General features: G+C 38.3%; 5 protein-coding genes across 8 annotated transcripts; all 5 read left to right on the top strand.

The window, feature by feature from the left end:
- Nucleotides 1-46,376: 46,376 nt before the first annotated feature.
- Nucleotides 46,377-71,925, top strand: LOC113115476 (5'-3' exoribonuclease 1-like). Of its 3 annotated transcripts, XM_026283082.1 has the most exons (43): nucleotides 46,378-46,776; nucleotides 47,664-47,896; nucleotides 48,188-48,285; nucleotides 48,456-48,565; nucleotides 48,640-48,750; nucleotides 48,854-48,939; nucleotides 49,009-49,096; nucleotides 49,201-49,369; nucleotides 49,457-49,524; nucleotides 50,687-50,821; nucleotides 55,347-55,413; nucleotides 55,700-55,802; nucleotides 55,912-56,001; nucleotides 56,490-56,646; nucleotides 56,729-56,848; nucleotides 56,926-57,095; nucleotides 59,204-59,321; nucleotides 59,431-59,526; nucleotides 59,687-59,787; nucleotides 59,896-60,021; nucleotides 60,435-60,597; nucleotides 60,704-60,817; nucleotides 60,899-60,997; nucleotides 61,118-61,233; nucleotides 61,958-62,104; nucleotides 62,194-62,283; nucleotides 62,440-62,575; nucleotides 62,660-62,716; nucleotides 62,820-62,952; nucleotides 63,039-63,108; nucleotides 63,802-63,997; nucleotides 65,194-65,289; nucleotides 65,377-65,469; nucleotides 65,758-65,847; nucleotides 66,056-66,133; nucleotides 66,822-66,953; nucleotides 67,055-67,187; nucleotides 67,304-67,467; nucleotides 68,191-68,304; nucleotides 68,489-68,588; nucleotides 68,680-68,837; nucleotides 70,104-70,178; nucleotides 70,543-70,705. In XM_026283082.1, exons 1-42 carry the CDS (start codon nucleotides 46,702-46,704, stop codon nucleotides 70,164-70,166), a joined length of 4,863 nt encoding a protein of 1,620 aa, XP_026138867.1. In that variant the 5' UTR covers nucleotides 46,378-46,701; the 3' UTR covers nucleotides 70,167-70,178; nucleotides 70,543-70,705. The 3 variants fall into 3 exon arrangements, with proteins under 3 accessions (XP_026138862.1, XP_026138867.1, XP_026138856.1); XM_026283077.1 differs by lacking the exon at nucleotides 70,104-70,178 and having other exon boundaries at nucleotides 46,377-46,776; nucleotides 65,197-65,289; nucleotides 70,543-71,925; XM_026283071.1 differs by lacking the exon at nucleotides 70,104-70,178 and having other exon boundaries at nucleotides 70,543-71,925.
- A 1,087-nt stretch (nucleotides 71,926-73,012) lies between these two features.
- Nucleotides 73,013-86,559, top strand: LOC113115471 (putative glycerol kinase 5). Its single transcript, XM_026283061.1, has 16 exons — nucleotides 73,013-73,594; nucleotides 73,671-73,764; nucleotides 74,794-74,869; nucleotides 74,958-75,051; nucleotides 76,467-76,598; nucleotides 76,684-76,759; nucleotides 77,906-77,967; nucleotides 78,563-78,636; nucleotides 78,731-78,791; nucleotides 78,890-79,016; nucleotides 82,407-82,511; nucleotides 82,653-82,747; nucleotides 82,877-82,980; nucleotides 84,618-84,677; nucleotides 84,763-84,896; nucleotides 85,055-86,559. Exons 1-16 carry the CDS (start codon nucleotides 73,466-73,468, stop codon nucleotides 85,219-85,221), a joined length of 1,590 nt encoding a protein of 529 aa, XP_026138846.1. The 5' UTR covers nucleotides 73,013-73,465; the 3' UTR covers nucleotides 85,222-86,559.
- Nucleotides 86,560-86,774: 215 nt separating this feature from the next.
- On the top strand, nucleotides 86,775-92,015 carry LOC113115463 (protein phosphatase 1 regulatory subunit 7-like). The gene is made up of 10 exons (XM_026283048.1): nucleotides 86,775-86,866; nucleotides 87,552-87,647; nucleotides 87,730-87,785; nucleotides 87,867-87,932; nucleotides 88,076-88,206; nucleotides 88,946-89,108; nucleotides 89,209-89,325; nucleotides 89,405-89,509; nucleotides 89,895-89,981; nucleotides 90,727-92,015. The coding sequence occupies exons 1-10, from the start codon at nucleotides 86,827-86,829 to the stop codon at nucleotides 90,901-90,903; spliced, it is 1,038 nt and encodes a 345-aa protein (XP_026138833.1). The 5' UTR covers nucleotides 86,775-86,826; the 3' UTR covers nucleotides 90,904-92,015.
- A 1,411-nt stretch (nucleotides 92,016-93,426) lies between these two features.
- Nucleotides 93,427-102,802, top strand: LOC113115453 (UBX domain-containing protein 7-like). 2 transcript variants are annotated; one of them, XM_026283039.1, is made up of 12 exons: nucleotides 93,427-93,536; nucleotides 94,760-94,807; nucleotides 95,120-95,276; nucleotides 95,379-95,446; nucleotides 95,694-95,759; nucleotides 95,842-95,954; nucleotides 96,369-96,515; nucleotides 96,625-96,715; nucleotides 98,328-98,455; nucleotides 98,531-98,987; nucleotides 100,161-100,240; nucleotides 101,307-102,802. In XM_026283039.1, the coding sequence occupies exons 3-12, from the start codon at nucleotides 95,146-95,148 to the stop codon at nucleotides 101,466-101,468; spliced, it is 1,443 nt and encodes a 480-aa protein (XP_026138824.1). In that variant the 5' UTR covers nucleotides 93,427-93,536; nucleotides 94,760-94,807; nucleotides 95,120-95,145; the 3' UTR covers nucleotides 101,469-102,802. The 2 variants fall into 2 exon arrangements, with proteins under 2 accessions (XP_026138824.1, XP_026138816.1); XM_026283031.1 differs by lacking the exon at nucleotides 94,760-94,807 and having other exon boundaries at nucleotides 93,467-93,536.
- Nucleotides 102,803-117,380: 14,578 nt separating this feature from the next.
- On the top strand, nucleotides 117,381-124,309 carry tfa (transferrin-a). Its single transcript, XM_026283020.1, has 17 exons — nucleotides 117,381-117,526; nucleotides 117,632-117,783; nucleotides 117,875-117,977; nucleotides 118,144-118,326; nucleotides 118,978-119,113; nucleotides 119,196-119,251; nucleotides 119,356-119,516; nucleotides 119,828-119,975; nucleotides 120,330-120,478; nucleotides 120,575-120,671; nucleotides 120,781-120,801; nucleotides 122,467-122,628; nucleotides 122,749-122,899; nucleotides 123,007-123,074; nucleotides 123,212-123,399; nucleotides 123,621-123,783; nucleotides 123,941-124,309. The coding sequence occupies exons 1-17, from the start codon at nucleotides 117,490-117,492 to the stop codon at nucleotides 123,964-123,966; spliced, it is 2,001 nt and encodes a 666-aa protein (XP_026138805.1). The 5' UTR covers nucleotides 117,381-117,489; the 3' UTR covers nucleotides 123,967-124,309.
- The last annotated feature ends 15,646 nt before the right edge of the window (nucleotides 124,310-139,955 follow it).

The following is a 139,955-nucleotide window of genomic DNA, read 5'->3' as shown; positions in this document are numbered from 1 at the left end:
AGCATGTCTGTGTAGCCTACAATAAAACGTCAGAAGAGGGCGTTCTACGCTTAGGTCACGGTACCTCTGTCTGGCTGTATGTATTTATGTGTATTTCCCGGTATTTCCCAGTTGACGGCAAGGAGTTGCGGGATGAGAATGGGTTAGATGATGGGACCAGAGGGGCTCCATAGTCTGACAATTGTAAGTCTTCTAATAGCTGTGACAAGAGAAATCTGAATCACCCACCGAATCTTGCAGAGAAGGCGAGCGTGTACAGGAGCAAATTTTGTTAAGTATTCTGATTAATTATCTCCCATGATTTATGCCTCCACGTGCTTCCGATTGTTTCATAGACAGTAAAAGATTGTCTGCGAGCTTCTCCTCCTGTCCATACGGTAATTTATCTACTGTGCGACAGAGTCGCAGGTTATGACACAATCGTTAGCCTATTTTTACAAAAACTGCTTCTACGGGGCCATAACGTAAGATAGGTAATGATGATGATGAAAGATAATGTAATGGATCCTTTTATACATTTTTGTGTGTCTTTAGAAATAATTAATGGACGAATGGAGTCTTTAAACGCCTCAGATGTAAAGTTATTCGCTGTCAAAGTGACCCCAAAATGAATGGGAGTCAATGGAATGCTAACAGAAGGTGGGGACTGCTAATCAATGGCGGCGCCCTGGGGTGCTTCAATAAAATATGAAACCCTGCCCCCTGTTAACAACATGCTAGAGACATGCTAGTCACCTGCTTATCATGCTAATAACATGGTAGAGACATGCTAGTCACTTGCTAATCATGCTAATGACATGCTAGTTACTTTGCTAATCATGCTAACAACATGCTAGTCACTCATTAATCATGTTAACAACATGCTATAGACATGCTAGTCACTTGCTAGTCGTGTTAAAAACATGGTAGTCACTTGCTAATCATGTTAACAAAATGCTAGAGACATGCTAGTCTCTTACTAATCATGTTAATGACATGCTAGTCACTTGCTAGTCATGCTAACAACATGCTAGTAACTTACTAGTCATGCTAGCAACATGTTAGTCACTTTCTAATCATGTTAACAACATGCTAGTCACTTTCTTATGTTGGAAATATGCTAGTAGCTTGCTAATCAGGCTAGAAACATGCTAGCAACATGTCAGTCACTTGCTAATCATGCTAACAACATGCTAGAGACATGATAGCCACTTGCTAATCATGTTAATGACATGCTATACACTTGCTTGTCACTAATAATCATAATAACATGCTTCTCCTTTGTCCTATTTAGTGTTTGTTTTAACTAGTTCTAATTTGTTTTTAATGGTTGTTAACATCCTCTTAAACATTTTTAGTTTTTGCCTTAAAACAACGTTTGGTTTACCCCACAGCTTATGGAACATTTTTAAACAGGAGAACTATTCCATGTGCTGTGCCTAATCAGTTTGGCCCTTTAACTACAAACCATCTTCTGCTGAGTTAGGCGTTTGCCTGAATTTCTGTGTTCATCTATTTTCAGTGTAAACCTGTATCACTCTGCCTGCTCCAGCTGTAGCCTGGGTCTTCACTAGCTATCAGCTATAACCTTGGATCTCTACTAGCTACACTCTACTAGCTACTAGATACCTGCTCCTGCTCTGTGCAAATTCCATCATGGCGATTATGGTTCTTGCCCTCTGTCTTTGCTTTGTCTGCCTAAAATCTCAGAGTATGAAGTGCACCAGCAGGTCCCAGTGAGTAACTATAATGTTTCTTTAAATGCATATGTTATCACAAAAAAAGATTATTGGCTATGCACAGGATCTAGTCGGCAGTCAGGGGCAGGGGTGTCACTATGCTTCAGCCCCCCTAAACTTCTGCCCAGCCCCCCTAAAAAATTATCTGATTAAATAATTTGTGATCGCTTCAGTTCCCTTTAAAAACTCATTTGAAAAGGCGGCAAGCTGCATCAGGGGCGCCGAGCAGAGCGAATATCAGAGAGTACAAGGTGTGTGTGTGCATTTATTGATAAATTGCTATAATATGACATCTGAATCGGTGCAGTTCTTGTAATTGCAGTTTACATAATGTTAATGGACCAATACACGGTTCAGTTTCTCATCCAATACCAATACCAATACGTCTTTGCTGCATTCACCTTCAGCCCTTATAGTTGTTTTTCTTCCAAAAAAAAAAAAAAATGAAGCGATTAACACCCATGAAAACATACTTTAGAAAATGATCATGATTTATTTTACTTTACCTTTTAAAATTGTAAAAATATTATTGGGCCAGGACACCATTGAAAAAGAGATTCTGAATCTCAATGGGATTATTTCTTAATGGATAGAAAGGAATATGCTTACGTGCTGGAATGTTCAGAACTGATGAGAAACACATGGTCAGACATACATTGAGGCCTGTGTTTCTCATAAATCAAGCAGAGGGCCTCTCCTCTCTAGGGATGTATGGAAAGTGTAGTCTAACGGAAAAGTTTGACTATGTGGAACCGCCCCATATAGTGTATATAAGGAAAAACCAAATAACATTCGAGAGATCTCCTTGCAAGGAACTCTCGGCTTTGTTTTGCTTAAAATAAAGTCTTTTCTACTGAGAGAAAAATCCCTGACTGAGTTTGATTCTTCTGAGAACCGGCAAAATACACCACAGATTTGGCACCCCAGATGGGACTGGAAAGGAGCAGAGTGGACGACTGCTTTTGAGCTGACTGATGAGCAACACACACACACACAGTGGTGGCCACCATAGAATAAGGTAAGCATTTTTGCTTATATAATTAGTGTGTGTTGTTGACTGGTCAGTTCTGAGTGGTAAGGACACTTAAAATCTGCTCTTCCAAATTTAGAAAAATAATAAGATATCTAAATTGAAAAAGGGGTTTTACTCCAGAAGAAATAACTGCATGCACATACTTGGTTTATTAATAGGAAAGCCTTGAAAGGCAATCTTGATTTAAGACAAATATGGTGTAGGCAGAAAGACATTGTATGCAATGGTCTGTGTTTATTGGATAGCTGTGCCAGGTAAGGACAGTGATAAACGGATAAGCAGATTAGTTAAGGAATCGCGAGGAAAAGTCCCACGGATACCGCTTTGAGAAAGTATAAGTGAAATTCTCGAAGGACAGAATAGGTGGGCCCTTAAGGAGCTCTAGGTAGAGCTGTGTTTTGTTGTGTGGATGTATCTGTGTCCAGACGAATGAATGTGTGAACAAATAAATTCTGTGTTGGGTGGGTAAAAGTTGCGCACCAGTCTTGGACCGTCACTTCAGGGTGGCTGGGTGGAGTCGGACGCAGCTGGTATCCACTTGAGAGGGATGAATGTATGATGAGCCTTGATAATAAAAGGACAATTAATGACTGATTATCCCTTAGATAAAGGGAAAAAGTATGCAAGAATAAGCACTCTGGCTCAATAAAGAGTGCAGAAAGTGTGAATGAGGTTAGGAAAATAGTATCAATAAAGTTTGAACCAAGATCTATAATAGATTTTTGCATTTTGGATGTCTGTGTGAAAGGGGAGAAAATTTTCTGAGCCCAGCGCAGTGGGAGTGAGAGCAAGGGAGGAAGTTTCCACATTAAAGTTGTATTACATGGGTGGAGCAAGAGGTGCTCTCCCCTCCTGGACCATCACTTGAGAGTGATTAGGTTACAGAGAAGGGTGTGGCAGATGTTGAGAAAGGATAAGTGCAGGAGCCCTAAAACAATAAAGTTAACTGTATAAAGGTTGTTTTAGAGAAAATAAATAAAATGTTCCAAGAAATGGACTAATATAGAGATGGCAGATATGGTGGAATGTAGAAATAATAATAAATTAATTAAAATAAGATATGCATTTATTATTTAATAACTTATATTAATAGATTAATTTAAAAGATGAATGTGCTTAAAACTTTATATCTATTATGTGAAGACATCTAAAATTTGTATCTTGTTATCCCTGGGACAGTATGAAAGTTAATCCATTACAGAGTTTCAGAGATTGGGCTTGTGTAAATGTAAAAAATAAAAGAAATAACTTGTGCAATGGGGAATGAAAGCAAGATTGGGTGACCAAGTTAATAGACATTTTGATTCAAAAGCCATAGGCATTTTACAATAGGAAGGGAACTAGATGCTTAAAGAATTAAATTTAATCATTTTATTTACAATAATAGGAATTATTTTATGTTGGTTAGGAAACATTAATTCACCAATACCAGATTATTCTGAATCATGTATGCAAAAATAGAAGAAAAATTATGATTTAAGTCTTTATTTTACCATATGCATGTCATGCTGTTATAAGAAGGTTTATTTTGTTTTATTGCAGTATACTTAGATAATAAAGGTAGCTGATTTCTGCATCTTGCAACGAAGAAAAAAAATGCTTGCTGTTTTCCTGCAATGAAGAACTTGCTTTACTAACATAGAATAAGAGAACTGCTGTTTTCAACCAGATGATTTTGTTTTTATTAAGGGACCACTGAAAGAGGAGGTTGAAAAGTGAAAATTAGAAAAAGAGCTGATTGCTCAGAAACAATTTGGTCAGAAGTTACATAGGTACATTTGATTAATGCAGTCTCTGAGTGTTCAAATTTCAGATGACTTCTGGAACAGTGCCTTGACAAAGCGGAGCAATGAACTGGAGTCTGTAAAGTGGCAAAGCAGCAAACACAGCTGCAAAGAGAAGAAGAGGGATGTTCCCCTCCCCTCCTGAAAGAGAAGAACACATTTCAGCAAGGAGAAAGACTGAAATTAAAGCAGGAAAAGGTGAATCTTTCACTTGAGACTTTTCCTGAGGGAGTGGGAACATTATGAAATGCAAAACTCTGGCAGAAAGCAACCAGAAGTCAGACTGAGAAGAAGCAGAGAAACAACGGAGACTGTACGCCACAACATCAGGTCTTTGAGTGCCATCACAGACTGATGACCCAGTACAACAGCCCAGGCTGATGATCTAACCAGAAGGACTTCCATCCCTTCAGTGCACAGGTCCTGCAGATTCAATGAACACATAGAGACTGCTTCAAATGTTAATTATTTTATTTCATTATATTATTTACTATGTTTTAATCTTGATTATTCACTGGTCTCACAGCATTTCTTTAAATTCTGTGTTTTAACTAACTCTCTCAATCTGCTTTTCAATAGGTTCCAGTCCAGCCTTATGTCTTAAAGAAAAAATCATTTTGACAGACAGAAGTGAGTACTTGACTCACCAATCAGATAAACATGGAGCTGGATTTGACATATTAAGGCTGTTTCATTAAACAACTAGGGGAAAGTGCATAACTGAATACTTGACAACAATGCTGAGCTCTTTGGGAAAGAAGAGAATAAATAAATAAATAAAGGGTATCTTGATGAACAATAGAAAAAAATATATATGGTTGAAAAAATAGAAATATTGGTCACTCCATTTTGTTTAAAGGTAATTTTCTAAGGTAAAACTGAATAAAATAATATTGAATAAAAAATTATTCCAAAGATCCAAAATCATGAAATCACATATACTGTCATCACTGGGGATAACAGGATGGAAATGTTGATGGCCATGGATCCAAGATTTACAGAGATCCCCAATCCTCTTCTCAGAGTTGCTCATGAGCAATAACAAAAAAGTATTTGACTAAACTTTAAATTAGACAAACACATGACATTTGAGAAATGATAATTGGCTCTCTCAAATGCCCAATGCCTAGGCCTAATATTCTAAACAAATTCATCTATGAGATTTTGGAAAAAGGAAGGAAAGAAAGAAAAGTAAAGTTTTTGGCAAAAAAGGGGAGTGAAAGTGTGTGAAAAAGTATGAATGATGGTGTTGTATGGCATGAAAGAGAGTGTCTGACGAGACACTGAGGCAATTCAATCAATTTGCCAAAACAGCTGTATACAAATTTGAATGTGGGCCCACAGGGCAAACTTATGCCCAGTAAAATAATGACCATGGATGAATTTGGTTAAATTTCCTGGTCAGTACCTAGGTCTTTGTTGTGGCAGAAAGAAAAACAGTGCCACACATGCGCAGCGTATAACATGGGAAGGCAGAGCAAAGCAAGCTTGCTCTGTCCACCCCACATCTAACTTTCTTTTCAGCATATCATGATGGAGCTGATTGTGTCAAAAGGATGAAATATTGTCTTTCTGACTGTTAAAATAAATAAAGTCGGTTGAGTGTTTTCCAGGTCAAAAGGCCTATGCTACTGAGCAAGATAGGAAAGTTTCCAGTGATATAGTGGAACTCAGTTTACAAAACAAAAAGATAACTAAATAAGCAAATTGTTGAGAATAAAATTGAAAGGAATTAAAAAATAGTAAAGACAGCACTGAAATTGTGAAAACTCAAAAAGGGGCCAAGACAGCCCTCAACCCACATTACATTTCCACAGGTCACACCAAGAAGGACGACTAGCAAGATGAACAAATTAGCATGCTTGATAACACTAACAAAAAACTTTTGTTTTTAATGACTGATTATCCCTTAGATAAAGGGAAAAAGTATGCAAGAATAAGCACTCTGGCTCAATAAAGAGTGCAGAAAGTGTGAATGAGGTTAGGAAAATAGTATCAATAAAGTTTGAACCAAGATCTATAATAGATTTTTGCATTTTGGATGTCTGTGTGAAAGGGGAGAAAATTTTTGTTTTTAAAAAGTTTTCCATTTACAGGTGACAGCAGTTCTTGTAAGGCCAAGGAATGCTTCGCTCCATCAAAGAGAACCAGTGAGGGTGCAGTTATGATCTCAAGAGAGCCGTGCATTAATCCGCAAAACGGTTACAGAGTGACACCTGAGTTCACATCTCTAACTTTAAAACAAGCCAACCAGATTCAACAACTCCACACAGCATGAAGTGAGGGATGAAGGGCGTGCTAGTAACGACCCACCCTTGCCAACGAGGGAAAGACCATTGCAAGACTCGCAAAGAGTCTCCCTGGTGAAGATGGAATGAGAGAGTGATGGGACTGCTACTGAGATCAAAATACTTGGGTGCAGATATGAGCCAACAAATAGAAAAGAAAAAGTGGAAAGATAATGTCAAGTAATGTCAGATCAAGAATTTGAAGGTTATGAGAAGGGAAATATGGATGTAGGAAGATTTGAAGGGAAAATAGAGCAATTTAATGGAACAAATAGATGAAAGGAGCAAAATAAAAAAGCTTGAGATTATTTGTAAATTGAAGAAGGAAAAGTATGTGTTATGTTTGGGGGACAATGCTGTATTTATAGAAGGGAGCATTTAATGAAGAACTGATCAAATTGAAAAGGCTAAGAATGGTAGATAAAGAAAATGTTGGAAAAGATAATAAAATGTAAGACTGGTTCGATTTACAGTTAGGAGCATGGGGAGCATAGATTATAACTAAATAGGGAAAGTTTTTAGGAATTGCATTAATGACAGGAGATTTACTATTTTACTGTATACTTCCTATATTGAGGTCACTAGTCAAAGCCACAGCTAAGCAAATTAAATTCAAAGATGTCAAGATAATGGGAAATTGATACATAAGGTATCTAAGATGAAGATCAACTGCCTTTTTGTATACCATTTGCACATTCATGCTTTTAACAATGTTTACTATTAAAAGAGGGGTTAGGGAGACTGGATCTTTTACTCGCTCCTTGTCAAATTAGGAGAGAGATGTTTGGTCCAGTAATCCCTCAGAGTGGAATTCCATAATCTAGTCACTGGTGATAATACAATGTGACTTATTTAGTCACTAGGTAGTGTAACTAATATGACTGGATTATGGAGTAGCACTCTGGATAAGAATAATCAAATGTGAGACTTATTAAGTCTCAAAGGGGAGAATATGTGGAAGATTTTTATTAGTAAGATTTGAATCAATCAAGAATAATCAATGTGAATCTAGCCATTTTTGTTGCTAGTTGTTTTTCCATTATAATCCTATAGGTAATGGATAGAAAGGAATATGCTTACGTGCTGGAATGTTCAGAACTGATGAGAAACACATGGTCAGACATACTTTGAGGCCTGTGTTTCTCATAAATCAAGCAGAGGGCCTCTCCTCTCTAGGGATGTATGGAAAGTGTAGTCTAACGGAAAAGTTTGACTATGTGGAACCGCCCCATATAGTGTATATAAGGAAGAACCAAATAACATTCGAGAGATCTCTTTGCAAGGAATTCTCGGCATTGTTTTGCTTAAAATAAAGTATTTTCTTCTGAGAGAAAAATCCCTGACTGAGTTTGATTCTTCTGAGAACCGGCAAAATACACCACAGTTACTGTCATAACCCTGGTTCTCTGAAACATTGAGTGGAGAAACCTACCTATGGGAAGGGCATCCGTACCTGACCTCTGCAGAAGCATCCAATTGCACCAAGTCTGGCCAGACAGACAGAAGCGCACAGCCTCTGCCAGGTAAGGGCCCGCCCCCTTACCTAGGGGCATATAATGTCTGCAGTGCTGCTATTCTCCAGTAAGTATATTTGTTTCTCATGTGGCAAGCGGGGCAAAGCTGGTGGATCTCTCCACTCGATGTTTCAGAGAACCAGGGTTATGACAGTAACCTATTGTTCTCTTTCATCATCTCATGTTCGAGATCCACCTATGGGAGAGACATGGACAGCTCCCCGATTGCCCAATACACTCACGGTGAGGTATTGAAAGCCAGAGAAGGACGGTTGCCACAGGGAGGCAGTGCCTAGCATGTCCCATACTCATGAACCCGCAATACTGATGCACACATGACTGCTGTGCACATGCAGCGCATGAAACATGTATGCATCACACACATGATAACAACTCCAACAACACCAATGTGCATACAAATACACCCAGAAAAGGAATGGAAATGCATGCTTGGTGACAGGATGTGCATGGCCAGCCGGCCCATTCACTCCTTATTTGTCACTTCCAACGGGGTTGCAGGGAAGGGCTAAGAAGACCACACCCCTAAAACCGAATGTGCTACTGAGATACTGGTGACACCCAGCCGGTAATAATACATAAGGTATGAGGAGAAGCCCAACTGGCAGCTTAGCAGATGTCCTGTAGTGACACTCCTCTAAACAAAGACCAAGAGGTGGCGACAGCCCTCGTGGAATGAGCTCTGATGTACCCTGGTGGCTGCACTCCCTTAGATTCATAAGCCAAAGCTATAGCATTTACAGGCCAATGTGAGAGGCGTTGCTTAGAAATGGGATTCCCTCCATGAGGGGGTGCCCATGAAATAAAGAGCTAGTCGCTCTTCCAGAAAGCACTGGTCCTGGTCATACCTATATGTCTGTAAAGCACGGACGGGACAAGGTGGAGGGTGAAAAGCTGACAGCTCCAACACCTCCGAAGTGAACGGAGGGAAGTACTTCTGCATGAAGGCCGGATTAGGCTTAAGGGAAACCATAAATGAACCGAAAGTGCATGTAGCTCACTGACACATTTAGCTGATGCCAAGGCCAAGAGCGAAGCTGTCTTGAAAGACATCAGCTTTAGCGAAATACTTCCCAGAGGCTCAAAGGGATATTGAGACAGAGCCTCCAGATCCATGGGAGGTCACACTCAGGAACAGTTCTCCTGACGAATGGCAAGGAGTGACGGGCACCTTTCAATAAATCTGTGGATTAGAGGATGCTGACTTTAATTGTGGAAAAAGTACCCTTTTCCAAGAGGTCTTGGAGGAAACACAAAATATCAGGAACTGAGCACGAGTCAGTCTATTGTTCGTTATCTGGCTCGGCTCGTTGTTCATCTTCACAGCAGTTCAGTCAGTGTACTGTTTGAGTGCATGGATTACTCCGGGATATTGGTTTGTTTGAACTCAGAGGGAGTGTCAGCCACATTAAAAAAGTTAACAGCTTAAGTCATTTGTGGATTAATGCGTATTAGAGATGCGAACCGTTTAAAACGATTCAGTTCGATTTGGTGAACTGAATGATTTGTTCGCGAACCGGAAATCCAGCTGCTTTGATTTGAACTCTCTCTCACACAGACACGGAAGAGAAGACAATGCTGAATAAAGTCGTCGTTTTTGCTATTTTTGGACCAAAATGTATTTTCGATGCTTCAAAAAATTCCAACGGACCCTCTGATGTCACATGGACTACTTTGATGATGTTTTTCTTACCTTTCTGGACATGGACAGTATACCGTACACACAGCTTCAATGGAGGGACTGAGAGCTCTCGGACTAAATCTAAAATATCTTAAACTGTGTTCCGAAGATAAAAGGAGGCCTTACATGTTTGGAACAGCATAAGGGTGAGTTATTAATGACATAATTTTACTCAAATCAAACGGTCAAATGCCCGTGAAGTGACTGTCAGAGCAGTTCTGTAGATGTTGTTCATGTGTTCAGATGCTCATTTACTGAGACATCAGACGCAAGACTGAAATCACCGCGAGTGTCACGCGCGCTTCAGTGTGTTAACAAAGGAAGTTGCGCTTCTGCTCCTTTCATTAACAAAGACACGCAGAACATGCAGGATTCATATTTAAACAGACTGTTCCGGCTTAATATTTACAGATATTAGTCCATATCGTGGTTTGATGTAAGTGCAATGACCTATTTTTAATTAATTCATTAAAAATTTGGCAAATTACGTGTCATTCTGCGTTAAACTGTAAAAGTTTTTATGACTGGATTCCGCGATTCTTGCAATCGAAACACGCCACGACATTCTCTTTACGTTTGCCTGAGCCCTCAAATCAAAACACTGCTGACTCCTTGCAGTATGCGATTTCTGATCTGCGTTTTCCTTATCCCGTTAAAAAAAACATATTACAGTAACCGTATTCCTTGCGTTCGAAAAAAAAAAAGCAGAGATCACTTGGTTGGCTGGCTGCTGTCATCGACTACTGAGAGGGGCCCCCCAGGTCAGCTCGGGGCCCCAAGCAATTGCTTGGTTTGCCTGCCTTGTCGCGACGGGCCTGGATGTCCCTGCAGGTGAGGCAGAAAATGATTCAGAGCTTTCCATACAGTCAGAAGCTCTAAATAATTTGTGTACGTAGTCTGCTTGGCCACAGACCATTCACCGTTCTGCCCTCCTGGATGGTGCCCCAGCCTGTTAAGGACGTCTGTCATCACAACTTTCCACATCATAACCGTCCCCAGAGGGGTTCTCTCTGCGTAAAATCATCGCTCTTCCAGTGGCGCAAGGCTGTCGAGGAGGTGGGCATCACTACAGAGCGGCAAAGATTGCATGTCGGGCTGAAATGTAATGAGAAAACCCATTTCATGAATGCTCTCATTCTCAGGAGTCCCGGCGGTACAACCTGGACAGATGAAGCCTTAACCTTCCTATTAACTTTGGGGTCAATTTGACCCCAGTCAATATTTAACGTCTGTAAATAAAAAAAATATAAAATTTCTTCAGATTTAATGAATTTTCCTAATGTAATGGGAACAACTCTGTAAACATAAAATTAACCTGAAGGTATTTTTTCAATGTCCTGTACACATTTGTAGCATCGGTGTTCCTTGGGGTCAATTTGACCCCAGGATCTTTTAGCTGTATAAAACATAAGAAATATAAAAATTTCACACACATTTGTTTTGATTGTTTTATTGAGGTCACTATAACATGTTATAATTTTATAATGTTCATTATAATTGTACATATTCAATATTATATTCAAAAAACTTCCCTCTTTTTTAGGGCTCCAACCTAACATAACCGTATCTGAAGTAGTTCAAATGACATGGGACATAATTCTCATGAGAACTTTGATGTTTCCCATGCCGTAGGGGAGGGGAAAACATAATTTTTGCGAGAACTTTGATATTTCCTGTGCCGAGGGGAAAACCTCATTTTCATGGTTTACCAAACAAAGGGGAGGAGCAAACATTATAAAAGCATGAACAGAAGTATTCTAAACCATTTCTGTGTGCACTCTATGTTCTCATCTCTCTCATTTGAAACTACATCTAAGCAAAGATTTTCTTTCAATGATATTTTGTCACAGGTTTTTTGGCAGTGAAAGTGACAGAGGAGAATGTGTCTGAGACCGATGATAATATTGAGGAACCTGATTATGAGGCATCCTCCTCAGATGAGAATGAGATTCCTAATTTTGACCCTCCTTTAGCCTCTCCACCACCCACAAACCCATTACCTTCCAAAAATTTAAAGTTATCATGGTCCTACTCACCACCTGAACAACAGGGTAGACTTAGTGCTGCTAATGTCATCAAAATGGTTCCAGGGCCCACTAGATATGCTGTCAGCCATGTCCAAGATGAAAAGATGAAATGCTGATTTTATATCACACCATCAATTGAAAAGGATGTACTTAAAATGACAAACTTAGAGGGTAGGCGTGTGTATGGGGATGGTTGGAAAGACTTTAATGTAACTGACTTTCATTTTGACAGGAGTCTACAAGGCAAAAGGAGAAGCAACAGCAAGCCTTTGGAATGCTGACACTAAAAGGGCAAAATGCAATATGCCCCTGAGGGGGCACATCTTGTAGCTTTTGGTCTCTCAACCGAGGTTGCTGGGATCAACCAGAACTCCCTCCATGAGGAAACTGTACACCTTGAGGTGGAAACCTTTCACCTCCTGGTGCGAAGACTGCCAGGACAACCCAGTTATTTGCCCAGTTGGGACAGTTCTGGAGTTCCTGCTGGCCCTTCTCTCTGCAGGTTTGACCCACTCCACCCTGAGAGTCTATGTGGCGGCCATTACAGTCTACCGCGCCCCTCTTGGTGGCCATTCAGTGGGCAGACACCCTCTGGTTACATGTTTCCTCTGCGTTGCACTGAGGCTGAGGCCTCCCGCCAGAAGAAGTGGTTGACTAGGATGCTACCCTAAAATCTTGAGTCCTCTGATCTCCCCAAACTATTGGGAGTCAAGGCTCACTTGAACCGAAGTAGGGCAGCCTCCAAGGCCTTCTTGTCAGGTGTGTCTACACAGGACATCTGCAATGCAGCTGGATGGTCCACGCCCCTCACATTCATCAGATTTTATGGTTTAGATCTGTGAGCCACTCATGGCTCTTTTTTCTCTTTCCTTAATTGTATGCACACTAGGCAGGAACTTTCTCGTTTCCATAGCGTTTCGGAGGCAGCTCGAGTTCCTGAAGGGGAACGTCCCAGGTTATGTATGTAACCATGGTTCCCCGAAGGGAATGAGATGCTGCGTCTCAAAGCCATACTTCCGGCATCCCTGCCAGAGTTCACTTCATTCCTAGAAGCTGACGCTCGTTCCACCTCTCGTTCTTTTATAGCTTCCTGGTCGCTACGTCACCCGCCTATGAAGTCACACCCATTCATGAGACTGATTTCACATATTATTCAGAGATTGTCATGCTGAAGAGCGTTCCCATAGTGTTCCGGACGCAGCGTCTCATTTCCTTCAGGGAACCATGGTTACATACGTAACCTAGGATGTTTTTCTTGGGGTCAAATTGACCCCACACATTATGTATATTGCAATCCTTGAAAACAAAAAGGACTGTTATGTGTTCCTTACTGATGTTTTGATTGTGATGATGTTCTGTTTAAATATAAATATTTAAATGTTTAAAATAAAATCCTTCAAAATGTTTGAAATTGTGTTTGTTTTTCCCGGGGTCAAATTGACCCCAAAGATAACTCGTGTTACTATCCTTGATAAAATGAATAGTTTTTCTTTTCAAATGTTATATATTTAGGGTGACCACCCGTCCCGCGTAACGCGTGCGCGCACAGCGTTTGAAGCCCAATTCATGCGTCCCACAAATTGAGACTGTGTAACATGTAATCAATGCTTGCTCAAAAAAAGTTGGTCGCTCATCTTTATCTGGAGTCACCAACCCGTCGATCGCAGTCGACAAGTCGATCTTGGAAGCATTTTAAGTCGATCGCAAAAAAATTTTAAATCTGAGAAAAAAAGGTGCGAGCCTCCGGTGCGAGTTGGGAGGTGCGAGCTGACTGCGCGCGCACCTACAGAGTCAGATGAGACATTTATACTTGATGCAAGTGTTTTAGACTGAAAACCAGACCATACAACGCGGGATTTAGATGCGGGTGCCGGTGTGATGAGATGTACTAATATCCGTCTGCTCGGGCATGATTGTTTTAGGCCTGTAATTGATTGATTATTGAGGTAATAGGGATGGCACGGTTCGCTGAAAAAAAAAACGTTTCTGTTGATGCAGGCACATTCTGGCTTCCCAGACATTACAAAAACATGAGAGAAAAAAAAAAAAAACCTGGATAATTCATTCACTCTTGTTCAACGCGAATGCTGTATATGAGCAGTAATTTATTCTTAAAGTGAATAAATTGTAATTAAAAATAAATACAATTAAATAACTAAAGTAAATCGTAAGTGGAAGTGCATTTGTCGATTCTGTCATGAGCATACAGCACATCAGCAATTACACATGTTTAGGGGAATAGGGCATTATTAATATACCATGTAAGGTGGTATGTGCTAGAAAGGGGTAAACCACTATCAGTGAGTCTGCCAATGGGGTGGAGGCAGTGTCCCACATTGTCCCTCAGAAACATACCCCTTGTCCCCCCTTGGGCTTATTAGCAGGTGGTCACCCTATATATATATTACAAAAATCTATACTTAGAATTATTATAAAACAAATAAAACAACAAAATATATATATACACTTTTCCAATTTTAGGTCAATCAGTAAGATTTTATGGTGATTTGTAAATGTGTCCATAGTCGTGCAATGGGTATTCTGGATTTGTAAGGGGTGGGGAGGGGGATGGTGGGTGGATGTCAACTTAAAAGTCTATTTAAGGAGTCAACAAAGACATACATTATCTGAGACACAAACCTTAGTAAAAAAAAAAAATCATATTCTGGAGGTTTTGATTACTGGGTTCAAAATGACCCCAGTGGGTAACAGATGTTATCAGATTTGAGGGTACCAGGATGGTTAGGACCCTGCAGCCTGAGGCATGTGCGATATTGTACTTTCACCCCATCTCTGAACTGCGACAGACAGTTCATTAGAGAGAGAACATACTCTTGAGATAGACACGCTCGCATGCAGACTAAGTTCAACTCCAAACCCAGGAAAATGACATTCTGACTGGGTGTAAAATTGCTCTTGCTCACATTCACTCTGAACCCGAGAGATGTGATGTGCGTGAGCACACGGCAGGTGTCCGGTGACACTTTCTCCTTTGATTCGGCTATGATGAGCCAATCGTCTACGTATGACATTCTCATGGGGGCTAAGCCTGCCTCCGCACACAGAAAGAAACACTGGGGGCTTAGACTGAGCCCAAAGGGCAGAACTGCAAATTCGTAACATGTGCCCTGGTAGGCAAAGCGAAGAAACTTCCTGTGTGGCGGATAAAAGCTTATATGGAAGAAAGCATCTTTCAGGTTGACCGATGTGAACCAGTCTTTTGGTTTATGGTGCGGGCGAGAGAGCCATGAGTTAGCATCCTGAAATTGTATTCCCTCAAATGTTTGTTCAACACACGAAGGTCAAAGATAGGGCAAAGAGAGCCATCCTTCTTTGGGACCAAGAAATAACGAGACTAAAATCCCTGATTCATCAGACTGGGGTGCACCACCTGAATCACTTTTTCAGAATGTGTGAGGCAATCTCTTCAGTGTGTGAAGCAGTGGTGTCAAAAGTATTGGCATTCATTACTCAAGTAGAAGTATAGATACTAGGGTTTAAAAAGACTTTTGTAAAAGTTGAAGTATCAACTCAAGCTTTTTACTCAAGTAAAAGTGTAAAAGTGCTGGTTTAAAAAACTACTTAAAGTATAAAAGTAAAAGTAATGTAAGGGAAAAAATGCCATTAAGAACAAAAGCTTGGGCCATGCCACAGGAGCCTATTGTGCACTACCCCACCTCCTCAAAAACAAATTTTTCTAAAGACTATAATGACTATAATGTTATATTAAAATGTTCATGTTGAAAAATTTGGGATCCACTAGGCTACCTGTTTCAGCCGCATATATGACCATTGAAAATGTACACATTTTAGTACAATGCAAATACATTAAAGAGCTAGAGATATGATGAATAGTTGCCTCTAATTATTGTATTGGTGCAAAAAGTGAGTAATCAAAAACTAAAAATAACTCATAATCCTGATACCTTCTTGATTGATAGCTTCTTGTATTCATTACATACGTCTGTTATGTCCTGTGTTCGGGGGGTAACGAGTTACAAAGTTGGTAAAGCCTAATTATCACAACATTGTCAATTGTGTCATCAATCGCAAAAGATAATTTATTAAAACGTCTCGTTACGGAACTACCTACAGTAGCTTTATTTGTGGAGGAGGAAGAGAAAGCGCACATTTGGTAAATGAGCCAGTGAAAAAAAATAACTTTTAAGTTGGGTCCAGTGCCTTTTCGATAATTTTAAAATGGTACTGGTGCCTAAACGGTGCCTGAACCGATACTTTAAAAAAAAGAACCTCAAAAAAAACTATGGATAACTTTAAAGAACATTACAAATATTTAAAATAAATCCATAGCTTTCACCTTGGATGCTCTCATTTCCCAAGTTGTGTTTTCCTTACTCTAAGGCTAATAAATGTATTTCACAATCTGGGTCATTATTTAATACAAAAGCACACATAATGTTTCTACTGTATCTCTGTCACTCACTCTGATATTTAGTTAAGATGAGTTCTGTCTTTCACTGTCTTTAATCAGTTCTGTGAATTACTGTATGCTCATTCTTTATAAAGTAGCAACAATGTCGTTTTTAAAATACAGTACTGTGCAAAAGTCTTATGGAAAAGAAAAAAATATATATGTTCACCCCAAAAAAGGGGTTTAAGCCAGTTATTTATATCTTTTGCTGTAGTGTGTCAGTAGAGTAATATCAGTTTGCCATTAATTTTTATAATAATCTAGTGCGATTTTGAATGCACCAGCAGTCTGACAACGGCAAAATGAATGTTTGGAAATGTAAACTGATAATTACATAATAACTACAGCAAAATATATAAATAACTGGCTGAACACCATTCTTTTAAGTGAAAATATTAACGTGCCTAAGACTTTTGCACAGTAGCTAGTGTATGTATAAAGTATGTAATGATTAATGTAATGATTAATGTAATGATTGAATTAAGTATATTTAAATAAGTGTAATTAAAGCATGTGTTCGTTCATATGTGTTAAGGGCTAGATTTTCGCTGGAGGAAACGGCTGTGATGAGCGGTGACAATCGAAAACTTTACAGAAGATGAGAAAGCGACTGCTTCTTCGCGTCCTTTTGTAAACTGTATTTATGACAAAGAACTGCACAGATACAGATATTCTAACAATCTATCGATGAACACACACCTTGTGTCCTCTGTCTCTGTTTGAGCTCGCGCTGCTCCGCCATGGTCTGCGGATTGAAGAGCGCGCTGAAAGACGGGGAGGAGACCGGTCTGACGCCGGTTTCATATTAAATTTAAGCAGACTGACTCTGAGGCGATTGGATACTGGTTCCATACCCAACCCTACTTTCAAGAAATATATTTTTTGATAAACGAACCCAACACTGGCTTTGTCCTTGCTGGAGTGTGATGTGATCTGTGTCCTGTGCAGGACAGGTGCGATGGATCACGTACAAACCAATAGGGTGTCGGAATGGTATCCGTTTATACTTCTCATCCAACCACAGTCAAATTCACTCCATCCGAATGGCGCAATTTAGTTAGGATAGTTTAGCTGGATAGTTTTTTTTTTTTTTTGAATGATGACAAGGCAGAATGAAAACAAGCCGAAATGAAATAGCAGTAACGAAGCTATTTTTAAAATGTAAGGAGTAGAAAGTACAGATACTTGCGTGAAAATGTAAGGAGTAGAAGTAAAAAGTCGGCTGAAAAATAATTAGGCTACTCAAGTATAGTATAGATACCCCAAATTTCTACTTAAGTACAGTAACAAAGTATTTGTACTTTGTTACTTGACACCTCTGGTGTGAAGAGAAAATGCCGTTGAAATGCACACATCACCCACTAGGGAGCCAAAACAGTTTGCCAAGGCCATTTGTGACTCACGAGTGTTCCCACCCAAACCGCAGTGGAGCTGTGTAAGCCCAGCTGACTTATTTGTGATGCAATGGCACCATCCTCCATAACAAATTTATTTGATTTGTCTGTTTTAATGTGTTTTTGTTTTGTTTTTTGTGTGTTTCGTGTAGGGGAAGCACTGGGGCCGAAGCCTTTAATAATTGGGTGAGGGGAACAGAGTGTATGGGGTGTGGTGACACTGCTTCTGCACTTTTCCTTACAACAGACTTCCTGAACATGAGAGGGGGAACACACAATGTTCATTAAACACATGGGTTAGGCAGCCTCGAAAGGAAGGGAACCAATCCATCCGTGGGAGACCCTGCATCTTTTGGCTCGTGGCCCATGAACACGGACTCGATGCCCTCATTGGCCGAAAACTCAGGCAGGTCGCTTACGTTTCACGTCGGTGTGGGTAGGGTTATATGGTCTTCCAGCCACGGCTGCAGCGGGAGTATATTTTCCCAAGTGCTTGGCAGGCAGTGGGTTATTCTGCCGTAGAGGGGGTTTGTTGCGGAGCCTTTCCTTGCCCTGGTAGAAATGTCATCCCATGGCAGGCCTGTTAGATGCACAGGGAGTGGCTGGAGGGGGGCCTCCTTCCTAGGAAGGCATACCTTGAAGGCCTCATCTTCCTCCTTTTTATCATCACACTGTTGTTGCATCAATGCGATGGTGGGGCGAAATTTTGAGACCTCAAGAAGGGCCACATCATCCTCATCGCCGGAACCGACCGTTTCGTTGGCGAGCGTGAGGTTGCCCGCGAAGATCTCCTCTTCGGGAAATGCGGGATTGGGCTGGTAAGCCCAAATAAGTGAGGAGGAGCCCCAGGAGTCCCTCGGTAGCACGTTGTTGTCACTGTGTCCCCCATCTGAGTCAGAAAGGCTGAGCTCAGAGCACTGGGTCGCTGCGACTTTAAGACTGCGTCGTAAAAGCTTCTTGGGCAGCATAAGGCAATGACTGCAATTTTCCGGGATCTCCAAGGCTTCTTGAGCATGTTTAAGGCCCAAGCAAACCACACAGAACGGGTGAAGGTCCTTAGCGGCTATGAGAGCTCCATACCCGTGAAAGGCTGTTCCCCGGAGAAGTGGCAGGTTTAGACAGCGACATACCAAAGAAGAACTCAGAAAAAATGCAGTGGCTAGAGTCCTTACCAGGTCAAGAAAATATGATCATATTACCCCAATTTTACTTCCCTATAAGGCCCTAAATGGTTTATCTCCTGCGTACCTAACTAGTCTTCTACCACGCTACAATCCACCATGCTCCCTAAGGTCACAAAACGCTTCTTCGCATTTGGCTCCAAAATTCTGGAATAGCCTTCCTGATAATGTTTGGGTTACAGACACACTCTCTCTGTTTAAATCTAGATTAAAGACATATCTTTCACCATGCATTCAAATAATGGATCTCATAATTTGTGACTGCAGTTTTATCTGATCAAATGACCATTATTATTATTCAGCTTGGGATAAACTAATTAATTTTACTTGGTTGGAACAGAAGGAAAATGGCTTTTTCCTTCTTTCTATACCAGGACCATTATAAATCAAACTATAATCCACTTAAAGTATCAATCCATTTTTAACAAACATTGACTTTATAAGGTCCAACCGTCTATCTCATGAACTCGGACCTCGAATACTCTGCTATCTGGATGAGATAACAGACAGGCTTCAAGCAGACACTTCATGATAAATAGTCCAGGAATACTGGACCGCTGCATGAAGAAATCATATATCATACAATGATATGCTTACAAATGGCAGATCATGAAAAAATTATGTTTGAACAAAAACTGACTAAAAGGATGGGCACATCTCTAATTTTCTCCAAGCATGTAACATCTAGGAAATTAGGGTTGTAGAAGTTAAACAGAAATATCACTGGAATCATATGACATTATTGCTGAACTTTGTGCAGGAAAACATGCTAATTCTGTAAAAGGTTAAAAGGGTGGAATACTGGATTATTGGTTCGTGCAGGTTGGTTTCTGAGAATACACATAGGTGACTGAAGTCCAGCTTCCTTATGCAACCACTTCAATAGTGTATTGGAGCACTTTTTAGGATCTGAGCATATTGCAGTGGCACTAATATCACATACAGAGTGATCTGTGCTGACCGATTAATAGGTGTGAGACTGTCAAATCTCTCTGTTTTGATGATATATTCCTGAGTATTAGTAGAGCTGATGTGTGACCTGTGTCTAAATTCTGAGGTTGACTAACCTGACTATTTGACCAACTGCTGCTATTTAACTTGGCCCTGGTTACTAAACTAAAGGTTACAGGCCTAAGTAAGCATTAAAGAGTTTTAACAAAACTTTAAATAGACATTTTACAAATTGTCTAATGCAGATTAATAATACCAATACTACTACTACTACTACTACTACTACTACTACTACTACTACTACTAATAATAATAATAAAACATTAATAAATAGGTGGTTGATTCATTTAAGATTTAATCTGCATGACTAGAGATTTTTATTCACTTAATTAAACATTATTCTGTGGTTTAGCGCTCAGGTTTGTTGCATAATTTACTGTAGATCTTTTTCATATTTTATTTGCTGAGCACTGGAACATTCGATGTTTATTCAATGCAAGTAAAGGAGAACTGGTATGTTTGATTTTAAGGTTTGGTTAGCTCAGGGTTAATTTCTGGGTTATAACAGCAAACCCAATGATATTACAAAGAAATGAAATGGCCAAAACCTGTCAGTTTCTGATTTTGTCTATGTGAAAACAATAAATAAATAAATAATCCTTCAGTTAAAATATGATAAACATAATTCAGAAAGATTTCACATTTGATTTTGTGATATTACAGTGTATTTTGATTCCTGTGATAAACCATGCTGCCTTCTTGACATGATTTAAGAGAACAGCATGAGTGGGATTGGCTGGAGATGGTAAGAGCTGTTATTACTGATATCTAATATGAATAGCTCAAACAATCATAATTATATTAATTATGCCTACAGGTGCTGGTCATATAATTAGAATATCATCAAAAAGTTGATTTCACTAATTCCATACAAAAGTTAAACTTGCAAAATATATTCATTCATTACACAAAGACTGATATAATTCAAATGTTTATTTTAATTTTTAAGTTTATAACTGACAACCAAGGAAAATCCCAAATTCAGTATCTCAGAAAATTAGAATATTGTGAAAAGGTTCAATATTGAAGTCACTCTATTCAGCTAATTAACTCAAAACACCTGCAAAGGCCTTTAAATGGTCTCTCAGTCTAGTTCTGTAGGCTACACATTCATGGGGAAGACTGCCGACTTGACAGTTGTCCAAAAGACAACCATTGACACCTTGCACAAGGAGAGCAAGACACAAAAGGTCATTGTAAAAGAGGCTGGCTGTTCACAGAGCTCGGTGTCCAAGCACATTAAAGGTCCTGTTCTTCTTTAAACTTTAGTTAGTGTGTAAAGTTGTTGTTAGAGTATAAATAGGTAACACTTTAGAATAAGGTTCTATTAGTTAATGTTAGTTAACTACTTTCGTTAACATGAACTAAGCAAGAACAATCCTTCTACAGCATTTATAAGTCTTAGTTCATGTTAATTTCAACATTTACTAATGCATTATTTAAATCAAAAGTTGTGTTTGTTAACTTTAGTTAATGCACTGTGAACTAACAATGAATAACTGTATTTTCATTAACTAACATTAACGAAGATGAATAAATACAGTAATAAATGTATTATTCATTGTTTGTTCATGTTAATTAATACATTAACTAACATTAACTAATGGAACCTTATTCTAAAGTGTTACCTATAAATAATATCTGTAAAATTCTCAAGCTCAAAGTTCAACACCAAGCAAGATATTTCAATTAACAGAATTCGCCTAAAAAAAACCCTGACCTGTTTGGACTACATCGCTCTAGTTCCTGCAGTAAAGACGTCACTAAAACAGTTTTTTGACTAACCTCCGCCCACAGGAATACACAAAAAGGGGGGCGTGGTCTTGTTGCACACCAACGAAGAAGAGGAAGAGTTGCATTTGTTGCCATGTCGTCGAAACGCTGTTATTTTCATCTCGGAGTCCAATCATTTTTTTTTGGGCTTCCCAGGGACGCTGTACTTGGAGATTAATGGTTACAATTTATGTTTAACTCTGTTCCCGAAAATTATAATCCACATGTAAAACTATGTGCAGCACATTTTGTTGAGGACAGCTTCCTCAGTCTCAATCAGTTTAATGCCGGATTCACACAAAGATTATTCCTGAAAGATGGAGCAGTTCCCTCTTTGTCTGGAGAAGGCGTTGTTTATGGACCACAACCGGTAAGTGTATTTTATTAAGTTGGTGCGTTTAACAGTTTCTGTAACTTATTACACAAAGGGCAAAGCTGTTTAGCTTTGTTAACTAGACGTTAGGTCTGTACATAAAAATCGAATGCGATTTTACATGTGCATCTCGTCGGTAAAAACACTCCTGTGATGATAAGTAATCTCCAGCACATGCTCCTGCCCACTAATTAGAACAATTACGTTTCCAGGAGGGCCATGTGTGCTCAGCTGGTGTCGAATCACAACACAGGAACCGCTGGCACAATCAGAACTAGTCACGTATTTCTGAAGGAGGGACTTTATAGAACAAGAAAGTCATCAGCCCGTTTTTATGACCGTGAAAACAGCGGTATACAGATAAGTGAATTGTGTGAAAAATACCAGTGTTGTAGTCGAGACCAGCTCATTCGAGTCCGAGTCCAGATCGAGTCCAGAGAGGGTCGAGTCCGAGTCAAGACCGAGTTCAGAAAGGGTCGAGTCCGAGTCAAGACCGAGTTCAGAAAGGGTCGAGTCCGAGTCAAGACCGAGACCAGAGAGATTGGGTCTGAGACAAGACCTAAAGAAATCTTCAAGAGTATGTAAAATGTTAGGTGGAAACAATAAAGGTTAAAAGGGCCACATAGTATGTGGTGTAAAGGTAATTTTATTAGTATTATGAAGTGTTACTTGTCAATATTAAGTGCTCATTTTCACATAACATCGTTGTACCACTATACACATCCATATAACCTTTCTAGTACACATAATATTACTGTACGACTCTATATTGTAATTCCACATAACACTTCTAGTACAAGTAACATTACTGTACCACTATACCTGTAAATGTTCAACTGTAACAGCTTTTACATAACTTTTAACCTTGAAGCTTAACTAATGACTGCTAATATCCTTACAATGTCTTGGATTATGTGCACTTTAGATGTTGTGAAGATTACAGATGGGCATAATTACTTTTCAAAAAAATAAGTGAGGAGACCATCCTGCTACCCAACCAAGCACCATGTGGTCTCATGATCAATCCACCCCGACTAAAAACACTCTACTGGTGCAGAGGAAGCGGGGACTGACAACATCACTTTCTGTAACAGCAACGGATAATCTAATGCTAATTTCCCTGGATGGTGCGTTTTAATGCAGGGTAAAATACACACTAGTCGAAGTTTTTTTAGTTACGGAGGCAGGAGGGTAACTTAAGGCCGGTGACACACTGGCTGCGTGGCGTCTCTACTGCGTGCCAGAAACGTGGTGGCTGCTTCGCGTTTTCTGTGTCTTTACACACCAGAAGCGTGCCTGCACGCGGCGCTTGGCGCGCTGCTGCGGCTGTAGGTGACATAGAGGGAGGCCGCCAAAAAACCAGGCTCTTTATTTTTTTTATTACAATATCAAATTTATTTTTTAATTTTTTTACACACCTACTGATAAGACACCGTCAACAGTATTGACGGCAAAATAGAGTATGTTTGACAGGTGCAATATTTGAAAATCGATCATTATTAATTTATTTTTAAAATTACATTTATATCTGAATTTATGTCAACCTATAGACTTTCAAATATCAAAATGTCATGAATTAATATGTATTTGTGTACAAAATGACATATAAACATATTTTCCTAGTATATTTTGCCTGGAAACGCTTCCCACATGCACAAGTGTCGCGTGAAAAATAGGCGTCGGTTCTATTTCTAGCATGCGCGCGGCTCGAGCCGCGCCTGGGACGCGCGTCTCACGCAGGCAGTCTGCAAGATCTAACCTGTTAACATGGGAGCCGAATTAAAAACAGACACGCCACGCAGCTGAGGCGCTTGCGCCACGCATCCAGTGTGTTGCTGGCCTAACGTCTCACGTCAAAAGAAAATCACCAGTCATTGGATGTGTCATTCATACATCAATTTAAATAAACATCAACATACAGTAATAATCATGAAATATTTGGATTGGGACTCGAGTGGACTCGGGCATAAGTCCGATTCCTAATATGTTCGAGTCCGAGTCAATACCGAGTCAAAATGCACACGAGTCCATGACAAGACCGAGACCATTAAAATACGGTCTCGAGACCGAGTCCAAGACCGAGTCCGAGTCTCGAGTACTCAACACTGAAAAATACTGTGTTTTTTTTTACACGCGAAACATGAACACGTTATTTTGCACACTGTAAACACAAAGCTTCAAAAAAGCATGAAAAATGGGACCTTTAATAGAGAGGCGATGGGAAGGAAAAGATGTGGTAGAAAAAAAAGTGTACAAGCAATAAGGATAACCACACCCTGGAGAGGATTGTGAAACAAAACCCATTCAAAAATGTGGGGGAGATGCACAAAGAGTGGACTGTAGCTGGAGTTAGTGCTTCAAGAACCACTGTGCACCGATGTATGCAAGACCTGTTGTTTCAGCTGTTGCATTCCTTGTGTCAACCCACTCTTGAACAACAGACATCTAAAGGCAAAAAGGTCTGGACCGCTGCTGAGTGGTCCAAAGTTATGTTCTCTGATAAAAATAAATTTTGCATTTCCTTTGGATATCAGGGTCCCAGATTCTGGAGAAAGAGAGGAAATCCATGTTGCTTGAGATCCAGTGTAAAGATTCCACAGTAATTGATGGTTTGGGGTGTCATGTCATCTGCTGGTGTTGGTCCACTGTGTTTTCTGAGGTCCAAGGTCAACACAGCCATAGACCAGGAAGTTTTAGAGCATTTCATGCTTCCTGCAGCTGACCAACTTTATGGAGATGCAGATTTAATTTTCCAACAGTACTTGGCACCTGCACACAGTGTGAAAGCTACCAGTACCTGGTTTAAGGACCATGGTATCCCTGTTCTTAATTGGCCACCAAACCTGCCTGACCTTAACCCCATAGATTTTCTTTTCTCTTCCCCTTCCCCATAGTATTGTGAAGAGGAAGATGCGATATGCCAGACCTAACAATGCAGAAGAGCTGAAGGCCACTATCAGAGCAACCTGGGCTCTCATAACACCCGAGCAGTGCCACAGACTGATCGACTCCAAGCCACGCCGCATTGCTGCAGTAATTCAGGCAAAAGGAACCCCAACTAAAAGTATTGAGTGCTGCACATGCTCATAGTTTTCGTTTTTATACTTTTCAGTTCGCCAAGATTTCTAAAAATCCTTCCTTTGTATTGGTCTTAAGTAATGAATTGTGCAATGAATTAATAAGTTTCAATTTTTGAATGGTATTAGTGAAATCAACTTTTTAATGATATCCTAATTATGACCAGCACGTGTGTAGTGACAAGTACCTCTTACAACAAAGAGAAAGATAAGAGTAATTTGAAATGCCTAAAATAGTCCAACAGACAACAAAGGCAACAAAAAGGCAGCATTTGGTAGTTTATTTGTAGATGTTAGCAAAATAAAATTTAAATAAGTAGTTAACTGCAGCAGAAACTTTTCACACTGTCAGTGTTGCCAGTTAAGATATTATAAAAAGGCAAAATACTACATAAACATCATCGGCAAATCTATGGTCCTCAGCAAGCAATATTGCATTTAAAAGACGTTTATGCACCTTCTAAACAGCTCAGACATCTAGGTGAAAACAGAATTAGCCTAGAACAGGGTTCCTCAAATCTTGCCCTGGAGGGCCAATGCACTGCAGAGTTTAGCTCCAACCCTGATCAAACTCATCTACCTGTTATTTTCTAATGATCCTGAAGACACTGATTAGCTTGCTCAGGTGTGTTTGATTAGGGTTAGAGCTAAACTCTGCAGGAAAGTGGATCCCTGGCCTAGAATGTGCTCCGGAGCGTTTCGGTCAAGCCACACATACAACCATGCCCCAAACACTGGAGGAGAGAACAGCAATAGAAACAAATGTAATGATCATTGTTTGTCCCCCGGAAAAGAGTAAAAGATGTTAAACAAATTTTTAATGAACCGAATACTCACCAACTATAATGGAAAACTCCAACGAAGACCAAATGTCCAAATACACAACTCAAATTTAATTAGACTAAAATGTTGGTCAACTCCACTTAATTAAAATCTTCGAAGTCATATTCACTTGGCAGTTGCTTGGACAGAGCTCAGATAATTGTGCAGGCAGGAAATGTGTCTGGATAGATCATAGACATAATCAGTATTGTTCGCACACAAGGGAGTATATAAAACCTTGGGTTTAACGAGAACCTTACCTCCCGCTACAAATAAGACACTCTCAACCAGGGGCGCTGGACTGGGGGTAAAACCAGTACGAATCACCAGGGCCCCAAAGGAAGAGAGGGCCCTTGAAAAGTCTGGAATATATATTTTTAGGGGGGGGGGGGCTTAACCCAACAAAGTTACAACTACATGTTCAAAATTAGTAAAGTTTTTCCAATCTCATTCTCTATGAAGGGAAGGCCCAAACAAATGTTTTTAAAAACAGCGAAATCCTCACTAGCTCAATTGTTACAAGCTGTTTGACTATGCATAACTGCTTGAAGTTCAAATTTTTCAAACGCAGGAGTTCCTGACTCCAGTTCGAACCTTCTCAGCTGTCAATTGCAATTTGTTTTTCCTTTAACCTGCAGCTCTTCAAGTTAACGTTCCTTTACGTTGAGACGTCAACAGGAGTCTATATGCAAATCAAACTGACTAGTCCACAAAACAATTTTTTTTTTTTTTTTGGAGCAGAAAAATCACTTGAAGATTCCTTGTAAAATACAGATAAGCAAATACAAGAACTTTACCCTATGAAATACCTACAACCCATAGCCACCCAGTAGTTAAAAAATAAAATAAAATAAATAAATAAATAAATAGGCAGAAATTGGTCAAAACCCACCTTTCAAACTACTAAATGTAGCCAAAGGACATGCCCAAAGTAGCCATGCATCAAATACCAAAAGCATACTACCATACAAAAAGTAGAAATGCAAGAAACACAAAGCATGCTACAAACAAGCAGAAGTAGAATTGCCTCAATCTCTCAAAGCAAACTATAAAGACACAAAAGTAGCATTGCATAAATATTACAAAGCATTCTACAAAACTATAGCAGTCCAGACAAGAGCATTAAGTAACAAAAGATTACAAAAAAAAAAACCTCTTCGAACAAAAGGTGATTCATATCCAGGACAAGCACCCAATTTATGTTACGACCTGGTTTAGGGACCAACATAATGCCATTCTAAAAGGCAAAAAACACCACAGTGGCCAGGGTAAAGTCAGTTTTATTATACAGGTAAATTAATAAATCAAATTAAAAAAAAAAAAGGTAAAAACAACAGAGTATATTTAAACAAACAAATCCTAAATAAGGACTGGTGAGCTAACTAATTTAACAACTCAAGAGACAAGAAAACTTCCTATCTCCCGAGAAAGAAATCAAACACAGCAATGTATGTACTCTGTGGTAACTAAACAGGCAATCACTCACCATCCTTAAACAAAAGAGAATAAGGAGAAACAAGACTAAAAGCAAACACAAAACAGAGTTCCCAGTGCAAGCCGCCATTCTTCTTCTTCTTCTTCTTGCTTTTTTATGACGGATCGCAGACAAATATGTGCATTACTGCCACCTATCTTGAAATGGACCATTGACACTACCTATTCTATAACCTCTCAACCAACATAAATTCTCCTTATTTACCACTGTCTATGACATTATATACTTCTGTTTCATATGAACCTTCCTTTTGTCTTTTTTCTAATAAACTTCAATCTACTTCTGCTTGGGGCATAACCCATAATGGTACTGGAGATAAAGAAATATTGGAGCACATCCAACCTCCTCCAATCTCATATGTCTAACTAATTTTCTCCCACACTCCATCCAAAACTATTACACTTTCTCTTCTCATGTTCCCAACTAGGACTCATTACTTTTCTTGTTGGATGGTCCTCTCTCTGTCCTCTCAAATTTGCCCAATAAGATGCATTTCATTTCTGTCTTCTTATCTGCAAAGGCATTTCACCCATCTCTACCTGAAGAGCCAAAACTGGAGAAGTTGGATATGCTCCACAGCAAATTCTTAGTGCTTGAGATTGAATTCTTTCTATTTTAATCAAATGAGATTTATTTGCAGAACCATATACCATAAAACCATAATCCATTATAGATCTTATCATAGATATATATATAGTTTGTAAAGCCAATCTATCTGCTCCCCATTCCTGACCTCAAATACATCTCATTACATTCACAACTCGCTTACATCTTCCCACCATTTTTTCAATATGCTCTCTCCAGTTTAATCTATTATCAAACCAAACTCCTAGAAATCTTACTGTACTTACACACTCTAATTCTTTTTTTTATATAATTTTAACTTAACATCCATATTCCTCCTCATTTTAGTAAAAACTATTACTTTTGTCTTTTCCACTGAAAATTTAAAACCATTTTCCCCTGACCACTTTTCTACTTCATTTAGCGCATATTGCATTATATTCTTTCCTCTAAACCAGATAGCCCCATCATCAGCAACAATGATTTTCCCATACTTCTATCAATCCTTGAAAAACATCATTAATCATGATAATAAATAAAAGTAAACTTATTACACTGCCCTGAATTATTCCACTTGAAGATATAGCTCCACACATCTTTACTCGAATACTCCTTCCAATTAAAAACTCTTTAATCCAATTATACATTTTTCCTTTTAAACTCATCTTCTGTAACTTTATTAGTAACCCCTCTTTCCACAACATATCATAGGCCTTTTCTAGATCAAAGAAAACAGCAATGACACTTTCCTTATTTATAAATGCCTTTCTTATTTCATCTTCTAATAATACTATTGGATCAATAGTCCCTCTACCACACCTGAACCCACTTTGATAAGAAGAAAACCAGTTCATTTTTTCCAGATGATAAGTCAATCTATCAGTTAACATTCTCTCCATTACCTTACATAAATGAGAAGTTAAAGCTATTGGACGATAATTTATAGGATTACTTGGATCTTTCCCAGGCTTTTTAATAGGTATAATTAGTGTTCCCTTCCAACTTTGGGGAATTATACCTTCCATCCATATTCTATTATAAAATGTTAAAATAACTTCCATAGAAACTTCACTAAAATGCTTCATCATACAGTAACTAATTCCATCCATTCCTGTAGTAGATGGTTTCATTCTTCTTACTGCATTCTTTAACTCACTCATAGAAAATAATACATCTAACAAATTATCTTCAGCCTCTTTTTTCTTCTTTATTTCAGGATATTCCTCATTTTCTTACTCGGTTAAAATTTTCTGAGCTATTTACTTTAATAAATGCCTTTAAAAACATTTCCACTTTATCTCCATCCTCCACAGCTATTTCTCCCTCCATACTTAAAACTGGATATCCATTACTCTTATGAATCCATTTCATTTTCTTAATCATGCCCCATACCTCCTCTACTGGTGTATTCTTCCCTATTTCATCACAATAAGCCATCCAATACTCTTTCTTAGCTTTCCTTACAATCTTCCTTACCTCAGCTTTTGCTTTTTTATACTCTATTAAATCTTATTATGTGTTTTCTTAACCATGCTAAATGCTTTCCTTTTCCTTCTTATTGCACTTGCACATTCTTCATTCCACCACAGAACTATCTTATTCTTCCTACCTCATTTCCTCTTTGGTATACATTTATTTGCTGCTGCTTGAATGGCATAAATAATATCACCACTTATCATTTCTACAGATCTTTCTGATTCTATTATAATATTCTTTAATCCCTCTTCACTCAGACTCATGAATTCTTCCCAATTCGCTTTATCAAACCCCCATCTACCAATATTTCCTTGATTCACCTTACTTCCTCTCACATTTACATTAACATATATCATTATTGGATGATCACTCCCAATAGTATCTTGTCGCAATATTTCCCACTCAGCACTCCCTGCAATTGAATCAGACACCATTGTTAGATCTAGCACAGACTCTTTACCTGTAGCCACATCTACTCTTGTACTACCCCCATCCTTCAGACATGCCAAATTCCTCCGATCTATCAAATCTTCCATCACCATTCCATTAGAATCTGTCTCTAAACCTCCCCGTAACATACTCTGTGAATTAAAATCCCCACACCAAATCACCCTATCTTCATCAAGACCCTTTATTTGTTCCAACTCACTCAATACTAATTTCTTACAAGGATTATAAAAGTTTATTATAACATACTTTTTCCCATTCACCCATACCTCCACTGCAACATACTCTTGTGCTACACCTTTGCCTAATGATCTATAATGCATGCCTTCCTTAATCAGAGTAATACACCCTCCACCATTACCCTCCTCTCGATCTCTTCTCACTCACATATTCTTTAATAACAAAATCAAATCTAGGTTTAAGCCATGACTCTTGTATACATATCAGATCCGGTTTAACTTCCATCTCATTAATAACACTTTTAAACTCCAATCCATTAGCCACAAGACTTCTCGCATTCCATTGTAAAATTAAAATCATGCTTCTATCCAAACCATGCTTCCTGGCTTGACGGTGTCTCATTAATCAGCCCATCCCTAACCATTACCCATGTTATGTCCTTTACTCCCAAGAATCTCTCTGCTGCCTTGACTATAATTTGAATCTTAGCGGTCTTCTTTTCCGTTTGTGCGGTACAATTAATTATTTCAGCTATGAACAACAAGAAATTTACTTTACTTACAATCATTGTCTCTTATGTAATCCTAACCCCCCCCCCCCCCCCATCTTGCTCATCGTTTCTTAGCCTTACATACCATAGCCACAAGCCCATATTTTTGACAATTATAACATCTTAAAGGAGGAGGCACAAAAGGCCTTACTGAGTAACTGATAAATCCAAGCTTGACCTTATCCGGCAAAATTGCTCCATCAAACCTAAGCTCAACCGAAAGACTCTCCATTCTATTCCCTTCTCTGTTCATAAACAGTCGCCTAGCACAAACTATTTTTCCTCTCTTGATTTTACTTTTAAGTTCTTCCATAGATACTCCTAATGGCACTCCAGATATTACTCCACTTACCCACTGCCTCTGTCCTACAATCTTACTACTCACCGCTTACACATTACTTTAATTTTCAACTTTTTCTTTCTTTGCTCTTCACGATTACAAACAATCATCAAATCGCCATTGTTTAACACTTTTGCAATCTTAATTTCTCCAACTACTCTCCTCAACTCTTTCGTTAATACAAGTTGTTTTCTAATCTTTGTATGTCTATATTCCTCTCTTCTCCTGTCTTTCCTAATTCCATTTGATCATCTTCCACATCCGTATCATCAGCACTAACTAGTGTCTCTGGTCCATTTCCATTTTAATTTTTCTTATATTTTGACATAATCGATTTCACTGCATTTGCCGCCATCCATCAAAACCTCACCGATTATTGTTTGCTCTCTCGCGCCACACCAGACCAAAGCAGAAGTCCACCTCCCCTACTCTGCCCGCAAGCCGCCATTGAACCACCAACAGCTCTTAAATAGGTAGAGGCTTCAGGTGTTTATAATAGTCTCCACCCACATCCAATTTAGCAGCTGCACTCAGGAAAGGACAGAGAGAAAGAGCAGGGTCTCGTAAAAAATGTTACAAACCAGGAAAGTTAGCGTTTGTCATTTACGCTGATATGAAAGAAAATTAATTGGGTAAAGTTTTATATTCGCAACTTTGCACACATTTCTGCGTTCAATAATTTTCAAATTATATGTGCTATAATTTTTTTGCATATTCTAATCAGTGACATCATTGTCAACCAAATTCATTGTTTTCACAATCGATCAAACTGACCAAATATGGTTTTTATGGCATATTTACTTTAAAAATATTCCTGCTGAATGTCCAATGTGGTGTGGGAAACTTGCTAGGGACTAAAACCCCCTTCCTCAAATCTTGTACTGGAGGTCCAATGCGCTGCAGAGTTTAGCTCCAACCCTGATCAAAGTCACCTGCTTGTGATTTTCGAATAATCCCAAAGACAATGATTGGCATTGATTAGCATGCTCAGGTGTGCTTGATTAGGGTTAGAGCTAAACACTGCACGAAAGTGGATCTCGAGGTCCAGATTTGAGGATCCCTGGGGCCTGTTCTTCGTACGTCGCTCATTACATCCGAGATCAAATGACACACCCTTACAAAAATTAAGTTAAACTATGGTTCATTTTGTAGTAACCATGGTTTTTTTGTAGTTACTATGGTTTTACTGCAAAAACCATAGTTAAACTATGGTTCATTTCTAGTAACCATGGTTTTTTTGTAGTTACTATGGTTTTACTGCAAAAACCATAGTTAAACTATGGTTCATTTTGTAGTAACCATGTTTTTTTTGTAGTAACCATGGTTTAACCATGGTTTTTGTACACTGTTAGCAATTGATGTAATTTTTACAGTAAATTTTACAACAACGCACTGTATTCATGCTTTTGTTGTAAATGCAAATGCATGATGGGAAATTAACGGACAGTCCTGTAAAATTATTGTAACTACACTGTAGAAGCATTTTTTTACAGCAACCGCATTGCATTGTGGGATCTCTGCTGTTTGAATTTTGAAATTACGCGGCCAACGGACGGTACCAGAAGTATTTTAACATTTTTTTGGAAGAAAGAACATGTCTCAGGTATGTAACATAAAATTTGTTTTATAAGTCTTTATATATTAATACTGGTGATCTGAGTGAGTGCTGATTGTTTCATTTGGTATAATTCAGTGGAATAGGGTGAAGTTAGTTAAAATCGCGTCTTCATACTCTATCCAGATTTACATCGCAAGAACTTTACCCAGAAACTATGGACTTTGGGCTGGAACTCGGTGTGCTTCCACCACAGCTACCATGATCTAAATAAAGTTCTGGGTAAAAAAAATGCCCCTCAGAAAGTCCCAGGTACTTGTTCAAAGGTAACGTTACTGAACTTTCGGGAGTGGTAATGCAGCATTGTAATTTCAACCACCATTTCTTTTGATAATTTTTAAAATATTATGCATCCAAGATGATATCATCGTGCTAATCCTGATCCGGCTACTTGGGTTCTTCGAAAAACACCTATTGTGTATGATTAGTATCGCTGGATTGAGTTATCTGAGATAATTGCGCGTTCATGTGTTGTCTTAAAAGGGGATATGTATTGATACTCGAAACCATGATCAGCAGTGCAGCGATTGGCAGGTGGCAAGACGGCAATGTAATGACGTCATATAATTTAAAACGACACCTGACGAAAAACACCTGACGAAAAATTTCTGGACTTTTATAAGGAAACAGCCAAGCAAAACAAAACTACATAAATGTTATAATAGATACATGAAACAGATAATACATACATGTTTTCATTTTATTATAATTTTTTTCATGATTCCCAATTATTTAGATTCGCAATTTATAGTGCAGTCTTTAAATTTTTATTTCAATGTAGAAATTATCTATTCATTTCATTTTATATTGGGACAGATTTGTTACGTGACAGCATTAATGAAAGTTTCTTAAGGGTCAATATCATGTTATCTGCATCTCCTGCGCTCCATCAAGCCCCGCCGATAATATCATCATCACTCAAAATAATGCACGACTCTATTATCTGTATAGCATGTGTGTAAGACTCTAATACAATTATGAAGTAATAATTTTATGACAAATAAATATTTCAGTGAGTAAAACTGGCTGTCTATTAGGCTGTTATGGACTACACAGCATTTTTATATTATTTTTAAATAATTTTTTTAATGATTATTATTTTAAATTATTGTCCCTGGATCAGTACGATACTCTTGTAATAAATTAGCGGTGGTAGCAGACATATTTTGAGTATCAGTTCTGGTTGAAAAGAAGCGATCTAATCCTGTTTACATGAAATAAGCCTGCTCCCAAGCAGGTTTAAGCTAATGGACCTGTTGCTATGACAGCAGCTCCGGGATGAGCTTCGAAGAACCAAACGATCCAAGATCACGCCAAATCGTCAACAATCAAATCCAGCTAATTGAGTAAGCGACGTACGAAGAACAGGCCCCAGGTCTAAAAACTTAGATTTGTTTTTCATTGTGTGCAAACAAGTATTCTTTAGCCAACCACAGATGTGCCAGCAAATATCACTTACATGATGTCTTCTAATGCTATAGATTTTCCTTTAGCAACAATAAAAATTGCATTATAATGGTGAAAATATGTTTAGGAATTAAAAAATAATGAACGTTCATAAACTATAATTTAGCAACAATTCAGACGAAGTGAAAAGTGAAAAATCAAGTGTAATCTCCTGAACATAGTTAATGGCATAGTTAAAACAACTTTTTTATATATTTATTTGCCTCAAAATGAATATAAACTGTGTTTATGTGTTGGTTTTAACAATGACATATGATTTATTTCAATAGATTTTAAAAACATGGGTTTTAAAACATCTTGTCTGGATCCTACAGAACACTTGAGTCCCAATTCGCCTACTTATACTACGACCTAAAAGTATGTACTTTTTTGTGAGGAAAAAGTACATACTTTTGAGTGTGTAGCAAAAGAGTATGCACGTTCTGGGACATACTTCGATGACGTCATGCAACGTGAACGACAACGTGGTTGCCTAGTTACGCACACCACAACTGTTAACGTTTCATTCATTCTTAATGTCCAATAAAATTTTATTTACTATTCCCATCTTTTTTTCTCATCATTTTTTTTCACAATACATTTTACAATGTGTTCTTCTACCAAGTTGAGGAGTGAAGAAGCAGGGCGGCGTCTTCATAGAACCAAACGCAGGTCGTTTTTGTGAGGCGGCTGGTGACGTTCATGTGCAATGTGTGTAATGAAATAAAATATAACTTTAATTAGGGTTAAACATTTGAATTCTTACACTTAAAAGCTGAGGGCGCATCTCCGCTGCTGCATCCGGCTGCCATGTTTACATCACCGCAAAGCCATCGCAAAGCTCCTCCATCCCACACGCAATGGGTTGTGGGCAATATTAGCACTTAGAGTGTGCATTGATCTGCACTACGAATTTTAACCGGAAATAGTAGACCATCCTGGTATCTTTGGAATACTCTTTTCAACATACTACGATTTGGGACGTACTAATTCTAGTTTCGCATACTATTTAGGACGGATAGTATGCGAATTGGGACTCAGCATTGGTTTTATATTCGCAAATTCACCACTTTCCCACATTTCCGCATTCAATTCGTTAGTGACCGTCTAAAATGTTCGAGTTTTCTTTTCATTGTGTGCGAACAAATGTGCCAGCAAATATCACTTACATGATGTCTTCTAATGCTCTAGATTTTCCATGAGCAACAATAAAAATTGCATTATAATAATGGTGTCTGAAAATGTTTAGACCTTTAAAAATAATAAACGTACATAAACTAGGGTGACCACCCGTCCCGCGTAGCGCGTGCGCGCACAGCGTTTGAAGCACAATTCATGCATCCCACATATTGAGACTGTGTCACGCATAATCAATGCTTGCTCAAAAAAAGTTGGTCGCTCTATATCTTCGAGCCCCAGGCAGCCAAACAACCATTACTTGACAGTTCGGCACGCTACTGTTGCCACACCCACCCCTCAGTTGAAAAGCTGACTAGGTTGTTGTCAACTTTTTAATTGTTGTCATGACAGCACACGCACGTCCATACCAGACACACTGGGAAGGAACTTTTAGATGCATGCTTTTTTAAATTCGAAAAATGGAGAAAGTGAGGCACCATCATCATCAATTAAAAAAAGAGAAGGTGTGTCCTGTTTCAAACAGTTTTTTTTTTTTTTTTGCCTTTAGAAACATGCTGTCACAGTGTCTGGGTTGTGTTTCCTGGGGTTCCACTAGATGTCCTCCTTTCTCACGGTGTCTGTCACCTCATCACTTCCTGTTCCCTTATTTGGTCACCTTCCTCCTTGAGTAATTGATTGTTCCCCACCTGTCTCCTGTTCCCTCATTATCCTTCTGTGTATTAATACCCGGTCTGTCTGAGTCTGTGTTACGTAGTCCTTGTTTAATGTTGAAAGTTAATTCATGTGTGTCGTGTCGTGTCGTGTCGTGTCGTGTCGTGTCGTATCGTGTCGTATCGTGTCGTATCGTGTCGTATCGTGTCGTATCGTGTCGTGTCGTGTCGCGCCTTGTCGCGCCGTGCCGTGCCGTGCCTTGCCGTGCCTTGCATTTGGATATTCTGGTTTTGACCCTGCCTGGACTGTTTACCCCTTTGGATTACCCTTTAATAAATGACTTAACTGCAATTGGTTCCCTCTCCGTGTTTTCAGTAACACTGATCATGACACATGCAAGTTCACCATACTTTCTTCCCCTTCTCGTTCCGTGAACCTCTGGAGTTGTGAGTTTAGACTTTTTTTTTTTTTTTTTTACTTCCTGTGGTGTTGAGCAACTACAATTCATTTTAATCCTATAATTTTATATTATAATTTATTTTAAGTGAATAAATTGTAATGAAAAATAAATAAAAATAGCTAAAGTAAATCGTAAGTCATGAGCATACATCAGCAATTACATTATGGCATTATTAATATACCATGTAAGGTGGTATGTGCTAGAAATGGGTAAACCACTATCAGTGTGTCTGCCTGTGGGGTGAGGTCACCGCCGCATAAGGCAGTGTCCTACATTGTCACTCAGAAACATACCTCTTGTCTCCCCTTGGGCTTATTAGCAGGTGGTCACCCTAACATAAACTATAATTTATTGTATAATTTAACAATTCAGACATGTGGAAAATCAAGTGTAATCTCCTGAACATAGTTAATGCCATAGTTAAAACAACATTTGTATATATTTATTGCCTCAAAATGAACATGAACTGTGTTGATGTGTTGGTTTCAACAATGACATATTTATTTATTAACATATCTTTATTGCGAGGATTAACCCCTTGAGATGAAACATCTCGTTTTCAAGGGGTCCTCCAGTACATCAAAGCAAAATGAACCAAATCAGCAGAGCAAATATCACGGTCAAAAACAGCACAACAACACACACATTCCAGCTCACAATGCTCAACCCCACCCCACCCAGCACGAACCCCACAAGTGACATGACAAAAAAACAACCACAAGACTAGCATTGCACAAGATCAAGGACTAAGAGGAACACAAACAAGAACATTGATGATGATAATAACAATAATAATAATAATAATAATAAATAAATAAATAAAAATGAGGACATAAAAATGAGAGATAGTAAACACATGACCAATGAATTCAAGTCCAAGGTCAAACAAACAAATCTAGAAACAAAGACAATTGTTCCGAAGATGTTACCCCGAGGGCCCTTCGAAACTCTGTAAGTTAAGTTAAAGAACGGATAGAAAATGGAAGATTATTCCAAATTATATGGAGCCTTAAAACAAAATGCATATTTCCCTACCTGTCTTTTAACTCTAGGAACAACAAAAAAGATCATTGTGTCGCAGGCTGTATAGCGAATTATAAAGCACTAAGTGTTGCTTGAGATAAACTGGATAATTCAAGTAATAACTTTTAAAAATAAATTGTAACCAGTGATACTGTCTTCTGGCAGAAGGGGCAAACCAGGACAGATGTCTCTACAACACACAACGGCGTGTCCTATAGGGACAGCGGAGAACAAAGCGGCAAAGACTGTTGTAGACCACATCAGTGGAATACAAACAAAAAGCAGTAGTATTCTGATAAATAATATCGGCATAGTCCAAAAATAGGCATGAGCAGCTGTAAGACTATTCTTTTCCTGACCAGAAAATTAAAACAGTTAACAGATTGATAAAGTATTTTAAGATGAGAGTTTAGTTTGTTTGTCATTGCTTGTACATGAATTTTAAAAGATAAATCAGTTTCCAGCCAAACACCAAGATATTTAAAGGTCTCAGTTGACTCTAAAGGAGAGGAGTCGAGAAAACAAAGATTAAGGTTGTTTTCACCTATATCCAAGGCTTTCCTATGGAACAATAAAGAGTAGGACTTTGATTTATTAAGGAGAAGTTTATTAGCCAATAGCCACTGCTGTACAGAATTGAAGTTGTGCTGTAAAGAGAGGTTTATCCCGGAAATGGTAGGTTTACTACAGTAAATAACTGTATCATCGGCATAAAGATGAATATTACAATCTGTACAGCATAAGGGCATATCATTAACAAAGATAGAAAATAATAAAGGTCCAAGAGAAGAACCTTGAGGGATGCCTTTCACTATACCTGTATAATCAGACTGACAACCCCTGTAAGACACACCCTGATGACGATGATGAAAATAACTATTAAACCAGAGTTAATATGATCTGGAGAGGCCAATAGCATGCAATTTATCCAATAGAAGATAGTGATATACTAAATCGAACGCTTTGGAGAGATCTAAGAAAATGGCACCAGTACACAGATTGTCATCAAAACTAGAAAGTATATCATTAGAGAGTTTTAAGAGAGCAGTGGTAGTGGAGAAGTATTTTCTGAAACCTGATTGGCATGGAGTAAGTACATTTTTATCAGACAGATAATCAGATAATTGATTAAAAAAATTTTTCTCAAAGACTTTAACCTATTAACTATAATTATTGATATTGGCCTATAATTGTTCAGAATTTGTAAGTCTCCACCTTTATGCAAAGGAATGACTTTAGTACATTTCAACACAAGGGGCACTTCACAGGTATCAAAAGACATGTTAAAAAGCACAGCCAGTAGTGGTGCTAGTACATGCGAGGCAAGTTTAATAAACTTACGCTCCAGGCCATCAGGGCCAGGACCACTGCTATTAGAAAGCTTATCAATAGCCTGTTGAACATCCATTGATCTGACCTGCCTACATTTTAATGAGGTACCGCAGGGTAGGCTGTTAACACACGGGACTGCGTGAAAAACAGGTGGTTGAACAAGCGGTCTTTGAGAAAAAAAGCAAACTAAAGGCATTTGAAATCACAGCTGGATCATTAGTTATTTCATTATTAATTATCATATTATTTGAAGTATTATTGGACCAACTAGGGCCCGGTTTCCCGATAACGCTCACTCTTAGCGCGCTAAGAAGACCTCGAAAGATATATCTTACCAAAGTTGTTTATGTTCCTAAGTGTGTTCCCCGATGTGTCCCTTAGGAAGCTTCTTAGCACGCTGCCTCTTACGTCCGACCTTACAAAAGCGCTGTCCAAAGTCAGGGTGCTGAATTAGTTGGCATCGATTGCTCATGAATCGATTTTCCACTTCACGTGATGGTGCAATACAGCGTTAAGAAAGACAACACGCTCTATGCAAATGAAACATTCCTCAAATTATTACAGTAACATTTATTTTAACATAGTTTAAGTTATCAGTAAAATATAGACTATAAATTAAATTACCAAATGGTCAGTAATATGTTCACACGATATGTTGTGACGGTTAGACGAACCGGGTATCCCTCGCTAATCATCCATCCCGTTGTTGTGCCACTCGTGCCGCTTCTTGACATGGGTTTAACGACTAAAAATGATGTAATACAGTTTTATATTAATGGTAAGGTACTTTACAATCAGAATTGATTGGCAAGCAGCTGCAGTTACTTCTGTTTAATGTGGTATTGATTGCCATTGGTTAATGTTTTCAATAAAAAGCAACCTATCTACAATGAACAGAGAGAGACAGAGTTAGATACAAAATATGCTGGGAAGCAACGTAAAAAAGGGCACCAAGCCTTTCGTCAGAGGAACTTGAAGTTTAGCTGGACATTGCCACCAGGCCGGAGATCACACCCATATGGTCCACTATAACATGCACATTTATGGCCACGTCTCCCTTTCGCGATATGTACGCCTGATCAATCACTGGTGGATTGGCGATTGGGATGAGTGTGCCATCCACCAGGATGTAATTCCTGGCATGGCGCAGAAGGGCGTTGGTGACTATGTGGACGCACCTCCACACCGAGGTCTTGGGAAGTCGTGGCCTAGTGGTTAGAGAGTCGGACTCCCAATCGAAAGGTTGTCAATGAATCTCTCTGTAGAAAAATGAATCTCAATGAATCTCTCTGTAGCCAAAAAAAAAAAAAAAAAAAAAGTAGCGCTGGGCTTCAGGGCCTAAAGCAAAATCCTGCCGCGTTAGCCTGGCAAGCGTAGGTCTGAGAAGGTCCAGCAGCTCCATAATGAGCTGTCTTGGGAGGCGAATTTTTTTTAATATAGCCATGCCAGGAAAAATGTCAAAAGGGCTTAATTTTTGCCGAATAAAAAAATTGACATGGACTAAACGGCTCCGTCTTTGATTCAATACAAGGACACGTTGGATCGCTTCCATAGTTGGTCGCTTACTGGACACCACCATGCCATTTATAGATCTTAGCCATTTAGAGACAAATTGTTTGCCAGATTTTAATTATCATAAAATTGATTGTCAATTCGCTTTAATTACATTACGAAAAAGCCTAGGCTAACTACCACCACATAAAGTCAACTTCATAAATAGGCATGTATCCATTGCAAACATAATTTATTATGAGTCTTAAAAAATAACATAAAATCATTGTTGAACCAAAACATTGTCAACATACCATAGTTTGACTTGTACTTCGCTGCGCTGATTTCTAAAGACTGCTGCACAGTAGCGTCTTGAGCTCAAACTACGCTAAGAGAGAGCTTACGAATGGTCCAGACCAACCTTACGAAAGTATGACTTACAGAAGATATACTTAGAGTACGAACGTGTCGGGAATCGTGCCATGAGGTTAAGAGAGAGGTTAAGGAATAGGTTAAGAACTACTTAGCGATAAGAACGTTTTGGGGAACCGGGCCTAGGGTGTTAACTCTCCTACAGAATTGCTTTGGGTTACTTAGATAATTTGACAGGCTATCTCTGTAATAATTGACTTTAGCATTTCTTGTTTGAGTTGTACATAAATGTCGTAATCGTTTGTATTTCTCCCAGTCATCAGGCAGTTGTGTGTGTTTATGTTTAACCCAGGCCCTATCCCTCTGTTTAAAAAGATTAATAAGATCACCATTAACCCAAAGCAAATGATGGCCTTTAAACTTACTGGATTTCCATAGAGCATGTGTGTCAATAACTAGCCCAACTTCAGTATAAAAAAAATCCCATGCAGATTCAACATCAGGAATTAAATAAAGCCTGTCCCAATTTATCCTTCTGAGGTCATTAACAAATAGATTATTATTCAATAAATTAGTTTCCCGTATCTTGATATATTTAGGAGGAAGATGAGGAGTTGCAATTTTCCAGATACAATGGATAATGGAATGATCACTAAAGCAATCAGAGAGAACTCAAGAAGTCATTATTCTGTTTGGATGAGAAACAAGAATCCAGTACTTCCGCCATGACCACACAGTGGTGGTGGTCTTCTGCTCCGCCCTGGGGGGCGTCCGTCCCGACCACATGGTTGTGGTGGTCTTCTGCTCTGCCCTGGGGGACCCTGGCCTCGACCACAAGGATGTGGTGGTCCTCTGTTCCGCCCTGGGGGGCATCCGTCCCAACCACACGGAGGTGGTGGTCTTCTGCTCCGCCCTGGGGGACTTCCGCTCTGACCACACGGTTGTGGTGGTCTTCTGCTCCGCCCTGGGGAGCTTCCGCTCTGACCACACGGTTGTGGTGGTCTTCTGCTCCGCCCTGGGGGGTGTCCGTCCCGACCACATGGTTATGGTGGTCTTCTGCTCCGCCCTCGTGGGCGTCACATGATGTCCTTCCTGGACTTGTGTTTTTGTGTTTATTTTTTGTTGTTTTGCAGTCTGTGTCTTTCTTTCTGTTTCCTCCTATGGACCTGGATTTAATTTGTCCCAGCTGCTTACCTGATTGCCTCTTTTTTATAAGCTTCCTGTGTTTTCTGTTCTGGGCTTGTTTGTCTCACATAGGTACCGGTTAATGCCTTTGATGGCTGTCTACTCTGTGTTCAGTCTTTGTCTTGTAACTTTGGACGCTATGCTGGGTTTTTCCCCCTTCGGGGTGGTTTCAGTTGTGTTTTGTTTATTTTGGTGACGTATAAATAAAGTCTTCCCATCTGCCGGCACTTGAGTCTTCACCTCTTGCGATCCGTGACACAAGAGTGTGTCTGCCTCCCAAACAATGTTAGGTAGGTTATTCCAGAGTTTAGGCACCCAATAAGATCTGCCGCCTGCAGTTGATTTTGATATTCTATGTATTATCAAATTGAGTTTTGAGAATGAAGCGGACATGGAGGATTATAATGTAACAAAAGCTCATTCAAATACTGAGATGCTAAACCATCCAGGGCTTTATAAGTAATAAGCAATATTTTAATCTACATTATGTTTGATAGGGAGCCAGTACAGTGTTGACAGGACCGGGCTAATATGATCATACTTCCTGGTCCTAGTAAGAACTCTAGCTACTGCATTTTGGACTACCTGGAGTTGTTTTACCAAGCGTGCAGAACAACCACCCAATTTTATTTACAATATTTTCATTACAATAATCTAACAAACAATTACAAAACTTTTTTTAAAGTCCATTGTTGCTTAAGTCCACATGCTTTGAGCTGTATGTAGTTTCTCTGGTCACATAAAATACTATCTTTAGGAATTTTGCATTGTAATCAGGAAAGAAACATTTAGGTCTTTTAAGTATTTTGTAGATAAGGAATAAAGAGTGAACTATCAATATATATAATGCCACAATAATCCAAACACAGTGTCGGTTTTAATGGGTAATCCAAATCAGAATCCAACAAGCAGGGGTCAAAACCAAAAATCAATCCAAACAAACAAACAGGGAATGGAACAGGAACACGAATTGTAACTAGAAACTCGGAAGACGAGGAAACTCGGAAGGCGAGGAAATGGGGTGACAGAAAGAAAGGACTCCATGAAGACAAACAGAAAAAGACCAGTTAATATAGGCAGGGCAATGACTATCAAGTGAAGACACCTGAGTGTAATTAACAGAAGTGCAATTACTGTGATGAAGGGACAAGGCTTTGTGGGAATTGTAGTGCCTACAGTGAGGTGCCTATGGGGAAGTGAGACCACTAGTGGAGACTCAGGGAAACATAGACCAGACAGCGTGACATTACCCCCTCCTCCACAGAGCAGCTACCAGATGCTCCACCTGAACACAAGAAGAGGCCAATGAACACAGAGACCAGGAGGGAGGTGGAGCGATGGAGGACCAGGGGGAGAGAGGGAGGGCCAGGTAAAATGGGGAAACAGAGACAAGAAGTGCAAAAAACAAAAACAAGGAGCCCAGGAGGGAGGTGAACCAACAGAGGATCAGGGGGAGGGACTGAGGGCCAGGTCCATAGAGGGAAACAGAAAGAAGAAGAGCAAAAAACAAAAACACAACAAAACACAAGTCCAGGAAGGAACATAACGTTCAGTGGCCCAGGGCTGAACCAACAGGGCAGGAATCTAGAGAGGAGCAAGGTGGAATTGGAGCCATGCGGTCGAGACAGAAGCCCACAAGGGCAGCGCAGAAGACCACCACATCCGTGCGGTCGAGACAGAAGCCCACCCAGGTGGTGCAGAAGACCACCACATCCATGCGGTCGAGACAGAAGCCCACCAGGGTGGCGCAGAATACCACCACATCCGCATGGTTGAGACAGAAGCCCACCAGGGCGCGCAGAAGACCACCACATCCTTGCGGTCGGGACAGAAGCTCACCGGGTCGGCGCAGAAGACCACCACAGTGGGATCGATGACACAGGAGAGCAAGTCTGGTTGGGCAAGTATGAAACAGAGAACATGAACAAGTTAAGGGTGGCCTCCGTGGCCACAACAGGATCAGTCGAGTGCTCCGAGAGTTCAGCTGAGATGTGACGAGACTCTGGAAGTTCAGCCGAGACGAGGAGAGGCTCTGGTAGTTCAGCCGAGATGTGGGGAGGATCTGGTAGTTCCGCCGAGACGTGGGGAGGCTCTGGTAATTCTGTGGTGTTTAGACTGGATTTAGGAAGATCAATGATGACTTGACTCTGCTCATGAAGAACACTGGTGACTGGACTTTGCCCATGAAGATCATTGGTGACTTGCCCTTTGCCCATGAAGATCAATGGTGCCTAGCCTTTGCCCATGAAGAACACTGGTGACTTGACCCAACTCTGGAGTGTCAACATTGATTTGACCATTGATTTGAGTGCAGTGGCACTGGGCCAGCAGCCAACTTGTGCTGAGGCGCTGGGCTGGTGGTCCTCCTGTTTGTAGACCCCGGTCTAGAATCGGTCATCCCGCCGGGAGAGACAGGAGTGGCTGGGGTATCCCACGGAATCCGATGTTGTAGGTAGAACACAAACTCCCAGAAATTAAAAGCGTCCAACTGGTCCATCTCCCTCCGAGGCACCGGGTCATCCAGACCAGTGTTGAAAATGTCCTTTAGGGCCATATCATTGTATCCCATACCATCCGCCAGGGTCCAGAACACATGTGCCATAGCACCCACCTCATTCCCCTCTTGGCGCAGGGTGATTAATCTTATATATTTCGCCATTCACTCCACCATACTGGCTGGGGAATGGGAATGAAGTCCCACACCGCCGAGATCTCGACATTGATGGAGTCCTTCTGTTACGGTCGGAACCCAGGGAAACACAGGAGACGAGAGATCCAAACGCAGTGTCGGTTTTAATGGGTAATCCAAATCAGGATCCAACAAGCAGGGGTCAAAACCAAACATCAATCCAAACAAACAAACAGGGAATGGAACAGGAACAGGAATTGGAACTAGAAACTCGGAAGACGAGGGAAATCGGAAGGCGAGGAAATGGGCAGACGGAAAGAAAGGACTCCATGAAGACAAACAGAAAAAGACCGGTTAATGACTATCAAGTGAAGACACCTGCAATTAATTGAGTGCAATTAACAGGAGAGCAATTACTGTGATGAAGGGACAAGACTTTGTGGGAATTGTAGTGCCTATGTTGAGGTGCCTATGGAGAAGTGAGACCACTAGTGGAGACTCAAGGAAACAGAGACCAGACAGCGTGACAATCCTTCACAAATGCAAGTGAGTTCTTACAAACTACATTCACTTAAAAGGCCAGCAGAAGACAACATGCACTACAACAACATATGATGCAGAGAGAGATCCAGGCAGACAAAGTCTTTCCCTAAATTGTATTAACAACAATTATCATGAATCATAAGTAATAATTATAATTGATAAGAATGAAATATTAAAATAAAAGGAACAGGAAAAAAAATTCAAACTGTATATAACTGTATATACAGACTCGAAGTTACATCATCTGAATACACCACACAATTTTTGTCCGATTGGTACATGCAAAATGTTTTTATACCTTATGTCCTACTAAGTCAACAACATATAGCCTAGTTTTCTTTTCAGGTTTAAAAAAAAAAAAAAAAAAAAAAAAGTGTTGTGACATTCAGTGACCCATACTCAGAATTTGTGCTCTGCATTTAACCTATCCAAAGTGCACACACACACACTGTGGACATACACCCGGAGGAGTGGGCAGCCATTTATGCTGCAGTGCCCGGGGAGCAGTTGAGGGTTCAATGTCTTCCTCAAGGGCATCTAAGTCATGTTATTGCCGGCCCAACATTCGAACCCACAACCCTAGGGTTAGGAGTCGATCTCTCTAACCACTAGGCCACGACTTCTCCTGTAACGTTTAGTACAATATTCTAAACAGTTCACTAATATATATACATTGCACTTATTTTCTGTAATAAAGATGGAATACTATTATTTATTTTAATTGTAATGCTATATGTGTTGAATTATATAATAACATTAAATGAATAGTTTAATAAACCAATAAATGTTTTATTAATTATTAATGTATTATTTTAAATTATTGTATTATATTAGTAATTATTATTATTGTAATTAATTATCAATATTATTATTAATGGTAATAAAGCTAATGCATAAAAATAAAGCTATTTATGTGCACAAATTCACATTTATGAAGTTGTCTTGTTTGCCCTTGTCCTTTTGATTGTGATTCACAGAAAAACTGATCTTACTAGGCCAGCTTATTATTTTGTACGGTATATAGATGCAATATGATGGAACAATATAAACTAACTACTAAAAGACATAGAAAAGGTCGAATAAAATATCAACTACATGTAACATTCATGTAGAGTCTGTAATTATAACAAGGGGCTTTGATATTTCTATTTATTCTTAAAATATATAAATGGCTCAGTAAGCACTATAGAGGACAAGTTACATTTACATAATGTACTTCAGCTTGGTCACGAGGCGGAATGTTGTCGTGTCAAATTGCCTTTTTTTTCTCACATTACATCACATCCCTTTGCGGTAGCTGCTTGTGTTTCTGCTGGAAGAGTGTGCTGGAAGTTCAATGATATTTTCTTGTAGTAATGAAAATTACATAAGTAGGACTATCTGTACATTTTCACATAAATATTCTGCTAGGTCCATGACGTTTGTAAAATCAAATATTACGTTTCTATGAGTGTCGGAACAACATTACAAGATGTTACATCACGCGAGTTTCCACACGGACATTTTATTGGCTGGACAGTAACAGCTCATTCAGAAACAAAACCGACTAGCAAAATCAGCCTATGAAATTCTGCTCACATTGGCCTCTATATAAGTTTTTTCTTCATTATTTTTGTTTGAATACTTACATGAGAAGATGGGGGTGCCTAAATTTTATCGCTGGATATCGGAGCGGTATCCGTGTCTGAGTGAAGTTGTCAAAGAGCATCAGGTGAGCTAGTTTGGCTAAATATAACAGGCCTCATAGAGCTTGAGAACAGAAGCTTAAGCCATACACTTAAAAGACACCAAAACCTTCGTTTTATTGTCCCGACACCGTGAATATGTTCGGTATAGACGGGAATTTTATCTTTATGATTTAGCGACATTACTTCTATAATGTAAATAATAATGACTGTGTCTCATGATGCAATGAGCTCTGTGCATCGTAGGTGATTTCTAACGAGCTGTCATAAATATTCAACCAGCTGTGACGAGAACCACAAGCTAAGACTGTAGCAGCTGATTTAACTATGCAATCAACAACATTTCGACCATTATTCGGCACCCTAGATTGGTAGCCCACTAGGTTTTAAGAGAGTGATTTTACTAGTTTGTTATTTATTGTTAAAGATTTTCACTTTATTTATTGAAAGACGAAGAACCGCCATCATGCTTTTCTTGTCTAAATGACTGTTAAATATATATTTAAAATATTAATAGACAACGTTTTTATTCGGAGATATGTTTGACTGATGTAATTAATTATCAGCTGAATCTATTTTTTTTCTAAGTTAATAAAAAAAAAATGGCTCGGCAATTATATATATATATATATATATATATATATATATATATATATATATATATATATATATATATACACACATATACACACATATACACACATATACAAAAACACAGTATATACTTCCAGTGAATAGTTCCATTGCATTGTCTTCACTTGTTATGCGTTTTGTTATCTTAAAGTTTCTTATATGAATTGCAGTCTGGAGTATTTCTTTTAACTACTCTTTAGAATTTTTTTTTTTCTCCGAGACATTAGTCATATATTGTCAAGTTTACACCAACCCACTTGTGTGCTCCCTTTCATCTCAGATTCCAGAGTTTGACAACCTTTATTTAGATATGAATGGGATCATCCACCAGTGTTCCCACCCCAATGATGAAGATGTACACTTCCGTATTTCTGAAGAGAAGATCTTTGCTGACATTTTCCACTACCTGGAGGTGCTCTTCCGCATCATCAAGCCCAGGAAAGTGTTCTTCATGGCTGTTGATGGTGTTGCACCCAGGGCCAAGATGAACCAGCAGCGTGGAAGAAGATTCAGGTATAGCAGAAGACCAGAGTCTGAATTTGAATTTACATTGAATTTAGACTGAAACATGGAAGGCTGCTTTAAGGATTTGAATTTGATGGTTTATGATAGATCATGTATTAACTAGCTATTTCTTGCCTTTTATTATGATAATTCTTTTTGCACTGCTTTCTTGATACAAGTGTATAAATAACTGTGTTAGGGCATAACCTTACAATCCTTACCAACCCCAAAACGTTGAATGGTAGTGAATTTTTGAAACACTGAAGTAACTTTTATTTTGATGTCATTTGTGTTTTAAAGGTCAGCAAAAGAAGCTGAGGAGAAAATCAAGAAGGCCTTGGAGAAGGGTGAAGTCTTGCCCACAGAGGCCAGATTTGACTCAAACTGCATCACCCCTGGTTTGTGGGCACCTTTATTGGTCTTATACTGTCCTAGTGATGTTGTATATCATTATTTTTTGCCAGTTGTTACTGGCTGTCTGGTGTTTTTTTAATGGGACATTTTTGCTGACAAATCCTGATGTGTAATGTTTAATGAGTTATCTGTTTCTCTTACTTGACCTCTGTAGGAACGGATTTCATGGCCAGGCTGCAGGAACAGCTGAAATATTTTGTTCACAATAAACTGTCCACAGACAAATCGTGGCAGGGAGTGAATGTGTATTTGTCTGGTCACGAGGTGAGTTGCATGGCTTCAAAGCTTTGTGTCGTGTGTGTTTCTGTGAAGTTCTTCTATCTCCTGTTTCTTCTCAGACCCCTGGTGAAGGAGAGCACAAGATCATGGAGTTCATTCGTTCTGAGACCACCAGACCGGGTCATGACCCAAACACAAGACACTGCCTTTATGGTCTGGATGCCGACCTGGTGAGTACAGCTGTGTATAACAGAGACATTTCGGTCATAGTCATATCAGTAGTTTTTGGATTTATTTTAAGCTGTCTTTCTTCTCATTCCTCTTTTTTTGTAGATAATGCTTGGCTTGACCAGCCATGAGCCTAATTTTTCTCTCCTCAGGGAGGAGGTTCGCTTCGGAGGCAAAAAGTCACAAAAGAGGTAAGTGTGGCATTATTTCCAATTGCATTAAGATTGTTTTTCTTTATAATGTGTTTTTCTGGTCTGTAGGATAACAGCTCCTGAGGAGACGACCTTTCACCTGCTACATCTTTCCCTTATGAGGGAATACATCGACTATGAGTTTTCAGAGCTCAGGGTGAGAGTATATGACACTCTCTTATATGGCACTAAACTTACTTAAAGCTAAATGAATGACAAAGTCATTGTAAACAATATACTGACTGTCTGTATTTCCATCAGAATAAGATCTCGTTTGAGTACAACCTGGAGCGGATCATAGATGACTGGGTTCTGATGGGTTTCCTGGTGGGCAACGACTTCATCCCTCATCTTCCTCACCTGCACATCAATCACGATGCACTGCCGCTGCTCTATCGAACTTACATCAGCGTGCTGCCCAGTCTGGGGGGTGAGTCAGTGTAATAGCAGATCATGTGCAGACTTGTGATGGAAGCGTAATGCTGAGATTAGTGCTGATCACTGTCGTCTCCATCAGGCTACCTGAATGAAAACGGTCATCTCAACCTTGCCAACTTTGAGAAGTACCTTGAGAAGTTGTCAGAAGTGAGTGTTTGGTATTTTTTATTTTATTATGGTATTATTTTATTTACTTATTAAAAGACTTACATTTTTTATCCAGCAAGGATGCATTAAATTGATCAAAAGTCACAGTAAAGACATTTATAATTTATGTTAGACGGGTTTTTTCTTGAAATAAATGCTGTTTCAATTCATTAAAGAATGTTGAATAAAAAAAGTGTTTCACAGTTTACATATAATTAGCAGCACAACTGTTTTCAACATTGATAATAGGAAAATTCTCCTGAGCACAGAATCAGCATATGAGACCACAAAACCAAAATAAATGTTTCCAAATTTGCTGATTAAATAAGCTTTCTATTGATGTATGGTTTATTAGAATCTTTTTGACCTATACAATGTATTTTTGGTTATTGCTACAAATATACCCCAGTGACTTAAGACCAGTTTTGTGGTCCAGGGTCACATATTAGAATGATTTCTTACGTATCATGTGACTCTGAAGACTGGCGTAATGACTAAAATAACTAATGAAAAAATTCAGCTTTGTCATCACATTAATTAATTACATTTTATAATATAGTGAAAAAGAAGAGTTATTTTAAATATATAAAAATCTAAATATAATATTTTTCATTAGTGTTAATTTACTTACAGTGTGAAAAGCATGCCTTGATAATTTTTGAGATTTAAAATTTTTGTTTGTTTTTTGCATTTATTACAACAGTACATTACTGTACCTGATTAACACACACACACACTAAATATCAGTCATTAAATTTTTTTCCCAAATAAATTATATAACAAAATCAAATGCATATTTGTTCTCTGGAAGCTTATCTAAATGACACAATTTTTATTAATTGTTTTTGACTGCATTCGTGACATGGGTCAGACCCTTAGTCACTTCTCGGATGCCAAATACAGACAACACCTGTAAGATGAAAAGCAGAGTAGGTGTTGCTTGGTAGCACATGACACTGAAGGAGGTTTAATACCCAAAAACATTCTGCACGATTGTGCTTTTTTTTTGTGTACATTTTTTTTTAGCAATATATGTTAAAAGCCTTTGAATTTGGACGAGTGCAGATCTCTTTCATCTTCATATAACCAGGAAAGGTTATTGATTGAAAATCCTCCCCGTTCAGCTCTTGCTCCGTGTCATCACCCTCTTCTCTGTTTTCAGTTCGACCGGGAGCATTTCAGCGAGGTGTTTGTAGATCTGAAGTGGTTTGAGAGTAAGGTGGGGAACAAATACCTGAACGAAGCAGCCGGGCTGGCAGCCGAGGAGGCCGGTGTCAAAGACATGAAGAAGAGTAAGGTGAATATGAGCAGAATGCAGTAAGACGGATGGCACACTGTATGAGGTGGAATTATTCATCTCATATCAGAATCCAATTTTCTTATTCTCTTTTAAAATCATCACAAACATTGAGCAGCCTGTCCTAGTTTTGAAGAGGGGGTGTTAGAAGTACCCACGTGCTGCCTCCATTGTCTCCTGTGAGTAAGGGTCAGTTTTAGTTACCAGGTTCCTGTCTTCTAAATGAATTTGTCCTGCTGGTTCTGCTTTCACCTCTTTTGTCTCTTCATGAATAGGGCTTTGATGAATGAGAACTTTTGTCTTAGTTTGTGCAATAGCAATGCTGGTTGCATTCTCTTGCTGGTCTATAATATATATTTAAAATAAATAATATATATATATATATATTTTAAATGGTTTATTAATGTATGACTTGTCGTCATTCCAAATCAGTTTGTTGTATTTTTTTTCTATGCAGTGCACAAAAGAGAACTATTGATGCATGACATTTTCGGCAACTTAAAAAATAGGAACTTTTGGTATCCGCTGTAATCATTGAATGAAACCTTGTAATTTAAAGGAATAGCTCAACCAAAAAGTAAAATAAATTTACTCACTCGATCATTCCAAACCTGTATGAATTAATTTTTTCCGCTGAGCACACCCACTAATTTGGGTTAACCAAACAGCTAACGGTAGCCATTGAGTTCCATTGATTTCCAAGGAAATGGCTACCATCAGCTATTTGGCTACCAGCATTCTTTTAAAATCTTATTTGTGCTTAACATAATAAGCAAACTCATAAAGTTTTGACAATGTCAGGGTGAGGAAATTATAGAATTGTTCACTTTTAAACTTTCAATTTCAATTCAAGTTTATTTGTATAGCGCTTTTTACAAAATAAATCGTCACAAAGCAACTTTACAGAAAATTATGTTTCTACAATATTTAGTAGTAGCTAGTAGTTTGTGCACATTTGACAGGATTTTAGAAAAAATAATAATAATAATACAAGACGTAGTCAGCTAGACGACGAACTATCAATATTATTAAGTTATTATATGATTCAGTCACACATTTAGCAATAATTGTTAGTTCTGTTTGTTGATTCAAGGTTAGCATCATCTGGGGTCCTCTGAGGGTCAGCATCATCTCTTCTCAGGTGTTCTGGATCCAGACTGGAGCTTTTTTAAATCCTAGTTACCACGGGATGTAAATCCCGTGGCGAAACATAGAAACAAAATACAGACATCATTAGCATAGCTGCTGATCCAACAAAGTAAAATTAGTTTAACCCAAGCTAATGAATAAAAATGCAACTTTGAACAGATGCAACTACACTCACAATTAAAAAGAAACATTATTCGAATGCTTGGCGAAAGAGATGTGTTTTTAATCTAGATTTAAACCGATAGAGTGTGTCTGAACCCCGAACATTATCAGGAAGGCTATTCCAGAGTTTGGGAGCCAAATGTGAGAAAGCTCTACCTCCTTTAGTGGACTTTGCTATCCTAGGAACGACCAAAAGTCCAGCGTTTTGTGACCTTAGGGTGCGTGATGGGTTGTAGCGTGGTAGAAGGCTAGTTAGGTACGCTGGAGCTAAACCATTTAGGGCCTTATAGGTAAGTAATGATAATTTGTAACTGATACGGAACTTAATAGGTAGCCAGTGCAGAGACTGTAAAATTGGGGTAATATGACCATATTTTCTTGACCTCATAAGGACTCTAGCTGCTGCATTTTGGACTACCTGTAGCTTGTTTATTGACGAAGCAGGACAACCAACTAGAAGTGCATTACAATAGTCCAGTCTAGAGGTCATGAATGCATGAACTAGCTTTTCTGCATCAGAAACAGATAACATGTTTCGTAGCTTGGCAATGTTTCTAAGATGGAAGAATGCAGTTTTTGTAACATTGGAAATATGATTTTCAAAAGACAAATTGCTGTCTAATATAACACCCAGATTTCTGACTGTAGAGGAAGTAACAGTACATCCGTCTAGTTGCAGATTGTAATCTACAAGATTCTGTGTAGTGTTTTTTGGTCCAATAATTAATATCTCTGTCTTATCCGAATTTAATTGGAGAAAAGTGTGTGTCATCCAATCTTTTACATTTTTAACACACTCTGTTAGCTTAGATAATTGGAAAGTTTCATCTGGTCTCGTTGAGATATATAGCTGAGTATCATCAGCATAACAGTGGAAGCTAATTCCGTATTTTCTAATAATATTACCAAGGGGCAACATATATATTGAAAATAGAAGGGGACCTAGGACGGATCCTTGTGGCACTCCATATTTTACTGATGATAAATGAGATGACTCCCCATTTAAGTAAACAAAATGGTAGCGATCGGACAGGTAAGATCTAAACCATCTTAGAGCATAACAAAACCTGTATAGTTTTGTAATCGATCTATGAGTATGTCATGATCTATGGTGTCGAACGCAGCACTAAGATCAAGTAAGACTAGAAATGAGATGCAGCCTTGGTCTGACGCAAGGAGCAGGTCATTTGTAATTTTAACAAGTGCAGTTTCTGTGCTATGGTGGGGCCTAAAACCTGACTGAAATTCTTCATACATATCATTTTTATGCAGGAAGGTGCTCAATTGAGCAGACACAACTTTCTCTAAAATTTTAGACATAAATGGAAGATTTGAAATAGGCCTATAATTTGCCAGTACACTAGGATCTAGTTTTGGTTTCTTAATAAGAGGCTTGATAACCGCCAGCTTGAATGGTTTTGGGACGTGTCCTAAAGTTAACGACGAGTTTATGATATTGAGAAGCGTTTCTTCTGCTACAGGTAACAGCTCTTTCAGTAATTTAGTGGGTACAGGATCTAATAAACATGTTGTTGGTTTAGATACAGTGATAAGTTTATTTAGCTCTTCCTGTCCTATGGTTGTAAAGCGCTGCAGTTTATCTTTGGGTGCGATGGATGAAACTGAAGTGTTAGACGGTGTAGAATCTACATTCGCTATTGTATTTCTAATGTTATCTATTTTATCAGTGAAGAAATTCATAAAGTCATTACTATTTAACGTTGGTGGAATATTTGAATCAGGTGGCATCTGGTAATTTGTTAACTTAGCCACTGTGCTAAATAAAAACCTTGCATTGTTTTGGTTATTTTCTATGAGTTTGTGTATATGCTCTGCCCTAGCAGTTTTTAGAGCCTGTCTATAGCTGGACATACTGTTTTTCCATGCAATTCTAAAAACTTCTAAGTTAGTTTTTCTCCATTTGCGTTCAAGACTACGAGTTAATTTCTTGAGAGAGTGAGTATTTCTGTTATACCATGGTACAGTACGTTTTTCTCTAACTTTTTTCAATTTGATTGGGGCAACAGCTTCTAATGTATTAGAGAAAATAGTGCCCATGTTGTCAGTAATTTCGTCTAATTCGTGTGTATTTTTGGGTACAATTAGCAGTTGAGATAGATCAGGCAGGTTATTTGCGAATCTTTCTTTGGTGGCTGGAACAATAGTTCTGCCCAGACGGTAACGCTGAGACATATAGTTAATATCAGTTATACGGAGCATGCACGATACAAGGAAATGGTCTGTAATATCATCACTTTGAGGTACAATATCTATAGCAGTAAGATCGATTCCATGCGATATAATTAAATCTAGTGTAAGATTAAAACGATGAGTGGGCCCGGTGACATTTTGCTTGACTCCAAAGGAGTTTATTAGGTCAGTAAACGCAAGTCCTAATGTATCATTTGCATTATCAACGTGAATATTAAAATCTCCCATGATTAGCGCCTTATCAACTGTAACTAGAAGGTCTGAGAGGAAATCTGCAAATTCTTTCAGGAATTCTGTATACGGCCCTGGTGGTCTATACACAGTAGCCAGAGCAAGAGATACATTAGATTTCTTTTGCATGTCTGACAGAGTAACATTTAGCAGAAGTATTTCAAAAGAGTTAAACCTGTATCCTGTTTTCTGGGTAACATTGAGAATATCACTATATATTGTTGCAACACCCCCGCCACGACCAGTCTGACGGGGCTCATGCTTATAACAGTAGTTTGGTGGAGTAGACTCATTTAGACCAAAATAATCATTTGGTTTTAGCCAGGTTTCAGTCAAGCAGAGTAAATCAAAACTATTATCTGTGATCATTTCATTTACAATAACTGCTTTTTAAAGGAATAGCTCAACCAAAAAGTAAAATAAATTTACTCACTCGATCATTCCAAACCTGTATGAATTAATTTTTTCCGCTGAGCACACCCACTAATTTGGGTTAACCAAACAGCTAACGGTAGCCATTGAGTTCCATTGATTTCCAAGGAAATGGCTACCATCAGCTATTTGGCTACCAGCATTCTTTTAAAATCTTATTTGTGCTTAACATAATAAGCAAACTCATAAAGTTTTGACAATGTCAGGGTGAGGAAATTATAGAATTGTTCACTTTTAAACAACTAATGTGCTATATTCTATGCTTAGTGATATATTATTCGGTGGAAAACATACTGAAATTTCAGTCATTGATCAGTGATGGACCACTTATTTTTTCCAGTCTGCAGAAGACTCCCTGTGTCTCGCCGCTCTTGGAGTCGATGAGTCTCACAGCACTTCAGGAAGAGGTACACAAATCCAAACCCCATGTCCATTACTGTTGATCATTGTTCTGGACATTGGCTTGCACTTTATTTTATAATCCTGTGCGTTTTCTATGCACAACCCTGAACATAACCCTACACCTAACCTTATCAAGGCCAAGTAATAAGTAACCTTATATTACGCAGTACTTTCTTGTGTTAGTACACTGTTAGTGCACACAATATAAAATGAAGTACAACCAGACAATAACACATTTTAAAGCCTTCAGCTTCTAAATAAGGCTTCATATTGTCCACAATGCACTCGAAGGCACAGAAGAAGACGGTGAAGATGATGACATGTTTGAAACAGAGTTTCGACAATACAAGCGCACCTACTACATGACCAAGATGGGCGTTGAAGTCGTCTCAGAGTGAGTCTCCGTTCATTTTAATTTTGGAAAGGATGAAAGCATGTTTTCTCTGTGTCTTAAAATGAACCATTCCGGGAAGATAAATTTTTTTTCCTATTTCATGTTGCAGTGAGTTTTTGGCCAATCAGGCTAAATGTTACGTGGAGGGGATCCAGTGGATCTTGCATTACTACTACCATGGAGTTCAGTCTTGGAGCTGGTGAGCTGATAGAGAGAAAGAGTGGAAAAATTCAGTGAAGTGGGCTTCTAAGGAGAGCTGCGTAATTTGAGAGATGTCTTTTTTTTTTTTTTTTTTTTTTTTAAAGAAAAATCAAGGTTTGATGCGCTTGACTGTTGGTAATAATAATAATAAGAAGAAATAATAATATTAATATTATTATATTAATAATATTTATATTTAAGTATTTTTTTATTTCTCTGTTAAATATATATTTTTAGGAACAATATAATTTTACAATTACAATGCTAACATTTGTGGCTTAATTTCTAGTTTATGTTATGAAGTATTTGAAGATTTGCCCATTTTGCATTCCTAAATGCACATTAATTTTAATGCATGCTTTATTACGATTATGCAGATCTACTTTAAAGTATCAGTTACATGTATTAAATAAAAACATTTAATTGGGTTGGTTTTGATGCAGTGGCTGTTTCGAAGGACTTTGCTTTCCTCTCAAATCTCTACAGGTATTATCCGAACCACTACGCTCCCTTCCTTTCTGATGTGAGGAACATCTCTAGTCTCAAGTTGGCCTTTGATTTGGGCAAACCCTTCATGCCGTTCCAGCAGCTCTTGGCTGTTCTGCCTTCAGCCAGCAAAGAGCTTCTTCCACAGTGTTACCAGGTGACACACTCGCTTCACGTCCCCGTCACGTCAATGCTCCTTAGAAACTCTTCCTCATTTATTGGTTGTCTGTCCTTCACAGCATCTGATGACGTCCCCGGGCTCACCCATCGTTGAGTATTACCCACAAGACTTCAAAACGGACCTGAATGGCAAACAGCAGGAGTGGGAAGCCGTGGTGCTCATCCCATTTATCGACGAGGTGCTTTAAACATCTTTTTCACCACAACGACTGCGATGGAAGTGCACTTTCATGATATGATATTGGTTTGTTTTCAGAAATGCTTGTTAGCTGCTATGGAGCCCTACACTGTTAAACTGACTCCATCAGAGAAGGCCAGGAACAGACATACAGAGTGTGCCGTCTACTGCTTTGATAAAGAGCTGGACTATGTCTACAACTCCCCCCTCCTCCAGCTCTTTCCTAACATCCTCCACTGCCACGTCAGGTATGTTCTGCCTGCCCGGTATATTTCACCCACTCACATGTTAATATGGTGTGATGATGCACTCTGTTTAAAGGGACACTAAGTAGGAATTACTCCCATCTAGTGGTGAAATTGTATTTTGCATTCAAACTAATTTTGCTCTCCAGCGCCTCGCTTTTTCAAATGCGTGTTGCATTTACGGTAGGCGATATGTACCAAAAAGCGTTGACAGGATGTCTTCTAATAGCACTTCCTCGAGTTTTCCTTCAGGTGAACAGGTGTGTTATTTCAAACAAACGGCAACATGACAACTAACAAACGAATGTTACAGTATGAATTACTGACTGTGGAAAACATGAAATATTGTAATTAGTAGTTATGTCTAATTTATTCGTTATATTTTCTGAATTATATGCATTGTTAGATATAAAAAAAATATTATAATATAGATTGTAACACTGACTTACCTGTCGAGAAGAAAACTGGCCACTTCAGCGTCTCTTTTGAAATCTTTATCAAGCATTAGCTCTTTCCACCTAGAAAAAGCTTCCCCGACATTAACTCTTGTTTTCTGTAATCTACGGTCACGTTTCCTTTTACGTTCTATTTTTTACTGTTTTGGCGACTATGTTTTCTTCTCCTGTGGCGTGGCATATGTATGGTCCATAATAAGAATGCAATCCAGACTTTTAAACTTGCCGGTGCAGTTTCAAGCGCCTCTCACTGCTCTGCACCTGCATTTCTGGCTCTGACCGAAAATGCGCTGTGGAAACGCGTTGGCTTAGTACTTTTTGTCCCTCTCTGCTATTATAGTTTTGCAAGATGGCAGAACTACATGGAAGCCTCCGTCGACCTACCCGTCCCATGTATATAAAGATAATAAATTCTTCATTTACAAGGATTAGTTTAAACATTGGCATAGGTATTTGTACACCATTGAGGGCATATTTATGAATAAAAATATTGATTTTAGATAATAAAATCCCGAAAAAGTTACTTATTGTCCCTTTAATATACCGTTTTTCCCGGCTATAAGTCGCACTTTTTTTCATAGTTTGGCTGGTCCTGCGAATTATAGTCAGGTGTGACTTATTTCTCAAAATTAATTTGACATGAACCAAGAGAAATGAACCAAGAGAAAACATTACCCTCTACAGCCACGAGAGGGTGCTCTATGCTGCTCAGTGCTCCTGTAGCCTACACTGAAAACATAGAGCGCCCTCTCGTGGCTGTAGACGGTAATGTTTTCTCTTGGTTCTTGGTTCTAAATAAATGCGACTTATACTCATGTGTGACTTATAGTCCGAAAAATACGGTAGTGTCGTACGTTTGTATTTACATGAACACTTTTCACTTTACAGTTACAGATAAATGTAGTTATTATTTTTTCTATTCATTATTATTTCGGTCACATTTCTGTGTTTACACTTTGCACTTTATAATTATCACATACAGTTGAATGAATAAATCAGATTTTTCTCTTTACAATTAACAAACTTTAAAGCTGCAGTCGGTAACTTTTGAGGCTCTAGCGGTTAATAAACAGAACTGCTTGCGTCTTGCGGAAGAAAATTGTAGCCGGAACTACATCTCTCTGTTTATGTCTATGAAGAATCACAAAGGTACTGGGTTACTCCGCCGCGGTACCCCCGAAGCAATCTAAAATAGTCCGAATATAAACACTTATAGGTGCACCCTAGTGATTCAGGACAAGCTAAAAACACGGTTTGGAAAATGGATTCATGGTGTACTCGCTTATTATGTTAATTTTTCTACATTTTGAACACAAACAAAGTTACGGACCGCAGCTCTGATTGGTTGGTTTTTACCGATAGTGCATGACTTTCTGCAAATGGCAATAGGACCAATGGGAGGAGCTTGATTTTTTTCACAGATCATCTGTCTCATATTCTACTGTCAGGACATAATGACAGGTTTAATAAATATGTAAAAAATATTTTTTTACAAAAGTTCCCTACAGCACCTTTGATGTTTTGGTTTGAATATGTCACTTTTGTGTTTACATGTATACTTTACACTTCACTTCAGCACGCTCTGAACAGTGTCAGCGCTTGATGTATTATATGTTGTCTTGTGGAAATAACATGCACCATGTTTTTTTTTTTTAGGCAAACACCGATCCCGATGGATGCCTGGCGTGTCCCACTGGATTATGTAGGCCATAGGGTTGACCGAGGAGCTCTTTATTTTTGTGGCTTCCCCACCTTACAGCACATCCGTCATAAAGTAAATAATCCTCAAACTGCCTGTCTGCGGATTATCACATATTATCCCATTAATGGGGATCAGATCATACAGGATTAATGCAGATTTTTCTGTTGTATATATCACACAGTTTTATAAGAAGAAAACTGGAGTGACTGTGTTTCAACAAAGCAGCAGAGGGGAGAACATGATGCTGGAGATTTTAGCCAGCCAGGAGCTGGAACAGGTGAGCAGTTTGTCCCCTCACACTAAAGGCGCTTCACTTGTAGACTTGATTGTGTTAATGACTACCTCAGACAAGAGTTTCTGCAAGTCTTAAAAAAAAACCTTCTTTTCAGTTAATGATGTTTTATGGTACTTTGGTAAAACATGTGACTGTATTGCAGGTGGAAGATGTTGCAGCTCTGGTTCTTGGAAAGCCTTTGTTTGTGAACTGGCCCCATTTGACGGAAGCTCGGGTTGTAGCGGTTTCAGATGGAGAAACAAAGTTTGTTTGCTCTATTGATATTTCTAAATGATTTCCTGCCATATGGAGTCACGTAGCTCACTCAAACTCTCTCTTTTAGTCTGTTAATTGTGTCTTCTTACTCTGCAGGTTTTCTTTGGACGAACCATCACAGGTGCTGTATCTGGGTGACACCCCACCGCCTACTAAAGTCACCCGTCTGACTGATAAAGAGCAGAAGGACTGGGTCAAAGATGTTCAAGGCCTCTCAGAGCAGTATGCTGCCCTTTTTATTCATGTTATTTGTCATTTGTAATAATTCACTATAATTCAAAATCTGAATCAGTCTCTGATTGTCTGATGTATAGATTGGACAAAAAAAAGGCACTCATCATTTTTTTTTTTTCAGTGTGGCAGAGGGTTTTTTTTTTTTTCATTGTGGTGTAATTAATTGTCACTGTGGTCAGTTGCACAGTCTCTTCCTGTCAAAGTGGGTGCTTTTTGTTCGGAATAAGCTGCAAATTTGACCATAGTTTATGCCTAGAGGTTGTGGTATCTACAGTATAAACTAATTTTTCAATAGTCCTTAATATCAGCTATGCATGTTCAGAGAAAATTGTAAATTCTGCCAAGTTGAGTTTGAATGTATGATTGTCCGTATGTAAAATATGACTTTATCTGCATTTCAGCTTCGGCAAGCGCAAAGGCATTGTGATCAATGAGACAGATGTTGTGGTATACGGCCAGCTGCTGACAGGCAGGAAGTATGTGATTGGTCAGAGCGGAAAGGTCCATTTGGAAAAGCAGTTTGCCAAACAGGTCCTGCCCTTTCCATACCAGACTGTCGTGAAGGTAAATATCCCACCAGCCCAAATGTAAACAGGAATTCTAACCAAAAACCTGAAGTTCTTCAAAATGTGAAGTTGTTCAGATGATTTAACCATTCCTTTTTTTTCAGGATATCAAAGCGTTTGATTCATCATTGGCTCGCTTCAAGACACTGGAGGAGCTGTTTCCCCCAGGAACTGTTGTCTTTATGGTTGGAAACCCATATTACGGTGCAATGGGAGATGTATGTACTGGTTTTTCTGCTCTCCAGACCAGCTCCGATAGTTAAATGCCAGTTATGTAGGATGTTTTTCTGTTCGCTTAGGTGCAAGATTCTAGTGACGTCATCAGTGAGGGGCGGGTCAGAGTGGTCTTCTCTGTACCGTGTGAACCTCAGCTTGATGGCTTAAAACAGAACCAGCATGTAAGTTTCAGTCTGTCAAAACTTTAATGGATTTTTTTTTTTTTTCAGTTTACTTTGTTAGTTTTGGCCTTGGTCTGCTTTTGTTTTCAGATTTTACAATAGTCTTTCGTTCTTGTTCAGAAATACTCTGTGAAGTACAGTCCCGGGTACGTGCTTGCCTCCCGCCTTGGTGTCACCAGCTACCTCGTCTCACGGTTCTCCGGAAGCATCTTCATTGGAAGAGGATCCAAGAAAAAGTCAGTGGAATTCAGGTTTTTGAATAAAACACTGGATGGTTTGTTTAGCTTGTATACGATTTATTTCATACTATCAGTGTACTCTCTATATAGTGCCTTGGAAAGTATCTGTAAAAGTGCTTTTTTTTTATTTTTTTTATTAACTGTCATTATTTTTATTTAAAAGCACTGTATTTGTTCATCTCTGCAACAATGTTATGTCTAGTATTATTTATCCATCTCGAATCATGATACATTTCACAGGGATACACAATATACCCCAGGATCAGAACAGTTATCGGTTTATATATATATATATATATATATTTATGAATGAATATGATATCTGTCAGTTTTGGATATTTTAATTGGACCGCTCATTTCTTGTAGTTTAACATTTAGATTACTTTTGCCATCATCTTTCCCAAACTTAAAGTTAATCTTTAAAAACACTAAGAAATCAATAACTCTTAAATTTTATCTTTAGCAAATCTCAATGAATTGATGTTCTTCATACTGTACATTATAATGTTTGATGCCTAAATTAACTTGCAGCATTGAAAATGGCTTTAGTTTTTGATGTTTGTTCTTTAATTATCAGTGTATAGGGCATCCTTTTTTTAATATTGGACCATCCACAGAATTTAGTTTTTGTTTTTTGTTTAACACTATAGATTTTTTCATTAATGAACAATATTCTTTTTTTATTTTTGATTGGTTTTTGAATTAATGCTGCTCTGTTCAGTCCTCATGGAGAGCAAAAAGCCAACGTGGGTCTTAATCTCAAGTTCAACAAGAAGAACGAGGAAGTTCCAGGCTACACCAAGAGAACGGAGAAAGAGTGGCTCTACTCGGCTGCTGTAGAGGAACTCTTATCTGAATACTTGGAGAGGTGTGTATTTGTGTTGGAGGTCGTGTGTTTGCTTGCAATTGTGCCTGTGGTTGTGCAGATATAAAAAAAAAAACGTCCTTGTCTCTCAGATTTTCAGAGCTGTTTGACTTTGTAGCACGAAACAGTCACGATGACGTCTTTTATGAAGATGACATCTGGCCAGGAGAAGATGAGAATGGGTAGGTTTTGAATCTGTTTTAGACTAGCATTAGTACGTAGAATGCATATCCTTTTGTAATATCACTTTATTACCAATAATTAATCAGATTGCAATACATTTTCAGCATGCCAGACTTTGTAATAGCGACTGTTTATCATTGTGATGCTTTAAACAGCACTGAAAAGATCCAGGAGATCCAGGGCTGGCTGAGAAACCATCCAGTCAGTTCCTCTTCCCGAGCTTCATGTGATCTGCAGATCCTGGACGCCGGCATTGTGGAGAAGATTGAAGAAGAGCTGGAGAAAACAAAAGTGATGATCACATCCAAACCTCAACAAGCCCAGATATTGTTCCTGTCTGTCTGCTGATGATGTGTTAATCTCTCTGCTTCACAGGCAAAGAAGTCGAACAAGAAAGTACGGGTCACTGTGAAGCCCCACTTGGTTTTTAGGGTATGTGTTTGTCGATGTTTATACATTATATGTATTTGTTTTATTTATATACTGTTCATATAGTCAGAGAGAAAATATTCAATGTGTGTGTGTGTGTCTACAGCCTTTGGAGCAGCAGCACGGTGTTGTTCCAGATCCTGACGCAGAGTACCATCTGTTTGACCGTGTGGTCAATGTGAGAGAAAGCTTCTCTGTTCCTCTCGGCCTTCGAGGAACCGTCATTGGCATCAAAGGAGGTAAAAGTGTAAACCCAACGCAAACTCTCCGGCATCCTTCTGCATCTCGTTTTGTCCTTCATTCTTTGTCTTTCCTCTTCCATCAGCTGAGCGCGAGGCTGAAGTTCTGTATGAAGTGCTGTTTGATGAGGAGTTTGCTGGAGGACTCACTGTCAGGTGCAGTAGTTACTTATCTCAGTGGATGATGCAAAATTTAGATTTACATTAAATTGTTAGAAAAGTAACATTAAAGAAATTTATAATGTTGCAAAGTATTGTAAAAATACTAAATACTGAAAGTTTTTATTTTATCACAGAAATAAATTACATGAAAAAAAAAACAGTTTAACTTTTAAATTGTTATAATATTGCACAGTATTGCGTTTTTGGCGGTGTGACGCTGAAACTACTTTGCTTAGCCTTCCAAAAGAAGACACAACTAGAAATCATGTTTATATCACGTTTATAATGTTTTTTGTTTACGTCCTGTTGCTCCAGCCGGACAGGGCATCACAATATGTTAGGGTCATAACATTTCCGTCACACAGTATTCAGCCAATCACAATGCACTAGATAGCTGGCCAATCACAGCACACCTCCCTTTTCAGACTGATGAGTTTTGTAAAAATCTACGCATTTCCGAAGGCATAGCATAGAGGGGAAACAATAATGTACAGTATGTGGAAATAATGTTTTTCTTTTTTTAACCTTAAACCACATAAACACATTTCATTACACCAAATACACAAAATAATGTTCTTTTTAGCAGCATCATATGACCCCTTTAGAAGTCTTAGCAGCACAAAACATTTAAACTGTCGTGTGTGTGAGTGTCAGACAGGATTCTTAACACATCTGTTCTGTGTGCAGGTGCTCTCCGGGACGTGGCTATCGACTGCCCCCCAGTGCCTTAATCAACCTGAGCCACGGCAGCAGAAAGGAGCATGGCTCTCACAAACTCACTGCGATCGTCAAACCCCAGCCCTCATCCTCATCTCATTACACTCACAAGAGTCAGCTGGGAGGCCTTAACCACTCGCCATGCTCACCGTTTATACCTACGCAGGTAATGGACACTCATTCAGCCCTCATAACCGCAAATAGGTCATAAAATATCCTTCTTTACACTCCTTGTGCTAGAGTCCAGTATCTCTGAAGCAGTGAGTTTGGACTTTAGCCCAGGACTGGGATGATTTAACTCGTCTAGGACTCTGTACTTTTCATTGGATTTTATATGAATAGATTTTTAATGACGTAAGGCTAGAATTACTTCAGATTGATATCACATTTTGGTGTCCACGTCAAATAAATGTTACAAAAATTATTTGCATGTTAAATGCAACTAAAGTGTCTACTTTTCATTTTAAACATTTACATATATATATATACAGCATAGACCAAAAGTTTTTGAAAGAAGATTCTTCTGCTCATCATGCCTGCATTTATTTGATCGAAAATACAGAAAAAATTTTATATTGTGATATATTATTAAAATTTATAATAAATGTTTTTAAATTTATTATACTTTAAATTATCATTTATTTCTGTAATGCAAAGCTGAATTTTTAGGATCATTATCACATGATCCTTTAGAAATCATTCTAATATGACGATTCATTATCAAGGTTGGAAACAGTTCTGCTGCTTAATATTTTTTCAGAACATGTGATACTTTTTTAGGATACTTTGATGAATAAAAAAAAAGCAGCTATGTTTTTTAAATATAAATGTTTTGTAATAACAATATACTCCTGGTCAGTAATTTGGGGTCAGTAATTTTTTTTTCTTTCTTTTAAATAAAATCAATACTTTTATTCAGCAAGGATGTGTTAAATTGATAAAAAAAATGGTAGTAAAGAAAATATATTATTAGAATATATATATTATTAGATTTTTTTTGAATAAATGCAGTTCTTTTTAACCTTTTATTCATCAAATATATTAGACAGCAGAACTGTTTCCAACACTCATAATAAAAGTTTTTTTTTTTTCTTTTTTGGTATTATTTATTAGATTTTGTCTTTTTTTAAAGACAATAGAAAACAGATTTGAACCGATATAAAAACAGATTTGCATGAGCACAACGACTCAAAAGTTACTAGTTGTGTGTTAAGTCTGGTCCTAATATTAAGGGGTAATTACATTAAAGTGGAATTAAGTAGAAATCTGTGAAGTGCCAACTGGTTCCTGTTCAGTAATGCAAATGAGAGTGTGTTGTTCCATGTGAAGATAGTCTGATGGTGTTGAATTTCCTGTTGACAGCAGCAGAATGGTCGACAGAGTTTTAATCTCAGGGCCGACACTCAGGGCAACAGAAACTCACCTCACAAAGCCCTCAGCCAGAAAAACCAACACAAGGTACGAATTGTGTGAGGTTAATAGGCCTTACTGCTCTGGCGATTGTCCATGATCCATTATCCAACACTTTTCTTTGTGCTCCTCTAGGGCTCTAGGAATGAGAAAGAGTTCAGTAATGTTTGGCAGTCTCTTCAGAGTTCAGGAATGCCCCAGAAACCACCGGCTCACTGGCAAAATAAGGTGAGTGCTCTCTCTTACTCTGTGTGCTTGTGATCAGTCTTACCGTTAACTGAAAATAGAAATTAAGGTTAATTTATTTCAGTAAGGTGCAAAAGTGACATTGGTTTAAAGTTGAAGTACTAAAATGAGTAAAAACAAGGCTTACACAAAGTTACTAAAACTTAACTCAAATGAAAATATAAAAATAAAAACTAATCCAAAATATGAATAAATGCTAAGAGAGTACAGTAACGATGCTAAAATATCACTGGTTAGTATATGATGTTTACCTGGTGTTACTTTTGACAGGCTGGGAGAAGCAGTGGACCGATGCCACATCAGCAACAGCTGGAAGGACAGAGCAAACAAAGCCAAGGCAACAACCCATCCAGCAAACTTGTATGTTTTCATATTTTATACATCACCGCAACCGTATAATTCAGCTGTCAAGCCCCCCAGCATTTGATCACTGTCACTAGTTATAAAATAAAATGACCTTTACATTTCGCATTTATATAGTAGCTTATATTCTAACATCAGGTTTTCTTTATTAGCTTTCTCTTGTATGTCGTACTAAATGCTTAATAAGTGTTTATTGATTTTGCAGGCCTCCGGTGGCAATATTAGACTTCTGAAGAGAAATGAGGATGTGAATATGGATTTCGTGCAAAGGCCTTCAAATAAGGTTTGTGGCTTGTGTGTGGACTGGGATGGTTTACCCAGAAATGAAGTTCTATAAAATATCTACTTCTGTGGTCTGCAGAAAACAAATTCACATAGGCTTGAAATGACATTGCGTGTGAAGAAATGAAAATCATAATTTCTCAACCTCAAGTTGTTCCAAACCTGTATGACTCACTTATTTTGCTGAACACAAAAGACAGATTGAACAGATAAACGAAACTTGCGCATGTTTGGAAACAACTTCCAGTACCTTCAGTTGCTGGTCCACCATAACTGTCATAGTGTTTTTTAGTTTTTTTTTCTTGGTATTATTATGAAAGTCACTGGTGACCATCTTCTATATCAACCAGTATTTCTGGAAGATAAAAGCTACAAATAAACCTGAACAAACAGCTGCCAGGACCATTATCCATTCTTTGCTTCCCGTTCAACTCCTATCTAAATCAAACCAACTGCGTGACATTGCGGATCACTGGTAGATTGATATGCTGGTGCCAGTTTACAATGCATAAACATCCTAAATAAATATTCCACTTTACACTATTTCTCATGAGTTGTGCAATGATTTATGAGTCATGTGCAATGATTTATTCATCTAAATCATTACCTAAAAATAATAATTGTCCAGAATTTTTTTATAATTAGTATAACATTATTTTAATTTACAGTATTCATTTCTTTGTTTACAGGCATCTACGGAATTTGAGGAGCTTATAGCCAATCTGAAGATCTCGAAGGATTCTGAGCATGTCCAGAATCATTCACCTACAGAGCCCAAGAACCAATCAGGAGAGCCTCTTTCCCCACAGTCCTTTGCCATGGTTTGTAATCCGTGGTTCCTGAATCCACAGCACAAATGAGTGTGAAAGTATGGCTATTAAAATGACTTCTGAATGGTCTTTTTTTTTTTTTCTTGGAGCAGAAAGGAACTCTGGTGTTGAAAGAAATGTTGAAGATTGACTCTGGACCCAGTGGCCCTGATTGCACCGGTGGCCAGGATCCAGCAAACCCCAGTGTTCAGCAGCAGGGCAAGAGGCGCTCCAGCAAAAAACTAGGTACTGCAATGTGTCAAATCGATTTCAGGCTGTGGAACTTTACTTTGTTAGCTAGATGATTAGTCCTCAAACCTGAGATGCACAGTGAATAATTATAGGTGATATCTGTCTCCCAGCTGCTCGGATAAATAGTCCTCAGACTGATGTTCCAGCAGCGGCTCCTCGTCCTCCTTTGGCTGGCCAGCCACCCCTCCTGCCCAGCCTGGCCACTGAACTCGGGCGTGTGTGCATGGGCCTTGGGATGGGACCTCCAGAGTTTGCCATCCTCCACAACAGACAGGTTGGTCCATCTCACAAACCCCATCCACGTCTGTGTAATCTGTAATAATGTGGTTTTTAGTAGACAGTAAATACACAGGAGCTCATGAAATGCCCACAGCCGAATATCAACAAATGTTATTAAACCTAAATAGTTACTTACTAATATGCAATGTAAACAATTTGTAAAATGTGCTGCCTAAAGATAGCATAAGATCGTCCATAAGTCCAACCAGAAATAGATATGGAAAAAAAAGACAATCATAATTTAATTATATTTTTAGTTTGATTTGGTTAGATCTTTACAACAACTCTTACCAGAAAGTTGGAAGAAGAATAAAATGCTCAATACCCAGGCCATATATTGTCATAACCGACATAAAACAATGGGTTTGATTCATAAATAATTGTGTGGATTCTTCATATCCATACGCAAACATCAGACAAAAATTTCTGTCTAAAAGCCTGTTGACAACAAGACCAGTGTGTGGTGTGAAAATATGGTGCAGTATACATTTTAATTTGTCTGAGCAGTTAATGCATCTGTTTAGAATGACATACATTTGCATGCTGCCAGTTTGTCAGTTACGACATTTAATATTATTATTATTTTTTCAATTAAGAATACATTTTTGGGCATAAGTTGTTGATATATGAATATTGGAAGTTCATTCACAGGTTTCAAGCACAAATCTGTATGTAGTTCAGTGAATGAGACCTACTTTATTTTCTCTTTTTCTGACAGAGTCTGACAGTGTGTCAGGTGAAGTTGTCTAATGGCCTGCTGGTTCACGGTCCTCAGTGTCAATCTGAAACTGAAGCTAAAGAGAAAGCTGCTCTCTTTGCCCTTCAACGATTGGTAACTATAGTCCAGAAATTATCTATTTGTGTTAATTAACAAAAAATAAATACAATTATATGTGATAGAACTACACAAGTTTTCTCATGGTATAATAAATTATGTGCCTTATTGAATAATAGTAGAGTCTGTAATTATTTTAGTACGTTTTCACTGCCAAATGAAATCATCTTGTCTTTTGCAGAACTCACTGGGTGCATTGCCACTCCCTCCTCCCATATTCCCCGGAGTCCAGCAGATGAGGCCACTTGCACCTCATCCCTCCATGTTTGGTCCCCCGGCAGGTCTGAGTATATTGTCTGTTCTGTTACATCCTGTTCTTCTATTTCAGTTGTTTTTTACTTTTCCACTTGCTCTGATGTTTCATTTACACAGGTTGTCTTCTGATGCCCCCACAAGGCTATGGACCTCTTCATTGGGGGATGCAGTTTCCCCACCAGGGCCAGCCGTTCTATGGGGGGACTTTCCCTGGAGCACAGGCCCATGTGCCATTAGCACCCAGCGGATCCCACAATCAGTTTGTTCCCCTACAGGTGAGAACTACTTAATAACATTGACAAAAATCTAGATTTTTTTTTGTAATATACATATCGATTCTGAATATTTGAAACCGTTTCAGTACTCTTTTTCCATAGTATCGATACTCTGGTACAAGCTGCACGTTTCTGACATCAAGTTGATACACACAGTAGTGTCTATTTTTATTAAATAACAATATAGTTAATTACACTGCGTGTTTTAGAACAAAGCATTACACTGTGAACATTTACACACGTGTAGTTCATGATCCAATGTTTGCATCTCAAAGCGGTTCATTATATTTCCAGAGAAATCGATTTTGAGCCACAAATAAATGCGAAGAGATTTTTAAAATATGAATAAAATTTGCAAATATTAAACAAAATCCGCAAAATCATGTGGTTAACTGACATGCAAATAAAAAACAACAACAAAAAAAAAACTTAAAAATGGGTAGTTATATTAACCTTCATGAATGGGGTTGGGAACGAGAACCACTTCCAAATTTCTATGAATGGGGGATTCGATAAGATGTGCATTCTAATGTGATTTTAAACCATCTTTGGTGCAAAAAGGGTCCGCTCTCGAACCATTCTGTGCATTTCCACTGCAGAAAAAGTAGTTCCAGGATTTCCCTTTCACATTTTGTGACCAATATGGCCCAAATTAAGTCAGTATATCCACGTAAACAGGACTTTTGCCTTACATGAATGTAAACCGATGAGAAAGAAAACACTTGTGTAACAGTATTTTTAGATCGGCGTGCATTCGGTGTTAAAGAGACAGCAGCCTAATAAACATGCTGCCTGTCATTAATGATAATCAAAGAACAAAAGAAAATCATTCACTGATCTAGATTCAATATCTTTCATAACTTTAATGAGGATAAATCTATATTTTATTTTTGAATCGAAAAACTATGCAATGTTTTAAAACTTAAAACTAAAACTTTAAAACGTAATGTTTTCAATCTCTGAAATTTGTTCGTTCATTTATGCTATTTCTAATTGATTTGTTTGTTCCCATTTTATTACTGACTCTTTACTTGTCTTTAACAATTTAATGTTTGAAATGTATATTAGTCTAGTTGTTATTGCTATTTTTGTTAAAACCATCGGCAAAAGTTCCTCTTGTAGGCCTAAGTGTTCTGTCAGCTGCTGATTTCCGCTCATGTTATTCAGCTGCAAACAGAATGATTTATGTTATAGACACAGAATAAATATGTTTGACATCTGAATGTTTGACTGTGAATTTTTTTTTCTTATTGGAATCAAAACTAGGAATCAGTAAGATTTGGAATCGATAAGCAGAATCCGGAATCGGATAACCAACCCTACTCATGACTGTGCATCAAGGTCAAAATGTCTTTTAAAATGTTCGGTAGATTGGTCAAGATCAGTTCAGGTTGTAAAAATCATGTGGTGGAACTCCCCAGAAACTTTTATGATATTTATGAATTAATAATCATATCAATAATCATTATATTTATAAACTATGCTTAAAAACTTTTTAGAAAATAAAAAATATTAACACAGATGTATTGAGGTTTTTATTATGAAAATGTTTTAATGTTTACAACACAATATTTTTAAGTCATTAAATATAAACTTGATATAAAACTCATTCAAAATACAAAGAATAACACAGACACACTTATTTGTCATTGACCCTTTTATCCTGATAAATAACTGTAGCTATAACATGCTATTGTTACTTTAGGTGACCAAGAAGAGAGTTTCAGGCAGGACCAAGAACCAAGAGGCCAAGGAAGTGTCCGGCAGCTCTGCCTATTCTGGCCAGACCCCAAGCGCTGGACTGGCTGCTTCTCCCCCAATGCCTGAATCAGCCCCCAAGACCCCCCCACCCATCAGCACCCACGAGCCCACAGATAAGTCCACCCCCAAGACGCCCAGGCAGAACGCCAATCCTCACACGCCCGGCTCGGCCTCCAAGCGGAAAAACCGGAAACTGGCGGTCAATTTCGAGGCTGCTAAAGTGACGGACTGAAATCATTTTCCTGCGCTATCCCTCTTAAAGGGGAAAACCCCACATTTCACAGCATGAAACAAGATTGGTTTGAGTGGAGAGGTAGTGGGGGAAAATGTTTTATTGATATTGATTACTGCACAAAAATAATCATGAAATGGGTTTTACATTTACCTCAGCGTTTTCCTTTTTTTTTTTTTTTTTTTTCAAATCAGATCCTTAATCTTTTATCATGTTCACTGGTTATTTTGTGATGCTGGATTTTACTATTCAAAGTGCAATAATTAGTTTTGTAGACGGGACGTTATGCACAAGGAAGGAATACAATGTGGCACAAGCTGCTGCAATACATCTTTACTCTCATTTCATTGTTTCTCTGTTGCACAGTGTTGCAGTCCTGCACGGAAGGATACAGATAATGCTATCACATGGTATTACTCAGAAAGCAGTAAAGCTGTCAGACTGAACTCTTGATCTAGTTTCAGAGGTTCAAATTAAGACCAGTTCTGAAGATTTGTTGGAAGCGTTCTATGGAATATTACATAGACCTAAAAGAGGAGTTAAAACCAGCTCATTATGTTCACCAAACCAGGAAGCACTCTGATTTAAGCAAATGTGGATTAATGAATGTCTCTGTGTTTGTGTATATAAGACTAAACATGGTCAGGCAGGGGATACAAACTTCAACACGATAGTAAGATGCCTTTCTAATATGATGTTGCTCGAATTGTGAACAATTTAAACTGGTTTTATTTTTGTATTAGCCTACCTTTATTTCTTGGGGAGCTGTTTGAGTTCTGTGGTTTTAAAATGAATTTTGTGTATTTAGATCTATGGATTTTATATGCACCATTTTACAAATGGATAAATTAACAATTGTTAATATTTCTATGCTGGCACCCTTTTTCTTTTCATCTTCTTTGCGTATTTGTATCCTACCAGATCTCTTTTGTCCAAGTTTTAAAAGATTGCAAGTAAACCCTTTTATTTTTAATGACATTTGAGTTGTTTATTTAATGACTTAAAACCAGTATGACAAAAAATTAGTGCACCTCCTAGCAGGATGGTGTGCTGGACATTTTGTTATCGTAATAAACATTTTGCTATCATAATGCCTATGATCTTGTGCTCATTATTATGGCTTCTCAGGAATGTTTTGATGATGCTTACATGATTTTGAACTCTTTCGAAACTCTTTTATATGTTGAAATGTTTTATTTCCTTAAAAATCCAACACAAGCAAACAGTAGGGCCTGAAAATCTGTTAAGTCATTTTTTCGAAATGCAGTGATTGTTTTAGCAGCTTATTACCAAAAAACACTGCAGCATCTAATTTCATATTTGAAGCATAATTGTTACTCATGTTTCAACATGTAAAAGCCTCTTCCATTATAATGTTAATCACAGTTTAATTTGCTCATATATCAAAAGAAAAAACATTCTAAAATTCCTGAGGGAGCATATGTGTTAAAATAATTAATTCTATTAAAAGCCAAGTAAATTATACAAATGTATACACAAAAGTGCCATTCAAATACACTAAATTCATGAAATGTATTACACAGGTGCTGTAGTCCCTTATGATTTATTCTTGTGCATTGGATCCCATTTATATGGACCCTGTTCACAGACTGTGATGACCATTCCCAGTTATTTATACCATAAATCTAAAGTTTTTAGGTTTTTTTTTTTTCATTTTTAACAAAATGTATGTATACTATGTATAACAATACCTTGGTATTAAATTACAAAAACTTAGTTACCACTTCTGACGGACGACAACGGTTGAGGGAGTGATTTGGAGAAACAAAGTCCAGTAAACGTTAAAACTCTTTGCACTACAAACCAGTGTGTTTATAATTAACATAATACATAAAAATAATATTGTAGACACCGATTTGCAATATCAAGCAGCAAAATTAGCTGTTTTGTACAGCTAAAAAAAAGCTGGAAGTGGTTGAGAGGGCCAGCACACCCATATAAATTTACAAATGGCCGTGCCAGCTATTATGGGAAAAATAAGATTGAAAGAAAATCATCCAAATATGAATATTTCACCTAGTAAGAACCCTGGAATGTGAAAAGGGTCAATTTCCGAAAAGCTCCATTATTTAGCAGCGAATCCTCATGACGTCAGCAGGGCTGAAACTGCTGCTCTGTCTCTTTAAGAACTCTCCACACCTATCGACTGATGTGTGACGTGCGATGACCGCCTATATTTTGGTGCCCCACTACTGAGATTGACCCATCCACTTCAAGTTCTCTGTAACTTTTATCTCTCACTGTAGAAAATAAGCGACTCTTTTTTTTTTTCTTTTTTTTTTGGCTGAAATCGCAACAGTAAACGTTAGATGTTTCGTTTGCCGATTTAAAATCGCGAGATCACTTGCGCGATTGAGTTTAGGGCACACATACCTATGCTTTCGGTTATCATCTGTCCATTCAGAACAATGATGTGAACACACTGAATCGGCCTTTTAACGGATTAAAACTCTGCCAGTGGTATGGCATTCACGTCTACGGAGGAAACTCCGAGGTCTACGGAGCAAAGTTGAAAAGGGTCATTTGACTGAAGTGTGGATCCTCCCTGTCATGCTCACACACAGCTATGGTAACTAAAGTATCCCAGCGACTTTCTGAGTGAACGCATCGTGCAATGGGGACTCAGAGAAACGGCTTCAGCAAACGTGAGACTTTCATTCTCTCTGTTGATGTGGGAACAACCTCCATCAGGTGCCATGTGTACGATAAGAGCGCCAGTATCAGGGGGTCCTGCTCCGCGAAGGTAAGTGACTGACCTGTCAGGATTGTGCCAGTGCCTTCCTTGTGTGAGAGATCTGATAGCAGCTTCCTTGTTACAGGTGTCCTTACTTTATCCTCAGCCTGGATGGGTCGAGATTGAACCTGATGATCTGTGGAAGGGCTTTGTGACTGTAGTCAAAGGAGCAGTTCAAGGTCAGACATACAACGCCCCCCAAAACTTTTTGGACACTTAAATTACTTTTCAGAAATTTTGTCACTGCATCAGATGTCAAAACATCAAACATAGTGGCATGCTTGCAAACAAATTATCTTTAACAAATATTGCACTTTAAATAGCAAACTGCAATCAGTCTCTCTGTGTTTGTGGGGATAAATTGTATTATAATTACATTTAGACACCATTTAATTACATTTTTAAATAAATAAAAAAAGATGAATCGAGCCCAACACATTTACTTCTTCTGCATGTGCAGTTTTAACAGGTTTATTATATAAAGTATCATTAATTATACATGTGTATTACTTTTTGAGAAAACAGGAAGTGCAACTAATACACAGCAGATAGTGTTATTGCACATATGTTTATGTGTAATATGGACACTGTATAATTTTACAGTTCAAACATCAAGTATACTAGACTTTAAAAGTCACACAAAAATTGTTATATTATGAAAATATTAATATAATATAATTTTAAATATATAATATAATATGATATCAATTAAATACAGTAGCATTACTTTCACATGCTGCCTTTTACGAATATAATTTTATGTTTATCAATCAACTAACAAGCAAACAAACTAAAAATACATATATATAAAAAAATAAGGCTGTATGGAAAGAGAATCTAAAACATGAATCCAGCATATGTTTGATAAGAGAAGGTGGTAATGTACTTTTCAGGGCTACTGTAAATCGTGTTGATGTGCAGTCTGATATATTAGTGGGACATCATCTTGACTGAAATGCTAAGAAGCACTACAAATAAAGATGTGAAAACTCATTAAACTGACATAATCTTTTTAGACATCATTGTTGTATTTACTGTAAGAGGTTCCAGGGGTGCATATCAGTTTAGATGGAAGGGCCTTTAAATATCGTCTCAGACAAAGGGAGGCTTCGGAGTCAAAAAGATTGAGAACTTCTGTGATGAATGTAGGTCCATGATTTTAAAGGTTAGAGGAGTGATAAGACTCCTCTTCTCTCTCTTTGGTTTAGACGCTGGCTTACAGATGTGCCAGATGGAAAGTCTCGGGATCTCAACCCAGAGGGCAACGTTCATGACGTGGGACAGGTCTGTATACACTGAATCCTGTGATTGTTCCGCAGAAAACTGAGTGAACTGACTAATGTAGGATGAATTGTTTTGTTATCATCCCCAGAAACACGGGGAAACCGTTTCATAATTTCATCACCTGGCAGGACTTGAGGGCGGCCGAGTTGGTGAGATCGTGGAACAGGTCCTGCACTATGAAGGTGAGGCTGCTGTGCATGATGTCCTCTCCTCAGACACATTTCTCTCTCCTTGTGATGAACACTTTTGTATTAGAGAGTGTTTTATGTCTAGACGTGACCCATGCAGAAATACTAGAGAATGTCAGAATCTCAGTGGACAATTACTGGAACAGATCAGTCAACATAATCCACATGACCACTATCTTGGCTTGACATTCACTATTCATACATTATTGCATTATTATTACTGTTCAAAAGTTTTAATAATACAAAATATTTAAATTTCTAATAAATGCATTAAAAACCTTGAAAAGATTTAATTGTTTCAACACAAAATATTACTATTCTGAACATTGATGATGATATTAAGAAGTGTTTCTTAAGGACCATTAGCATGATATTAGAATGATTTCTGAAGTATTGTAATTATATATATATATATATATATATATAATATATATATATATATATATATATATATACCAAAAGTTTTTTTTATTTGTAGTAATATTTTACAGTACAAACTGTGTATTGTTTAGACCGTGACATTTTGTAGAGTTTATCGTTCATTGTGTACATCAGTGAATGAGTGTTTCATTCCAAGTCCTGTGAGCTAAATGAGCAACACAGCTGTGAAACAAGAACCTCTCTGACTGCTCGGACACGGATCGACTAAATATCTGTGCAAGGTGCTGACAGGGAATGTGGATGGGAATTTTTGGCCTGTGGGTATCTTTGTGACACATGCTAAAAGTGCGCAGGTCTGAGTCAGCAGAATTCCTCCATTAGAAGCAGATTTGAGTTATGTGTTTGAAACCCAGTGTGGTCAGGAAATGGTTGTTTGGCTTGTACCATTTACACTAATTGGTTTTTGTCCCATCATTGCAGAGATACAGATTGTCTATCAGTTTGTACAAGACATTTTTGATTGTGTGAGAAATGACAAGCCATGGTATTTCAGAGCAAACATCCCTGTGTATGCAGTCACAAGTAGAACTGGTTATTTGAGGAACATTTTTTTGAGTATGTTATCATTAAGGGCAGAGGTCGAGACTGAAGGTTGGGGTCTGCTTTTCTATTTTTCTTCAAGTTCCTCTTAGGGTTTTTAGTTTTTGGTTCCTCCCAAGGTTTCAGTCAACGATTGAGTTTTGGTTCCTTGCCACTGTCACCTTTGGCTTGCTTAATTGGGGACAGTTTCTGGCATTATTGTTCGGCTTGATGGCACAGACACTATTGGAAGAGAGCTGAACTGGATGATCATCAGTGAATTGACTTTAATAAAAAAACAGAATGTTTGTTATTTTCCTCTTACATTACTTAAAAACTATTTTCCTGTTTGAGACTAAAGCTTGACTTGACTTAAATACATTTTCAGCAGGTTTAAATTTTTCGGTAAACTTTGAAGCACATTTCTTTTCATGTATGTTTTATGGCAGACCGTACACGGCGTGATGAAGACGCTGCACTTCCTCACCAGACAGAAGCGGTTCCTTGCCGCCAGCCTGGTAGTTTTTTCCACCCAGCATGTGTCTCTGCGTCTTGTCTGGGCCTTGAACAATATCCCTCAGGTAAACCAGGAGTAGTTACGATATGACATTCAGCATTTGTCTTCTCTAGGGCTGGTATATTTAACCTAACCTTCTCTCTCCTCAGTTGCGGCAGGCGGTCGAAAACGGCTCCTGTTATTTTGGGACCATAGACACCTGGCTGCTGTACAAACTGACTAAAGGTGGGTATTTCACTATGAAATAGAAATGTTGTCCTGATGTATAGAAGTTATTTGAATTTCTGAGTGCATAATGTTCTCAAAGATTCCTTTGAGGGGTTGCTGTAATTTAACCAGTTAGATCTGTAGGCTCTTCAGAGTGATCAGCTCAATGGAAGCGTGCGACAGATCAGATGTCTTACATCACTGACTGACACTATTCTTAGAAAGCAATTTCCCCTCAACACTTGACAAAAGAGTAATGAATGTAACACACCAGTGTAATGAGTAGATAATCATAAGCAGTCATATATACAGTGATGATTTTACAGTACTTATCATATCATTGATATGGGTGGCCAGGAGCCAGTGAGAGAGTGTATTAGGGATGCATCGATCCGATACTCCGGATCGTTATCGGCTCCGATACTGGCATTTTCTGCTGATCAGGTATCGGTCAGAATAGACCGATCCAAACCGATATTGTGCGTGCACTATTCTGTGTTATTGTTGAGCCCCACGAAAGGTACAAAAACATTATAAAGCACCAAAACGTTTTGTTCTAAAGCGGTTCTATCTGATGTACAGATTAATATTGAAGTCATTAAATTGAATTTCACAAACTCTTCTCTCCGCTGCGGCTGTCTGTCATCCTCCATTCAGCAATCAAACGGTGTGTTGCGTTCAGTTACTACAGTCAGAACGTAGAAACTCTCTTCAATAGCGCCCAGTAATTGAGGTTTAAAACTGTTTAAAGAAATGGCCCAATAAACTAATGCACAGATTTAATACACTACGTACAAATATATCTTCCCTTTGTACTAGTGATGCCCATTTCACAAACGAAGTTTGATTTAACCGGTTCTTCTTAGTGAACCGGTTGAACCAGTTCCACAACTCGGACTAAATAGTTTTAAACGTCTCGTGTCTCCAGTAAGCGTTCATCCACGAATTATTTAAGTTATTTACTTTTTTAATGTGGCCAACACTCCCTCTTAGTCTAAATAAACCAATATCCCGGAGTAATCCATTTACTCAAACAGTACACTGACTGAACTGCTGTGAAGACAGAACTGAAGATAAACTCGAGCCGAAAAATTCCTTGTTGAGCTTGGCATGGCATAACTTTTTTTAATGTGTGGTGTTTTATTGTTTATTTGTTTATTGCAGGCCTGGTTCATGCAACTGATTACTCTAATGCCAGTGCAACAGCAATATTTGATTCCTATCAGGTCAGTTACAACTGTTTAGTTACTATATTTGTATAATTGCTGTTATCTGATCATTACCTTTGGATTGTGGACTTCAGTACAAACACGTGTGCATTGAGAGATTAGACATTTAAAAACAGAGTTAGAGAGTTCACCCCAAAAATGAAGGTTATCATTTATGCACCTTCATGTTGTCTGTTGTCCCAAACCTGTATGACTTTCTTTCTAACGTGGAACACAAAAGGAGAAAATTTGCTATTCTTGAATATACAATTGCTTCGTTTGAAGACCAGGCCAAAACTATTCCACTTTGCCATAGCACATAACGATTTAAATTCAATCTAAATGTTTCTCAAAATGAATGCACGTGTCTGGATTTCTGGTGCACAGTATTCTAAACGGTATGGGTCAACAGTAAGTGGGTTTAAAAAAATCTTTTTTATTGTTCTATCATTTTTTGGGGGTGAATGATCTTTTTAAGTCTTATCGTGTGTGTGTGTGTGTGTGTGTTGTTCTGTCTTTTGACCATGCAGTGTATTAGAATGTGCTTCTGTAAGTAGTGCTTGTTCTGTCTGTTCTCATAGTGTGTGTGTGTGTGTGTGTGTGTGATCATCAGATGTGCTGGAGTGGATTTATTTGCTCACTTCTCTCTATACCTCTATCCATCCTCCCCAGGGTACAGAACACCAGGTACTCATGCACCCTGAATTAATCTGATATTTCAAGAATTCTGTCTAGTCCACTTTTGACTAAACAATCAATGCTCTTTTTTTCTCATATTTAGTCATAAATTTGGCACATGTGATCCATCCATATTCGGGGTGCCCATCCCAATCATGTCTGTTGTGAGTATAAATGCTGTCATGCAGTTTTAATAATATGTGTGTGTGTTTGATTTTGTCTTTTTGGTGCCACAACCCTACCTTTCGTGTCTTTTTCACAGATGGCGGACCAACAAGCAGCCATGTTTGGAGAATGCTGTTTTGACATTGGTGATGTGAAAATTACTATGGGCACAGGGACTTTCATGGACATCAATACAGGAAACAAACCACACACGTCTGTAGCCGGTATGACATTACAGTGCTGATCTTATCTTACCAATCAAGTTTTTCAGAGTAAACTGGAATGAAAGACATGATAAACCATGATAAACCACTCAAACGAATAATTCTAAGCAAACTAAACAGCATTTCTCTTGCTGTTATATGTATAACAGAGAATCTGGAAGCAATGCATCATGGTTTCCACGAAACATTAAGCAACACAACTGGTTTTAGCATTGATAATACAAATGTTTTTTAGCAGCAAATCAGCACATTAGAAGGATTTCTGAATGATCATGTAGTAATGATGCTGAATCATTTTGAAATATATTAAAATAGAAAACACTTATTTTAAATTGTCTTAATGTTTCACAATATTACTGTTTTTACTATATTTTTGATCAAATAAATGCAGCCTCAGTGAACATAAGAGACTTCTCTCATAAACATTAAAAATCACGTTACAACCTCAAACGTGTCGGTTACGTACGTAACCCTCGTTCCCTGATGGAGGGAACGGAGACGTTATGTCGAACAACATATGGGGTCTCACTTGGGAGGCCAATCATCTCTTGAGTTTAAGAGAAAACGCCAATGAAAATTGGCTAGTGGATTTAACATACCTGATAGAGCTGAAGATCTTTGCCCGAACCCGACGGGACCCGTCGGGACCCGACGGGTTCGGTCGTGTTCGGGCTTAATTTCTATCATCTTACGCGGGCTCGGGCCGGGCTCGGGCTTGCGCTCCGGTTTGCGAGGTAAACGAGCGGTCATGTGATGTGTTTAGATTAGCGCGAGAAAGATGCGAAAATGAATGCACATTTGAATAATGTCGGGCTGTAAACAGGTTCGGGCTTTAAAAAAGCTGTCAATCAAAATGTACTTGTCGGGCTCGGGCCGAAACCTGTCGGGCTCGGGTCCTGTCGGGCCTAACTTTTAAGGCCGATTACAGCTCTAATACCTGAGTCTAAATAAAACGGCACAACCTGAACACTGTCACAACCCTGTGGCGCTGCAATTGTCGACATGCCCTGGCGTGCCACAAAAGCTATGCTTAAGGTCGTTACCTTCCCAAAGCCCCAGCGCAAATTCACTGACCTTGGTACCGCTGCTGGAGAAGGCCACGCTGCTCTTCCGCCCACACAAAGTTAGTGGAAGGGATTTCAACCTTCGGAGAAAGATTGCTTCAAATCTTCCCTATTTGTTCATACAGCTTGGCAAGACGATGGGGAAGCGAGCCTTAGGAAAAGGTCGCTACGGAGACCACATCCTACCCGTAGGGAGGTGACATGTGGAGATACTGATATGGACTGGCCCGGGGGGCAGTACTACATATGGAATGGGTCTCTGAGGTGGGTCCTACCTTAGAGTAGGGATGGAACAGCTGCCAGAAGAGACTGACAGAGCGGGTCTGTCAAGGGAAGACACGGGTTTGCCAAGAGGGAAACCTTACCGTGGAAGAATACACATATGGGATTACCTGTAGGGAATCAAGCCATGTGAACACCTAGCCCACTACAGGGGCTTTCTGCGTCAGCATCTTGAATGGGAGCTTGTGCAGGGCCCGATTCAAGACTCGCAGATCCAGGATAGGCTGAAGACCACCGCTTTTCTTGGGTACGATGAAGTAAGGGCTGTAAAACCCCGTCCTCATCTCGACTGGAGGGACCGGCTCGATTGCATCCTTCGCCAACAGGACAGCAATCTCCTCGCACAAGACAGAGGCGTCCTGGACTGCCACCAAAGTCTCGAGGATGCTATTGAATGTGGGAGGTCACCGGACAAACTGAATCGCGTAACCGAGTCAGACCTCAGGCTGAGGCGCTGCCCGCGATGGAATGGTCGCCACAAGAAGATCACATTGGGGCAAGATGTGCTGGATGGCCTCAGTCTGCTTTTGCACCGCCGAGAACTGCTGGGCAAAGTCCTTGACCGTGTCGCCGAACAGGCCTGCCTGGGAGAAGGGAGCATCGAGAAAGCGGGCTTTGTCATCTCGGCCAGGGTCAGCCAGAGATGGCGCTCCTGGACCACCAGCGTAGACATCGCCTTCCCGAGGGACCGCACCGTGACCTTCGTCGCCCATAAGGCAAAGTCAGTCGCCGTGCGCAGTTCCTGCATCAACCTCGGGTCGATACCACCCTCGTGCATTGATTTCAGCACCTTTGCTTGGTGTACCTGCAGGATAGCCATGGCATGCAGGGCAGAGGCAGCTTGGCCCGCAGCGCTGTAAGCCTTGGCAGCCAGAGCGGCCGACAGCTTACAGGCCTTGAATGGGAGACGTGGAAGATTCCTCCAAGTGGCGGCATTTTGTGGGCACAGGTGCACCGCAACCGCTCTCTCCACCTGGGGAATGTCCACGTACCCCCTGGCTGCCCCGCCATCGAGGATGGTGAGGATGGAAGAGGGAGACAAGCGGTTTCTGGCCGTGAAAGGGGCCGTCCACGACTTTGTCACCTCTTCATGCACCTCCGGAAAGAAAGGAACTGGGGCAGAATGAGGTTGTGAGCCGCGCTCCGCACCGAGAAACCAATCATCCAGCAGCAAGTGCTCGGGGCTGGCCGGTGTAGTCACCTCCAGCCCGATACTCACGGCTGCCCGGGCAAACATGGCCGACAACTCCAAGTCAGATTCAGCAGCAGCCCAGTGGGGCGTGGCCCGGTGGAGAAGCTCCCACTGTAACCCTCAGATCTCTCAGAGCGCCAGCCGGCGGTCCCCTGCTCGAGCCAGAGAAACCGGGACGGGTGGCGACAGAGGGGTCTGCTGCACTCTCCTTGAGGAGTGAGAGACGCGATCGCAGCGCTGCCATGTTCATACGCCCACAATAGATGCATGAATCATCCACGAGCGCAGCCTCAGTGTGTTAGACGCCCAGACACTGCAGACAACGCTTGTGACCGTCAAACCGAAGACAGGAAATGTCCGCATTCAGAAGGACACGGACGAAACGGCATCTTGAAAAAGACGCGAATCGTCTGTGATTTGCTCTTTTTGAAACTGCACTTTTAGCCGAAGCGCCCAGGGGAATCGCTCACAGGGACACCGCTGTACTGCGCCGTCACACCGACCAGGAACGGCTCTCCAACACACAGATAAAGGCTTTGTAGAGACTGGATACATCAACTACTCGGTTCCGAAGCAAAAATCGAATGAGTGGATGCACTTGTCGCCCTATTTATACCCGTTGGCATGGGGAGTGGCTCAGGTATGTTAAATCCATTAGCCAATTTTCATTGGCATTTTCTCTTAAACTCAGAGATGATTGGCCTCCCAAGTGAGACCACATATGTCGTTCGACATAACTCGTAGTGACCGACAGATAGGGAACCTTTGAACAGTCATGTACATCACTTTAGGTTAGGGTACAATTTGTTGGTCTCTCTTTATATCTCTTTATTTCATCTGTTTTCTGGTTAGGCCTTTATCCTCTGGTGGGCTGGAAGATCGGTGCTGATGTTGTGTATCTGGCTGAAGGTAATGCCGCTGGAACAGGTGCTGCCATTAAATGGGCCCAGGATCTTGGTAAGGACGAGGACTAATGTGCATTTACAAGGTTACACATATCTGAACTTGAATATATATTTTTCACTACATAAAAACATAAAACATTCCAGATCGTAGATGCATTATTGTAGTGTCATTTCTTTGGTGCCTGTCTTACAGAGCTCTTTTCTGATGTGATGGAGACTGAGGCCATAGCCACTAGTGTGGAAGACTCAGACGGCGTGTATTTTGTGCCTTCTTTCAGCGGCTTGCAGGTGTGTGTGTTTGTGTGTATTCTTGATACTGTTTTTAAGTCGCTGTTATCTCAAGGATTTGTTGTAAATATGAGAGGTTTTTAAATGGTGTCATGTCATTTCAAGATGTTCTCTCTTTATGTGGTGCAGGCCCCTCTGAATGATCCTAAAGCTTGTGCCTCCTTCATGGGCTTAAAACCATCCACAACCAAGAGACATCTAGTCCGAGCTATTCTGGAGTCTATAGTGTTCAGGTGAGCTTGAAAGATCTGACTGTATCAACATAAGATCTCTCCTCAGTCAAAGAATGTGATCTGTTAAAGCTGTAAAACGTCAGAAGGGACTGTTTGTGTCAGAATGAAAAATTAACCAGGGCTTCGGGAAAAATGGGCAAATATCAGCCCCTAATAAAAGAAAAAGATTGTTAATTTGTGACATTAGTACACTGTGCAACCAAATTAATCAATCAGTTCTCATATAGACGGTTTCAACGACAACAACATAAACAAACGTTACTGCACATGCTCGCTTTTGTGGACCTAACTTAACTTCCAGTAGACTTCCAAATAGAATCAATAAAAACAGCCAAGTCCCTCTAGAGTAGAGTTTTTTTGATAACAAACAAAATATGTTTGCTGCGTAAATCAGGTGGACTTAATGAAAATGCAAATTAATTATTTCCGAGCAGGAGATGCATAAAGCGCGAGAAATAGAGGTTTCCACATTAACAGCTGTAAACAAAGCAGAACTATGCTCACAAACGCTGCGTTAGAAGGCATATAACATGCAAGTCTTCCTTTGTAAATAGCAATATAAAAACACCCGTGCCTCGTTTTGATATTTAAACAGATAAATGTAAGGGATTATTATTATTATTAAACGTGCAGTACATAACGTTACTCGTGTTTATTCAACGAAGCCTTTTTGAAAATCGATCAGTTTTAAAATCGTGGTGAGTCTCCAAAAATGAATAAATGTATGGGAACACATCCTCTCAGCACATCCACCTGAGCCCAACTTCAGTCTACTCATCACCTTGCCTTTAACTGCGTTTGTAGATGGCACCGCAGCCAGACCGATATACACAACAGAGACCGGAAGTTAACTTAGGGCCAGGCGCGTGCGCCCGATGAAACCGTCTATACATAGTGCTGGATTGCTTCAAATCATCTGTTTTTGTTCTTGTTCTGATAAAATGCAAGATAACATTAATAAATGATTAATACTGGTGGAAATGAAAATATTTGAGCATCAGAACATTATAGGACAATGGAAATAGATTTTGTCAACTGTATGTGTTTTTCGAGGCATATCCAATCCTATTTGTTGAATTTAGCTTAGTATTTAACACTTAAGATTTATTGATAAACTAAAAATTAATTCTCTGCAATTAATGCACCACTATTGCTAAACCATCACAACAGGTTATTTTTTTTATTTTTTTTTAATGGCAGGCAGTGGTCACACTATGCAATTTATAGAAAAGTTTATCCCCAGAAAACCTTCAAATTCTTAGGCCACTTCTAACTAAATTTGAGATTGGACCATGTATACATACACACACACACGTGGAATTTTTTCTGTTCCTTTATGTATGTCATAATGAGATGCATGATACATAGGTTATTCTCATATATTTTTTATATTGATCGATTTTTGGATTGTTCTCTCGCTTAGATTAAGTTATTATATAAAGATTAACTTTAATAAAATGTTATCTCCAGCAAATCTCAAAATGAATATCCATTTTCATGCTGTACGTTTTAATGTTGTCAAAAATATATTAAACTTACCAACCCCATCTCATGAGAAAATACAAGTTTTTTTTTATTTTTATTTAAACAAGTTAGCAGTTTAATATGATTGTGTATGTTCTGATTCTGATTTTCAGGAACAAGCAGCTCTTTGAAGTCATGCTCAGAGAAACCCGTATTCCTATCACTAAAATCAGGTGAGGGTCTCGCTCTGTTAGTTTGTCATATTACATAGCTTGATCCTGCCTGTCTGAACATTTGCATATTGCTACACATTTACAGGGCAGATGGAGGTGTTTGCACCAATAATTTCATCATGCAACTCACAGCTGATCTGTTGGGACGTAAGATAGAACGTCCAAGCCACTTTGACATGTCCTGCCTTGGAGCTGCTTTTGTTGCAGGACTAGGAACAGGTGAGGAACAAGACACATTAAAATGCAAAAAGTAAACCATTCCTTATCTAGGCTTTATTCGTCTTAACTCTATAAAGTCTGTTGTATCATAATTGGTACACAAATTTCAGATGTCAGAATAAAGGGTTAATCTTTTTTTCTTCTAAATTGTCCTGTAGGCTACTGGAGGAGCCAAGAAGAGCTGAAGAAGCTTTTGACCACTGACCAACATTTCCTTCCCCGGAGGAGTAAAGCAGACTGGGACAAGGGCAGTCCGTACAGAAGTGTACTGCAGGGCTGGGAGAGGGCTCTTCAGCGCTCTATGCACTGGTACAGCCAGCCCTGATTTCCCAGAATACAAGCTGATTCTGTAAACTCCTTGTTCATGCGAACAGGTTTAGGGCGGTTCTCTCTCACACCGAGAAAACACTTGAAATGTATGATTTCCAATCTGGATTTGGAAACTCGCTTATCAACTTAGTTACAGTTTTGCCAAATCACGAGGGATTTTACAGATTTACATCTTGTTGGTGTAAATCCAAGTCACCTAGCTGTGAATCCAGTGGAATTATGATGATGAGGTGACAGGCTGCAGCACAATTCTTAATTCAGACTAAGACCGATGTATTGTTATGATTTTGCCAATCAATACTTTATTCATTAGACACTAAAAACCAATAAGTGCCACTATCCAACTACTGTTTTTTATATATATATATATATATATATATATATATATATATATATATGAAAAAATTAATTTAACTTGCTACGTGCCTTAATGAGGTGCTTTTGTACAAGAGGTCATCAGTGAGGTACCTCAGTTACTCATCTCCCAAAAGATGATATCTCACCCGAAAAGAGTATTGTAATTATGTGTAATTTGTGTTGTTTACATAGATGGGAGTTAAGAAAAAATTACTGCTCTTTTTATTTTTTTCATCATACACTGTTAACACACACTGTGCATTCATTGCATGTATGGTAATTTATACAAGCATTTATTAATGCTGTTGAAATTTTCATGTAATTTTAGTTGATATTTTTGTATTGCATATATATAGACTTGGCATTGTTTTGTTTTTGTTTTTTTTTAAATCCACTGTATTTCATAATACATAGAGAATGCTGCACACATGGGAAACTTGATACCCTGAAGTACTATATTTTCTAAAGGATTTTTTATCATTATTTTTTTTTTTTTGCTTTATGAATCCAACATGCTACTTGTTTGTATGCTAAACATTAGCAGGGTCACAGTTTGCCACATCATACTATCAACAGTGGCTAATAATAGCATACATTCAACTGTAGTAAAAAATGAGTAACTGTGAAATGGTATAATATCCTAGGCTTTTATCAGGATCTTAATGAGTGAATGGAGAGAATATTTGTAAAGATAAATGTATTAATAGGTTGTCCAAGAACTCTTAACATTGTGCCATGTTTCATTGTCAGTATGTAAAATTAGTTGATTTTGATAAATATTCAGGTTCAAATTGTATGGATTGTCATGCAAATAAAGCAATGGTTTTCATTGTGGGGTCAATGACCTAATAAACATTGTAAAATGCATGGGTCTAAAAAATTAAAGCAATGTTTTAATGAAAGTGCTGGGACTCCCTATGTCTTATAACTGAGTTTGCCGAACAATGTTATAAAATAATAAAGCCTTTCAATAAAAGGCTGAACCGAATAAGGAATCGTTAATTATATGGGTCAAGGATTGTAGGAAGAAATTATAGCAGATTTATTTATAATAACTTTAAAATTATAATCTCGGGGCATGTATTGTGTGTGTGTGGTGGTGTGTGTTTGGCTTTATCGTGTGTTAAATTTATTATATAATCGAATTTATTTATAGTCCGTGGGCGTAGGAAACTGATGTCGGGTTTGCTATTGGTCGATCTAGCTGTCAATCATCTAGTAAAGTGGGCGGGTTTAAAGGAAAATGGCTACTTTGTCTGTCGTAGAGCCTCAAGAGATGGAAGGTGAGCTAACTTGTCTATTTTTAATGATTTGTTTTCAACAAAGCCACTATTAAGCCAGAGATTATTCTTTTTGATTTCTGTAATCAAGCTGAGATTTTATTTTTAATCAGTTAACTTAGTGCTCTTACCATTAATTCAGCTTCTAATCTTGTGATTGTTTACGTTTATCACACAGCTAACTAACGTTAAAGCTAACTTACTTTTATAGTCTGCACGCATGAAATGGGGATTAAAAACTGCTTCATTTCTTGATCATTTGAGTGCATTTAAACACCGGCCCCGTTTTCCGCTGTGTGTGTTGTAGTGTACATGCCGTCAAAGCCAGCACACCTTGATAGTTAGCAGATGTAGCCCACCAGTTCACGTTACCTGTCAAAATCTCACCTGTTCGTATTGATAAACTAAAGCCTAGGAGAAGCTGGATATGAGCTTTCAGACGTGACATATCGAGCTTTTCTCGACGCTGCTGTAACGTATCAGCACAGTTTGCTCTCATGATGCTGCGGGATGAGGGTGTGTGGGGTGGGTTCATTTAATGGATGGAGGCTTTGAAATTCTGAAGTCCTTTCATATTAAAGTAGGTGTTATCACGATTCTTTAGCCCAGATAACAGCAGTGGCATTTTGGAAGCTGGTTAGTACTGTGGGTGTGTCCTAATTTATCATAAAGACTGCGATTTTTAAAGTTGACAGGAGGGGTGAGTCTGAGGAATCTGGTGATGATGAGGCCAAGAGGAAGAGTCTCAATGGAGAAGTTGAGTCCCTGCAAACCCCCTCGACTGGTGAGACCACCTTGCAGAAGGGGAAAACTATTAAAACGATGATCTTCATAATCCTAACCGCTTCTCTAATTTTCCTTTTTAGTACCCGAGGAGTCACCTGTTGACATGGACACCATAACCTTAGACCCAGATGAAGAGGTGATGAGAGAGAGATTTTGAGAGGATTGACAGATGATGTTATTAGCAGCATGATTCACGGTGTCTTGATTGTTTATTTAGGATGTGGATCTGGTCCACTGCCGCATTGGGAAGATTGAGGGGCTGCAGGTTCTTCGGAAGGCAAAGGTGAGATTATCAAATGCTGTTTTCTTTTAGGTTATGTAGTAAGGTTGTATAGTTACTGGATAAAGTGGCTTATTTGGAGTATCAATTAATTATTCCCAATTACAGATCTTAAATTGAGTCCTTTTCTTTGTTTCTATCATCAGACAATTTCTCTTAGGCAAAACCTCATCAAATGCATTGAGAACTTGGACAGCCTTGTCTCACTGAGGGAACTGGATCTTTATGACAACCAGATCCGCAAACTAGAGAATCTTCAGGCCCTAACAGAGCTCGAGTGAGTCAAGCGTGAAGATGCTTATCTTGTGCAGACCATTTTTTGTTTATTTTCCTCAAAAATGCATTTAAAAATCTATATATTTATACACTGCTATTGAAAAGCTTGCCGTGTGTGTGTGTGTGTATATATATATATATATATATCATTTTAATACGAATGCAATCAGTTTATCAAAAGTAAATTTCTTTAATCAAAGAATCTGGAAAAAAAAAAAGTCACAGTTTCCACAACAATATTAGCAGGCACTGTTTCTACATTGATAACAGTAAATGTTCCTTGAGCACCAAATCATCATATTACGATGATTTCTGAATGAACATGTGACCAAAAACTTGAGAAAACTCAGCTTTGCCATCAAAGGAGTAAATGACACTTAAAATAGAAAATAGAAAAGTTATTTTTAATTGTAATAATAACTTCACAATAATACAGTTTTTACTGTATTTATAATCAAGTAAAACAAACTTGCTAAGCAACATTACTTCTGACTCCAAACATATGAGCATTATTGTATATACAGTGAATTTGAGTGAAGAAACCACTTTTATGATAAGCATGTTTTTAATTTGTATGATGTAAGTGAAGAAAAAAGCTTTGTTAAATCAAAATCCTGAAAGCCTTACAAAACCATCATGAATGCTAAGAATTTTATGAACTGGTTTCTAAAAGCTTTACGCCGTCTCTTGTAAAAGCTACAAATACATGCGGTTTCCTCATTTTTGGTTGTGATCTGCAGGCAGCTAGATGTATCGTTCAACTTACTGAGGAAGATTGAGGGATTGGAGTGTCTCACAAAAATCAAGAAACTCTTCCTGCTTCATAATAAGATTGCGAGCATCGCTAACCTCGATCAACTGACGAGCCTCCAGATGCTTGAGCTGGGCTCTAACCGCATCAGGGTGAGACATCCAGATTCTTCTTTGCTTTCTGTTTAACATTTCTATTCGTTTCCTGGCTTGAATTCTGTGTATAGAAATGCTTATGTTCTGTAAATTTTAGGTTATTGAGAATCTGGATTCTCTTACTACTTTGGAGAGTTTGTTCCTCGGCACAAATAAAATCTCTCAGCTACAGAACCTTGATGGATTGCACAATCTCATGGTTCTCAGTATCCAGGTGCGTTTGTGCTAGAAAGGTTTTTTGTGTGTGTTTTTTTTTACTTTGTTGGTGTTAACACCTGTTCCTGTCTTAACAGAGTAACCGCATCACGAAGTTGGAGGGACTCCAGAATCTTGTCAATCTGCGAGAGCTTTACTTGAGTCACAATGGCATTGAAGTCATTGAGGGCCTTGAGAACAATGTAAGATCTACCATGGTCGCCCACAGATGCAATACTTTTACCTGTCAATTGCAAAATGATGTTTGCACTAAATATCTGTGGCTTAGCATTGGTTTACAATCCTGTTAAATATCTGTAGCAAATTGCAAGATAAAGAAAGCACCATAAAATGCATGTTAAGGAGCTGTCAAACTAGAAACTGTCTAGTATGTAGCAGTTTGGTGCTGAATATCCATGTTTCTCCAGCTTTTCTGAAGTTGTCTGACTCTTCGCTGCACCTTTACTCCACAGGGGATTTCTGTGTGTTCTGATCTGCCGACACTTCAGTGGTTTTATTTTTATCCGCCCCAAATATTTTAGTTCTAGAGTATACATAGCTTTAATATTTCTTTTCTTTCTTTTTTAGAAAAAGCTGACAACTTTGGATATCGCTGCAAACAGGATAAAAAAGATTGAAAATATCAGCCATCTGACTGAATTAAAAGAATTTTGGGTAAGATGTTAGCATGTCTCTAATAATAATTGTCACACACAAACATGATCTAATGTGTAGCGTCTTATCAACGCTCTGTCATGCATTGAGCGCAACGCGTTTCTTCTCCCTCTTCACGTTTTGTCCATTTTCTCCACTGCTCTTAACACTCCGTGTGACTACTCCTAACAATTTTAGGCCTTAAGACCTCTTTTAAAGATTAAGATTCTTTCTGAATTACTTTCTTCTTTACTAGGATATCTTCTTTCATTTTAAGAGGAAACACCCACATTTCTAAGGATGTGCAAGGCATCGAACCCCCAACTGTTAGAATGTTGTTTCTAGGAGCAACTCTTAGCACTAAGATTTTTCATGAATACGGGCCCTGGTCATTAGAAATACATGGCTGGAGTTTATTTTTAATGATGATTTAGTCCTGAAAGCAGATGTGCTGCTTAATATTTTTGTGGAAATAGTAAAAAAAAAAAAAAAGATTAAAGAATAAAAGTGGGGGGGGATGACAGTATTTCTTAGAAATATAAATCTTTTGTAATAACTAGTATGTGTCTTTTACGGTCACTTTTGATCAATTTAATATATCTTTGCAGAATAAAAGTATTATTTTATTTATTTTTGAATGGTAGTGTATGTAAAATATGAACTTAAGACTATTGATTTAGAATGCTTATATGTATATTTGTATATGCGTGTGTGTGTGTGTGTGTATATGTGAGAATCATTAGACATTGTTTTGCTCCTTATACAGATGAATGACAACCAAATTCATAACTGGGCAGACTTGGATGAACTCAAGAATGCCAAAGGTCTAGATACTGTCTACCTGGAGAGAAACCCTCTGCAGAAGGACCCTCAGTACAGACGCAAGATCATGTTGGCTCTTCCCAGTGTCAGGCAGATTGATGCCACCTTCATCCATTTCTGATCATCCACCTCATTGTGCCCTCCCTCACCCAAATCATCCACAGCATACTATAAACACACTATATCTCCCTGACGCACCTCCTAGACACAGTCTGGTGTCTGCCCTATTTATGTCTTTTATTTACTTTTGAACTAGAAAAAAGAGGAATCTCACTCTCTCAGTGTTGCTGGCACCTTTACTCACACAGAGACTGTATACCTATGCTCTGACTTATGCTATCATGTGAATTGCTTGTTAATTTATTTTATCAGTTTAGGAACTGATTAGTCTGAGTTTAAAGGAGCTGATGCCTGTTGCTCCGAAAACATATCAGCGCTAAAACTTACTGCCCTTAGCATTTCAGTAAGGAAATAGTTGCATCGTAGTTATCCCTTCTCTCGCTCTCCCTCTATCCATGTAGGACCAGGTCGTTTAAAATCAGGCATTTCCACCATGTATGATTTACATCAGGCACGGAGGTCTTCTTTACTTTAAGAGGTGGTAAAAAGGTCGGAGTTCACATTGTATTGAGAGACTGAAGATGGCTATGAGGAAATTCTTATTCTATGATGTGATCAGGGACAATTTGTGAGAGCGTTATGCTCTTATGAATTCAGTTTGCATATCAGTTCTGTTTCTGGTTGTATCAGTATGTTAACATTTTGGCTTGTTGAAATATGACTACTCACATTGTTCATTCTTCCTAAAGGTTATGCCACAATCTTAAGTCATTTTATGCATTCCACAGAGAAAGGCGATATCAGGGGATTAGTATTGTTGTTTTTTTTCCTTATATTAAATATCATATCCCCTTAAAATATTCACGCACAGACCCCTCATGTTAATGTATGGTCTGGGGAGTTGTTTTCTCCTCCCCCAGCTCTAGGGGAATGGAAGAGGCCACAGTGTGTTCACTGTGTTTGGCCACTCCCATTTCAAGAGAGGGGAGGGGGTCTGAGGGGTTTCACTCAGCTGATTCTTTATGGAATGAACCCAGTCCCTTTAAAAGGGTTAAAAGAACAACTGCATACGATCGTTTTTAATTTGCTCAAGTTTTCACTTTGTTTTACAAGCTTGGTTGACTGTTTTAGAATTGAATGTACTATAAATAAATTGAATTTGAACAATGCTCACCCATCTGATGTTTGTTTTGCATTCAAGACATGCGGGTCACATCTGATTTCAGGATGCAACTCATTTTACATAAATATTAATAGCACTTAGCGCTTTAGTGGCCATTGCTAAATATTGCAATATTGGAGGCCAAGATCCTATTCGAAATGTTTTAAAGGATATTCCATTCCACACATTAATATATTGACATTAATATATTCTGTCCGTCTCAGATCAGTATTTTTCACAAGAGCATTCTTAAATTTAAGAATCTGGTAAACGATATTGATCGACATAAGCATCTAATAAAAACGTGTTGCAAATGTGCTGAATAAAGAAGGTCACGAGTCATGTATAAATATAAAACATATGTCATTAAATCATAGTATATAACAGCAATTATTTGCATAATAATTTCTTTCAGTATACCAATATGATCACAGTACAATATGCATTAGCTAAAATAGGCTACCATTTATTATTTCTAGCCTCTATTTTACCATTAATTGGGCTTGTATTACATTCATGCATATATTTACAAATTTCAGTAGCCTATGCATAATGTACTTCAGATTAGCAGTCTAATTATTTATGATTTATGGATTTTTTTACAGTCTATGATTTTGAGTAACTAGCAAAGACTACAAGTGTTATTTAGTGTCCCTCTACTTTGCAACAGTTCAAATAAACTTCAACAAATCATAAAATGTTTGCCATTTTCAATCTTAACATGAAACAATTTGTGATCTGTTAAAAATACATATTAATTTAATTTATGATATTTCATGTGTAACAAAATCTTTTCATCCACCCAAAGAGGTATCCAGAACCATGCATCGTTCATTTATATTTCTAGTTAACTCCTTGCAGTACAACTCTGATTCATCAATTGCGACATCTAGTGGTCTGTTATTGATACAACCACAACTGCTACAACTGATAACAGAGCGCTCAAGCAGGTACTGCTAGTTCTTTGACATAATATTTTGCGTTCAATTATTTACTTATCAAGCAATTGTCCGCATGATAAGATGGAAAAGTAATGGAGTGTAGTCTTAAATACCCCGTAGAGGTTTCTTTTCCAAAATAATCTGCTGACTGAACACTATCGGACCCTCAGCCTTGCCGCGCCCCCAGCTAGGGAACCACTACAGTATTATCACAAGCACTCTTATTTTCACACACACACACACACACACACACACACACACACACACACACAAATAATAATCAAAATATATTTTCTAAACTAAAATCGTACTAACGTTAGGCACGTAACCAATTGTAATTGTAATTGCACTAACGTAAAGAGTTTATTCAGCACACATCGGCATCTCGTCCACTATACTACGATTGAACTACATTACCCAGAGATCCAGAGTGCTGACGCACGGAGGCAGACGTAGAAAGAGATCCTATTGGTCGATGCCGTGTATGCGTGCAGTCGTGTGTTGTTGTCAGTGGCGGCAAGATGGCGACTCTCGGAGACGCATCAGCCCCGGGGGTTAATGGGTTAATACAACAGTTCACAGCCATAACTGGTAAATATTGACAAATTGCATTTGCGGGAAATTTTGCACAGGCCAGTAAAACCCTGGGTCTTTAGAAATGCGTTGTGTACGGAAGAGGGCATCATCATTACTGCCCCCTCTGTCATGCAATGGAAAGAGACTAACGAAAGCTTCGGCTAGCTGCTCTATGCACTTGCTTAAATATGGATCTACATGCAAAAGAAAAGAAATCCGAACAGAAATAGTGCGAACTGATATAGACTAATTTCTAAAGTATACTGATGGTCATTTAAAACTCTCTCAGCCTGAACTTTGAGCAATTTCACCATCGCTAAGTTACATGTGTAACACCTTTAAATTCAAACCTGATTAGTGCTGCTGTAGGATTTTCACTCTGCGATTATTCTTCCCACTGTCACATTTAAAAGCTACAGGTTGATTGTGTGTGTTGGAATGTTTTCAGTCACCGCGAGTGTGTTTAACAACTTCGACAAGTGTGTCTGTGGATATGAGCCACAGTCCACAACATGGCGGTTTGTGGAGGCTGAATCTCAATCAGTTATCCGTTTCTCTGTATGCTTCTTACAACTCACATCTAAGTGACAGATACACACACAACTGTAATGTTCATTACGGACTCCGACTGTATAGTTTAAGTGTTATTGGAAGTGTACGCAAAGGCTGCTTTTGAACACCGCGTGATGGTGTACATCATTTGATATTTTAGCTTCTGCTGGTCAGAAAATACAAGCCATGTTTCGCAGCTCGCTACTTTTTGGTAAAGGTGAAAGATGCGCTGGTTGTGCGCATGCGCGCTCCGAGGGGCGGGGCTTTTAAGAACTGAAACGAGCGAGACATTCCAGCAGCTCGCGCTGCCTCTGTGCGTCTTCAGCCTAAAGCCTCTGTTATATTTCAGATTTTTTCAAGACCATTTTGTTTAAAACAGTTATAAAACTATAAGGGTTTGAACTAACAATGTGTTTGTATAAGTACTGAACATTGTACTTACTTAATACTTAACAATCTTTACAGTGGTTTACCACAATTATTTTAAAATACCACAAATATACCTTACATTTGTGTTAAATTGTAAGTTCTGTTTGGCTTAACATCTTGAGAATTACAACATAGGTCTTTTTCAGGCCCAAACCCCCCCCAGCTACTACTAAATACATGTATGCATCATTATGCATGATGTAATATATTGCAGAAAACAAATTCAATATTTGTTTGGACTTTAACTCTCTCACTAGATGGATCAAAAAGTACTGAAACGGGAAAGAATAAATACACAGCTTAAGGTAAAATATCTGCGAGAATACAAATAAGTTATTTACAGTTCAAATATGCCATATTGTAGTGCTGTGAGGAGTTTTTGGTGAAACAGCATTGCATTTATTTGTGTTTAAAACATATCATGTCACCATGTAATCTAAGTAAACCCTTGTTTTTTAGTGTCTGACACTGTTATTTGAAGATAATTGTAACCGCAGTACCAGTAATATGTTTCTAGTTACAGATTCTCCTCTTGAAGTGCATCTGAGGTTGTGTTTATGTTTCACCTCGCATAATAAATGCTGTAAATGGTTTTGCACGTGTATGTTTGTTTGCAGGGGCCACAGAGAGTGTAGGGAAGCATATGTTGGAAGCATGTAACAATAACCTAGAGATGGCTGTCACCATGTTTCTGGATGGAGGCGGCATCGCAGAGGAACCCAGCACAAGCGCCAGTTCAGCCGGGACGTCCAGCAGCAGACCCCCCCCTGTAGAGTGAGTGACTTCATATAACACACCAAAGGCTGTTGGTCTGTCTCTCAAGCAGCTCTGTTGTTTTTTTGGTGTTTGCATGATCTCTTTTCTTCTATCTGGCAGAGATGATGTGCGAGCACCCATTCCTCAGAAGCAAGACATTCTGGTGGAGCCAGAGCCCTTGTTTGGAGGTATTACATTTCCTGCTTATACATCTTACATTTGTCTAACCCAGGGGTTCCTAAACCTGTTTTGCCACCCTAACAGCTTTTCATTTATAATTTAATATCTTGAATCGTATTGCATTGTGAATTAAGTCCACCGTTACATCCCTAATAACAAAAAATCAACACCATCATCATAAAACGATATGAATAATTATTATGGGACCACTCTGTGCTAAGCTTTACATAAACTAATAATATCTTTCTTGCACAGTACCAAAGAGGCGTAGACCAGCACGATCAATCTTTGATGGATTTCGGGATTTCCAGACTGAAACCAGTAAGTATGTGTGAGGCATTCTGATGGCACACATGGTCTAGTGCTTCCTCTGAAGCCCTGCTGTTGTGATGTGAATCTGTAGTGCGACAGGAGCAGGAGTTGAGAAACGGAAGTGCAGTGGACAAGAAGCTGAGCACTCTAGCCGATCTGTTCCGTCCCCCCATTGAACTCATGCACAAAGGCAGCTTTGAGACGGTAAGCTCTGTGCCTGCTTCAGTAGACCCATTACTATTACCAGTAATGCATCCAGTAATTAATGTGCTTCAGTCCTCCATGTCATTAAGTAAAACTTTGTCGGCATAATAATGTGTTTTGTACCTGGCCAAGAACAAGTCAAGCCCTGCAAACCAGGGAGTGTCCGAACGCAGATTCAGGCTGTTGTGAGCCTTAAATTAGGAAAGAACAAAAATCAGGAATGTTCTTGGTTCAGACCTTTTGACAGCATCTGTGGTTGATAAGAAGAGGCAAAATAATTTAAGCACTTTAGCAAAAATACAAGCTTGTTTATGCTTTTAATAAGTTTTAAATTTGGAATATTCCTTTAAGTCAAGCCATCGTTTCCCATCATGTGATCGAAAACTTTCTCACAATGTGAATTTTGTCACCCAGGCGAAAGACTCCGGTCAGCTTGAGAACAAATGGCTGATGATCAACATTCAGAATGTCCAGGATTTTGCCTGTCAGTGTCTAAACCGAGACGTGTGGAGCAATGATGCTGTGAGAAACATCATCAGAGAGCACTTCATATTCTGGCAGGTACATTTACACAGACTTTAAAGTCTTCTGTCTCTTTGTCTTCCATGACTTTATTTGAATTGTGAATGTGAGCGTTTGAGTGGTTTAGGTAAGCTGTGTTTGCTTGTAGGTGTACCATGACAGCGAGGAAGGGCAGAGGTACATTCAGTTTTACAAGCTTAACAAGTTCCCCTATATTTCTATCTTGGACCCTCGTACAGGTGAGAGAAACAAGGCAGTGACTCATTTATTACGTTTTCTGGAATCATTTCAGATGCCCATGCCAAGTCATGCATAATTACTAATGTGCCTTTTCTACAGTATAATGAGCATATTTCTGATTAAATAAAATTCATATTTTGGGGCAAAATGCTGCATAAAAGAATACATTCATAACAAGATTTTATGTCAATGCAATTATTATTTTTTATTTTATTTTATTTATTTATTTTTACAGGGCACTCACATTAAATTCATCCATGTAATTAAATGTAATCTTCTTAAAAACAGAAATGGAAAACTGTATAGTAAAAAAACATTATATGATATTAACATAAATTTAGAGAGTATGGGCACACGCATTTTGAGCTAGGTTTTTTTTGTTATTAATTTAATTGATTTCAAAGGAGTTAATTCTGGTGCTTGGCATTCATGTTCTTATAAATTTTGTACAACAACATATTAAAATTCTTTTTTTTTTTTATTACATTAGTTTTGCTGTATTTTAGGGATGTAATGATTAATTGCGAGCCGGTTAAAAATCGATTCAAATATGTAACGATTCAGTTCGGTTGAGATGCTAAACAAATCGCGATTTAATTAGGCTAATGTTAGGAGTTTATATAGATGTATGTCTGAGGGGAACTTACTGTCCGTAATACTGAAGGTATACTGAGGTCTTGCCTCTGTATAATGCATAATTTAAAGTTCATAAGTGTAGTGCTGCTTGTTTACAGCAGAAACCAAGGAAATGCTTTAAGTGCCACCTGCTGGCAGAGAGTGAATCTGCATCTCGTTCAACTGTTTCTGTTTCATTCAGATATTTTTTTTAATCAAATCATTCAGTTTTTGCTTCAGATTTCAAAATTATACAATCTAATTTAGATTAAAAACAGCTTAAGTAGCATATATGCAGCATCTTTGTTTGGATCATCATTAAAATGCATTGGTTGCCTGTCTCTAATTTTAAATGGAAAGAGCACAGAAAAAGGCTTATTTTACTTATATGAAGAGATTTATTTTATTTGTGTTAATTATTTGATTTCGGGCTTGTTTTAAAATTTCTATTTAGTTTTCTTATTTACATTTACATTATATTTCAGTTTTGTTATTTAGCAGACGATTTTATCCAAAGCGACTTACAAATGAGGACAACAGACAATAAACCAACAAAAGAGCAATAATATGCAAGTGCCATATTAGCATATTATTATAGTGTTATATTTCAGTTTCACAAATAAACATGCAGCATTTTGTCCAAGCAATAAGAAAAGCACACATTTCGTTCATAATTTGTCGTAATTTCATTTTGTAAAAATATTTAACTAATCATGAATCAAATTGAATCGTGAGTTGAGTGAATCGTTACATCCCTACTATAGTTCCATGTATATTAATCCATAATATAGAATTTCTTTTTTAATTAATGAAGTAGTAAGACATAAGTAGTCAATAAAAATGTAATATGATAACATTAAACTTTGTAATGTTTGCATATTTACTCACTATTAAAGTTGAGTATCAAGTTCAATATGGTTTAACTGAAAATTAAGCTAGTAAATTAAAGAAATTGTTAAAAACGAACAAACTTTTTGTTTTCTCTGACATATACAGGACAAAAGATGGTTGAGTGGAACCAGTTAGATGTGACCTCATTCCTGGATCAGGTCACAGGCTTCCTATCAGAGCATGGGCAGCTGGAAGGGCAGTCCAGTCAACCGCCGGCCAAGCGGGCTCGTTCTGTAAGTGTTACACTTTATGGTCCTGAAGAAACATTTAATATGTGTTTGCTTCACTCTTTTTATCCATCTATACAGGAGAGTTTGATAGATGCCAGTGAGGACAGTCAGTTAGAGGCCGCTATCCGGGCCTCTCTTCAAGAAACACACTACGAGTCCACGCAGGACAAGGCAGACTCACGCTCAGATGATGATTCAGAAGCCGAGCCTTTCTCTGACAGCGAAGGCCTGATCTCAGTGGATGGCTCAGACAACGAGGCTGGTGGAGGGGAGGATTCTTTAGATGGACACGTCTCTGCAGAGGTAGCTCCTCCTACCAGGCCGGACAGCCCAGCCCATCACAGGAAGTCCCCACACAAAGAGCTGTGCCACAGGAAAGAGGAGAGTAAGAAGAACCACCTAGAGCCGGTTGGGCTCAGTCACAGTCAGACAGGACAAGATGAGTCCCAACAGATGCTGGGAGAAAACCACAGATCCACGTCACACCAGCCCTCAGAACCAGCCGGCACCAGCACAGCAGATCCAGACGACAACGGTACACGCCGTTTCATACGCATGTCAGTTATCTAAAGGGATAGTTCACCACATCAAGATTGCTCACCCTCATTTCATTTCAAACCTGATTGACGTTTTTTTTTTTTTTTTTTTACTGCAGATAAAGAGGAAAAATCCTCACATAGTTCATAGTGACCTTGTCTGTCAAAGTCCAAAAAAGCACTATAAAAGCACCCTAAAGTGAAAGTGGTGTAACATACAGCCAAGTATGGTGACACATACTCAGAATTCGTGCTCTGCATTTAACCCATCCGAAGTGCACACACACAGAGCAGTGAACACACACAAACACACACACTGTGAGCACACACCCGGAGCAGTGGGCAGCCATTTATGCTGCGGCGCCCGGGGAGCAGTTGGGGGTTCGATGCCTTGCTCAAGGGCACCTAAGACGTGGCATTGAGGGTGGAGAGAGAACTGTTCATGCACTCCCCCCAACTACAATTCCTGCCGGCCCGAGACTCGAACTCACAACCCTTCGATTGTGAGTCCAACTCTCTAACCATTAGGCCACGACTTGCCCTTAAAGGTAGTCCGTATGACTTGTGGATATATTCTAACTCAAGTGAAGTGAAACAACATCTTTGTGTGAGAACCAGACTGAAATTGAAGTATTCTCTGATTATCTTCCCCTCCAAATAGATGTTAATTTGAGAATCATTGTGTCCAGATGGAGTCCGAACCAAAGCAAACCCATTTGTGAATGAATCGTTTTCATGAGCCAGATAAGAATCTTAGCAAATTCAACGCATTGATTCAGTGATCCAGTCATAAGGAGTTTGTGTGCTAACAGATGGAATGGAAGATTATCAGTAAATAAGGACTTAAATATCAGCCTGTTCCTCACAGATATCTATCAGATGGCTAAAGAAGACCTGCATGTGGTCTGTTTTTTTTTTCTTTGCCATTTTTGGAACTGTCATATGGAAATGAGTTGATCTTCAAACATTGACCTTTTGTGTTCTGCAGAAAAGATAACAATATACAGGTTTTGAATTAAATGTACGAGGTAAACAGGTTTGGAATGAAATGTAACGAGGTAAATAATGCTTTTTTGTTGTTGTTGTTGGTGGTGACTGTCCCTTTAAATGATTTGAACATATACATGCTAATAATATTCAGTGAGAAATGTGCTAAATGACTCTGTCCACAGGTCCAAAGGCCCGCTTAATGCTACGATACCCAGATGGCCAGAGAGAACAGATAGCACTGTCTGCTAAAGCTAAACTCATGGTGGGTATGGCGTTTTATGATTTGTTGTCTATAGGAGTCACACTTTTTTTTGCCATTACCAACTTTTTCCTTACTGATAATTGCTTAAACTTTTACTACAATAAAGGTTGACAACATAAACTTCTGTTTGGTCCTTTTAATGACAAGTTTAGTAACTTTTTTTTCAAATAACAAAAAGAGCAAAAAAGAATAATACAGACCCATTCTAAAATAAATTACAAAGTAAATATAAAAATATAAAATGTAAATACTATTTGTCAAAACTTGATTTCTTCTCCATGACAAGTGGATGTCAAAGTTGTGCAGCATTGCTTTTGTGTATCAGGCTATTTCTGCTTTTCCTCGAGTGCCACCAGCTGTCAAAAAGCCGGTACATTTTAACAGTTTGATGGAAAATTAGATAAGAACCTAGAATGCACATTTCTAAAAATCAAAACAGTTCGGACAAGTTATCTAGAATTATTCATGGTATTACGAAGTGTTCACAATAACAATACTCTTCTTTAAGGCTGTATAATATTGGGAATTTTGTTTTTCTTTTCTTTCTGATAAAAGTTGTTATTTAGAATTTAAAATTCATTTTAAAAATCCAGGTTTGCTGTGTTTAACTGTAGGGCTGCACAACTTAGCTAAAATGTTGTAATTATTCATCAATGTTTTATTAAATTAAAAGAATTTAAGATAAATAATAACTTTGTGTTTTACAGCTGTAAAATTACAATTCAAATATTTATCTTAATTTCCTCATTTTCAAACATTAAACCATCCATCTGTTTGTTTTTTTTGGGGGGGGGGGGGGTGCACAGGGATGCACAGGGAGCCATCAAAGCTTCTCTTTTGTTGATAAGTGCTTCTCATAACATAAGAATGGGAAGATAGTTAGTTCATGTTTTGTTGCCAAATACACTTTCAAGCCACCCAAACCCAAGCAAATTACGCCATATCATGATTTTCATTTTCTTAATCAATTCTGGATGTTTTTCAGTTGAAGTTAGTTATGGTCTAATTTAAACAAATAAAAATATAGCTGTGCCCTTCATTTTCTTCCTTTATTCTTATTTTGTAGGCACTGGTGAGACACGTTCAGACTAAGGGATTCCCCAACGAACGCTTCGAACTTGTCACCAACTTCCCCCGCCGAAGACTCGCTCACTTGGACTATGACATCACACTGCAGGATGCAGGACTGTGTCCGCAGGAGACTGTGTTTGTGCAGGAGAGGAATTAGCCCCTCCCCTTGTAGATAAATCACACCCACTCCTGTCCTCTCATTTGTGCCCTAGAAAAGACTGCCCTGTTACCACTTTTTTTTTATTTTTTACAGTAAGTCCCGGATACTCGGATAGTTCATAGGGACCGTCCGCTGAGCTGCGTTTGTCAATGTATTTATTTACAATCAACTCGGCACATCCCATCCTATCTGGGCCTAATTCTTCAAGACAGTACATGTCCAATGAGTCATGCTCATATTGAATGGAAATTAAAAGGGTTTTAAAGATGGCCTTGATATAGGGAAAACATTGTGTATCATGTATATGCAAAGTTTTTAAGGATTGAACATCAGTTCCAAAGTGACTATAGCTCCTGTTAAAATCATCTCAGCAGGTTGGGATCCTATTGAACATGGGCTCGGGGATGAATTTGGGATAATGTTTATAATTTAGAGGTAAACCCTCACATATCTCCGCTGCGATGTGCAAGGACGGATGAGGTAGAGTGACATTTAGCTATAGTAAGTTTCTATCTCCTTTTTTATATACTGCATCATTTCCACAAAAACTGATTCGCAAATATAATCATTGAAACAAAAGGGACAGCTGGTCTACTTGAGTGTTTCTTCAGTAACCTATTCGATTTCTCCTGTTTGGTGACATGATTTTTATCAAGAATATGCAGTTTTGAGCAGAATCCTCCAGATAGGAACATCTCTTATCCCACAGTAGAAGGGTCTGGTTGTCTTTTTATACATTTAGGGCCACCTTTTATTTTTGCATACAGAATCTTAAGTGACTTAAAGCGACACAGAATCTTAATTTAGCTTAGTAGTGCTCCAATATTATGAACAATATGAGGACCAGAACGTGGTCAATGGGGGCCAGACAAATACTCAAAGTAGCTGTAATATTTTTCTCATAGATATCTATATGTAGATACCACATTAGCAGCTGTTTCTGTGGCTGCTAATAATTAAATCCACCATATTGTAATGGTAAAACCTAGTTATTCACATGTAAGAATAACTATTTCTGCAGTATCTATTTGTTTAGGATCTGATTTTCACAGGATATTTAGTTTATCAGTAGTGTTAAATAATGCTGCATATGATAAATAAAAAAGAGTATTTGTTAAAGCTCTTGTATATATTACTGAACTTCAGAGAACCCTACTGTAGATATCTATGGTAACAACAATATGCTGCACAAGTTGTGGTATTTTCATCCAAAAATTCAAATTCTAGTGATGAGCAGCGTCTGATATGTTGACCGTTCCAAGTGGATGCATTGATGTGTTTGGAACAGTTGAATGAGGTATCTACAAATAAATGTCAGATTTTTTTTTTTTTGACATTTGATGGTGTTTGCATAAACACCACTGCAGAGATATATATAAAGTTTGGGGTTTTTCCTGACAAGGGTGCATTAAATTAATCAAAAGTGACAGTAAAGCTATTTATAATTTTACAAAAGATTTATATTTCAAATAAATGCGGTTCTTTTGAATTTTCTGTTCATCAAAGTATCATGAAAAAATGTTCCACGGTTTTCACTAAAATATTAAGCAGTGCATCTGATTTCAACATTAAAAGATAGAAATGTTTCTTAAGCAGCAAATCAGCACGTGAGAATGATTTCTGAAGGATCATGACACTAAAGACTGAAGTAATGGCTGCTAAAAATTCAGCTTTCACATATTTACATATTCAAACAGAAAACAGCCATTTTGAATAAATTAATTTTAAATCTTTTACAATCTTACTTTTTTTGCTATTTGCCTTGATGTCCCTCTGCTCTTTTCTGCTCTTGTATCATTACAGTAAATGAGGGAAATTGCCCAGAGAATTTTAAACTTTTGATATCCAGGCCTGCAAAAAACTAAAGAATATTTAGATATTTAAACATATTTTTTCACTGAAATTTCTCTAGTGAATATCAGTGTAGTTATGTTTGGTTGTAATAGATTTCATCAGCTGCAAGTTGCTCTCATGGTTGAAGTTTGATTGGCAAAGTCAAGGAGTTAGACTTCGCCAGGAGCAGGAAAACTGCTAAATATTAAATATGATTTACAGGAAACAAAGGAAACATCAAACAGTTCCAGATTACAAGATGTTTCAAGGACAAGATATGTTCCCTCTGAAGATCAGTGAGAGACCTACTCCAGAAACACGAGAAACAGCTTGGGTTTGAGATCCAGTCCCTCTTGAGGATGGTGTAGGATTCTGTCATGACCATTGCAGCCAGGGATCTCAATAAATGAACATAATATTATCGCATGATATTGTGACTCCCATCATGACATTCAGCAACTTTGAGGTTGCAAGTATTAAGTAAAGAATCTGTCTGATGTAAAGCAGTTCTTGGACGGCAAAAATCTATCTTAAAACTGTTATCACAGTTAAGATTATAGATCAAATAATGCATGCTATAGACATCGAAAAAAGGTTTGAACGTTATCTGTATTGTTGAAATGGAATTCTGCTGTAGTTCCATTTCTAGTCTTTAATTACGGAACTGTAAGATAGAAGAATACAAGTCGTTTTGTTTGTTTTGTCAGTTAAGAGATCTTTTTAAGAGAGCCTTGTGAATAAATTCATGATAACACAGTTCATCTCACTTCACGTGTAGTGATGACATTTGCATTCATCAATCCGTTTGGAATCATTTACTAATGACCCGTTCACTGATAGTGACTCTTCATGGCGGTTAAATGATTGAATCAGGTGGCGTCGAGTGAATCAATGATTCGTTTGATGAATGATGAATGTCTGCACGAGCCAGTGAGTCAATTGCTCCTACAAAGAGTTAACCATCACTTGTCTTTTGTCAATAGGTATGGACTGAAAAACTAATAGAGTGAACTTTGTTTGATATGTCTATTTTAAATTTAGAGAGTTTTAAGAAGGCAATAAAAATGTGATTTTTTTTAACCACATGAGGGTGAGACTATATATATATATATATATATATATATATATATATATATATATATATATATATATATATATATATATATATATATATATATATATAAACAACCGATTTTTCATTTTTGACAAAATCCATGTCACAAGTTTTTCACCAGAGGTCACTGTCAGGCAGTTGATTTAGCCATGCAGATGTCTTGCTAATAAATAATGATTAGGCTTATTTTTGTGTATTTATACTTCATATTTATCCTTGTTTCATGTGATGTTACATTGATCCTCAGTTTCTGTTTTCAGTATTTAAACTTTTAATCTTCCCTTTTAATGTTCTGACTGCCGTGTTCATCTTAATGTTTTCATGTCTGTCGTGCTCCTTCTCTTTGCTTTCTGTATTGTGTCTGCATGAGAGAGGCAGGTTTCTATTAAGTTCTGATTAATCTAATTTCGTATTTGCTTTAAAAGGGACATCAAATGCCCATTTTCCACAAGTGAGTATAATTATTTAGGGTCTTCATGAAATGACTGTAGCCAACAAACTTTGGTTAAAATTCTGAATGTAAAACAACACCATTTTTTACTTGTCAAAAACAGTTTAGTTTACAGCAACCCTCTTCAGTGCATGTCTCTTTAAATGATAATGAGCTTCTGCTCACCCCACCACACTTTTCCATGGGGTGTTTCGACACAAGAGATGTGAATTGTTGCCTTGGACTCTGAATATGACTCAGAACTCAGACCCCTTAATAAACTTGTGTGTGTTTTCTTTTCTGCTTTTCTGGCAGACATGCCAGAGACTTAAATGCAAAAAAAGCTGAAAATGTAGTATGATGTCCCTTTTCAAATTTATTTTTATACATACATTTTTCTTTTAAACAATATTTATAACAGTGTTTTCCATGTGTGTTTTATTGTTCTTGCTTTTACTTTGATTAAGGTTGTGATTAGCTTTCTGTGTCATTATTGAATGTAAAAGGGTGAAATCACACGTTGTGTTGAACCACTAACCGCAGTGAACTCCATTCCCTACCAATCAATAGCATACTTTGAAATGAACCCACAATCTAACACTGCTGTTCCAGATGCTTCACTGTTAGACTACTACCTCCAACAACAGAAATAATACATGATAAACAACAGCCAATCAATTACGATTAAATATGTGCAGTTTAATATTACTATCAATTGTTATTGCACAATTTCCATGTTAAAGTTCTGCTAATAACTTAATAATAGATTTTTTTCCCAACATGATTCTCAGGGTAATGCATTAGGGCACTGACATAACTTTCCCGCATGGTAACAAGTTCAAGAGCATCAACAATACAAGGCAAGAGAGATAATAGAGATGTTTAATCATGCTATCAACGTTTTTCATGTTCCTTGTCAGATATGGTTTAAACACTTTTTATGGTGCACATTGAGCAATTTCTTTATCTAAATCTTGATGGTGGTTAGTTGAATGAGAGATCATCAAGGAATTTTGATAAGTAAAGTTTTAGTGGTATATAGACCTTGCACAACTTTAGTATTTTTAAAATCTCATATTCATTATGAGTCAGGTTAAAAATTGGTGTGTGGGGTTAAAAAGGGACAATGTGATTGTGAACTTGCAACTGCATTTATGTCACATGAGAGTCAGAAGCTGATAAATGAAGTTTAAAAAATAGCATACTAATAATGTGGAGATATCATTATTTGCTTTTGAAATCTGTAAATATTGTCTGACCAAATTAATTAAAAAAAATCAGTCATATACTGACACTAATCTTGGCCCTCTGTCCCAAAACATAGCTACTACAGAGAAGCACCCAAAGAAGTACACTTTCAGAATAGTCTTTAATCCAAAATCCATGTTAAATAAAGTAGTTTTGAGTCATTTTTGTTTTGTTCAATTGTTATAATTGTATGTACTGAATGTATTATTTTTGTTGTTGTTGTTGCAGATTGTTTCAGCCATCTGATGAAACTGAAGAATTAGTGAAGGGAATTGACGTGGGCATCCTTATTGTGACTGAGGAGGAGCGATGGGAAGTGCTTCCGAAAGAAACCATTGATGATGTTCTCATTTTGGAAGAGCATCTTGTCCTCAAGACAAGTATAATGGCTGGCAAAAGTTTTGGAACCCCTTGCAGAATCTGTGAAAATGTGAATAATTTTAACAAAATAAGACGGAGGGATAATATAAAATGCATGTTATTTTTTATTTAGTACTGTCCTGAGTAAGATATTTGACATAAAATATGTTTACTTTTAGTCCACAAGAAAAATTAGCTGAAATTATTAAAATAACAACATTCAAAAGTTTGTGGACCCTTGGTTCTTAGCGCTGTGTGTGGTTACACGGATGATCCACGACTGTTTTTTGTTTTGTGATGGTTGTTCATGAGACCCTTGTTTGTTCTGAACAGTTAAACTTAGAAGCGTTCTTCAGAAAAATCCTCCAGGTTCAACAGATTCTTCAGTTTTCCAGCATCCTTTGCATATTTAAACCCTTTCTAGCAGTGATTGTATGATTTTGGGTGGATCTTTTCACACCGAGGACATTTGGGGGACTCAATATTAAATAGGTTAAAATATTCACTGATGCTCCAGAGGGCCACACAAAGCATTAAGAGCTGGGTGTTGAAAACTTTTGAACAGAATGAATATTTAACTTTTGATGTTCTCTAAAACTGTTCATGAACATTGGTGTTCTTTGCGTGTTCAGGGGCTCCGCAACATGACATTTTGCAAATATTGTACTTTTATTATTATTTTTTTTTTAAGTAGCTTTGGGCTTTTTCACTTTGTTCAACACACTTTTTTGTCATCTTATGACATCTCTTAAAAAAAAAAGGAATGCACTTTGATGTTCTGAACTCAGATTTGTCATATTGAACTGGGGAATTTTGAATCCGTCATCTGTTTTTCATCTGATGTGAAAGGAATTAAATCAATCACCTTTATTTATATAGTGCTTTAAACAAAATACATTGCGTCAAGGCACTGAAAAACATTCATTTGGAACACAGTGTGTCAATAATGCAAAATGATAGTTAAAGGCAGTTCATCATTGAATTCAGTTATGTCATCTCTGTTAAGTTTAAATAGTGTCTGTGCATTTATTTGCAATCAAGTCAATGATATCGCTGTAGATGAAGTGACCCCAACTAAGCAAGCCAGAGGCGACAGCGGCAAGGAACCGAAACTCCATCGGTGACAGAATGGAGAAAAAAAACCTTGGGAGAAACCAGGCTCAGTTGGGGGGCCAGTTCTCCTCTGACCAGACGAAACCAGTAGTTCAATTCCAGGCTGCAGCAAAGTCAGATTGTGCAGAAGAATCATCTGTTTCCTGTGGTCTTGTCCTGGTGGTCCTCTAAGACAAGGTCTTTACAGGGGATCTGTATCTGGGGCTCTAGTTGTCCTGGTCTCCGCTGTCTTTCAGTGATGTAGAGGTCCTTTCTAGGTGCTGATCCACCATCTGGTCTGGATACGTACTGGATCCGGGTGACTTTAGTGACCCTCTGATCTGGATACAGACTGGATCGGTTTACCTAATTAATGCAGCCTAAAAATCCTTTAACGGATTTGGATATTAAAAGCATATTAGTATGTTATGTGTATGCCAGGTTAAAGAGATGGGTCTTTAATCTAGATTTAAACTGCAAGAGTGTGTCTGCCTCCCGGACAATGTTAGGTAGGTTATTCCAGAGTTTAGGCGCCAAATAGGAAAAGGATCTGCCGCCCGCAGTTGATTTTGATATTCTAGGTATTATCACATTGCCTGAGTTTTGAGAACGTAGCGGACGTAGAGGAGTATAATGTAAAAGGAGCTCATTCAAATACTGAGGTGCTAAACCATTCAGGGCTTTATAAGTAATAAGCAATATTTTAAAATCTGTACGATGTTTGATAGGGAGCCAGTGCAGTGTGGACAGGACCGGGCTAATATGGTCATACTTCCTGGTTCTAGTAAGAACTCTTGCTGCTGCATTTTGGACTAGCTGTAGTTTGTTTACCAAGCGTGCAGAACAACCACCCAATAAAGCATTACAGTAGTCTAACCTTGAAGTCATAAATGCATGGATTAACATTTCTGCATTTGACATTGTGAGCATAGGCCGTAATTTAGACATATTTTTGAGATGGAAAAATGCAGTTTTACAAATGCTAGAAACGTGGCTTTCTAAGGAAAGATTGCGATCAAGTAGCACACCTAGGTTCCTAACTGATGACGAAGAATTGACAGAGCAACCATCAAGTCTTAGACAGTGTTCTAGGTTATTACAAGCAGAGTTTTTAGGCCCTATTATTAACACCTCTGTTTTTTTCTGAATTTAGCAGTAAGAAATTACTCGTCATCCAATTTTTTATATCAACTATGCATTCCATTAGTTTTTCAAATTGGTGTGTTTCACCGGGCTGCGAGGAAATATAGAGCTGAGCATCATCAGCATAACAGTGAAAGCTAACACCATGTTTCCTGATGATATCTCCCAAGGGTAACATATAAAGCGTGAAGAGTAGCGGCCCTAGTACTTAGCCTTGAGGTACTCCATACTGCACTTGTGATCGATATGATACATCTTCATTCACTGCTACGAACTGATGGCGGTCATATAAGTATGATTTAAACCATGCTAATGCACTTCCACTGATGCCAACAAAGTGTTCAAGTCTATGCAAAAGAATGTTGTGGTCAATTGTGTCAAACGCAGCACTAAGATCCAATAAAACTAATACAGAGATACACCCACGATCAGATGATAAGAGCAGATCATTTGTAACTCTAAGGAGAGCAGTCTCAGTACTATGATACGGTCTAAATCCTGACTGGAAATCCTCACATATACCATTTTTCTCTAAGAAGGAATATAATTGTGAGGATACCACCTTTTCTAATATCTTGGACAGAAAAGGGAGATTCGAGATTGGTCTATAATTAACAAGTTCCCTGGGGTCAAGTTGTGGTTTTTTTATGAGAGGCTTAATAACAGCCAGTTTGAAGGTTTTGGGGACATATCCTAATGACAATGAGGAATTAATAATAGTCAGAAGAGGACCTATGACTTCTGGAAGCACCTCTTTTAGGAGCTTAGATGGTATAGGGTCTAACATACATGTTGTTGGTTTAGATGATTTAACAAGTTTATACAATTCTTCCTCTCCTATAGTAGAGAATGAGTGGAACTGTTCCTCAGGGGGTCTATAGTGCACTGTCTGATGTGATACTGTAGCTGACGGCTGAATGGTTGCAATTTTATCTCTAATAGTATCGATTTTAGAAGTAAAGTAGTTCATAAAGTCATTACTGTTGTGGTGTTGGGAAATGTCAACACTTGTTGAGGCTTTATTTTTCGTTAATTTAGCCACTGTATTGAATAAATACCTGGGGTTATGTTTGTTTTCTTCTAAAAGAGAAGAAAAGTAATCAGATCTAGCAGTTTTTAATGCTTTTCTATAGGATATGCTACTTTCCGGCCAAGCAATACGAAATACCTCTAGTTTTGTTTTCCTCCAGCTGCGCTCCATTTTTCGGGCTGCTCTCTTTAGGGTGCGAGTATGCTCATTATACCATGGTGTCAAACTGTTTTCCTTAACCTTCCTTAAGCGTAAAGGAGCAACTGTATTTAAAGTGCTAGAAAAGAGAGAGTCCATAGTTTCTGTTACATCATCAAGTTGTTCTGAGGTTTTGGATATGCTAAGGAATTTGGATACATCAGGAAGATAACTTAAAAAGCAGTCTTTTGTGGTAGAAGTGATGGTTCTTCGATACTTGAAACAAGAAGTAGAATTTACAATTTTGGCTATATGAAGTTTACACAGAACTAAATAATGATCTGAGATATCATCACTTGGCTGAATAATTTCAACACTATCAACATCAATTCCATGTGACAGTATTAAATCTAGAGTATGATTTCGACAATGAGTAGGTCCTGAAACATGTTGTCTAACACCAATAGAGTTCAGAATGTCTATAAATGCCGATCCCAATGCATCTTTTTCATTATCGACATGGATATTAAAATCACCAACTATTAAAACTTTATCTGCAGCCAGAACTAACTCGGATGTAAAATCACCAAACTCTTTAATAAAGTCTGTATGGTGCCCTGGTGGCCTGTATACAGTAGCCAGTACAAACATAACAGGGGATTTATCATTAACATTGGTTTCTCTGGATAATGTTATATGAAGCACCATTACTTCAAACGAGTTATACTTGAAGTCTGCCCTCTGAGAAATCCTGAAAACGTTGTTATAAATTGAAGCAACTCCTCCCCCTTTGCCTTTTAGACGCGGCTCATGTTTATAACCATAATCTTGGGGGGTGGACTCATTTAAAATAATGTAATCATCAGGTTTTAGCCAAGTTTCTGTCAAACAGAGCACATCTATATTATGATCAGTTATCATATTATTTACAAAAAGTGTTTTCGTAGAAATGGATCTGATATTCAATAAGCCAATCTTTATCATTTGTTTATCCATATTGCATTTGTTTTTTATTTGTTGAACCTCAATTAAATTGTTAACCTTAACTTGGTTTGGACGTTTTTTGTATTTTCTAGTTCGGGGAACAGACACAGTCTCTATAGAATTAAAATATTTACTGCGCAGTCCCTTGCCAAAATTTTAGTCTTTACAAAACACTTTAGTGTCTGTTTGAGACCTCAGATGTCTGTTTATATTTGATGACTCTATACATTTTCAGTTTATCAGTTTCAATCTCTGACAGCAAATTGCTTGTAAGTAAGAATTAATTAAAATGTTGATGAAAAAAATGTCTCAATCATTAAGTTAACAGATGCAAAAAAATAAATTAAAAAAATGTAATCTTAACTAAAAAAAATAGCGGGCTAACATATATGTGTAAGTTTGATTAACTGATCTCATTAAGTTTAATTAACAAATATTTTTCAAGTTGACATGATTTCACTTTTCACAACACAACATTAGTAAGTAAATAATACTTGAGTCAACTACGAAAATCCATTATTTTGACTTGGCTTTTTAAAGCTAGATTCTACTTCAAGAGGAAGTTACTTCATTAAGAAATGTATTATCAAGTAAGGCAGTAACAAAGTTTTGTAAGTTGACTCCAAAAATTATTTTTGATAGTGCAACTAGGTGCAAATTGAAGTAAAAAAATAGGCAAATTCCATATTAACCATCACAATGCACTCAAAATCTTTACACTAAGAAATCATTTTTATTTTACAACAGTCATATCCTAATATTTTAGAACTAAACCAGATTTTATCTGATCATCAACTTCTCATTAATGAGTGAATGTGAAAGAAATTCCAAATACAAATAAATCATTGCTGCATTTGTCAATTGTTTATTAATAACTATAAATATGTGTGTGTGTGTGTGTTAAACACTAAACTTGAGTTTTACGTGTTTTATGTTTAGTGTTAGAAGAATCAAAATATTAGTTATGTTAGTATCTATAGGAAATTTCTATTTTTAATAAAAAATAATTAATATGATTATGATTGTTTGTGCCATTAATATTAACTATTAATAATAATGTCATGATTCTGCCTTCATGTCCCGACTTTTCTCTAGTCTTGAGGCAGGATCATGACAGACCCGTGTTTTGTGTACAAGCACATGGCCTTGTCTTTGGGCCATGTGCTTGTGTTGTCTCATTCCCTTGCCCCGCCCCCCTTGTTATCCTAGTCTTGTTGTGATTGCCGTATCTGTGCCACCTGTCGTGTCTTAATTGTTCCCCTATTTAGATCTCCTAGTGTGCTCTGTCTTTCGTCGGTTCATTGTTCTACTTATGTGTTCCTACGTGTCATTCTCCTGAGATACCTTGTCCTAGAAACCCCTCGAAGAAGTCTTTGTCTTGCAGTGAGTGTTTGTTAGTATTTAGTGTTCAGAGTCTTTGTTTACCTTGTTTATTGTGTTCTGTAGAATTCTTTTAGTGTTCACCCTAGCCCTTGTTTTCCCCCTCGTGGGTTTTGTTTTTCCCCTTTTTGTATAATAAATCTTGTGTTCAGTACATCCTGTCTGCATCTGAGTTCGTCCCAAACCCATCCTCACAACAGAATGAACCGACCACATAGGAACTCAGCAGACAGGATGTCCCCCACTCCTCAATCCCAATTGGAGTTCCGCCAACAGTGTTGGATGTCGTCCCCCGCCGAGAAGAAGAGGGTTGCCCTGCCATCCTCGCCTGAGAACGAGTGGGTTCTCTACAATTATGCCCGGCTGTGGGAGAAGTTCTCCCAGGAGGCGCCGCAGGGTACCCCCCAGAGGTCCCCACCTACCCAGCTGCCGGCGATCCCGGAGGGTCGTGTCCTGGCCGTGGCAACCCTGGGGGGTCAGGCAAGCCCCTCCCAGAGTCCTGAGGTGCCCTCCTCAGCCAGCAGTCTCCCCATGAAGCGAGGGAGACGGCTTTCATGGGAGTCAGCTTCAGAGTCTTCGGCGTCCGAGGCTGCCCTGCCCGAGACCAAACTCCCCCAACCCGCCTCTGACCCAGCTGTAGCCTCTGCACCGCGCCCGAGGAGGAAGAGGAGGAAGAAGGGGCCTGCCGGTCCTGTGACCCTGTCTCCTCCCGAGCCAGCAGCAGAGAGAGCTGGCCTGCCCGAGCCAGCAGCGGAGAGAGCTGGCGTGCCCGAGCCAGCAGCGGAGAGAGCTGGCGTGCCCGGGCCAGCAGCGGAGAGAGCTGGCGTGCCCGGGCCAGCAGCGGAGAGAGCTGGCGTGCCCGGGCCAGCAGCGGAGAGAGCTGGCGTGCCCGAGCCAGCAGCGGAGAGAGCTGGCGTGCCCGAGCCAGCAGCGGAGAGAGCTGGCGTGCCCGAGCCAGCAGCGGTGAGCGTGCCCGAGCCAGCAGCGGTGAGCGTGCCCGAGCCAGCAGCGGTGAGCGTGCCCGAGCCAGCAGCGGTGAGCGTGCCCGAGCCAGCAGCGGTGAGCGTGCCCGAGCCAGCAGCGGTGAGCGTGCCCGAGCCAGCAGCGGTGAGCGTGCCCGAGCCAGCAGCGGTGAGCGTGCCCGAGCCAGCAGCGGTGAGCGTGCCCGAGCCAGCAGCGGTGAGCGTGCCCGAGCCAGCAGCGGTGAGCGCTGGCGTGCCCGAGCCAGCAGCGGAGAGCGTGCCCGAGCCAGCAGCGGAGAGCGTGCCCGAGCCAGCAGCGGTGACTGTGCCCGAGCCAGCAGCGGTGAGCGCTGGCGTGCCCGGGCCGGCAAGGATGAGAACTGTCACTAAGTCAGCAGTCACGAGGGCGGAGGAGAGAGCCGCGGCCGACTCTGCAGCCAAGGCTTTACTACAATCGGTCTCATCTCGCAAGGAGATGCCCATTGTAATAGCTGTAAAGTCTTTTTCTGATTATTTGTCCCGTCTTGTTCAGATTTTAGAAGTCCCCGTCAGTCCTGTCTTGTCCCCGGACCCTGTCCCCAGAAATCCCGAGTGTCCTGTCGTTGCCTCCCCGTGTCCCGTAGATGTCGTCTCCCCGTGTCCCGTAGATGTCGTCTCCCCGTGTCCCGTAGATGTCGTCTCCCCGTGTCCCGTAGATGTCGTCTCCCCGTGTCCCGTAGATGTCGTCCCCCCGTGTCCAGTAGATGTCGTCCCCCCGTGTCCAGTAGATGTTGTCCCCCCGTGTCCAGTAGATGTTGTCCCCCCGCGTCCCGTGTCTGCTCCTGTCATGTCCCCTGTCAATTGTCCCGAGACCCCTCCCCGTCCCTCACCACCCAGACCTGCCCGTACCCCCCGTCGTCAGCCTTCGTCCTGTCCTCCTAAGATTCCTACCCCACCCACCCACCCTGGTCTGTCCCCCATGAACTTTGTGGTCCCGCCCCCTCCCCTTCCCTGTTTGTTTTTTTTGATTTGTCACCCTAACCCCGTCATTGTCTATTCATGTTTGCCTTTGTTATTATTTGTCATGTCTTGTTGGTTTTTGTCTCTGTCCCAGTCAGTCTTGTCCCGCGTTTGATGTTCCCTTGGGGAGCGTCTGGAAGCCGCTCCTTAAGGGAGGGGTTCTGTCATGATTCTGCCTTCATGTCCCGACTTTTCTCTAGTCTTGAGGCAGGATCATGACAGACCCGTGTTTTGTGTACAAGCACATGGCCTTGTCTTTGGGCCATGTGCTTGTGTTGTCTCATTCCCTTGCCCCGCCCCCCTTGTTATCCTAGTCTTGTTGTGATTGCCGTATCTGTGCCACCTGTCGTGTCTTAATTGTTCCCCTATTTAGATCTCCTAGTGTGCTCTGTCTTTCGTCGGTTCATTGTTCTACTTATGTGTTCCTACGTGTCATTCTCCTGAGATACCTTGTCCTAGAAACCCCTCGAAGAAGTCTTTGTCTTGCAGTGAGTGTTTGTTAGTATTTAGTGTTCAGAGTCTTTGTTTACCTTGTTTATTGTGTTCTGTAGAATTCTTTTAGTGTTCACCCTAGCCCTTGTTTTCCCCCTCGTGGGTTTTGTTTTTCCCCTTTTTGTATAATAAATCTTGTGTTCAGTACATCCTGTCTGCATCTGAGTTCGTCCCAAACCCATCCTCACAACAAATAACAGTTTTTACCATCTCCAGCCAACCCCACTCACAATGTTTTCTTAAATCATGTCAAGAAGGCAACAGCATAGCATCATATATATAGAGGTATTGTAAGTGGTATTTTTATAACATTTTAACTGAAGGATTATTTTTTTATTTATTGTTTTCACATAGACAAAATCAGAGACTCATGAAAGGTTTTGGCCTTTAAATTTCTTTATAATACCATTGGGTTTGCAGTTATGAACCAGAAATTAACCCTGAGCTAACCAAACCTTAAAATCAAACATACCAGTTCTCCTTTCTTGCATTGAATAAACATCGAATGTTCCAGTGCTCAGCAAATAAAATAATGCAAAGCTCTACAGTAAATTATGCATCAAATCTGAAATCTTAAATGAATCAACCACCTATTTATTAAACGGTTTTTTTAATTGATAAAATGTCTATCTACAGTCTTTAATGCTTACATAGGCCTATAACCTTTAAACTTTTGCAACCAGGGCCACGTTAAGTAGCTGCATCTAGTCAAATAGTCAGGTCAGTCAACCACAGTAATTAGGACATGGGACACATCTCAGCTCTACTAATACTCAGGAATGTATAATCAAAGAGAGATTTGACAGTTTCACACTTATTAATCGGTCAGCACAGATCACTCTGTGTGTGATATTAGTTCCACTGCAGTAATAACTGCATGCTCAGATCCTAAAAAGTGAAGTGCATTCTATTGAAGTGGTTGCATAAGGAAGCTGGACTTCAGTCACCTCTGTTCATTCTCAGAAACCAACCTGCATGAACTAAAATGTTCCAATAATCCCGTATTCCACTCTTGTAACTGTTGAAGAATTAGTATGTTTTCCTGCAGAAAATTTAATATCGATGTCAGAGGATTCCAGAAATATTTCTGTTTAACTTCTACAACCCCAGTTTCCTAAATGTATGACGTATGATCTCTTCATGCAGTGGTCCAGTATCCCTGGACAATGTATCATGAAGCGTCTGCTTGAAGCCTGTCTGTTATCTCATCCAGATAACAGAGTGTCCGAGGTCAGAGTTCATGAGATGGATGGTTGGCCCTTCTAAAGTCAAAGTTTGTTGAAAATGGATTGATACTTTAAGTGGGTCACAGAAAAAAGCCATTAAAATAAGTAAATTCTTGATAAGAAGATTTTAAATAAGAAGATTTAATAAAAATGTAATTTGAATGAATTTAAATGATGATAATATATCAAAACACCGTCACTGCTTGTTAAAAACAGTGTCAACCAAAGTCAAGTGGTGCAATCAACATGCAGAAAAAAACATAAAGCTGTTAGATCTTTTATTGAGAAGTATGTGCCTTTCCAAAACATACCCATTCATTTGAATTTTGCCACAAATTAACTCCACTCGAAATAACTTGTTTAAACCTAGATTGGTTTTGGTGCAGCCCCCCCTTTCCCATCTTTGGACATTCCAGAGTTGTGCAACACCAGTCAAACACTGGTGTGATTTTTGTGATTTAGTAGCAGATACTGGTACCTGCAATGTTTAATCTGGACGTCATTATACTTCTGACATACCCCCAAAAAAGGCTTTTTGGTTACTCTGCTGAGCCTCCATCAGTTTGTACTTTACACTCTTGCATTGAGTAATATTTACAATGTACAAATATGGACCAGTCCATTGATTGCCACACAAACACAATGGTCTTGGAACAGAGACAACACTGTTTTCTCTGAACAAATGTCTTTCCAAATGCAGCCATCCTCTACAAAATGAGTCAATCATGTTAAGGAGAATGTAAAGAATTTGAATGCAGACTGTGTTTAGCTCACGGTAACTGGAAACACACTATAATGTTGATACACACAGCAGAAGTAATCATGGCCAATTACCACACAGATTTGATCTTAACTATAAGTTGCATAAACTACAATTCAAGTACTTACTGACATTAAAGTGTCAACTGTATAATGATTGTATATTTTAACTAAAAAGTTAAACTTTAGTTGAACTGTAGTATTTTTCATAAATGTCAGGTTAAAGCAAGTTGTCACTTGCTTTTAATGTAATCCACTAATGTAAAACACTTTAGATCAGAGAACACATATTCACTATAAACTCTAAATAAACTCCCAATTTGCTGCTCATTGATAGTAAGTAAGTTAGTTGTTGTAGTAGTTCTGTTTAGTTAAGGGTTTGGGTTAAGAGATCTAGAATATGTGCTTTATAAGTACTAATAAACAACCAATATGCTAGCAATATGCCTGCTAATAAGCAACTAGCTAACAGAGAATGGTGTTCCCTCATTTAAAGTGTTACCCAATTTTCTAGGTGCATGTACAGTATAATTGTATTGTACTGTACTATTAATTTGTACAAAAAAGATAGCTAATGTTTTTTTAAATAAATGTTTGAATTTAACATTACCTTCACAAGGGAATTTCCATGATATAAAATGTCTACTGCTAAATGTACACTGGCACATAGCCTGCACAAGCAAATATTGAGAAATCATGAGCAAACGCTGATGATGATGTTCTAGTCTTGTGTTTGTCTGACCCAACCCACTAGTGCTTCCAGAGCTCCTATAAAAAGCCTCGTCTCTGCTGTCTCTCCCTGCCAAAAATCCCTGGTGAAGGCCTAATATGAACATCCTGATCATCTCGTTGCTGGCGTGCCTTGGTAATTGCCATGTTTGATATTTTTGACATTTTCTTCTTCAGTTCTTAATTATTTATTCATTGTGCACAACTGGATAATTAACTATTACTGTTGTTTTCTTTGCAGTTGTGGCACTGCCCTCAGAAAGTGCTCAAAAAGTCAAATGGTGTGTGAAGTCACAGAATGAACTGAAAAAATGCGAACACCTTGCCACCAAATCAACAGAGCTCGAGTGTCATCTTAAATCTTCTGTAACTGAGTGCATGACAAGCATCAAGGTAATAAAACATGCTTATTATTTTACCTCACTCACCCATGGGTGTTTTGTTTAATTAATAAGATTTTAATTAAATTATCTATGATTCACAGACTGGTGATGCAGATGCTATAACTGTAGATGCAGAACATGTTTATCTAGCTGGACTCAAAAATTATGAACTCCGTCCTATCATTGCAGAGAATAGTAAAGCTGGTAAATATTTATGGATATATTTATTTCTCTTAATAATATATTGGAAGAAGCATCATCATTCGGCACATTATTCAATTGTCTCTAAATATCTTTACATTTATCAGTGGTTTCTGAAAGATGTGTTATTGATTCTCTTCACTTTCTTTCTTCTCCACTTCTTCTCAAGTATGTTCTTATGCTGTGGCTTTGGTCAAGAGAGACACAGACTTCAGCATCAATGATCTCAAAGGAAAGACTTCATGCCACAGTTGTTATCAAAGCCCTGGAGGCTGGAATATTCCCATTGGAAGACTGGTTGCACAAAATAAGATTCTCTGGGATGGTCCTGATGACATGCCTCTTGAAAAGGGTTAGTGTGGCTAGATCATTATTGTGTGAATTATTATTACACAGGAATCTGAAATATCAGTATTCAGTGGTCTTGTATTTCCTAATATTAACCGTCATCCATGGCAACTCTGCGTCCATCATATTTTTAAAATAAAATCAGACCCAACCATTTTTTACTTCAGTGTACAAGGCTTCCAGTGTAGGCTGCATAGTAATTTTATCTAAAACAGTCCGTTATAATTCTTAATGTTGTAAACTGGTATTTGTCATTATATTTGTTCAATTTTTATTGTCATAACCATGTGGACCTTTTTACTGCACTTTGTTATTCTTGTAGATTTTTTTATCTATAGTGACTATCCACTCATTCGTGTAACTGAAAGCAGCATTCCTTAAAAGACTTTAGATATTATATCCTATAAGGGACTTTGACTACTTTCATATTTCACACCACATTCTCATTTTATATAAGTGCACCTGGCACCATCTTGGATCTCTGATATCAGCTGCAGTAGAAATTACATCAGACAACTAAAATATGAATATTACTGTATTATTTATTTTATTTTTAATGAGCAACCGTCTGATAAGCGAGATACAAAAACACTAACAATATAGATTTCACATCACAGTAACAGTTTTTTTTTTTTCTTTTTTTCATGTTCTCCAGCTGTGTCACAATTCTTTTCAAGCAGTTGCATTCCTGGAATATCGAAAGCACTGTACCCAAACCTGTGTCAAGCTTGCCAGGGTGACTGCAGCTGTTCAGACAGGGAAAAGTACTCTGGTGATGGAGGAGCCTTCCAGTACGACTCACACTAACACACTCTCACATTCTATTGTCTTCTCTACATATGAACAAAAATATAACTCATGCATTCTCTCCAGGTGCTTGAAAAGTGGTCATGGACAAGTTGCCTTTATGTGTTATGATGAAATCCCACGTGAGTAATATCTTTTACCAAAATCTAAAATAAGAGTTGTGGCAGGAGGTTATGATTTCATGGCTGCTGATTTACAAGCTTCTTGTCTAATCTGAATTCTTAAGCGAGCGAGATGCAGAGCTATCAGCTGTTGTGCATGGATGGCAGCAGGAAAAGCGTTGAGGAGTACAAGGACTGCTACCTCCTCAAAGAGCCTCGCCATGCTGTGATCAGCCGCAAGGATGCTGATTCAGAGCAGATTTATAAAGTCCTTAAACAGATTCCGGTATGCCAGTCCAGTGAATGTTGCATTATGAATGTTTAATTTCACTTTACTACATTATTACTGAAGAAAGACCCTGTCATTGTTTTAAGAAAGGGAGTAGTATTGATCTACATCTATAGGGTCACACTTTATTTAAAGGTCGTAATGATGACTGACTCCGCTGAGTAGCTGAATCCATGTGCAGTGTTTATTAGCAAAAAATTAGTCCCTATTCAAAAGTAATACCAAATCTAGATATTTAACCATATAATACAATACATTCAGAAGACGTTGAAAGCCAAATTTGAATATACAACTGTTGTGCTCAACAGGATTCAGATCTTTTCTCTTCTGCTGCTTTTGGCGGAAAGGACCTGATGTTCTCAGACTCTATAACTGATCTGATGGAGCTTCCCAAGATCATGGACTCCTTCCTTTACCTGAGAGAAGATTATTATGAGGCCATGCGTGCCCTTAGAGGTGACACACAATTATGCTAAGAATGTATTTGAATATATACAGGGTCCCTAAAATGTATTAGGACAATTAAATAACAAATAAACATGCATGAAACAACATCTATTTTAATTATTTAGCATTTATTTGTTACTAAAAATATATGTATAATTTTTAGCCTTTTTTGTACGAACGGTATGTACTGACTGAATACATCCACTAAAATGTAAGAAATTCTCTAGAATCATGTGTTTGCAGAAGCCACATTTTAAGTGATATTTAGGTGTCAGAGGCCATTTGGTGCCTTGAGTATATTGTTTTTTTACATTTCCTTGATTAAAAACATGATTGCATATTGTATGTATAATTTCTTATCAGCTGGGAACCCACCAGCTCCACCTCAAGATGGTAAAATTGAATGGTGTACCGTTGGCCATGCAGAGCAACAGAAGTGTGACAGTTTACAGATTCCTCATATGGAGTGCCGAAGGGCATCATCTGTGGAAGAGTGCATCCAGAAAATCATGGTATGTTTGGGTCACATGGACACGCTGATGTTAATTATTTTTATACGCTGTCCACCTGTAGGTTAATATAAATTGTTTTCTTCTTGACTTCAAAAGCGCAAAGAAGCAGATGCCCTTGCAGTTGATGGTGGCCAGGTGTATATTGCTGGAGAGTGTGGCCTAGTTCCAGTTATGGTTGAGCAGAGTGATCAACGTAAGAATGAACACTATCTCATATTTCATAAAACAGTTCATAAGCTGCCTGTTTGTCAAAATTTACATTGTTGATGAAACCTAAAATTCTATTTACTCTTTTCTTCCAGAAAGCTGTAATGATGGTGGAGGTAAGTACTACATACTTTCACTTTTGTGAAGCACTGGTCTGTAATTGTTTTGTATGAAAATTGTTCTGCTAATCCTGTCTTCAGGGCCGGTTCTAGACATTTGGAGGGCCTAGACAAAATTCATGTTGTGGTCCCCCCACCCCCAATAAAATCACTTAAAACAAATATGATCACTAATCTTTTTTTATTTATAAATGTATAAAAAAATTATATATATATTTATATATATACAAATCAAAAGTTTGGACACATACTATTTTTAATGTTTTTGAAAGCAGTCTCTTATGCTCATCAGGTCTGGATTTATTTGATCAAAATATAGAAAGAAAACTGTAATATTGTTAAATATTATTACAAAATAATGGTTTTCTAACTTACTAAACTTTAAAATATAATCTATTTCTGTAATGCAAAGCTGAATTTTCATTATTCCAGTGTCACATGATCCTTCAGAAATCATTATAATATGCTGATTTAATATCAATGTTAGAAACAGTTGTGCTGCTTAATATTTATTTTATAATCTGTGATACTTTTTTCAAGGTTTTTTGATGAATAATTTTTTTTAAATATTTTTTTTTTTTTACAACTTTTTTATTAATTTAACACATCCTTGCTGAATATTACATTTTTTTTAATCAAATAAATTCAGGCTTGATGAACATAAGAGACTTTTTTCAAAAACATTCAAAATAGTAATGTGTCCATACGTTTGACCGGTAATTGTTATACATATTAATCAAATTCTATCTAAGGTATTCCCTTTTTTTGTTTGTTGAGGATGTTATTATAGCCATGATATTATTGTTATTATTATTTTGAAGTAATTTTTTCTGTAACTTATTCACAGTTCCTGAATACCACTTAAGTAAATGAACATAAGTGCTTTTATCAGTGGTTAGAACAGTAATGTAATCATCAGCAGAATTTAGAAGATCTCACATCTGAGGTCCTTTATTGAAACATTAAAAAAATTTGCATTATGTTTGCTTTTTTACTTTGAATTACTTTAGTAGCTATTTTGCTAGTCAGCTCCTGCTGCGATGTCATTCTTTATACACGCAAATTCAAAGTGTCGGATCAATGCCGCTCGTTTTAAATTCGTAATGGCACTTCTTTGCGTGCCAAAGAAGTACAGATAGCTTTTTGATTCGCAGCACCAGAAGGAAGTTAATTAAGGCATTAATTGGATTAATTGCAGGTGATTGACAAATCAACTATATCCAATGTACAGAGAGGCTAGTATTTTGTTGGCTGTCTTGACTGGTGGACGGTTATGGCCTTGAAGTCCGAGGCATTATAGGTAGCTCCGGCCCTCTTAAAGGGGTAGTTCATCCTAGAATAAAACTTCTGTCACCATTTACTCACCTTTTTTCAAACCTGTTTGAGATAAATAACAGAGTCCACACCACAACCATGACAATAATAACACATAGTAAAGATATAATTGGAATCACTTTCAAAACATTTTGTGTTTTCAGTTGATGAACTATAAAAATAGCATTTAAAGTGTTAGACAACAAAACTGCAGTGCATGCTTACAATAAATAGAACATTATCATTCATTGGTGTGGGTGCTAATACTGTTATCATTATTCTTATCTTTATAGTTATAGTTTTTTTGTGTGAACGGATGTTTAAAGTTAATTTCTGTGATGCGCACAGAGGCTTCAAGTTACTATGTCGTGGCCGTGGTGCGTAAGGACTCAGGTGTAACCTGGAAAACCCTAAAAGGGAGAAAGTCATGCCACACTGGCCTGAACCGCAATGCTGGTTGGAAAGTCCCAGATTCAGCCATATGCGGCCAAACACCTGACTGTACCCTATGTGAGTATTGCTAAAAATGCACTCAGTTGTTTAATGATTTTTTTCTATGGACGATCACACAGTTGTTGTAACTAGTTGTTGTAATCACATAAAATAGCACATTTTCTCTTCATTTCTCAGACAAATTCTTCAGTAAAGGCTGCGCTCCTGGTGCTGATCTTCAGTCAAACATGTGTGAACTGTGTAAAGGCAATGGGAAGGCAGTGGGAGATGAAGGCAAATGTGAAGCCTCTTCTAAAGAAATATATTATGGCTATGATGGGGCTTTCAGGTACTGGATTGTATCCCACACAGTGTAACTGAAAGGAAAATGTGCTTTTTAAAATGCTGACTCCACTCCATAATTTAAAGCACAATATGATCTCACTTCTCTTGTAGGTGTCTTGCAGAAAAAACTGGTGAAGTTGCTTTTATCAAGCACACTATTGTTGGGGATTACACTGATGGTTAGTGTGGTTTGTGTTAATTAATAACACATTGTGTTAATTAGTGTCACATTTTTTAATATATATTATTTTTTATATACAGAAAAATATATTTCTTATTCTGATATGGCTCGTTCTCTTTATCTATATCTGATTAGGTAAAGGACCAGAGTGGGCTAAGGGTCTGAAGTCAGAAGATTATGAACTGATCTGTCCGGAATTACCAGACACAACAGTAAAACACACTGAATTTGGTAGATGTAATCTTGCCAAAGTGCCAGCTCACGCTGTGATCACCCGAGAAGATGCACGCAAAGACGTGGTGAAGGTTCTGAAGGAGGCTCAAGTGAGTTCATTGCAGTTCTGTGTAGATTTTTCTGTCATCTTCAAGTTTTTCTTTCACACATTAGGCATTTGATCTGTTACAATGTTGATAGCGCAGGATGGTAATATCTAAGTAACTCTCTGGTCCAGTTCACCAGGCCAGATTCTTAACTTCAATATGTTTCTGCATTTTGTCTGCATAGTCATTTGTCTTCGTTTTGAATCCTCTTCCCTTTTTTTCAGGCCAATTCAGACAAGCTGTTCAAGTCAGAGGGTGAAAGAAACCTCCTTTTCTCTGATTCCACTAAATGCCTTCAGGAGACTACTCAACCTTTAAAGGAATTCCTGACACAAAAGTACATCGACATGATTGAAAAGACCTACACGACTGGCCAGGGTAAACCAGGTATACAATGTGTCTATGATTTCCTATAATATCTGATGAATTCTAAGTCAAAACAAATGGATTTTGTTATAGATGTTAAGATTTATAGCCATGTCTTTTGACTTACAAAATAGTGTCCGCTTACAATGTATTGATTTGTTCAATTTTTTCTTCACAGATCTGGTCAAGGCATGCACAATGTAAATTTGTATTTGTTAGTCGAGTTCCTAAAAGAAATACACAATAAATTCAAGCCATTTGAGCTTTATCTTGCATGTTTCCCCCAAATAAGAATCTACATTTCTGAATCACTCTACTTCTCCTGATTAGTTACCAGTTACCAGCATGAGGAAAGTTACCAGCATGAGGAAAACACAATGTTCATGTTATGCAGCAGTTTTCATATCTTAATATCAAATTCAAATCTATGATGATCAAACTGTTCACACGCATGAAGTTACAATGTGATCAAGTTTCTGTTTTATTATACCACAGGGGTTGAGATAAAAATAAAAAAATAAATAAAAATAAAAAATTATTCTCAAAACCATGTCTGTGAGTCTTTCAGGATTACATTCTGAGGATTGAACGGCAAAAGAATAACCACTATAGAGATAAAAACTTGGTTGAATGTATGCACCCTCTTCTGGGATAGCTGTGCTATTCATATCATGTCAAGTGTCAAGTGAGAATTTATGGAGGAATTTAATTGCATTTCTCTTGCAACTTTCAGGCAATAACCACACACACATATTATATACCAGGGCTGTAACCACCATAGACACTGAGGTAGACAAGACACCCTGAATTACACCCTGAGCAAAACCCCCTTCGAGCGACCCCCTCCCCCCCTAAAAACCCCCTCCACAAAATTCTGCACAGTTATATTTTATTATAAAAACATGAGTGAAAGAGAAAATCATATTTCTCAATTGCACAAATCCTTCATTAGAACATCTGAAAAACACACTTAAGAGAATCCAGAAAAAAAGCTTTTTGAGTTTGTTTTCTTCATGTCAACACATTGTTTAGTACATAGGAAATAAATGGTCAAATAAATAAATAAAACCTTTTGTGAAAAATAGTAATGTTTTTTCCTCTGTAGTGGACACTAGGACTCAATTGTTAACCCTCTGGAGTCTAAGGGTATTTTTGGGGCCTGGAGAAGTTTTGTCATGCCCTGATATTTGTGCTTTTTTCAGAACAAAAAAAAAAAAAACATGAAATCATATGTATAAGCAAAAACAATGGGATTTTTTTTTTCTATTACCAATAACTTTATGGGTTTCAGGATGGATTTTTATTTACTTTTTTACCAAAATTTGTATAAAGATGGTTCTCAACTATTTTATGAAAGATATAATGGAATGAATTGATACACCATTTTACTTCGTGCAATATGGGTAAAAAGTCCATAAATTAATATTCCCATTCAATGCAATGTATCTACTCTGTATCTCATTTGCATATTAATTTGTTCTTGGAGCAACATTTAATGAAAAAAAAGAGTAATAATTGGAGTAATAATTGGCAACATTTTAATCATAATATTTAATATTTCATAGGAATATTAATGAATAATTTATTTCCATATTCACTTGTTGTGTCTCCCAAAATGTCTGATAAACATGATTTAAGTCCTGATGTCCTCTACAGTGGACAGGTATGAAACCAATTCCCTGTTCTGTAACAGAAAGCCATTGTTTGATTTTAAACTCCATAATGTTTTGACACAATGTCTGAGATGTTGGTTTCTGAAATACAATTTTAAAAGTAGTCCTATTTAAATTATAATTAAACAGATTGGAAAATTCTATTGGCTAATTACAGGGCCTAACCTTAACCTAACTGATGGAAATAAATAATAACTGAACTTGTAACAGTTTTGTTGCTAAGCAAAATATTATGGTGAATTTAGATCTCGTGTTTGTTGAGTTAAAACCGAATTATTGTTGTATAAGCATAGCAAGCATCATAGCAAAAAGGCTAACAAACTTAAAGTGTTAGTTTACCCAAATATTCAAATTTTGTCATTAATGACTCACCTCATGTCTTTCCAAACCTGTAAGACCGACATTAATTTTCGGAACTCAGTTCAAGATATTTTAGGCCCCGTTTACACGTACAGGTTATTTTGAAAAAAGGAGACATTTCCCTTCGTTTGCGCCCTTCGTTTACACGCAAGCGGAGATTTTGCCTCTGAAACAGTTTCTTTCTAAAACCTCCTGCCAGAGTGGAGATTTTGAAAACCTTCGTTTGCATGTTTATATGTAAACTGAGACAAACGGGTGTTTAGGCAGCCAACGTCACAGTATGCGCCTGAGCTCGCACCTAGATAAAAAGTGTGACCTACACTCACCTAAAGGATTATTAGGTACACCTGTTCAATTTCTTATTAATGCAATTATCTAATCAACCAATCACATGGCAGTTGCTTCAATGCATTTAGGGGTGTGGTCCTGGTCAAGACAATCTCCTGAACTCCAAACTGAATGTCAGAATGGTAAAGAAAGGTGATTTAAGCAATTTTGAGCATGGCATGGTTGTTGGTGCCAGACGGGCAGGTCTGAGTATTTCACAATTTGCTCAGTTACTGGGATTTTCACGCACAACCATTTCTAGGGTTTACAAAGAATGGTGTGAAAAGAGAAAAACATCCAGTATGCGGCAGTCCTGTGGGCCAAAATGCCTTGTTGATACTAGAGGTCAGAGGAGAGTGGGCCGACTGATTCAAGCTGATAGAAGAACAACTTTGACTGAAATAGCCACTCGTTACAAACGAGGTATGCAGCAAAGCATTTGTGAAGCCACAACACGCACAACCTTGAGGCAGATGGGCTACAACAGCAGAAGACCCCACCAGGTACCACTCATCTCCACTACAAATAGGAAAAAGAGGCTACAATTTGCATGAGCTCACCAAAATTTGACATTTGAAGACTGGAAAAATGTAGCCTGGTCTGATGAGTCTCGATTTCTGTTTAGACTTTCAGATGGTTGAGTCAGAATTTGGCGTAAACCGAATGAGAACATGGATCCATCATGCCTTGTTACCACTTGCAGGCTGCTGGTGGTGGTGAAATGGTGTGGGGGAGGTTTTCTTGGCACACTTTAGGCCCCTTAGTGCCAATTGGGCATCGTTTAAATGCCACGACCTACCTGAGCATTGTTTCTGACCATGTCCATCCCTTTATGACCACCATGTACCCATCCTCTGATGGCTACTTCAAGCAGGATAATGCACCATGTTACAAAGCTCGAATCATTTCAAATTGGTTTCTTGAACATGACAATGAATTCACTGAACTAAAATGGCCCCCACAGTCACCAGATCGCAACCCAATAGAGCATCTTTGGGATGTGGTGGAACGGGAGCTTCGTGCCCTGGGTGTGCATCCCACAAATCTCCATCAACTGCAAGATGCTATCCTATCAATATGGGCCAACATTTCTAAAAAATGCTTTCAGCTCCTTGTTGAATCAATGCCACGTAGAATTAAGGCAGTTCTCAAGGCAAAAGGGGTCAAAAACAGTATTAGTATGGTGTTTCTAATAATCCTTTAGGTGAGTGTATGTTTACATGTGATTCTGATTGGCTTACTTAGGCTTGAGCTTCTCGTTACACCACCACAGCCACCGCCACCTTTATATATAAAAAAATATCAAATGTGAATATAAAATATACCTTAGAGGTTAACACTTTATTATAACATTCAGTTATAAGTAATTTATACATTTTTAGTTAATGATGAACTACCCTATTTTCCGGACTATAAGTCACACTTTTTTTCATAGTAGGCTGGTCCTGCGACTTATAGTCAGGTGCGACTTATTTATCAAAATTAATTTGACATGAACCGAGAGAAATTAAGAGCGTAGAGCACCCTCTGACGGCTGTAGATGGTAAAGTTTTCTCTTGGTTCTTGGGTCTAAATAAATGCGACTTATAGTCCAGCGCAACTTATACATGTTTTTTTCTTCTTCATGACATATTTTTGGACTGATGTGACTTGTACTCAGGTGCAACTTATAGTCCGAAAAATACGGTAATCATTTACAAAACATTACCACAGATTCATAAATTATTAATGAGTGATAAGTTAACATTACAGTAATATTTTATTAATTCTGTTATAAGTCACTTATAAGTTATTAGTTAGTGATGAACAAATCTTTTACAAAACATGAATTTACGTTCATAAATGAGTATCATTTACATTCATATTAATAAGTGGTATGCTAACGATTTATAAAAGTGTAGTAAGTTATCTTTAAAAAAAATGAAATCTTAAAATAAAACAAACAGATCATTAGTAGATGGTTTATAAGTAACTGGTTGATACATTATTTATCAATTATTAATCATTGAAGTATTTATGTCAAAATTGTTTTGATTAATTATCTCAATAAGCAATTGTTAGTCATGAACAAATGATGAACAAACCATTAGTAAATGATCAGTATATGATTTATTGATGAGGTTTTAAGCTGGTCTGTGTTCAAAAGCACAAACATGCAGGTATGCTAAAGCACTATTTTTAATAAGAGTAATAATTTTTTGTAGTGGACAAACATTTATAAATGCCTTAGTCAGGTGATCCCAGTTGCTTGTGTTAAATCCTCTCACTCATCAGCACAGATTTGTTCTCTGTGGAGTGTGTGGGATCTAGTGATAAAGTGAATCTCTGGACCAGATTTACCTTCCACTGAATCTCACATCAGGTGCACAGAGTTAAAGACTCCATGTGTGTCAGAGAATTTACACTGCAGAATTTACAGTCAGTCAGAATTTACACTGCAGTACACACTACAAAGTGTTCAACACGTTATAGATTTTGTGCAAATACATTAATAAATAATTTACAAAGCTTTCTGCATCCCCTAATTTAAAGTGTAAACTATTCATCACTTGTAAATGTGTTGCATTTCATTTGTAGTTCTTTCTTACCTGTTACAAATTATTTGTATATGTATACAAGTCATTTATAAGACTTTCTGCATCCCCTAATCTACAGTGTTAACTATTTATCAGTTGTAAATGTGTAACATATCACTTGCAGATCTTGAAAAATTATGTACAAATTGCAATTTGTAAATTTACCATGTATTTGCTGTATGCAAGATTTCTGATATACCTTTCAGTTACAGGATATACAAATCTATATGAATACCATTTATATTATAAATATTTGTATCTAATATATTTTACAATTATATAGATATCTTTGAGCCCCTAACTCAACCCTTATACACGATAATAAGCCACTTCACAAAAATAAAAACGCAATATAGATTTATTGACAATGACTGTGATCTTAGTTAATATACTATTGTATAAAAAGGATCATTGTAAGCTCTCTACTCCACCCTTTAATCTTAAGCATAACCATTTTTGATCATTTACAAAATGTAACAGGCAGATAAATATACGATATTCACAATAATTTATTTAAAACATTACAAAAAGCAGTATAAAGAACAGATAAAATGAAGCGTATGCTACATTACCAGTGTTCTGACAGCAAAGCATAATTTTGTATGAGTTACAGAATCATATTAAAGTGTTTAATAGCTGCAAACATTCTCTTGACCTGCATTTCCATCCGGAAACGTCAAGCACTCGCGCTGTGAAGTCAATTAGAAGCAGGCATTTCCTGGGGGTCCAGCGTACTGCGCAGACTCAAACTGAGCTTGATGACGTAGATGTCAGATGAGCAACCTGTCTGACAATTGTAAGTCTTCTAATCGCTGTGCCAAGAGAAATCTGAATCTCCCACCGAATCTTGCAGAGAAGGCGAGCGTGAACATGGGCAAATTTTGTTAAGTATTTTGATTAATTATCTCCCTTGATTTATGCCTCCACGTCCCTCCGATTGCCTCATAGACAGTAAAAGATTGTCTGCGAGAGTCGCAGGTTATGGCGAAATTGTTAGCCTATTTTTTACAAAAACTGCTTCTATGGGACCATAACGTAAGATACAAAGTAATGGAGCCTTTTATACATTTTTGTGTTTCTCTAGAAATAATTAATGGACAAATGGAGTCTTTAAACACCTCAGATATAAAGTTATTCGCTGTCATAGTGATGCCAAAATGAATGGGAGTCAATGGAATGCTAACAGCAGGTGGGGGTCAGCTAGCCAATGGCTCAAGAAGTGACTGTCAGACAAGTTCTGGAGATGTTGTTCATGTGTTCACGTCTTATTATAAGTGAGACCGCAGAAGCTGAAATCACTGGAGCGTCACGCGCGCTTCTGCTCCATTCATTAACACAGACACGCAGGACACACAGGATTCATATTTAAACAGGCTGTTCCGGCTTAATATTTACAGATATAAGTCCATATCATGATTTGATGTAAGTGCAATGACCTATTTTTAATTAATTCATTCAAAATTTGGCAAATTATGTGTCATTCTGTGTTAAACTGTAAACTCCATTTTTATGACTGGATTCCGCGATTCCTTCCGCGTTTTTTGCATCGCGGAAATCATAGGGCCCTAGTTGTGGTATGCCAGCTCTATCTTGCAATGGACAAACGCCACGACGTTCTCTTTACGTTTGCCCGCGCCCCCGAATCAAAACACTGCTGACTCCTTGCAGTATGCGATTTCTGATCTGCGTCTTCCTTATCCCGTTAAAAACATATTACAGTAACCATATTCCTTCCGTTGGAAAAAATAGTTGCACTAACTGTTCGTTACAAGCAGCATTTTCCCGTCAGGCAGGTAGCTAACATAAACATATCTTTGCAAGCCTACCTGCTGCAAAATTACACCATTTGTACAAGACTGACAAGTAGAGCTATTTTATCCAGTGTAATTTATAACTTACCACTATCTTGTTTTTTCTTATCCTGCTCTTCATTTCTCTTCTTTCTCTTCTGGCTTCCTGAAGCATAATTCCGCTTCATGACTACCAAGGAGGTTTTGTATTTTGCCGGTAGCGGAGATCACGTGGTTGGCTGGCTGCTGTCAGCGACTACTGAGAGGGGCCCCCTTGAGGGGGATCCCGATAACAGTGTCATTACACGTTACTGCATTGACGATCAAAGGGGCGCTCACACAGTGTCATTCCATTTTATTCTTAACCAGTCGTTGTCTTGGGGCCCCAAGCCAGCTCGGGGCCCCAAGCAATTGCTTGGTTTGCCTGCCTTGTCGCGACGGGCCTGCCCTTAGTGCCAATTGGGCATCGTTTAAATGCCACGACCTACCTGAGCATTGTTTCTGACCATGTCCATCCCTTTATGACCACCATGTACCCATCCTCTGATGGCTACTTCAAGCAGGATAATGCACCATGTCACAAAGCTCGAATCATTTCAAATTGGTTTCTTGAACATGAAAACGAGTTCACTGAACTAAAATGGCCCCCACAGTCACCAATCGTCCCCAACCAGTCCCCACAATCGTAACCCAATAGAGCATCTTTGGGATGTGATGGAACAGGAGCTTCGTGCCCTGATGTGCATCCCACAAATCTCCATCAACTGCAAGATGCTATCCTATCAATATGGGCCAACATTTCTAAAAAATGCTTTCAGCACCTTTATTATTATTATGGTATTAGTATTAGTATGGTGTTTCTAATAATCCTTTAGGTGAGTGTATGTTTACATGTGATTCTGATTGGCTTACTTGGGCTTGACCTTCTCGTTACACTGCCACCTACAGGTTTGGCATGATCTTGACGCCATATAATATACATGGGTAAATGTAAATTAACTCTTCTGAAAACTGACATTTGTACATGATGTTATTTTTGAAAACGGAGAGGTTGAAATGTCCATTTATAAAAATAGACGCCCACGTGTAAATGAAGCCTTAGATTTAGTCCGAGAGCTTTCTGCCCCTCCATTTGAAAATGTATGTACGATATACTTTCCATGTCCAGAGAGGTAATAAAAACATAATCAAAGTAGTTCATGTGACATCAGAGGGTCAGTTAGAATTTGTTGAAGCATCAAAAATACATTTTGGTCCAAAAATAAAAAAAATTCTGACACTATACAGCATTGTCTTCTCTTCTGGGTCTGTTGTGAGCGTGACAGTGGCGCTGCTGATGTATGACGCTGCTGACGTGTTATCTTTGTTATTGGGCACAACAGAAAACACGTCAGCAGCATCAGCAGTCACACTCACATTTTATATTTTTTTATATATAAAAAAATATCAAATGTGAATATAAACTATCCCTTAGAGGTTAACACTTTATTATAACGTTCAGTCATAAGTCATTTATACATTTTTAGTTAATGATGAACTACCCTATTTTCCGGACTATAAGTCACACTTTTTTTCATAGTTTGGCTGGTCCTGCGACTTATAGTCAGGTGCGACTTATTTATCAAAATTAATTTGACATGCACCGAGATTAATGAACCAAGAGAAAACATTACCGTCTACAGCCGCCAGAGGGCGCTCTATGCTGCCAGAGATGCTGCTCAGTGCTCCTGTAGCCTACCAATGAGGAGCATAGAGCGCCCTCTGGCGGCTGTAGACTGTAATGTTTTCTCTTGGTTCTTGGTTCTAAATAAATGTGACTTATAGTCCAGTGCAAATTATATATGTTTTTTTCTTCGTCATGACGTATTTTTGGACTTATGCGACTTATACTCAGGTGCAACTTAAGTCCGAAAAATACGGTAATCATTTAAAAAACATTACCACATATTCATAAATTATTAATGAGTGATAAGTTAACATTACAGTAATATTTTATTAATTCTGTTATAAGTCACTTATAAGTTATTAGTTAGTGATGAACAAATCTTTTACAAAACATGAATTTACGTTCATAAATGAGTATCATTTACATTCATATTAATAAGTGGTATGCTAACGATTTATAAATGTGTAGTAAGTTATCTTTGAAAAAAAAATCTTAAAAACAAACAAACAGATCATTAGTAGATGGTTTATAACTAACTAGTTGATACATTATTTATCAATTATTAATCACTCAAGTATTTATGTCAAAATTGTTTTGATTAATTATCTCAATAAACAATTGTTAGTCATGAACAAATGATGAACAAACCATTAGTAAATGATCAGTATATGATTTATTGATGAGGTTTTAAGCTGGTCTGTGTTCAAAAGCACAAACATGCAGGTATGCTAAAGCACTATTTTTAATAAGAGTAATTATTTTTTGTAGTGGACAAACATTTATAAATGCCTTAGTCAGGTGATTCCAGTTGCTTGTGTTAAATCCTTTCACTCATCAGCACAGATTTGTTCTCTGTGGAGTGTGTGGGATCTAGTGATAAAGTGAATCTCTGGACCAGATTTACCTTCCACTGAATCTCACATCAGGTGCACAGAGTTAAAGACTCCATGTGTGTCAGAGAATTTACACTGCAGAATTTACAGTCAGTCAGAATTTACACTGCAGTACACACTACAAAGTGTTCAACACGTTATAGATTTTGTGCAAATACATTAATAAATAATTTACAAAGCTTTCTGCATCCCCTAATTTAAAGTGTAAACTATTCATCACTTGTAAATGTGTTACATTTCATTTGTAGTTCTTTCTTACCTGTTACAAATTATTTGTATATGTATACAAGTCATTTATAAGACTTTCTGCATCCCCTAATCTACAGTGTTAACTATTTATCAGTTGTAAATGTGTAACATATCACTTGCAGATCTTGAAAAATTATGTACAAATTGCAATTTGTAAATTTACGTATTTGCTGTATGCAAGATTTCTGATATACCTTTCAGTTACAGGATATACAAATCTATATGAATACCTTATATTTATATTATAAATATTTGTATCTAATATATTTTACAATTATATAGATATCTTTGAGCCCCTAACTCAACCCTTATACACGACTTTTTAGCCACTTCACAAAAATAAAAACGCAATATAGATTTATTGACAATGACTGTGATCTTAGTTAATATACTATTGTATAAAAAGGATCATTGTAAGCTCTCTACTCCACCCTTTAATCTTAAGCATAACCATTTTTGATCATTTACAAAATGTAACAGGCAGGTAAATATACGATATTCACAATAATTTATTTAAAACATTACAAAAAGCAGTATAAAGAACAGATAAAATGAAGCGTGTGCTACATTACCAGTGTTCTGACAGCAAACCATAATTTTGTATGAGTTACAGAATCATATTAAAGTGTTTAATAGCTGCAAACATTCTCTTGACCTGCATTTCCATCCGGAAACGTCAAGCACTCGCGCTGTGAAGTCAATTAGAAGCAGGCATTTCCTGGGGGTCCAGCGTACTGCGCAGACTCAAACTGAGCTTGATGACGTAGATGTCAGATGAGCAACCTGTCTGACAATTGTAAGTCTTCTAATCGCTGTGCCAAGAGAAATCTGAATCTCCCACCGAATCTTGCAGAGAAGGCGAGCGTGAACATGAGCAAATTTTGTTAAGTATTTTGATTAATTATCTCCCTTGATTTATGCCTCCACGTCCCTCCGATTGCCTCATAGACAGTAAAAGATTGTCTGCGAGAGTCGCAGGTTATGGCGAAATTGTTAGCCTATTTTTTACAAAAACTGCTTCTATGGGACCATAACGTAAGATACAAAGTAATGGAGCCTTTTATACATTTTTGTGTTTCTCTAGAAATAATTAATGGACAAATGGAGTCTTTAAACACCTCAGATATAAAGTTATTCGCTGTCATAGTGATGCCAAAATGAATGGGAGTCAATGGAATGCTAACAGCAGGTGGGGGTCAGCTAGCCAATGGCTCAAGAAGTGACTGTCAGACAAGTTCTGGAGATGTTGTTCATGTGTTCACGTCTTATTATAAGTGAGACCGCAGAAGCTGAAATCACTGGAGCGTCACGCGCGCTTCAGTGTGCTAACACTAGCACTACCGGAATTCTATAACTACTAGAACTGCCAATAGCGGTCATTTTGACTGTTCATACCAGACAGGAGTGAATGTAATTTTTGTCATGTTATATTTACTTCAAAGCTTCTATGGTCATGTTTTATGAAAAATGTGGGGTAATTTAAGCATACATAATATAATATGTTCGTGATATTATTGTGTAAGAGCTACTAGACCTCCCACAAAAATGCATGCCGCAATTTGCTTTCCGCAATTTGCATCCGGCAAGCTGGAGATCAAAGTTTTTCACCGCAGTTAAAATGTTGTTTTTGAAAGTCAAAATGTCAACAAATATAAAATGAAGCAGAATATTTTGTTAGATAAAAACATATTGTGAATTTTGGAAATGATTAGATCTGTCTTTATTCAATACATTTTGACTTTTGGAGTTTACAATGCTTTAGCATTATCGGAAATGTTTGGACCACACGAATCGGAAACAATTTTATGCAGCCTCTAATGAAATCTAGAATGAATAAATAGTTCTGTTATATTAGGACAGATAATAAACTCTGAATCACTCTCAGAATCTCTGACTCTGCATCATCAATGTTCTCAAGCAAGGATAAAACCTCAGTGACAGTCATTTTCTTTCTTGTTGCCATTTTGACGGTAAACCTAAGTTTTAGCTTAGCAAAAGCATACAAAACTGCCAGAGAAAGGTTGCTAGGCAACAGCTACGCACATCTTCAACGGCGGGAAAAAGCGCTGAGGAGATACAACGCCTGTAATTTGGCCAATTGGCAAATTGACCGCTATGGCCATTCAAGGTAGAAATGCTCAGAACTATTTTGTGTTTTGTAATTTTAATAAAATAACAATTTTAAAATAAAATTTACATTAATTTAAGAAAAGTCATGGAACAGGACACACAGGATTCATATTTAAACAGGCTGTTCCGGCTTAATATTTACAGATATTAGTCCATATCGTGATTTGATGTAAGTGCAATGACCTATTTTTAATTAATTCATTCAAAATTTGGCAAATTATGTGTCATTCTGTGTTAAACTGTAAACTCCATTTTTATGACTGGATTCCGTGATTCCCTCCGCGTTTTTTGCATCGCGGAAATCATAGGGCCCTAGTTGTGGTATGCCAGCTCTATCTTGCAATGGACAAAGGCCACGACGTTCTCTTTACGTTTGCCCGCGCTCCCGAATCAAAACACTGCTGACTCCTTGCAGTATGCGATTTCTGATCTGCGTCTTCCTTATCCCGTTAAAAACATATTACAGTAACCATATTCCTTCAGTTGGAAAAAATAGTTGCACTAACTGTTCGTTACAAGCAGCATTTTCCCGTCAGGCAGGTAGCTAACATAAACATATCTTTGCTAGCCTACCTGCTGCAAAATTACACCATTTGTACAAGACTGACAAGTAGAGCTATTTTATCCAGTGTAATTTATAACTTACCACTATCTTGTTTTTTCTTATCCTGCTCTTCATTTCTCTTCTTTCTCTTCTGGCTTCCTGAAGCATAATTCCGCTTCATGACTACCAAGGAGGTTTTGTATTTTGCCGGTAGCGGAGATCACGTGGTTGGCTGGCTGCTGTCAGCGACTACTGAGAGGGGCCCCTTTGAGGGGGATCCCGATAACAGTGTCATTACACGTTACTGCATTGACGATCAAAGGGGCGCTCACACAGTGTCATTCCATTTTATTCTTAACCAGTCGTTGTCTTGGGGCCCCAAGCCAGCTCGGGGCCCCAAGCAATTGCTTGGTTTGCCTGCCTTGTCGCGACGGGCCTGGTTTTACAAATGGCAGTCAATACGCCAAAAACCCATGGGTTACTACAGTTTTACTATAATAAAACCATGGTTATTTTTCGTAAGGGATTCGCCAGCCGAAGACTTTGTTAACTCCATTGAGCTTGTTTTTCATATTGCCTAATATTAATTGCACGTGTCTGACACAACACCAACACCGATGACGCAGTGTTGTTTAATTATTTCTTTATTTACCCCCTGTATTTTAGTAGAGTGTGCCATGAAACTGTTTTATTTGTCAAAATCCATCAGACATCATATTGTTTGTATTTGGTTGCTTAAAATCAATAAACTACGAAAAATAACTTGTATATTATACTCGCAAGGCAGCTTTATACGCGCAAGCTTTGGATGTGACTGTGAGGGCACATAATGCAGCCTGTCGAGTGCGCGAGTAGCCTACCAAATGGCTTAAAATACTTAAAAGGTGTGTAAATTATACATTTTTGTGACAATGCAACAATTACCCGATTAGTCAAGTGACAGTTCTGTCAGCTGTCCCGATCGAAATGTGAGTCTTGTATCGCAGTGCAGCAGGTCGCTTTAGTACAGACCAGATGCGCTGATGAGAAGCGCGCTCCGAGAGAGTTCATGGATTCGAAGGCTGGTTTCAAATGACTGATTTAATCTAATAGTTTGTGTTGCTTCATTTTATAATTGAATGAATGAATTAATTAAATCTTTATTTCGACAATTAATAAAATAATAATAAAAATAAAAATGACAGCAAAAACAAAACCATTATCAAGCATCCTTTCCCACCATAATGAATTATCATTCACCCTCTCCACTTCTATACTTATCAGACATAAAACTTTTTAACCTTTTTTAAATTGCAACATATTAATACTTTGTTTGACTGAACTGCTCAGACCATTCCACAAAAGCACCCCACAAATCGAAATACACATACTTTTGAGTTTTGTCTGTTGCCTATCAAGTTATAACCCCCAACCCTATCTATAAATAACTGTTGTATGTGTCCAGGCAGCTGTTTATTTATTGCTTTATACATTATTCAAACCTAAGCTATGTTGAATAAATGCAGTAATTTCCCTCCATTATAAATTTGAAACCTGCGAGAATTATTAAAACCATGCGATATAGCTATAGTCCCCAACAGAAATTTAGGACCTGATTTAATATAACTCTATTACACAGAGATTTGAAAAAGAAATGGAAAGTTTTTTGGTCCTGGAAATTTTTTTAAAATCGCATGGCACTTCCATGTTATTCATGTCCTCCCAGACTAAATGCAACTGGTGCACGCTCTGTAATCACATGCCGGATCTGTTACCCAGCTTTGTTCCGGGACCTCGGAATTTACAAATTAAGCACTGCCCTCACCTGAATACTAATCACACCCACCTGTTCCTCATCCACCTGCAATCACCCAAGCATTCAAAAGTCACACACACACAGGCAGCCACTGTCCAGTCTCATTCGCAACTAGGTCAATATCTACCTACTAACTCTAAAGGACTAACCATATACCTGACATCTCTGGAAGCCTGTGGTTGGGCTTTGGCTGAAGACGCAGAGTTGTGTGGGCTGGTTGAAGTTGACCGGGCACTCGCGGTCAGACTCTGAGATATGGCGTTACAAAACTTAACTCAGAACACAAAACTCTCAACGGAAAAGAAAAGAAACTAAAGTAAAAGAACAGAAGTAAAGTTTGACGAGACTAGGTGGTGTTTCTTATCATCATCGTGGCAAAGCAGCAGCAGGCATGCAGGCCGAAGCATTCTGAAAACGCGCTCATAGAACGCTAACAGTGATGACTAAAAGCAAAGCTAAAAGCAGGCATGACTAATAGCAAAAGCTAAGAAGCAAAGCTAAAAGCCGGCATGACTGATAGTAAAAGCTAAACGCAATCTAAAAGCCAAAAGCAGAATTTGAATTCAAATGTTGTCTTGACCAATTAGATATTGTCTTTTCTCTGGGTATCTGTCACGGTTGGTAAACCGTGATCTCGGGTTGTTTACACTTTGTGGTGAATTCTGTGTGTTCTGCGTCTGCACTGATTAGTTGTGGGCGTCTCCGTTAATTGTATCAGCAACAGCTGCCACTCATTACTCATCTCCTATATAATGGCTTGTCTCACGTCTTGTGTTTGTGAGATCGTTGTTTCATGTCGTTGTGTTACCCCCGTCTGGCTTCTGTGTTAGTTTGCGTTTGGATGTCTTGTGTTTTCCCTAGAACCTCATCCACTCTCCGCACGATCACTCAGCCACGGACACTTACCTTCGGTTCTGTTCCCCGCAGTTCCTGTGCCACTCTCTCCTGCTGCCTCACGCCATCAAGACCCGGACTCCTCACCTATACTCCACTACCGGCTGGATTTCTCACCTTCCACCGTCTCCCTGGAGTGTTATCGCCTCATCGTCTTTGTGTGTCTTTGTATTATATCTCATCTCATTAAATCCTGTTAACTCGCATTTGTTTCCGGACTGTCTTTTCACCAGCCGTCACAGTATCATAAATCATATGTTATCTTATCAAGCACATGGTCTGAATTTTCCCGCTCTTGCAGGGTATAATTTTGGACATGATTCCTATAACAAGAATATGATACATTTGACAAATAACTGATGGTCAGAAACATTTCAAGCAAACAGATTCAAACACATACATACTAAACATGAATATGTTTCCTTAAGCTATCCAATAGTTATTAAAAGACATACACAATAAGTGATTATAAACATGATAGTCAAATGTGTGGGCTACATATAAATGAATATGTAGTTAAATGAATGACTGACATTCATTTATAAGTCCTTTTGAGTTTATTTTGGTCCATTTATATCTAGAAAAGACAGTTTCTGTGCCATTATCTGACAGAGGGATGTTCTGTGGAGACCAGAGGTTAAAGGGGGGGTGAAATGCTATTTCATGCATACTGAGTTTTTTACACTGTTAAAGAGTTGGATTCCCATGCTAAACATGGACAAAGTTTCAAAAATTAAGTTGTATGATTGAAGGAGTATTTCTGTTCCAAAAATACTCCTTCCGGTTTGTCACAAGTTTCGGAATGTTTTTTTTCGAGTATGGCTCTGTGTGACATTAGATGGAGCGGAATTTCTTTATATGGGTCCTAAGGCACTTCTGCCGGAAGAGCGCGCGCTCCCGTATAGCGAGGCTGAGCAGCACAGACATTTCATTGATCAGAGCGATTCACTGATCAGAGCGAGAGCGTCGCGAAAAGTCACAAAAGAAGTGTGTTTTTGGTTGCCAGGGCAAGACAACCCTGCACAGATTACCAAAAAAAAAAACAGCATTAAGGGACCAGTGGATGGAGTTTATTTTTACAGAGCATCAACGGAGTTGTGCAAGTGTTTTTGTTTGTTCCCTGAATTTCGAAGATGCCCAGTTTGACGACGGATTTGCGTATCGTTTATTTCTTAAGGATGATGCAATCCCAAGGAAAAAGGGTCACGATCGTGTGTTGGAACCGCAGGCGGTGAGTAAAACTGCTTCAAATATCTCTGCCTCCTTGTTATTGCGTTCCCTCCCATGCCAGAGACC

This window comes from Carassius auratus, chromosome 2, assembly GCF_003368295.1.
Source record: "Carassius auratus strain Wakin chromosome 2, ASM336829v1, whole genome shotgun sequence".
In the NCBI taxonomy this organism is placed as follows: Eukaryota; Metazoa; Chordata; class Actinopteri; order Cypriniformes; family Cyprinidae; genus Carassius; species Carassius auratus.
Note: the sequence above shows the minus strand (reverse complement) of the source record. Positions and strands in the feature narration are given on the sequence as shown.

Excerpts from the sequence above, each read along its gene's own strand:
- LOC113115476 (XM_026283071.1), top strand. The coding sequence starts at position 46,702 with ATGGGGGTGCCTAAATTTTATCGCTGGATATCGGAGCGGTATCCGTGT. Across the intron at positions 48,566-48,639 it reads TGTATTTGTCTGGTCACGAG|ACCCCTGGTGAAGGAGAGCA; the intron begins GTGAGTTGCATG and ends GTTTCTTCTCAG. Across the intron at positions 63,998-65,193 it reads CACCGTTTATACCTACGCAG|CAGCAGAATGGTCGACAGAG; the intron begins GTAATGGACACT and ends TCCTGTTGACAG.
- LOC113115471 (XM_026283061.1), top strand. The coding sequence starts at position 73,466 with ATGGGGACTCAGAGAAACGGCTTCAGCAAACGTGAGACTTTCATTCTC. Across the intron at positions 79,017-82,406 it reads ACCACACACGTCTGTAGCCG|GCCTTTATCCTCTGGTGGGC; the intron begins GTATGACATTAC and ends TTTTCTGGTTAG. Across the intron at positions 82,748-82,876 it reads CTTCTTTCAGCGGCTTGCAG|GCCCCTCTGAATGATCCTAA; the intron begins GTGTGTGTGTTT and ends TATGTGGTGCAG.
- LOC113115463 (XM_026283048.1), top strand. The coding sequence starts at position 86,827 with ATGGCTACTTTGTCTGTCGTAGAGCCTCAAGAGATGGAAG. Across the intron at positions 88,207-88,945 it reads CAGGCCCTAACAGAGCTCGA|GCAGCTAGATGTATCGTTCA; the intron begins GTGAGTCAAGCG and ends TGTGATCTGCAG. Across the intron at positions 89,109-89,208 it reads TGGGCTCTAACCGCATCAGG|GTTATTGAGAATCTGGATTC; the intron begins GTGAGACATCCA and ends TGTAAATTTTAG.
- LOC113115453 (XM_026283031.1), top strand. The coding sequence starts at position 93,467 with ATGGCGACTCTCGGAGACGCATCAGCCCCGGGGGTTAATGGGTTAATA. Across the intron at positions 95,277-95,378 it reads AGCAGACCCCCCCCTGTAGA|AGATGATGTGCGAGCACCCA; the intron begins GTGAGTGACTTC and ends TCTATCTGGCAG. Across the intron at positions 98,456-98,530 it reads CGGCCAAGCGGGCTCGTTCT|GAGAGTTTGATAGATGCCAG; the intron begins GTAAGTGTTACA and ends CCATCTATACAG.
- tfa (XM_026283020.1), top strand. The coding sequence starts at position 117,490 with ATGAACATCCTGATCATCTCGTTGCTGGCGTGCCTTG. Across the intron at positions 117,527-117,631 it reads CTCGTTGCTGGCGTGCCTTG|TTGTGGCACTGCCCTCAGAA; the intron begins GTAATTGCCATG and ends TTTTCTTTGCAG. Across the intron at positions 123,784-123,940 it reads GACTGGCCAGGGTAAACCAG|ATCTGGTCAAGGCATGCACA; the intron begins GTATACAATGTG and ends TTTTCTTCACAG.